Source organism: Bos indicus x Bos taurus, chromosome 19, assembly GCF_003369695.1.
Source record: "Bos indicus x Bos taurus breed Angus x Brahman F1 hybrid chromosome 19, Bos_hybrid_MaternalHap_v2.0, whole genome shotgun sequence".
NCBI lineage: Eukaryota > Metazoa > Chordata > Mammalia > Artiodactyla > Bovidae > Bos > Bos indicus x Bos taurus.
Window position 1 is genome coordinate 57,205,826 of NC_040094.1, and position 138,925 is coordinate 57,344,750.

Below are 138,925 nucleotides of genomic sequence, written 5' to 3' on the forward strand. Positions count from 1 at the left end.
CCTGCAAGACTCGGCTCCGTCATCACCTTCTCTGAGAAAGCTTTTCTGAGATGGGCAAAGTAGCAACCCCTCTCTCCCATCTTTTTAGCTTCCTCAGCGTTACTCCAAATAATTCTAACAGTATTTGCGGTATTATTTGTTTCTGTTTCTTTTTCTTCCACTCCTCTAGACCCTGAATTCCTTGAGGGCCAGGATTTCTGTTCATTGTTGTATCTTCTATAGTTCGCACAGTGCTTAGCATGTATTAAGCACTTGATTCAATGGATGAACGAATAGGTTAATTCATCTCATACTGCAGAGTTTGATGTGAAGTGAAAGTCGCTCAGTCGTGTCCGAATCTTTGTGACCCCATGGACTGTAGTCCATGGAATTCTCCAGGCCAGAATACTAGAATGAGTAGCTTTTTCCCTTCCCCAGGAGATCTTCCCAACCCAGGGATCGAACCCTGGTCTCCTGCATCGCGGGCGGAGTCTTTACCAGCTGAGCCACCAGCGAAACCCAAGCATACTGGAGAATTTGTTTGGACCAAATTCTCAAATATCTCAAGACCTGGTCCTCTATTTGGAGTTCTTCACGCTGGAGATTCCTTCCTCCTCACCTCCCCCGCCCTCCCCCCATACCCCAGCCAAATTGCCTCGGTTTGGTGGAAGGGGAAAAGAAGCGATCAGGACGTGGAGGACAGTCATTTCTCCGAGTGAGCGCTAATTTACCCGCTCTGGCACCGAAAGGGTTACAAAGACCGCGGCGGGTGGAGCCCGGCCGGTGCCACCTGCTGAGGGGCGGCCCGGCGCCTGCGCCCTGGCCCGTCCCCGTCTACCTGCGGGGGCCTGGCGGGGGTGGGGCGCTTGCGCTCTGGGTCTTTTCCGCCGGGGGAAGTCTCGCGGGGGTGGGGCGGGGCGGGGCCGCGCGCGCAAGTTCTCGCGGGACCCCGACGAGGAGCGGAAGCTAGGCGGCTGTGCTGCTTCAGCGACCGGACGGCGGCGGCGGCGGCGGCGACGACGACGACGACGGGCAGGACTGTGGCGGTGACGGCGGCGGGGACAGGCGCTGCCCTCTGGGAGCCGCAGCGGGGTCGGCAGCCGCTCGCACCGCTGCGGAGGGGCCGGCCGGGCCAGAAGCCGAGCAGCTGCGCCACGGTGAGCGCGGCCGGTGGCGGCGCCGCTGCCCCGGTGCCCCTTCCTCCCCGCTTCGGTAGCGGGAGTTGGCCCGGGGTCGGGGGGGTTGGCCCGGGCCTGGCGAACCGGGGGCTGCCGGGCCTGGAGGTCGGGAGAGCGGAACCCCCGGGCTCGGAGCTCCACGTTTCCCCTTTTGGGGCGCTTCCTTCCTGGGCACCGTTCCTCCCCTGACCCTGGACAGAGCCCCAGACCGCGGCGCAGGAGGACGGGGTGGGTGGGTTCCTAATTGAATTTCACGCCTTTTCCGTGAGGGTTTTGCGCCGCAGGGGCCCGGGGAGAAGAAGCCCCAGAGCACCGGGCGCTCATTCCGTGAGTCAGTCTGACTCGGCACCGGGAGGCTGGGGGTTCGCGGTGGTTGCGAATGTGGTAATGGATGCTTCTTCAACCTGCTCGGCCACCACGTCACCATCTCCGGGTGTTTGGGGGCCGAATTTTGGGAGAAAACCCACCACTCCTATTAAATCCTGTGAGCGAGGACGTTTGCTATCGGAGCCAGTCGAAATGGCTTTGTTTCTGTCGCGTTTTGGTTTTTTTTTGCGGGGGACTACTCTTTGGAAAAAAACGTTTGTCAAGAAAAATAAGCAGCAGTTGACTGGAATGCTTCGAGGAGAGAGGGGAGGGAATCCCTGGTGTTCTTCATTTTGCAGCGCTCTCCGTGTATCTGATGGTAAGCCCTGTGAGTTACAGCTTATTTAGGGAGTTAAGTCTAGGTTGGCTTCAGGTACAGTAACAGTATAATTTGCAGGGGAGCCCAGGTGCCCTCGAAGTCTGTCTTTGGGTACTGTTGATTCTCGGAAAAAGCGGGAAAGACTTGTGAGAGAAATTAGCGTTAGTCTTGGCTTTCTAGTGCCTCTTTCGCTTCCCTGCTCCCCAGTTGTTTCGTTCTGTTTCTCTCTTTCCACTGCGGACACTAAATGCTTACTCGTATAATGCAAGTCACTTGCCCCCTCCCCCCCGTTTTTTTCTTATCTACTTCCCTTTCCTCCTCATTGTCCCCTCTCTGGTACAGTTTTTTGAGGTTTCGGCTCTTTGGCATAATTTGTTTTCTCCCTCATTTAAAGATCCCGTTTCTCTCCCGGGAAGATGCCCTCTTTCTTGCTTTATCCTTTACTTTTGAGCGTTCACTGTGTTCCTTCAGCCAGCCAGAAGGGTTGCTAGAGAGCCGTGCGAGACTTAAGTTCTCCCGCCTGGGAACTGGGAGGCTCAAAGGATTGAATTCAGCCACAAGTAATCAATACTGCCCACTAGGTCATAAGTGTAGCTTGCTTGTGGTTTTGTGTTTTATTTGTTTTCTTCGTGTTTAGATCACGGTTTTCTGCCTGCTCACGCTTCTCTTTTTATGTCTCTCTTAAAAGGAGATTGGGTCACTTTGGAGCTTATATTGGCTTTTAGTGGGGGTGATGAATGTTCAAAACGAAAACCAATGATAGCCCTGTAGTACAGTAGAATTAAGGTAGCCTGATACATTTAAGGAAATAAAACTTATTTAGATCATTGATGAATTAATTAAAAGCTTGTTGGTGGTAATAGTACTAATTTGTTCCTTACCAGCCTTCTGAGATCAGGTGTCTTTTCCTGTATCTGTTGTAATCAGCCTTCTTTGTTATTGTTGGGTTTTTTTTTTTTTTTTTTTTGCAGAAAGAAATAACTTTGTTTTGTTACTCCTTCCTTTGTTAAGAATTTTCTGAATCCCCAAATTAAAAAAGGTTAATTCTTGTAATCAACTTTCTTTGATACTAAAAGCAGGCACTGAAATGCTTGAGGCAGTTTACTTACTCAGCCAGTGTATACAGATTTGGGAGACTGCTAGGTTTTAAATACTACTAGTCAGTGGGACGACAGAGGATGAGATGGCTGGATGGCATCACTGACTCCATGGACATGAGTCTGGGTGAACTCCGGGAGTTGGTGATGGACAGGGAGGCCTGGCGTGCTGAGATTCATGGGGTCGCAAAGAGTCGGACACGACTGAGCGACTGATCTGATGTGATCTGAGTCAGTGGTACTTAGAGATTTTTCTCCGTGATTGCTGTTACTGTGTTGCATGTTGTACAGCAACAGCTCTAGTTGTTACTTAGAACAGAAGAGTAGTAGATTTTGGAGAAATGATGTAATAAGAAGTAGAGATCCATCCTGAGAGAAACTAATAGTTACTTGCTTAATTCAGAAGAACTTTCTGGCAGTCTTGAATCCCACTGAGAGCCTTTGGTTCTATTTGTCAAAGCTGGCTTTTCCCAGTTGTGCCAAGTGAGTGTGTTTTCACTCTGTGCCAAGACATGGCAGTGCATGGTCTGAGATGCAGAGCTTGAAATCTGGTCCAGGAGCCCTTACAGGACAGCCTTGTTTCGTTTTGTTTTAATTTAGCATGCATAAGAGTTACCTGTGGGGCTTCCCTTGTGGTCCAGTGGTTAAGACTCTGAACTTCTGCTGCAGGGGGGCGAGGGTTCCATCCCTGGTCAGGGAACTAAGATCTCATGTGGCGTGGCGAGGCCAAAACAAAAAACATTACCTGTGAATCTTGTTTAAAGTTAGGTTCCGGGGCTAAGGTCACACTACACTGCAGAACTCCAGAAGGTGCCTCTCAGTGAAGCAGTCCCTGAATGGGCTGATTTTGATGTAACTGGTCCAAGGGCCAGAATTGCTGTTACAGGATGCATCTGTAAATTTGTGAGACTGCAACGTGACTTTAAATTACTGAACTTAAAATTATACTTTCTGTACAGAGTAAACAATTAAAAGCCTAACAGAATAAGTGACTATAGATGTGATCAGTTTTACATGTGGGAATATTTGTGCATTGTTAGGACTTGGATTTGGGGTTTCCCTGGTGGCTCAGCTGGTAAAGAATCTGCCTGCAATGCAGGAGGCCCCGGTTCGATTCCTGGATTGGGAGGATCCTCTGGAGAAGGGATAGGCTACCCACTCCTGTATTCTTGGGATTCCCTGCTAGTTCAGCTGGTAAAGAATCCACCTGCAATGCAGGAGATCCCTGTTTGATTCCTGGGTGGGGACAATCCCCTGGAGAAGGGAAAGGCTACCCACTCCAGTATTCTGGCCTGGAACATTCCATAGACTATAGTCCATGGGCTCTCAAAGAGTCAGACATGACTGAGTGACTTTCACTTTCAGGACTTGGATTTGGAGCTGTTGAAGTTTATATTTACTGGTCAATGTGCTTAATTGCATCCGACTTTTTTGTGACACCATAGACTGTAGCCCACCAGGCTCCTCTGTCAGTGGGATTTCCCAGGCAAGAATACTGGAGTGGGTTGCCATTTCCTCCTCCAGGGGATTTTCCCGACTGAGGGATCGAACTCATCTCCTGCATTGCGTCTCCTGTGTTGTAGGCCGATTCTTTACCACTGAGCCACCAGGGTAACCTATATTTAATGGGATTGTTAATTTGCCTACCAGAGCATTCTACTGAGTCTGTGTGTAGATGGAACTCTAGATTTACTGAGAGCACGTGGACTGATATTGAAGAGGGACCAGTGATGCTGGTTAATACCTCTTAGCGCTTTACAGCAGGGACTCAGCCTTTACAGGCTTTTTAATTAGCAAAATGACTTTATAAGGTGTAGGTGCTGTGATTTTCCTCATTTTCCAGCTGAGGGACACTAGGAATTAGAGAACGTGAGTTATTTCTCCAGTGTTGCCCACCCAGTTAATAAGTGGTAAAGTGATAGCTGAATCCCGGTCTAACTCCAGAGCATCAGTGAGGTTTTGGGTTTTCTTTCTAACTGTAATAGCAATACGTGCTTATGGTGAAAACAGTGAAAGTGCAGTTGAGGCCTGTGGTCCAGCAAGTAGAAATATTCTGTCTCACAAAAATATCTGTCTTACTTCCAGAGATAATCATTGTCAACCTTTCAAATTGTTTAATAACACACTGATACATATTGTTTTATAGAAATGGAATAACTAATTTTTCTGCAGTTCTTTAAAGACTTGAGCATATGTCTTGGTGCTTATATAGAAAGGTATTTCTTAGTTAGCTTCATGGATATTGATCGGGGATAGATGTATTTTGCACATGGTATTTGTGTCACTGTTTTAGTGAGATAAATCTGGAATGTGATATTGCTTGTCCAAGGATGAATAGGTGTCTTAAAATTATCAATAGATGCTATAAAATTACTCTCTGAAAAGATTGAATTGATTAATTCCCTGCTAGAGTGTGGACTGTAATGGTTTTAATGATTTTAATACAGTTCCAAGCATATTGTTAGATATATAGTAATTCTTCAAAATGTTAAATTAATAAACATTGGATAAAGAGTCTGAGAATAGTATTGCAGAGACTGGATAAATCTTTAAAAATTTGACAATTAGTAGGCGAAAGAAATCTCATTGTTTAATTTGCTGGGTTTTTTTGGGGTGGGTGGGGTGTTTTTTGTTTGTTTTGGCTGTGCTATGCAGCTTGGGAGATATCAGTTCCCTGACCAGGGTTTGAACCTGGGCCATGGCTATGAAGGCCCTAATTTGCCATTTTTAATAGTGAAGATAAACATCTGCTAAGTAGATGTCCATTTTAAGTAGAGTCCATTTTAACTTATTTTTGAGTGACTTAATGTCAGTCTCTATGGAGATGTCAGCTCCGGGAGTTGGTGATGGACAGGGAAACCTGGCGTGCTGCAGTCCACGGGGTCGCAAAGAGTCAGATATGACTGAGCGACTGAGCTGAATGTCAGTCTCTATCCAATGCGCTTCATGTATGTATGTTATCTGATTTAATGCCTTGTGAATCAGTAAGTGATACTATCCCCATTTTTACAGAAGAGCGAACTGAGGCTTGTTTAAAAGGCTTGTTCAAAATTACGGCTGATATGCATCAGGGTCAGTACTTGAACCCGGGTCAGCCTGCTGTTACAAACCATGCAGGCTTAACACTAAGCTATGTTGGTCTAGTGTCCTGTATTTTATTTTCTGTGAATTTTGGGAAGGAGAGAGTTGCATAGAGAAAATAAAATCCTATGAATACCTTTGTGTGCCTGTGTGTGCTCAGTCATGTCTGACTTTTTGCAACCTGAGGGACTGTAGCTTGCCTGGCTCCTCTGTCCTTGAGTTTTCCCAGGTAAGAATACTGGAATGGATTGCCGTCTTCTCCAGGGGATCTTCCTGACCTAGGGATCGAACCCAAGTCTCTTGCATCAGCAGGTAGATTCTTTACCGCTGTACCACTTGGGAAGCCCACAAATACCTTTAGGAGACTGCCTTTTAGGATGCGGTGCAAATGAACAACTGGAGCTGCACTCGCCGTTTTAACGTTGCCTGAGATTGGCTGCAGGGTGTGGGCTGGTCACAGTTCAGACACACTCTGGTCAGGCTTCGGGTTAGTGTACTCCCAGTCCATTTTCCTGGGGAATCAACAGCAGCATCCACTCTTAAAATCGTTATACATTGTGTGTACTTTTAGATTTCTTTCTTTTTAAGCAATTAGTGTGGCGTACGTGATAGAATGTTTCTGTCTTTAGTGAAACACACCCTTTTGAATTTCTCTAGCCTGGGTTCTTTTCTGTGGCTAGCCTAACAAGCTGACCTCCTCGCATTTCCTCTGTGAGACACTAATTTTTATTTGGCACAGCCACCAGAGCTACTGATTAGTTTCATTTCTGTTCAACTGTATCTTACAAAGCAGTTGTTGCTTGAAACACAGTTTTCTTGAGTGTTAATCTGTTTAAGCTTTCTCTAGAAAACCTAAGGTAGAAAGTTGAGTAACAGGAAAGCAAATGTTGAAAACCGTCTTGATTTCTAGGGTCTGGCTGTTTGGTCACACTGCAGTTGTCTGGAATCCTGAATGACGAAGTTTATGCCCCGTGACACATAGTACCTTTAGAGCCACAGTGCTTTGGGTTTCTGTCTGATTTCTGTTTTTCAAAAATTAAACTCTTTAATTTTTTTTGACCTGCGTAATTATCCTTCAGCTTCTCATCATTGGTACCTAGTCCCAATAATCAGACCTGGAGACCAATAAAAATAAAGGGTCAGGTCAGGGTATGGAAAATGTTGATAGGCATGTAGCAGAGATTTTTTTGGAGAAGCTGTAAAAAAAATTTTTTTTTAATATGTATACATTGGAAAGTAGGCAGAAAGAGGAGAAAGTTGTTAATGCCGGGAAAACTGAAAGATTATACCAGAAAGGAAGACTGGTTATCATACGTTATTTATTTATTTATTTATTTTTCCATACGTTATTTAAATTACTAGTGAACAATATTTCCTAATGTAATAGTATGAAAAAGCGTTAGTTTCTCAGTCGTGTCTGACTCTTTGCCACCCTGTGGACTGTAGCCTGCCAGGCTCCTCTGTCCATGGGATTCTCCAGGCAGGAATACTGGAGTAGGTTGCCAACTGGTTAAACCAGAATGTGTGGCATTATAGGGATGGGCTGTTTTCACTCAGTCGTGTCTGAATCTTTGCGACCCCATGGACTGAAGCCCACCAGGCTTCTCTGTGGGATTCTCTAGGCAAGAACTATTGGAGTGGGTTGCCATTTCCTACTCGAGGGGATCCTCCTGACCCAGGGATGGAACTCACGTCTCCTGCTCAGCACAAATTCTTTACCACTGAACCACCTGGGAAGCCATAGGGATGGGGCAAGGTGAAGTTGGCAGGGGTGAAACAGCTGCGTCCTTGTCTTTTAGGTGACAGGTGACGGCTGGAATAAACTAAGAAACAGCAGCAGAAGCATATTATTTAGAAATATTGTTAGTAAACTTAGAGAAACTATAACCAAAATTGAGAGTGATTGCTTGTGGGTGTTGGGTAGGGAACTGTTCTTTTTAATAAGCCTTTTATTTACCCTGACTTTAAAAATTACATATATGGATTCATGTCATTAAAAAGTAACTATGGTGAGTGTAAGTAAAGGGTATTTAAGGACACACAAATACTCTGAGATTGGTGTTCGTTTTTTTATATATATATTTGTTAGGACTCTTTCTTTGCTTTCCTCTCTTAGAGCCAGCACAGCATAATATATCCTAGGTATGGCCTGACTGAATAAACATGGGTTTAGTTTATTAGTTTACCTGCCGTGGAATGTTTGGCCTTCAGAATTCGACTGAAGGACTTTTGTTGCCTGGTGAGTCTTTCCTCCTTGGTAACACTCATTTCCCTGTAATCTTAATATTCCCAGCTGGTTTACGCCTCAGTCTTTTTGCAGCTATGCTCGATTAATGCCCCAATTGTTAACTTTAGAACAAAAGAATGATAATCACTCGTGCCCCTCAAATGAGTCCTCTGCTAGATGGTAATTATCCACCGAAGGGTGTCACTATAAATAATCTGTCCTCATTCTGCCAGGGTCATTGTTGCTTCTGCTTTTGTTTAGCCTGTATGAAAATAGTGGCTGGCCAGACAAGAATGGGGCTTCATTTTCCTTTACTTGTGCAAAGGCCAAGGCTGTGTTTCAAGTTCAGGGCTCCAAACTCTTCACTCCTCTGCAGTGATTGTACTGCCCAGGTTCCTTCTCCATCACCTGGTACATGACCCAAGGGTTATTACAGAGTCTTTGCCTGCAAGATGCTGTTTGGATCAGTTTAGTACTCCTCTGGCTCTGAGAAAAGCAGCTGTTCTCAGGGTAACTGTGAGAGGCTTCTGTTTGGCCCTTTGGCACCATTTCCTAGGCAAGATATCTGGCAGCTCAGATTCTGAAAAAGGGATTGCTTTCAAGTGTAGATCAGGACTTAACTGTGCTCCTTAGGCTAGTTAGGAATGAGTCCGAGGCTGCTTCTGGAATGCTGAGCCTTGGACGGCTGTTTCAAGGGCTGTTGGCGCCCCTGAAGTCTTGGGGGTCTTGGAAGGGGAGCCCTTTGCAGGAGTCCGTCTCCGCCCACCAGAGATTCTGAGCTCCATCTCCTTTCTCTGGTCACCTGAGCTTGCCCATCACGGATCGCGAGTGGAGAGAAGCCAACTGAATAAAAAAGTAGTTCGCAGGGTCATGCTCCCACTTTCTAGGGGAGACGGTTTAGTTTCAGAAAACAGTTAAAGCAGCCAGGGACCAAACCCACGTTGCTGCCTTTTGACTATGGAGAAGGGGACCCAGCTTTTTCAAAAAACCAGATCGGTTGGTAGGAGAAAGGAGGGAAGGGGCCTGTATCACTGAGAAGAGTAGGGGGCCATCCCCTGGAGCAGGCCTTTCTTCCGGTGGACTGCATTTCGTGCCGGGAGAGCAGCATGAAGGTCTAGGGAGGAAAGGCGGAGACCACCGGGACTCCAGCCGGTTCCTGCACGCCGAGCACACCCAGCGGGAGGGAAGAGGAAGTGTGATCGGGAAAGGCCCGAGCCGCCGCCGCCATTGGCCGGCAGGCCTGTCAGTCGCCTGGGGGCTGAGGCTGAAAAGAGGAAGAAGGAGCTCGGGGCTCCTGCCTGGAAGGGAGGGCGGAGGGCTGAGCCCGACCGAGCCAGGGGGCGTGGGGGCTGGGACGGCAGGCCGACGGGCAGGGCGGGGCTGCCTTCGATCGGGCCACTTCTCTCAATCTGCGCTCTTCTGATTCAGGGTGGCATTGTGTGTCCCGGCGTGCGGGAGCCAGTCCCCGAAGAGAGGCGAGGCTGAGCCCAGAGCGCTGGGTCGCTTCAGCAGGGAAGACTCCCTTCCCCCCTGCTCCAGGCTGCTGAGCCCTGAGCCCCGCTCAGAATGGAAGCCATCGCCAAATATGACTTCAAAGCCACCGCAGACGACGAGCTGAGCTTCAAAAGAGGGGACATCCTCAAGGTAAGTACTGATGCTCAGCAGGCGGTGAGACAGCCTCTCCCTGTGCTCACCTGCCTTCTTTTGCCCTGATAACACACAAAGAAGCTGTGCTTGTCCTTGTTTCATTGCCCACTTTAACATTTACCATCCTGGGTGATTTGGAAAGCTAAATACCTGGTGGAATATCAAATATGACTTCAGGTGGCTGGGGTGATGTACGGTCTTTAACTGCCTTTGTGTGAATGCTTAAGTATTCATATTTGCTTGTTGAAATTGGTAGTTCATGTAGAGTTTTTTTTTTTTTTTTTTTAAAGAAGGATTTGTGAATAGCACTCAATTAGTCTTATTTTTGGAGAAGGAAATGGCAACCCACTCCAGTATTCTTGCCTGGAGAATCCCAGGGACAGGGAAGCCTGGTGGGCAGCCATCTGTGGGGTCACACAGAGTCAGACACGACTGAAGCGACTTAACAGCAACAGTCTTATTTTACATAGTCAAAAGATTTTTGCATTCTGGAATGTGATTCTAGTAGGTTAGAAATTAATTTACCCTGGTTTAGAGAGGTGGTTAGAAGTACATGGCAAAACTTATTCAAGAATCTCAGTGTATTCTTATTCTTTGTGAAACAGCTAATGGAGTTCTAAATAACAAGGTTCAACTTGCTATTGTACAACAGATTTTGATTTTCTTGAAAGAAACTTGAGCAGTTACCCCATATTAGGACACTTTGTTGCACGAAAGAAACCTGCTGACAGTTTAAAAATAAGCTTCTTTACAGTTTGCAGCTCATTTTGAGCCCCACTATTTACATGAGATTCGCCTCCCACTTGGCAAGTGTTAATTAGGGTAGCATGATGGCAGCAGCTTGCCCTTTTGGATACGCAGTTCATTTTTACACGGGTGGGTGTTATCGAATAGTGCATCAACCCTGGGAAAAACCTAAAGTTTAATGTTTGAGTCTTCACTGTGTCTCCAGTTTTGACTTTTTTCCACTGAACCTCAGTCAGATGGTTGGAATTTGCCAACCAGTTGTTTATTACTCTTAATGAAATTATTAGCATTTTATAAAGAAGAAAGTGGTAATACAGAAGTATGATTCTTTATCAGAGGGCTTGTGGCTTGTTTCTGAGTTTTGTGGGCCTGAGGAGAGTCATTCTTCCGCTCTGGCTACCGGAGGCGCAGAGTCCTGCTCCGAAGCTACCTACACGATGGCTTCCCTCATGTTAGAAATGCAGGCTGTGCTTCATAGAAGGCGATTGAAGAGCCCTGTAAGAAGCAGACTGCGTGTGTTCTTTTCAGCTGTTTTTGTGATGCCAAGCTTTTTGACAGTATTCTCAAAGTAAGCATGAAATTGTCAGAAAGCAGACAAAACCAGCTGAGTGAAATACTATACGTCGTCTGTTTCTTTAGGTAGAAATCACCAGACTTAGACCCTAAATTATTCTGTCGTTGATTTCCAGAGGAGATTGATGGTTTCCTAGGTGATTACTATTTTCAGCAGATAACCTTCTCCTGATAGCATAATAAGATTGGCTCTTCAAAGAGGAAGAAAAAAAGACAAGTAGCCACGTTTGTCACTTGTACAAAAATGCTTTGGGGGTCAAGCTTCGGGGTTTTGTTTGTGTGTTTACTTAAATACAAATTAGAGTTTTTTGTTAAGCTTACCCTAGAAACTTGAAACTTGCACCTAGAAGTTCATATTTTTTCTGTAAGTCTGTCCAGCTGCACATTTAGCACTGAAGCAACAGATCAAAACAAAACTGTGAGCTTGAGTCTGTTTTAGAGAATTTTTAAGTGAGAACGTTCCCTGTTGGTACTACCACTGAAGTTAGTCTTGATCACGAGCATTTTGTAAGCTCTCTACCTTAAATCGGTAAACGTCTTGTTGTTTAGTCACTAAAGTTGTGTCTGACTCTTTGCGACCTCATGGACTGCAGCACACCAGGCTTCCTTGTCTTCAGTATTTCCTGGAATTTGCTCAAACTCATGTCCATTGAGTAGGTGATGCCATCTAACCATATCATCCTCTGTTGCCTCCTTCTCTTGCCTTCAATCTTTCCCAGGATCAGGGTCTTTTCCAGTCAGTCAGCTCTTCACATCAGGTGGCCAAAGGATTGCAGCTTCTGCAGCAGTCCTTCCAGTGCATATTCAGGGTCGATTTCCTTTAGGATTGATTGGTTTGCTCTCCTTGCTGTCCAGTGATTCTTGTTCAAACTTCTTGAACAAGTGTAATATCCTTTCCCATCCCACAATGAGGATGATAATGTAATTTTTTAATGAATTTTTATGATGGAGGAGAAAGTGAATCAGAATGCTCGCATTTACTTTCAGAGTGTCTGGGGAAAGAGAAAATACATATGTTTGGTTCTTTCCAGTTTGGCAGATAACTGGCATATGAAGTCATACTGCCATTATTGCTTTTGAATGGTAGCCGTTAGCTGTTTGTTAGTAATCTTGTGGCTTTACTCCAAAAAAAAGAGTGACGGTACAGTAGTTGCCCTTTGTCTCATAATCTGTGAAACAGCTGACTGAAGAGAAGGGACACTGCTTTGTCTTAAATGCTATTACTTAAAAAATAATTTTGTTTTCTTTTGATTATTCAAGGAGTAACTGGCTTCATTTGCATGGCTGTGATTTGTTTTGCTAACTCTTTAGGCTGTTGGTTGTGAGCCAAGTTATGGTTAGAAGTAGCTGGAAAGCATTGACCAGATTCCCTCGATTGAAATAAGCATATATTTTCTCTTTGTTGATAAGAGGGACACATACACATGGGCATTGAATACATTTTATTTGAAGATAATGAAATAGAAAGGGGCTTAGCCCTCTGCCTCTGGCTAGAGTTCCTGGTTAACTTTTGGTGGGTGTTGATGCCTGTCCTCCAGCACACCACTTCCTTAATTTCTGTTTATGTATCGATTTGTACTGCCCTGAGAAAAGAGAACAAGTTAAAACAGCTTTTTGGAAGCCTTAAGTAAGGCTTCAATACATCTGCCTTTGTTAATTTCCCTCTTAAAAAAAGCTTACGTTTTTCTTGAGGAGGGCCAGGGAGGGCACTGGGACATAGGGAATGGAAGAAACTGCTCTACTTCTGCAGTTCAGGCCTTACATGGCTGCTGCTGCTACTAAGTCGCTTCAGTTGTTTCTGATTCTGTGCGACCCCATAGACGGCAGCCCACCAGGCTCCCCCATCCTGCATGGCTGAAAGGAACCTAAATTTCGCCCCCATTGGAGGGCAGCCTTGAGATAGCCCCAGGGGTTCTCCACTGAGGCCCTGAATCCTCTGCCCTAGAATACACAGAATGCTGAGCTTATCTGAAGTTACATCTGCCTTCTAGTGGCTTTTTTGTACCTCTACTTCAGCTAGGAATTAAGAGACTGTTTTGAGCTCTCAAACCTGGGCTCATTGCATTCTTGAGCTGGATCCTTATTTTCTAGAGACAGACCTTTGACTCTTGAAGAATACCAGCAGTAGATCATCTCATGCTCTTTGTCTGGCATGAACCTCCTTTCCAGGTTCCTAAACTGCTTTAAAACTTGGTCTTGGTGGCTTTAAAACTCGCTCAGTGCTGGTGGCCCTGTTTCACGCTTACATCGCATCTCCATGAGCCACATTCTGGGGTAAGTGGCCTTGAGAGTTGGGGGAAAAATAGATGTACGTTGTCTCTTCAGGAACTCTAAAATAAGAGAAATAAGGTAAATATGTGAAACTGTGCAAGAGTGTGTAAAGTTAGAAGATCTTCAGAACAGGAAGAGACTTCCTTATTTTACAGGTGAGGAAATGGTGGCCGTGGAGCTTAATGTGTCACAGCTGTTAGTGCTGATCTGGTATTTGAGAGAATGCTGAAGTTGGGTCACACACTTTAACTGCCAGTGTAACTTAGAGGGAAAGAGATTGGTAAGAGCTCAAGTCGGAGAGAGCTGCGTGGAGGAGGCGTGACTTGCACTGGTCCTTGTGTTGAGCAGGGGGAGGGGGAGCGGGACTGGGCTTGTTGTGTTTGAGACAGGAATGTTAGAATAAGGTGATAGTCTATGACAGAATGGAAAATAAGATAGAATTGGAGCCAAGCAAGGAAAACTCAGTAAGAGTTCGATCTTGTCCTTAAGCCTCTGAAGGTTATTAGCTGATGATGAAAGTATCCTCTGTGTAAATCTAATGATTTCTAGGAGGGGAGCCTGGAGTCCCAGCCTCCCGGGTCACAGTTATCAGGCTGTGACATATGGGCCTGGTATTGGAGACCAGGAGTGAAGGACAGGGGTGCTTTGAGTTAAAGGAAATATAATGGGATTTCTGCTTGTCACAGGTGGTGGTGGGGCATTTGAATACATCTCCTGTATAAACTGAGAAAAGAGTGTCCATTGAGTATGCTCCTGAGAACCAGGAACATGAACTCGGGTTTGATTAGTTACAGTTTTCACAACAGCTCGTAAGTCCTGGATTTCAGTACACAAGTCTCATTTCAGGTGTTTGAATATCATACCTAAAAAATAAGAAGATAGGGTAGGTTTTTTTCCTTCAGTGTTTCAAAATGAGCTTATTGATACAGTTTTTGAAGTATTTCTTTGCCTATTGATAAGAATTGTTACCAGTCTTGTTAACTAAACTGGAAATGTTGTGTTTAAGCCTCGAGAATGAGGACAGTTTGAGTTCTCTTTCAGCATTTTGTTTGCCTTTCATTGTATGTATTTCACCCTCCGCCATCTGAATGGACTGTTTCTAAATAGGTGCTAAGAATGAACTTTCAGTTCCTATTCAGTGTTCTTTTTGAGGGGACTGGGGCCCGGGGAGGGGTGGGAACTGGCAGACGACCAGTCATCCCTGTTTGGAGAAAGAAATGTCTAAGGAAACGCACCGTTCTTTTGGGGTCTTCAGTTTTGACCGCCATGAACCATTATAGTTAAGTCATCATTGAATAGCTACTGTTGATGGGGCATTTAATATGTGCCTCAAAGTTATACGTGATTTCTGATTTGGGGCATCGAAAGGTTGGCATTATTAATGCCATCTCATGGGTGCAGAAGTTAACTAATGGGCTCAGGTAAGAGGCAGAGCTGGGGATTGATCTTCAGCTGGCTACAGTACTTCTCCAGCGGTACATAATGCCCCTGTTAACCATCAGGTATGAGTAAACCAGAAATGGAAACTTCTCAGCGGTCCTGAATTGCTCACCTACGAGGCACGGACAGCTGTCTCATGGCACTGTCTATGCATGGTGACATATTAGATACCCTACCTAAAGTAAGCTGAGGTTAATGAGGAAATGAGGTGGGGAGAACGGTCATTTCGCCTGTCCGGTGAGAAAAGCTGATGAACACGGGCCCACCCTCTCTTGGCTAGGGTGTGAGGATATGGGTTTGTCGCCTCCCGCCAGTAGAGGTTTGCGCACATACATTGATTTTTCTGAACAGTGGCTTGGTGATACAGGTTAGACCATAAAATGACCCAGCAATTCTACTTTTAAGAATTCATTCTTAACAAAATTCACACACATATTTAAATTTTAGATATAAGGATATTTATTTCAGTGAATTTGTATACCACCTAGAAAAGAACTTTCTGCAGTTTAATTATGATATAGGATCATTTTTAAGATGCACTTCAGAGATATTAAAAGATGTAAATAAAGGCATCTTCGAATCCGTAGAATTACTACCTATTAGGGGAAAAAAACCTTACAAGAGCTGATTGTGGTGCCTGTAAAGTGGGCTTCCCAGGTGGCTCAGTGGTAAAGAATCTGCCTGCTCTGTGGAAGATGTGCGTTTGATCCCCTGGGGGAGGAAATGGCAACCCACTCCTGTATTCTTGCCTGGAAAATCCCATGGACCAAGGAGCCTGGTGGGTTACAGCCCATGGAGTTGCAAAGATAGACACAACCAACTGAGCGACTGAAAAACAGCAGTGCCTTTTTTGAGGAAAATGTTGGTCTTTTTGGCAGATATGTCCTCTCTTCTACCTCCTGGTGAGTGTGGAACGAGAGACACTTGTGGTAACGTGCTCCAGGCCTGACTCACCTTCAAATCCTGACTCGGCCACTGGCAGGTCCCGCCTTGTGGTCTTGGGAAGCTCTGCTTTGGTTCTACCATCCTCAGAATGGGAATAGTGGCATCTGCCTTCCTAGAGTTACAGTGAGGATTCAAGAACTAATACATTAGTGTGCTTAAGGCAGTGACTTGCATTAAGTAGATAGTTGAGCTCCCTGCCATTAATTGTATTGATGTTTCTCAGACACACAAGAGGCAAGAGGGTGTCTGTCCAGCCACTGTCTCAGGTAACTGTTAAGTTACATGACTTGATGCACATAACTGGCCAGGTGCTTGTCCTAAAATTACCTCAAACTCGGAACTGTATACACTGTCCCAGAGCTGAGCTGAAAGCATGATATTGATGGAGGATGTGTGAAAGACAAGTAGTTTCTTTGTTCTTACAGTCTCTGGTCTCTCTTAGGGTTAAACTGGAAAGGAAAGAGGTGGGTATTTAGCCCAGCATCCTCTTGGGGACCTCATTGTTGTGTATTTCTTGGGCTGAGTGGAGCTTTGGGATTATGCTGAAATGATAGATGAAACAGCCTTGGGAAAAACTGCTTATTTTCTATAGGGTGTCCTTCATTATTAGGCCTTCCCTGGTGGCTCAAATGGTAAAGAATCTCCCTTGCAATGCAGGAGACATGGGTTTGATCCCTGGGTCAGGAAGATCCCCTGGAGAAGGGAATGGCTACCCACTCCAGTATTCTTGCTCGGAGAATCCCATGGACAGAGGAGCCTGGAGTCTTTGGTTATTATAGGCGTCCCCAGGCAGGACTTGTGGGAGAATGTTCTCTATGGTCTCAGTATCTAGAAGAGGTATATTTTCCCCTCAGACAGCTTTTTGAAATCTTAAGGATGCTATAAACAATGCTTTGGTATGTTTCCTTCTTTATCATGTAGAAAAGCTTAGAGCCTATTTTGGTCTCATTTCCAGCAATAGCTCTTATATTTTCTGTCCTAATGTTTTTATTGAAACAGGTAATAATTATTAGTGGTTAAATAGTGTTTTTTTCATGCTAACAATGGCTTTGATTTTTAACCAATTTGTTTTTTCTTTAACAGCAGAGCTTTAAAATCTACATTTAGCAAAATGGCAAAGACTTTTGTAATACTTTGCTTTTGAAAACTACAGAAAGCATCAGTTTTGTTTTTTTTTTAAGTGAGAGGAAATGTATTTTGGACCTTGAAACGGTAAACTTCACAGAGAACAAGAGAGCAGTGTGTTTTCAGTCAGAATATTGACCATTGCACGTCCTCTTTGTGTCATTATTTCATAGGTCTTTTACTTTCCTGGACAAATGTGTATGGTTTGAAATGGATTGCTAGAGGAAAAAGAATATATTTTCATTTTATTATCAGTTTTTCCATTTTTCTTAACATTTAAAATTACTTTAACAGAGATTAATAGAAAAAAATAGGAAATTCAAAGACCTACATAAACTCCTCACTCCAGCATTTTTACTATTACAGGTCTCTTCTAGGCTTTATCATTGTACAAACATTTTTATAGTGCTATGATTATAGCAGACTTAAAATACAACATATGTTACCATTTTCCTGTATTTGTTTTACTAATTATTTTTAATGGTTTAGTATTTTTAGATATTTGTAAAGTTAATATTCTGTAATTGACTTAGGTATTTTCCTATTGCTGGATTCTTGTTTCTATTAAAAATTTAGTGCATAATCTCAGAGGAGGCTGTTGATTATGTCTGATGCTCTGTTGTCCTAAAGGACTGCACAGATTACCTACTTGAGATCACGTTAAATGAGAATGGCCCGTAATCTGAGAATACACAGTAATAGTGCAGCTAGTGTTGGCTTCATTCTCTGTCCTCCTCTAACAATAGAACATTATTCAGTTTGACAGTGTTTTATAAGACTGTGGAGCCAGATTTGTGAAGTGATTGAATCCCTTCTTCAGCATCTAAGATCCCTCACAACAGCATACGATCTTTCTGAAGCACGCTTTATTTCTTACTGTTCTTTCAGGTGATTAATTTGCTTTTTTATAGCTGTGTCAAGTAAACAAGTAATTTTGATAGCTGAGAAATTTGATGTGTATTCATAGATGTAGTTTTAATTCAGTTTTACTTCTCTGGCTAAATGAATCCCTTCTAGAGGGAGATCATCCATCCTCACTCATGTTTGGAAAAAGATGGGAAGACAGACAAACCAGGCTTTGTTGAGTTGATGCTGCAAATGTTTAGCTTTAGAGCCAGGAGGCTCTGCTGAGAGCTTTGGCAAAGTAGAGTGACTTATTGAAACATCCTCACGCTCTTACGTGCACTGCGAGACAAAGAAAAAAGAAAACTGTCCTGTTTTCTCTGATTGTTGGGATGACTGAGAACTGTTGCTTTCTATAGCATGCTTTTCTATAATGGATATTTTTATAGGCATATATTAGTTTCATAATCAGAAAAGCCGTAAAAAAACAAAAACACTACAGTAGTCTTTTAGATGTCAGTGTGTAAGTCTACAAACATTTTAGAGTCTCTTTTGCTTTCTTAAAAGGACAAAGAAATCACAATGTACAGCTTCATACACTAAATTTGTTTCAGTTCTTTTTGGTGCAGGCACGGAAGTATCTCCACATTATCTGGGTCTATTGCATAGAATGACTAGGTGTAAAATAGAGAATATACAGCAATAAGCTAAAAGCCTGCTCTGCCCTTTTCCTTATGAAAAACTAAGATTGGCCCTAAAACTGGTATTGCTGCCCAGATTTCTGGTTAAATTTCGCTTATCTTTTCCCTGCACCTGATACAAAACTAATGTAATGTGCTTTCTTACTTATGTAATTTTGAGTTCAGTCTGTCTCCAAACTGGACTGAGATTAGTAATGCAGCCAAATTGTAGTTTTTCAGAGGTTTAATTATCCATGTCTCCTTCCTTGTCTGCTGTCTATATTTAGCTTTAATCAAGTTTACGTTTTATTTATCAACATCTATAAAAATGTTTGGCTTTGAAAAGTAAAATTAAGAGAAAAAATAAGGATTTGCAGTTATTAGTGGGTTTTAATTATCTGTTGTGCACTGAAAAAAATCAGATGTCTGTATATTTCATTCTTTTAAAATGTTTATCAAAGTAGTTTAATAGAAAAGTATAAAGGAAAGTTAGGCCATAATCCCTCCTGTCAGCCAGATAACTTTTTGAAATTAAATAAACAGATGTTGTACTTGTTAGCAGATGTAAAAGGCAGGCATTCTTCCCATAGAAAGTAACTGTTCTGCTTTTCTGTAACCTTCAGGAGAAAAAAGCATTTAATGAATATAGCCATAGGTGCTTTCACTATACTTTCTGGGTATGATGAGAAGCACAGTGAAGCCATATGCAAAATTGTAATAATGAAAGTAAGCAGGTACTTTGTCTTCGGAAGGAAGGATGGGGTTTCTGTTTAAATGTACTGAACCTCTTTAGAAAAAAGCAGTAGGTCGAAAGGTTTCTTTGCCAGCCTATCAGAGAAGATAATAATGATTAAGACTTTCTCAAAGTCACATGTTTTAGCTGAGTCAGAGTAGATCTTGAACCTGAAATTGGTGTTAATTTTCCCAGAAGCTGTGCTAACATTGTCTGCATCTGATATCCAAATGAATCTGTGGCTAATGGCCTCATTTAGTGCCAGAAGTGGAAGCTTGTAGCCCTGCAAGTCTTTTCCTGGAGACCAGTGAGGTCTCCAATACTTTGGCCACCTGATGCAAAGAGCCAACTCATTGGAAAAGACCCTAATGCCGGGAAAGAGGAGAAGGGGACAACAGGGGACGAGATGATGGTTGGATGGTGTCACTGACTCAGTGGACATGAGTTTGAGCAAACTCTGGGAAATAGTGAAGGACAGGGAAACCTGGCGTGCTCCAGTCCATGGGGTCACACAGAGCCAGACATGACTGAGCCACTGAACAACAAATTGAGGTTACTGATTGAGAAGGAACTCGGAAAGTCATACTCCTTGTGTTCAGGTGCCCTCTGTCTGCCTTCTTGGAGCAGCTGATGTACATACACATGCCTGAACAGTTGTTGCCCTTAAAGATTATAGAAGTTATTTTCAAATGTAGCTATTAGTGTGTTGGTATTGTGTGTCAAAAGTGTAAGCTTTCCGCATGTTCTTTCTCTCTCTCCTCCTTTCTTATTAGATGTTAAAGGTCTTGTAAAAGAAGCAAACTTCTCATTTGCATATTCTCCAATAACCTGATGAAAAATGATTGATTACCTGGTTTAGGAGGGGGTTGAGTTTTATAAATAAAAGAACAGCGACCTCAATTTGAAGTGAACTATTGCACACTTTTTCCTTTTAATGTAAATATTTATAAATACTTAGAGTGTGGCCTTAAATTTCCCTCTGAATGCTGCTTTAGTTACGTCCCATAAATCTGGGTGTGCAGTGGTTTTTGTTTTCATTAATCTCAAAATATTTTCCAATTTGTTGTTTTTTTTCTTTGACCTATTGGTTATTTAGGAGTGTGTTGTTTAATTTCCACATATTTGTGAATTTCCCAGAACTCCTTTTGCTGCTTATTTCTATTTTAATTCCATTACGCTTATAGAGCATACTGATTAAAGTTCTTTTACATTTATTGAGGCTTGTTTTATGGCCTGGCATGTGGTCTGTCCTAGAGAATGTTCTGCTGTATGCTTGAGGTTAATGTATATTCTGCTATTGGTTTGAGTGTTCTCTGGATGTCTCTTAGGTCTAGTCGGTTAAGTTTTTTTTTCCCTTGAGTATGTGTCATGATAATTGTAGAATTTTGATGAATTCTTAACACATTATTGACTGGTGGCTTTTTGCAGAAACTAACACCTGTGGTATTAATATGTCTCTTGTCAACAGTACATTAAGACTGCTACCCCAGTGTCCTGGTGAATCACATGAAGAAACTGAGTTTTCCCTAGGTTAAGGGTACAGTGCTTAGTGCAAAGGGTTTGAGATATAGATGTATTTAATAATTCAGTTTTGAGAGCTGTGCTAGAGGTATGCACAGTGTTCTGAATGAAAACAGACTTGGTAAGACAGGTGTATTGAAAAGTTTCTGAGCTAATTTAGAAACACTCATCACTGCTCTGTCCATCCAGATGTCTGACATACTGAGGCCTTTGCTTCTAACATTAGCAGAGCTTACTGTCAAACTCTGAAGGGTTGTTGGAGTTGTCCTAGAACACGTAAACTTGAAAGGTTAATCGCCTTTCAGTGTATTTGACAGTTAGAAAAGTAGACATATTGATGACAACATGGCCCATGCAAAGAGCTTCCAAGTAATTATGACACTTCATGTTTTGTAACCATCACTCATTTTTATGCCCATGACACCACCACCCCACTTTTTAAGGAAACATTTATGGAAATAGGTTTCTATTACACAATTGTATGTAGAACATGCTGAGTAGTGTTTTTAAGGGGGATTACTTTAAACTAGAACTTGCCAGCTATTTAAAATAGCATGAACTTTACACTAGTAACTTCAGAAATGGAAAGGATTAAACATTTTATTTTCTCCAACACCATATGAATGTGAATTATATTTAACAAGTTTATGGTCCAGCATGGTATACACCTGAAATCCGCTATCTAGATGTTAGTTTCTAAAGTTTAAAAAAATCTGTGGTCAAAGAAGTGGAAAATTGAATACCTTTTCATGAAGCCTTTGAAAGAAAATTGCTCAAGTAAATAAAGAAGTTCAAGATTCCTCTTCATAGACCTGAAAACATTTACTCAGCTAAACATGTACCCAGTTGTTTATCAGATATAAGAATGAGAGCCCCAGAGTTCAGTGTTCTGTTTACAGGAAGGGTAGAGTAAAATGTCAATGCTCCTGGCGCTCTTAGCCAGGGGTCCCTCGACAGGATTCTCTCATTAAGATAAAACTAAAACTGCTACAGCATCTTTACTGAGCATAGTTTTCCGGGTTGTTTTTTTTTTTTTACTTTTTTGTATTGGAATATAGTTAACTGCTGGGAGAGATTAAGGGCAGAAGGAGAAGAGGGCGTCAGAGGATGAGACGGCTGTATGGCATCACCGACACAACGGACACGAATGAACTCGGGCAAGGTTCAGGAGAAGGTGAGGGACCGGGGGGCCTGATGTGCTGCAGTCATGGGGTCGTAGAGCGTCGGACACGACGGGCGACTGAACAGCATGGTTGATTAACAGTGTTGTGGTGGCTTCAAGTGCACAGCAGTTACACATGTGTCCTTTAAAAATGCTTTTCCCGTGTAAGTTGTTATGTAATACTGAGCAGAGTTCCTTTTATGAACCTAGGGGTCTTTTTTAACATAGATTTTTTTTTTTTTAAGCACCCTGGTCTTTGGAGGTGGGTCCCTTGGGTAGAATCAGGCTGGGGGAGGGAAAGTAGGAGGTTGCTGTGGACGGACAGTGGAACTGGGGCAGGATTTCTCTTCTCCACGAGTTCTTCCCTGGTGGCACTACTCCCTTTCCTTGTGGCTCTTTGACTTTCCAGACCCTTTTCTCCATAGCGCTGAGCCTTTTCTACCGCCAGCCGTGCAGACAGAGGCAGATGCTAGGAGCCTGTAGTCGTCCCGTGGAGTCTGAAGCATGCTCATCGAATGGCTCCACTGGGGTGACAGACAATGTGTTGTTGAGTCCAGTGCTGCCTCTTCTAATTTGAGTTCCTTGTTTCATTGGATGTGTAATGTGGTCTTGAGCTGAATGTGCAGACAGCAGCATCTGAGGCCCATCCAGAGAGCAGAGGCAGCGTTTCTCTGAATTCAGCAAAACCATAATTATTGTGTTTTCTTCTCAGAACTCTGTTTTACATAAATATCTTGGGCAAAGTCTTACTCTTACTGTAGTCATTTTGTTTCATTGTGTTAAATTACACTGATATTTTGCACAATTAAATATCCTTACCCTAAAAGCTCTACAGTGTTTCATTAGTGAACATAACTTGCCAGAAATGTCAAATAATGGGACGATGAACCATTGTAACTATATTTAAACAATATTTGGTCAGTTTTCCATGACGTGCATCATTTCCGTGAACACTGAGCTATTTCACACTTTGTGGTCTTCAGACCTGCCATTCCTTTTGTCCAGTATGACCTTGGTCACCTCCCATCCTTCTCTCATGACTTACAGCACGCCCGCCTGAGTTCAGAAATCTTTCTCCCTGCTTTTCTTTCCCTCAGGTGCCCCAAAAGAGGTGCCACTGTGTGCTGGCCATTGGCACATTTGTTTCCCTAGGCCTCAGATTCCTGTGTGTCACTGTCTTGCAAAGTGCCCAGCAACATGGTCATTTAGTTTGTTGGGACAGAAGAAGCTTTGAAACCACACCAGGTTCATCCCACTCGGTGTAAATGGAGTCCATAGTTGGATATTGTCTTCATTACCCAGTGTTACCCTGTCAGAGGTCAGACTTGGTTCTTATGTTGCCTCAGCTGTTTTTGTATTTATTTAGGTGACATAAACCAGAAATAAGAACTCTGGAATTTCTGCTGTAATTTCTTATTCCCTTATTTTGCCACCACCTGAGCTATGCTTCTTGGCTGCTTTTCCTTTGCGTCTCTGTAAGGTATAATTACACTTTACTATGCATGTGATCTGAAGACTGTTTAGCCAGTATTACTTTTGTTACTGTCCAAAAAACATTCCCGATTTCCACCAATTTTTATTTTTGGACATTTATTCCATCTATAGTCACGATGGCATTTTATTTCAGCAGATGGTTCATAAGATGTTACTATATAGGAGGAGATTGCAAACATTTGGCTTTCTCTCTTGAAATCTTTTTTAAGTGTATAAGAAAAACAAATTTACAGGAATGGTTCAGAGTAACCCTGATGATTTGTTCTAATTTACATAGTTTACACAATTCCCAGCCTCAGGGTCCATAGAGAACCGCTCTGCAGGGGCTGGACTGCAGGAAGAGGAGGCTGGTCTTATCTGATATTCTCGTGAGTTTACTTTGCTGCTAAAAGTGAGGTGGGTTGGGGGAAGAATTTCTTCTTCTTGTTTGTCAAGATTTGCCAGAACACTTCACTTAGGAACAACTGTGTGCACTCTCATTGGTGTCCCTGTGTCTCCAGGGCTGCTTTCTGACCCATCAGCAACACACCCAGGACTGGCAGTGTGCTTCACGGTGCCAAACATAGCTGAAGCCAGCCTAGAACGGGCCCAGCCCAAGCAAGGTCCCGAAATCAGAGCAGCAAGTGGTGCAGGTGCTCTTAGCAGTCTTCAGGAGAGGGAAATGCAGGCGGATCTGACAGGCTGGTGACAATTTGTTCATAGACTTAACATTTCGGTTCTTCTAGGCCCTGAGTAGTTGGTCTCAATCAACAAGACACTAATGTCTCTTTTTAAATTTGCTCATGAATTTGCTGTTGGAATGTGTGTATTCTGGTGATAAACCCAGAGCTTGAATGTTGTTAGGATATAAAAAAATAAAATAATGAATTCACATCTCTAGCAGGGCCTGGCTTTAGCTTGACTCCATTAAGTCAATCTAAGTGTCAGCTTTGAGGATTCATTAGTTTTAAGTGTTTGTGTCTCTTCATTGATAAGATGGTGGTTCATGTCTTGAGGAAATAATGCTGTCCTTAAAGCAAAGGAGTGCATACGCTTTGAGTTGTTTTTCTAGTGGTGGGTGTATACGGGGGGTGGAAATGGGGGGCGGTCAGTAAGTTCTTAAACACCATCACTGTCTTGACCGGTGTCATTCTCAGATCAGCTGGTTGGCTGGAGTCAGTCAGCCTCTGGCCAGCCCAGTCTGAATCAGCCCACAGTCCTCATCTCAGGAGTCTTATTTTGTGACCCTGTGCTGAGCTCAGAAGAAGCAAAGAATAAATCAGGTCTGTCAGCATCTTTCAACTGAGTAAAGCTGCATATGGTTGTTTATGTCTTCTTAAATTTCTCTCTTGGTTCTGGCCTTATAATGTAAAGAAACGTTCAGTTTTGCTAGAACTTTAGGCTGCTACTCCTTTGGTCCAGCTTCAAATCATTTAAATAAGATAGTTTCGATACATCCCATTTTGAATTCTGAGGAGCATCTAGTGACACGTTGACATTAAATGTAGAAAATTCTCACATAATACATTTCTCAGATTCTCTTTTTATAGACTACATTTAGTTTGGTCTGCAGGCTTTTGAGTGTGTGTGCCAGGGAGACAGTTTCAGTATACTGGGGACTTAGAGTTGAGCTAGTGAGGCTCTGTATACATCCCTGTGAAGCAGGTTGTAAAAAAGACCATTCTACTAAATATGTCTTCTGATTAAACACTGTTTTAGAGGACTTATAGCAAGAGAGAATCGGGTGTAGTGATTGTGTACTATAAGTCATTTTGGACTCAAGGTACTGGGAAGTGGTAGCTGCCATCTGAGTAATCAGGCCTTCCCGGTGGGAGGAAACATGAGAACAGAGATGGACTTGAGCGTGGCGATTCCTTACTGAAGGTGAAGCTTTCATATGATGTGGCGATACCTTGTTGAAGGTGAAGCTTTCATATAAGCCCAGAAATATAGCTCTCACTGAGCTCATACAGTCTTGAGAGCCAGGCAGGCTCTGTACCAAGTACTTTGCTCAATTCCTCTCAACAGTGAAAGAACTTTTTCAAGTGTGTTAACACACAGGTTGAGTAAGTTGCATAAAATTGCACAGCTGATCGGGGAGAGAATAGATTTTTGAGCATAATTTGATCTGGTTCACATTTTGAACTAATCAGAAAGCAGACATTCATATGATGAAAGAGCAGTGTTTTCTAACAGGTCCTGGAGCAGTGAAATTACCCAGAGTTTTAGAAAGACTGTTTTGAGTAGTATGGGATTAAAGAGGAGAAAGAGTAGAAGCAAGATGGGGCGCAGGGAGGGAGGCCTGGCTGGAGACAGGCCAGCTAGGCTCGGGCTTCAGCGGTACCTGGTTTGCCATAGTTGTTATGTTGGGCAAGGTTTTAAACTTCTTAGTGCCAAAATTTCCTCATTGGAAAAACAGGGATGATGATAGCACCTTATCAGATTGTTGTGAGGATTAAATTAATTGAAACATGTAAGCATTTAAAACCACAAGTATACAGTTATTATCAAATAGGAAGCAGTTGTTTTTTTATGGGGGATGGGTGGTAAATGGAGGCTTGTGGGATCTTAGTTCCCCTACCAGGGATTGAACCCAATCAGCAGTGTGAGCACATCGCCCTAACCACTGGACCATCAGGAAATTCCCAGAAAGTAGTTTTGTTGCATGCAAGCTCCTGAAATAAATTAGTGGAAATGGTGTGTGTGAAAGTCGCTCAGTTGTGTCCGACTCTTTGCGACCCCATGGACCATACAGTCCATGAAATTCTCCAGGCCAGAATGCTAGAGTAGGGAGCCTTTCCCTTCTCCAAGGGATTTTCCCAACCCAGGGGTCTAACCCAGGTCTCCTGCATTGCAGGCGGATTCTTTCCCAGCTGAGCCACAAGGGAAGTGCCCTAGTGGAAATGGAGAAGAGTCCAAATCTAGAGGGCATTGCAAGGGAAGACGCCATATGACTGGGGAGGAGATGCGGTCCAGCAGGAGCATGCTGAGGCTTTGAGGGTGGGGAGAGTGTTGGCGTCCTTAGCAGGATGGAACGTAGTGGTTATCTTTTGGGGAAGATAAAGGTTGGATGTTAAACCATAGGAAGAGGTTCGGCTGTGAATAATAGCAGTGTCGAACTCATTCTCACGAGGGAACTTCTTTCTGCGTCTTCCACAGCAAGAGGCAGCCTGAATATTGAAGAACATGAGATGGACTGCTCTGGGCAATTCCTATTAATATTTCACTAGCTCTCAAAACAGAGTAATAAATGGGAGGATGACCCTTTGTGGCAAATGCCTCATTGCATTGCTGTAGATTTTCTAAATTAGTTTGAGTTTTTAAAATTTTATTTGTAGCTAATGGTAAGAATGTTGTTGTTTAGTTGCTCAGTCATATACATCTCTTTTGCAGCCCCATGGACTGCAGCCTTCCAGGTTTCCTCTGTCCATGGATTTCCCAGGCAAAAATACTGGAGTGGGTTGCCATCTCCTCCTGGGATCTTCCCCACCCAGGGATCAAACTCGTGTCTCCTGTGGCTCCTGCATTGCAGGCGGGTTCTTTACCACTGAGCCACCAGGGAAGCCTTATTCATTTAGAAAAATTCAAGTGAGAATTCTCGATTATAAGACCCTGAAGTACTGCCACACTGTGTTAATTTTATATTTGTCACTTCCCCCATTATGCTACTGTGCTTATTATGGTAGGCTTAGGAAGAGCTTTCTGACTAGGGTAAAATGATTACCATTTCAACAGCTGATCATATAAACAGAAGGATGAAAACAAAGGCACTCCCCAGGTCTGGTGGAGAGCGACTGTTAACAGTGCTGTCAGTTGTCAAAGAGAAGTTCTGTGTTTGACTCCATTTCATTAGAGTACTGTCCACATGCCACTCCAGTACCTTGTCATACACTCAAAATGTGACTAAAAACAAGTCCTTCCATTTGTGCAGCCTGATCTGTATCACAAGCTGTTTTTCCTGGGAATCTTCTGGGCTTATTGGTGATGTGTTTAGTTATGATTGAAGAACTATTTGTTGAATCTCTGGTGCAGTGGTTCTTAACTTATTTGAAGGTCATACCCCTTTTTCAGTTCAGTTCAGTTGCTCAGTCGTGTCCGACTCTTTGCGACCCCATGAACCACAGCACGCCAGGCCTCCCTGTCCATCACCAACTCCCGGAATCCAACCAAACCCATGTTCATTGTGTCCGTGATGCCATCTAGCCATCTCATCCTCTGTCGTCCCCTTTTCCTCCTGCCCCCAATCCCTCCCAGCATCAGAGTCTTTTCCAATGAGTCAACTCTTTGCATGAGGTGGCCAGAGTATTGGAGTTTCAGCTTTAGCATCATTCCTTCCAAAGAAATCCCAGGGCTGATCTCCTTCAGAATGGACTGGTTGGATCTCCTTGCAGTCCAAGGGACTCTCAAGAGTCTACTCCAACACCACAGTTCAAAAGCATCAATTCTTCGGCGCTCAGCCTTCTTCACAGTCCAACTCTCACATCCATACATGACCACTGGAAAAACCATAGCCTTGACTAGATGGACCTTTGTTGGCAAAGTAATGTCTGCGCTTTTGAATATGCTATCTAGGTTGGTCATAACTTTCCTTCCAAGGAGTAAGCGTCTTTTAATTTCATGGCTGCAGTCACCATCTGCAGTGATTTTGGAGCCCAAAAAATAAAGTCTGACACTGTTTCCACTGTTTCCCCATCTATTTCCCATGAAGTGATGGGACCGGATGCCATGATCTTCGTTTTCTGAATGTTGAGCTTTAAGCCAACTTTTTCACTCTCCTCTTTCACTTTCATCAAGAGGCTTTTGAGTTCCTCTTCACTTTCTGCCATAAGGGTGGTGTCATCTGCATAGCTGAGGTTATTGATATTTCTCCCGGCAATCTTGATTCCAGCTTGTGCTTCTTCCAGCCCAGCGTTTCTCATGATGTACTCTGCATATAAGTTAAATAAGCAGGGTGATAATATACAGCCTTGACCAACTCCTTTTCCTATTTGGAACCAGTCTGTTGTTCCATGTCCAATTCTAACTGTTGCTTCCTGACCTGCATACAGGTTTCTCAAGAGGCAGGTCAGGTGGTCTGGTATTCCCATCTCTTTCAGAATGTTCCACAGTTTATTGTGATCCACACAGTCAAAGGTTTTGGCATAGTCAATAAAGCAGAAATAGATGTTTTTCTGGAACTCTCTTGCTTTTTCCATGATCCAGCAGATGTTGGCAATTTGATCTCTGGTTCCTCTACCTTTTCTAAAACCAGCTTGAACATCAGGAAGTTCACAGTTCACATATTGCTGAAGCCTGGCTTGGAGAATTTTGAGCATTACTTTACTAGCGTGTGAGATGAGTGCAATTGTGTGGTAGTTTGAGCACTCTTTGGCATTGCCTTTCTTTGGGATTGGAATGAAAACTGACCTTTTCCAGTCCTGTGGCCACTGCTGAGTTTTCCAAATTTGCTGGCATATTGAGTGCAGCACTTTCACAGCATCATCTTTCAGGATTTGAAAGAGCTCAACTGGAATTCCATCACCTCCACTAGCTTTGTTCGTAGTGATGCTTTCTAAGGCCCACTTGACTTCACATTCCAGGATGTCTGGCTCTAAGTCAGTGATCACACCATCATGATTATCTGGGTCGTGAAGATCTTTTTTGTACAGTTCTTCTGTGTATTCTTGCCATCTCTTCTTAATATCTTCTGCTTCTGTTAGGTCCATACCATTTCTGTCCTTTATCGAGCCCATCTTCGCATGAAATGTTCCCTTGGTATCTCTAATTTTCTTGAAGAGATCTCTAGTCTTTCCCATTCTATTGTTTTCCTCTATTTCTTTGCATTGATCACTGAAGAAGGCTTTCTTATCTCTTCTTGCTATTCTTTGAAACTCTGCATTCAGATGTTTATATACCCCTTGAGGCTCTGTTAAAAGTATTTCCCCCTTCCAAATGTATGTAAATAATCCATATTTAGAATGTCTACTTTATTTTGTGATAGAATGAATATGTTAGGCAATAAAACAAATCAACATAAATGTAAAACAGTTCATGCCCCCCAAGAATTTCATATTTGGTTGAGTAGAAATGACTCATATAGAAACAGTTATGTTTAAATGTAATAACAAGAGTGCCCAGGACTGTAGCATTATAGTAGGTGTTCAGTAAATGACTTAGTTACTGTAATGGTTGCTAATTGTTGAAAGCATCGAGCATTCAGAGAAAGAAGTTGTTGGGGATTATAGGTAGGGAAGAAGAGAAGCCCTGATCCTAAATGACTGATTTGGGGAAAAAAGAGAATGGCATTTCAGGTGAAAGGATTCACAGAGGGTTAGAGTCTGAATGGAATGTGAGTTTCAAAGACAGTGATTAATCTGGCAATCTGTTTTGTAAATTAAAAATATATATGATGGAAAAAAACAACAACAACAACAAAAAAATATATATGATGGTTAATGATCAGTACCCAAATCCAACCCAATCTGTTGCCCAGAAATAATAAGTTTATTTTATTATCTCTCCTAATAATCTTTTTTTTTTCTGGACATTTAAAGATGGTACTGTATGTGAAATTACCTTTTTAAATCAGAAGACATCTTGTTAACATCACAGGGAAAGGGAAGTGTGCCCTTCTTGCCTCACAGCAAATGTTTTACTGTGTGGGTTGATTGGTCCAGGTTGGGACTAAGCCGGTCAGTGTTGGGTAGAGGAGATAGACTTGCTCTGGGAGATGTGGTTGAGGGGGCAGTCCCACCCAAGCTTCATGGCTGCTTCCTAGAGGCCCAGCAGAGGTTCAGGAGACCACCCATTGTCCACCCGACCCGTGCTGTTATAAACTCTTAGTAAAGAGCATTTGTAACAGCTGCAGAGTCTGTCCACGCCTGAGTGTACTTGATTTAACCCTTTCACTGCTGCTGCTGGACATTTTACAGTTTCCTCCCCCCTCCCCCCACTATTTTAAATAAATTTAGGTGACCATCCTTATTATAGTTAAAGGCATTTTAAAGAAGAGTATAATATAATACTCGGTACGACTTAAATATAAAGGGAAAGAAGAAGTAATTGTGAAAATGGTAGCTCCATAGACTTGGCAAGTTGGATACTGGGGAGACTTGGGAGGATGAGTGGTTTTGGTATCGAATGAGGTCCAGTCCTGGGCTGTTTTATTCATCTTTTGGACGTACTTCAACAATCTCTTGGTACCCGCTGGTTATTAATTATTCCCACTTAAATTCTTTGGTTTTATTTTTTAAATTCTTCTGTTTTATCTTTTAAAAATACTAAAGGTACTGATGATGGGTTTTTTTTTTTTTTTTTTTTTGCTCATTTTCTATCCCCCACCTTTCCATTATACTTTGATTTGAGCTTTTCCACCTTGGTATAGATGGTACCAGATGTTTCTTTCAGATGAAACCAGCCAGTCACTCCCAGCTCAGCTGTGAAGGTAACATCACGCCAGAAGAGCCAGTCCCTGATGTCTGTCCCCTTCGGGTTTTACTGTGTTCAGCTTCTGTTTAAAACGCACACTGGTTTCCTCTGAGCAAAAGGACAGCTGAATTTCCTGTACCGTTGCAACAAAGTAGAAGTCATTAAAGTAGGATTTAGAATTTCTTTGATACAAGATTCTGTCTGAGAAGATTGAAATGATTCTAATTTAGAGGGTTTGGTGTTTTGCTTTTTTGAGACAGCTGAAAGTAGGGGGTCTGGTGTAAGATGAGCCACTGGCTTCTGCCTGCTTCGTGGACTTTTTTCCAGTTTAAACATAAGCGTCTGGGTGGGCTGCCGATGGAGCTGCTGCAGGGTCGCCATCCGACACCTGCCAACTTGTGAAGCTCACATATTCTCAGTATCGCCATCATCTGATACTACAACTGCCAGAGAATGTCCTAAAAATAAAGATGGCCAGGAGCAGAGGAGGAGGGGCTTAACAAGATGAGTTTGATCTTGACTTTTTCTTCATATACTGCTATTAGGAGTTTGGGTATATGGCTCAAAACTCCCAAATAAAAGGGATCTTTGTATTTGCAGATTGCCCTGCCTTCCAAAAAAATGGAAGGAGTTATTCTTTTGGAAGATTGATCTGAGGAAATAAGTATTTATTTTCTTTTTCCTACATGGACTTCGAAAAACTTTTCTGGTTGACTGAATTTAGGTTGGGTGCCAGATACTTGTATATGAGACAGTTCAGAGTAATCATATTATTCTGAGCTCATTGTCCATAGCATTCTTAATCCAGAGTAACTCTTCCCTTAGCTGCAGAAAGTATAAAACCCTAATAGAAACCTAGCTAGATAGTTGATTCTTGAAGTTTTAGACAAAATAGTATGGACAATACTCTTTGGGAGGCCTGTTAAGGGCAGTGTAAAACGTAGTGAGAATTAAGCACAGAGGTTACAAGCGTGGACTCTGGAATCGTTCAGACCTGAGTTCCAGTCCCATCTCTTCCATTAAAGCTGTAGCTCCTGGGCAGGTTCTCTGGCCTGTTTGAATGCACCTAGATTCCTCATTTATAAACTGGAATAATACCTACCCACCTTATGGAGTTGTTGTGAGGATGAAATGGCCTAATATGTTGTAAATTTTGGCATGTGATAAATTCTTAATAAGTATAAGTTGTGTTATTTTAGTTATTTATTAGAGGAGAGGTGGTTTACCAACAGGCATCAAGTGTTCACCTTCTATAGGTATGTAGTGAAACCAGGCACTGCTTTGTGAAGGACATGGCCGCGTGCACTCTTTGGTTGTACAGTTTCCGTTCACTAGTAGAAATGTTTACAAGGAGAGTGGTGGTGATAGATTTCACAGAGTGGACATTTCGTTGGGTTTTGAAGAGTGAAATAAGACTAGGTGAACAAACACGGAGGGAAGGGCATTCCAGGCAGAGGCATGAACGCACAGCAGGTGAGCCGGGACAGACAGAAGGTGGCTGCAGACAAGATGTGAGATCCTCGTGGGGGAAATGGCAGAGGTAGTTGAAGAGTTAGGCAGAAGCTGTATCATTAGGGAGATCGTATGCCGGACTAAAAAGTACTGGACTTGATTCTTCAAGGGTCGGAAGTTTTGAAGGACAATACGCACAGAAATAACATCAGTTGCATTTTAAGAGAGAAATTGTAGCAGAGTGGTAAAGAAAGGGAAGTCAGGGTTTTGTAGAGATGATGGACATTTTAATTGAAGAGGACATGTATTTATATAGTAGAAGGAACTATATTCAGGGATGGATAAGAAAGAAGTCTGACTAAGGCTACTTGGTGGCCATGGGTACTGTTAACTGAGAAAGGTAACATGGGAGATGAATACTTTCTGGAACATCTTGAGGTCCATTTGGTTGTGGTTAAGTTTGAGGTGCTTGAGAGACCTCCAGGGAAAGAGATTTAGCTGTTGAGGTTCTTTTGGGCTAGAGATATTTGCATATATCCAAGTAGAATATGGGAAGCCTAGCATGCTGCAGTGCATGGTGTCGCAAAGAGTCGGACACAAATGAGCGACTGAACTGAAGTAGAATATAGCCAGTAATGGAAGCTTGTGGTGAGTTTTCCCTAAAGTGAAAATGTAGCCTTAGCACAAGACCAGAAAGAGAATACTTGGCAAGGAGCCAGCAGTAATCGGTGCTGTCCACGGAGGCATTCCTGCTGCCCCTGAAACAGGAAAGAGCCATTGTAGAATTTACCAAGAGTATCTTAGATTGACTTTTTGGGTCACAGTTTTTATATTGACTTTCTGGTACACAAGTCAGCTGCATCTTTGTGATCTTTGTCTGATTTGCTGTTAGGACAAGCTTAACAAAAATTTAGAGTTGTGATTTCACAAGAAAGACTCACTAAAACATTTTGTAGACTTAACACTCTTTGCATTTGTACTTTGGGTTTCTGAAAAATAATGATCAAAGAGTAGATCCATCACTACCCTCTAGATAATCCACATAATTTTACAAGGTGGAAAAGGTTTTCCAGAGAGAAGCCTTCAAAGTGGAAGGTGCTTTTATGGGTGGAAATGATAGGACGCCCTGTGGCTGATTTTAGAGGTCAGGAGTGGAAGACCTCGCACCCACTCCTTAGTGGTTAGGGATTAGGGCATGAAGAAGATAATTTGGGTGTTCAAAACCTTTGAGGAAGGGTCTCTTGATTCTTTTTTAGAAACCAGGGGATCTGTGTAATGAAGAAGAATCTCCCTTCCCCCAAAGCAGACACATAGCCTTTGTGACAAGAAGGCAATGGCACCCCACTCCAGTACTCTTGCCTGGAAAATCGTATGGACGGAGGAGCCTGGTAGGCGGCAGTCCATGGGGTCGCACAGAGTTGAATGCGACTGAGCGACTTCACTTTCACTTTTCACTTTTCATGCATTGGAGAAGGAAATGGCAACCCACTCCAGTGTTCTTGCCTGGAGAATCCCAGGGACGGGGCAGCCTGGTGGGCTGCCGTCTATGGGGTCGCACAGAGTCGGACACGACTGAGGTGACTTAGCAGCAGCAGCACCTTTATTTTTGCTTCTGTTTCTTTCAGTTACCCAGCTCAAACAATTGTAAATTTCTTTTTTTTTTTTATCTTCTAGACTGACTGTTCTTCCTCTACTCCCCAATGGAGAAAGTCTTTCACTTTTAACTGGAGTACTTTATTTGGCTGTCAGTGTTTTTCAGATTAGTAATTGGGTGATTCTGGCTGGAGGTGGGGGGCTGTTCTGCCCTTTTGAAAATTGGCCCACACACCACTGTACTTAGGTGCCCACACAGGAGCTGAGGCAAGCTGGCTGAATTTTGAACTCAAAAGCGTGATCCTGTGGGTGGGAGAGTATGTAGTTCTAGAATCTTTAAAGGCAAGACGAAGCCCGTGCACCTGGTGGGGCGGGTGGGGTAAACTTTACAAAGGAGCGTTTCTGTTTCTGATTTTCTTGTCCTGTATCCAGCCGTTAAAATACTGAGAACAAGAATAAAGTGACAGTTATTTAGCATCTGTTATCTATTGCTAGCTATCTATTGGGTAAAAATCAATATATTAAAAAGTATTTGCTGGCTCCCAGATTGTTAGTACTTCCTGACTTTTGTGTGTTCTGAGTAGTTTAGTAGAGTAAATGAGCTGGGTCTTATATTCTCAACAGGGGTGATTTCTCCCCGCCCCCCAAACGGGAGAAATTTAGTGGTTGGAGGGTGAAAAAATCTTACTCTTTTTATGGATACAGTACATAAATTGATATTCATGTATCAGTGAATCACATTTTCATGTTTCTGGAGGGGGTGATTTTTTAATTTTAAGGCTGAGACATGGTGGGCATCTTTACCCCGCTACCTGCCATGCCTGAGCCCAAGGCTCTGAGGATCTTAGTGCGCCTTCTTTATTGCTCTCCTCTCTAAACTGATCTCAGGAGCTTATCAGCTCCGTCACTAATCAGAAGTGCTTTGTGAATGCTTATGGGTATTAGGATTATGACCAAAAAAAAAAAAAAAAGGTGTGATTCTAACACCAGGAAATACAATAATGCTTGAAAAATATATTTATACAGTTCATTGGGAAACTTCAGTTTAAACCAAAAATAAGCTGAGAAAAATACTAGATGTGGGAAGACATGAATCCTATGATATTTGCAACATTACAATTTACGGTATTGACTTAATAGTCTGTATGAGTGGAGTTACTTAGTAACAGGTACATAATGGGCATAATATATTTTGCTCCTGGAATCATGTTTTCAGAGATATTAAAACCTATTAAATTGGGAGGTTTCCCTCCTATTTGAGGAGTGTTATCCTCCATGCCTACTCCTCAGCCTTCCCCAAATCATGGATTTTAGGTTGGTTCCTCAGATTCTTCTGTATTTCCCTCATACCTTCAATCAGGATGTCTGGTATGTTGCAAGTAGATATGAGACGTGCCTTCCCCAGTGGCTTAGACGATAAAAAAAACCTGCCTGCAATGCAAAAGACTGGGTTTGATCCCTGGGCTGGGAAGATCCTCTGGAGAAGAGAATGGCAACCCACTCCAGTATTCTTGCCTGGAGAATTCCACGGACAGGAGGCTGGCGGGCCACAATCCGTGAGGTTGCAAAGAGTCGGGCACGATTGAGCGACGCTCACACACAAACACACACACACATACAAGAAGTAGTGGGATGGCATATCCTAGTCGATGAAGCAGTTGGCATTTGTGATGACAGTTTTAAAGAGCCAAGTACGGGGACCCATTTCTCTTAGTTTGCCTGTCACTGCTCATGCCATAGCGGTTGTCCTGGCCTATTTTTCTGTCCTTATGCTGCCTGCAGGAAAAACACTTACTTGCATCTTTGCCAGTCTGTAGTTCCCTTCCTTCCTTTCTTTTCCCTTCTTCCCTTTCCCAGTAGGCAGATTAGCACAATGTCTTTTAGAACAAGCAGACCTGAATTTGAATTGAATTACAGTTTCACTTTTTATTAACTGTGCAGTCATCTGAAAAAATGCTCTCTCTGGGAAAGGTCGTCCTTAATATACATAAAAGGTCATACAGCAGGTGCACAATAAGTGCATTGTGCCTTTTTAAGATATTACTTTAAAAAAGAACCTAGCGTTCCAGCCCAGCACTGTTATTTTACGGGGGATTTTATGAGGCCCAGACAGGCCAAGGCACCAGAGCAAGGTTAGCGGCAGGGACGGCTTGGATGTCGCTGGTTCTCGGTGTTCTTTTCGCTCCACTACACTTTCCTTTGGTGTCATGTCGTTCCTTACTCTGCACACATGCATGGAAACGATGGTATTTTGCTTTCCTGTGTGAGCTAACACTGAGTTTGACCTAAATTGCATCGGTAGAGATTACATTTGGGTACATTCTTAAGGATAGTTCTATGGAAGCCTTCTAAAATAGGATAATTATCTTGCCCATATTGGTGACTTCATTTACTTACTAGGTTTTATAATAGGAAAATGGATTGGAAAATCTCCTAAAATCCCATCTGGTCTTTTGATTTTTGTGTGTGAAGGACTTAAAATTACCAGGAATTGTTCCAAACACGTAAAACTGGCCCATGTTGTCCAGAAGTGTCTTTCTAAGATGTGAGTGTGTATGTATGTGTGTAGGTGGGTGAGAGAGAAAGTGAGAGAGACACACACACAATAGTGCTTGAAATCTGTTGAAACCATATTTTTGAGATTTAAGCTACTGGAGCATTTGCTTATCATGAACAAAAAGAAAACCAGGCACAAAAATTGATTATGTAATAATCACATTTCCTCATATGCATTTGGGAGATAGCTTATCATTTCTTTTAAGGAAGATCTAAAATATTTTGGGGACATACTGTTTCACCAACGAAGGTTTTTCTTCCAAGACGTGTCCTTGAGGACACCAAAGTGAACAGATGAGGCACCTGCCCTCAGATAGCTCAGTGTCGCAGAAAGGACAAGTAGTCACAATATATTGAAGCTGGTACGATGATAGAGCTGTGGTAATAATACAAAGATCCATGATTGCAGACAGAAAGTGATCTTAAATCTTGACTTTGCCATCTTAACCAGAGGAAACACATATACCGAGTCTGAAAAATCATAAAACAGCTTGGCAGTTGGGAAGCAGCTTGAAGTAGCAGTAGTATTGTTGGAATTTGGAGTTCAAGGAAGGAAATGGCAGGAAGGCTGGAGAGTTGGGGGGGCAAGTAGTGGAAGGCACCGTGCTCAGCGCTGTGCTGCCTCATGCCAGGCCGGAAGTGCTGTGGGCTTTGGCCAAACGATTGATAAGGTTTACCGTATTAGCCAAATGAATTGATCATCTCTGTCTTTTCACTTATGTTAGTTATAAGATTCATTGTCCACACAGGTAAGTATAGAGTAAGAAAAATAGCTCTGTAGGTAAGTAAATATTTAAAGTAAAAATGAGACCATTAGGCCTGCTAAGATGAATGGACAGCAAATTGCATTTTACCTTAATTGTTTTTTTAAAAAATCCTTATATTTAACATTTGTTTAGAGTTTTAAAGACATAATGAGTTTTATTAAGTATTTCCTCCATTATAGGTGATTTGCTGCTGCTGTTGGTAGTGATGATGGTGGTTTTTAATCCCAATTTACGTTACATTATAGCCTTTCGTAGGTCATCTGTAAACATACTCATTCCCCACTCCCTTGCAGTGTGTGTTGAGTGTTAACTGTGTTACACAATACAAAGAACAGTCAACAAAGAGAGGTCACAGTATGATGAGGTAATTTGCTGTCAACAAAGGTAGAACTGTGGTTGAGTACTATTCTCAAGACAGTAGTACTTCTGCATTAAATTGTCTCAGAAAAACGTTGTGGCATTGGAAATAGTGTTCTTCTGGTACTTTTGCTAAAGTTACCTGCATCTAGAGCTCTGTTTAAATAAAGCAAACTCTCTGTCAAGCCTCACCCACTTCCAACAGTTCCTAGGCTGCTTTTGTGTTTATAGTATTTATTTGGCTGCGTTGGGTCGTAGTTGCAGCCCTCAACACTTGGGATCTTCAGTCTTCCCTGCGGCATGCAGAATCTTTTAGTGGAGGCATGCAGGATCTTTAGTTGTGACACGCAAGCTCTCAGTTGCAACATGTTGGATCTAGTTCCCTGGCCGGGGTGGAACCCCGGGCCCCCTGTATTGGGAGCTGGAGTCTTAGCCACTGGACCGCCAGGGAAGTCCCTAGACTGCTTTTGTGTTGCCTCAGTTTTAAATGTGAATACACAACTGAGGAGCAGTGAGTGTTAGAGAAATGAGAAACCTTTGAAGGATTTTAAGCAGATCCACAGTCTAGCTTTTTTTTATATGTATATATATAAGCTTTACTTTTCAGAACAGTTTTAGATTTACAGAAAACTTGTACAAAGTGTGCAAGTATGCCCCACACCAAATTTTCCCTGTTTTTAGCATCTTGCATTAGTACTTTTTTTTTTTTTAACAATTAATGAACTGCTCCGGGCACATTGTGATTAACTAAAGTTGGTACTTTATCCAGATTTCCTTAGCTTTTCCCTAGTGCCCTTTTTCTGTTTCAGGATACCACAGTACACTTAGTTGTCACATTTGCTCCGCCGACTCCTGGCTATGACAACAGGTATGGTTTACATTTTAATAATGTTATTCTGGTTTGTAGAATAGAGAACATTCTGAAGGGGATAAAGTGAAAGCAGCGAGACCAGTTGGGCAGATACGACATAATAATCCGGGGAAGAGCTGTTGGCAGCTTGGACCAGAGTTCTAGCTGTGGAAGTGGAGAGAAGGGGTTGATTTAGGGTATATAAAAGCCATCTGACTATATGAGAAAATTAAGAGAATGAGTGTTGGTAGAGAAGAAAATAGGTTCTGAGATGGAGCCCTTGAGGCCCTTTAACATAATGAAATAAAAAGAAACTAGCAACGGAGACCAAACAAGAGCAGCCAGTTCAATAGGAAGAAAACCTAGGATGTGTTGTATCCTAGAAGCCAAACAAGTGTTCACTGCAGAGTAAGTGACCACTCCGTTGTGGCTTCTGATAGGCCAGGTCAGATGGGGTGGGGTACTGACCTTTGGATTCAGTAACAGGCCATCACCATCACTGGTGACCTCTGAGTAGTCACAGTGGAGAGAGCAGAAACATACCAGGAGTGGGTTCGGAGAAGGTGAGTCAGGGCAGGGAGTGGAGTATGGGGAGCCTTGGTAGGGGTGGCAGTGGCTGTGTAAATGCTACACCAAAAGAAAGCACTGCAAACTAGTATTTTAACTGTAGTTAATAATATATATGCAGAAGTGTTTAGGAGAAGGCGTACTGATGTCTGCAATTTTGAGATACATGAAAAAAATAAAATAGGGCTTTCCTGGTGACTCAGTGCTAAAGAATCCACCTGCCAGTACAGGAGACAAGTTCGATCCCTGGTCTGGGAGTATCCCACATGCAGAGGTGCAACTAGGCCCGGGAGCCACACTGCGGCCACTACTGTGGCCACTAAGCCACTAAGCCACTAAGCCCACATGCGGCAACTACTGAAGCCCGAGCGAGCATCCTGGAGCCTGTGCTCCCCAGAGGGAAAAGCCTGCGCAACAAGAGAGACCCAGGACAGCCAAAAATAGATCAGTAAATAAAATTTGAAAAAAAGACATTGCAAACTAACATTTAACTAATGGTTAATAATGTGTTTATGTATTTGGAGAATGCTGATGACAGTAACTTTGTTGCATTAAAAAAATTGGATTAATGGGAGATTGTATAGATAGATATGTGATAAAGCACATATTGTTAATGGCATAATTTAGGTGGTGGGTAAATGTGTCATGGTTGGTAAAATTCTTTAAACTTTGCTCTGTGTTTGAAAACTTTCATAATAAAATGTTGGGGAGAGAGAACAGGAAGAAACTGGAGACAGGGGATGTGAACAACTGTTCCAGGGAGTTTTGATGTAGAATCAAAAGAGGTCTGTTTTCATCCCAGTCTGAGAGTTGGGAGAAATAATAGCGTTTTTATTTACTGATGAAAAGATCCAGTAGAGACAAAAAAAATTGATGATGAGCAAGAAATAAGGGAAAATTACTGCACTAATGTCCTTGAGCAGGCAAAAACGTAGGGTCTAGCACAGAAGTAGAATTTTATGTGGTTAGGAGCATGGACAAAAGAAATAGAAGGCAGAGGGTAAGGATTACAGGTACAAGTGGTTGTACACAGGTGGTGGGACCTTTAAGGGATCTGTTTGCTACTGTATTTTTGGTGAAATAGAAAGATCATCTGCTGGGAAGGATAGTGGAGGAGCTGTTGAGGCTCAAGGAGAAAATGAGATCGATGTCTAGGTGGGTGTGAATGGACTCAGGAAATGCTGTGCGAGCCTGCTGGAAGTCTTTGATGAAGTCAAATGAGGAGAACAGTGCAAAGGAAAGACTAGCAGATTTTTTTTTTTTTTAAAGAAGAAAGAAGGTAACTTCTCGAAAGTGATGGATGTGGATTTTTGCAGGAGGAGGGACCACCGAGTCTACCCAGCAATTTGTATAAAAACAGATCCACCCTCAGATAGGTTATTGTTAAATTTCAAAGTGTCCAGGAGAAAGAATAGGTTCTAAAAGCATCTTGAAAATAAAGAAACAAGTCTCTGTTAAGAAGCAAGTCTCTGATAATCAGATTGCCAGTAAACTTCAGATGAACAACTCCGAATACCAGAGAACAGTAGCTTCAGTGGCTTCCTAATTATGAAAGAAATGCTGTTCAGCCTAGAATTCTGCTGAATTCTACACCTCACTGAACCAGCATTCGGTTACAAGTGACGAATCAAGGCAATTTCAGACATGCCAGGACTGAAATCATTTGCTTCCCCAGCACCCTTTCTTGGGGTGTATTACTGGTGCCGTACCGTAAAAACCAAAAATGAGGAAGCCTTGAAGTCTAAGAATCCACACGTCCAACCAAAGAAAGTATCAGGAAAATCCCAGAGTGATACACTGAAGAGGGAAATGAGTATTCAAGACATTTTCTTACACATACCATCCTTGAAAAGTGGTAATTTTAAAATATATAAAAGCCAGAGAAATTGTGTTAAATCCATTAGAACTCTAGGGAAAACAGAAGGCCATCCAGTAAAGGGAGTACAAGTTTTAAAACCAGCCTCACTGTACCTCCCAGGGCTGCAAACTTGACTTCAATAGTGAGAATTTACCTGGGCATTTTGGTTCCGGTCAATTCAGACTTAATAGTTGAATCATTATAGATCTGTTATGCGTAGCCATTCATAGCCTTTGACCTTATGGGGAGGGGTCGAGAGGTTTAAAAAGGCTCAGTAATAATCATTCTCTAGTGGCCAACAGTAGTCATACCTGAGTTGATCATCATATGGCTGATCATTTTTATGGTTTGGAAAGCTCCTTGTTATTGTGGGCAAGAGAAGAACCCCATATGCCTGGTTTCCCCTTGAATTTCCAGGCAGCACCGACGTTGTTAAGTCCTGTAGCGACCCAGAATTGTGGGTGGCACACTAGTTTCCCACTTTAAATACTGCCTGAAATCAGGAAGTCCTTCTTGTAATCTGGAATTGAGGGTCTGACAAGCCCGTTGTTTGCATTAATACATCCTATTATTTAGTCCTCTTAGTCCCCCTATTCTCTGCAGGTTGTGACGTTTCTGTGGGACGAAAGTGCTGATTTTCCACATGAAACAGTGTGTAGGTGCTCAGATAAAACCAATAGGCGGAGCAGGGCTGGGCTGTCTCCCTTTGAGCACAGGCTTAGAGCAGAGCTGCAAGGCTGCGCTCCGCCTGCCCCCGCCCCACCACCCTCCCCTCCCCCCAGCCTCCCTCCTGCCTTCTGAGCCTTGCAGCTGCCTGCAGGAGGCCTTGAAAGCTAGTTAATTACAGGACAAAAGGAGGGGTAACTCAGCCTGTCTGTCAACAGCAGCTGTATTTGTCACCAATTCCGTTAGAGAGATACCCAGAAAAAGTTGTCATATCCTGAATTCTCAAGTCTCTTTTCTTAATGAAAATGTCTGTATTTGGGGTCACTTTTGGGAGTAGAGAAAGTTTAATATGTGAGTAAGCATATTTTAGGGTATACTAGTTCAAATTGAGTATTTTCATAGAGTGTACATTACAGTTATTTGAATTGGTTGTTTGAAAAAGTTTTGTGTAGACGTTTGCTGCTGCTGCTGCTGCTAAGTCGCTTCAGTCGTGTCCGACTCTGAGCGACCGCATAGACGGCAGCCCACCAGGCTACCCTGTCCCTGGGATTCTCCAGGCAATAACACTGGAGTGGGTTGCCATTTCCTTCTCCAGTGCATGAAAGTGAAAAGTGAAAGTGAAGTCGCTCAATCGTGTCCAACTCTTAGCGACCCCATGGACTGCAGCCCACCAGGCTCCTCCATCCATGCGATTTTCCAGGCAAGAGTACTGGAGGGGGTGCCATCGCCTTCTCCGGTGTAGACGTTTATGTATTAATAGCTATCAAAACATCACCTCAGCACAACTGAGGGATTATCTCTTTTATACATTTTCACTTTATGGTGAAGAATAAACTTTAAGTTTTAGATTATGTGGCCTTGAGAAGCTAGTGATATGACTTGAAATTTGATCTCAAATCAAATTTATACCGTGTTCCCTGTTCCTGCAAACAGGGTGCAGGGGTAAATTTAAGAGTGTGAAAATAATGCATATGGAGTTCTTGTGTTCATCTTAGAGTCTTCTCAAGGCAATCAGAATCCCCCCACCCTAGTCAGAATGTCCATCTCTTCTGGCCTGGCTTACTGCAGTAGCCCCTTAATTAAGTGGTCTTTCTGCTGCCACTTTGCATCCCTCCCAGATCTCTGTGCCACACAGAAACCAGAATCATCATACTCAAGAGCAGGTTCAGTCTCTGCTCTCCCAGGATCCTTACTCTACTCTTTAGAGCCCTGCACAGTTTAGCCAGTTCCCTTTCTCTCTAGCCTCCAAGCCTCTACTTTTCACAAAACTCCTTTGGATCTGTTATTTCCATTCCAGACCATACTAAACCCCTTCCCACCCAAGAGCCTCTACGTGTGCTTGTCCCTCTGCTTGGAATATTTCTGCTGTCTCTCACTCGTGTCCTCCATTCCCACCTCTAAACCTGGCTAAGACCTGCTGGTACTTAGGGTTTCCAGTTGAAATGTTACTGCCCAGGTGAGCTTTCCTTGCCACCTCTATGTGTGATTCAATTAGGTCTCCCCAAGGTGCACTGACATCTGGAGCACTCTGAACTTTCCATCATAACCTGTGATTCCTTAAGTTACATGGTTCCCTTCGCTTCCCTGCTCTTAGCTCCTTGTAAGGAAGGATCATTTCCATCTTGTGGTCTCCCCAGGACTGAGCACAGACGCTGACTCAAAATGAACACTCATAATTGTCTGCTGCCTGAGTCTTAACACAGTACATCTTGATTATTTGATTAGAATAGAGTCCTAAGAATGGCTGGGCTTTACTGGGTTAATAGGTATGAAAATTCAGATCTTTGATACTTAAGGCTAAATTCTTTTCAGTGAAACCATACACCTTTTTATACTCCCACAGGAACAGCCGGTCATCATCACTGAATATTAACTTGTTTTCATCTTTGCCAATCCAGTCATCCAAAAGTAGAGGAAGTGGGTAGTCTGTCAAATCTCTGAGTGACAGAAGATTGGAATAGACCACTTGATCTAGTTACCCCAGGCAGGCCCACATGATACTCCAGCCTTGAAGGTTTCTGGGCTACAAGACTCTTCAGCCTTCCTGGTGGCACTTGAGCAGAGTGGTGGAGACAGTGAGGAGGGGCAGTGGAGTAGCCTCGCCCTGGAGATTACCTGAGAGGCAGCTCCACGCCATTGAGCCCCATCCAGCCATCCACAGTGCCTGTTGGTCGCTTAAACATGTGACCGCTCCGTTTCGCAGGAGGGTACTTTGTAGCCTGGCAGAGAGAGGATACCAGCTGTGTGACTTAACAGCAACTCCCTCCTTTTTTGAACCCAATTAAAATATAAAAGGGACAATGGCCTTGTTTTACCACACCTTCTTACCTACTCTGAGTTGCTCTGCCTTTAAGTTCTTTCTCTATTCCTGGACTATTTGAAGTTGCCATTTTTCTAGTTCCTCCAGACATGAACTGAATTTTTTCTACATCAACCAAGCAGCTCATTTGGAAACATGTAGCTGTGAATTCTATGCTGCTGCTGCTAAGTTGCTTCAGTCATGTCTGACTCTTAGCGACCCCATGGACTACAGCCTACCAGGCTCCTCTGTCCATGGGATTTTCCAGGCAAGAGTACTGGAGTGGGGTGCCATTGCCTTCTCCCATGAATTCCATAGTCAGCTTAAAACCAGCCATTTCCCTTATCCCAATTTCTACTTATTCCCTTATTATCTACATGCATAGCTCCCTTAGCTGTAAACACTTCCAAAGGTAGGACTGTGTCTCTTCCCCCACCCCCAGATCCCATCGCAGCTTCCTAGCACAAAGCTGTCAGTGTAGTACGTGCTCAAACATGGACCAGAGTGCAATTCAAAGAGGACAGCAGCTGCAGCTAACTCATCAGGACCGCCTAGCGTTCGCCGGATTACAGATCTAGGTCTTCATTGCTTCGTCACCTTTCTTAGTTCCCTGTAACTACTTTAATAGTAGACAGAATTATTTAACGGCTTAAGAATGGTGGACCTCAAGAGTCTTTTAAGTTTTCTTCTCCCAAGTAGTTAGTAGAATTTGGAATACTTCTGTTATCTGTTTGCCCTTAACTGTCACTTTATGTGATGAAATATCTCCTTAATCCGTTCCAAAGGATGAATAGAACTGATTTGAGGGGAATCTCAGCCAGGGTCCTGGTAGGAAACACATGACAGACCTAAATGGGCTAACCTGAAGAGATTTTATTAATGAGACCGTTTACAAGAAAGGTATGGGCAGGGTTTCTCTGGAAACCACAGGGGATGGTGCGGTACCCAGAGCTGGAAAGCGGGTTACCATCTTGAGGCTTGGAGAAAGAAGACAGTAGCTTGCAGGAAGGGGGAGGCGCTACCAAAGCCTGGAGGAGGAGGCGACTGAGCTGAGAGGGCTGAACGCTTAGCTGGGGGGGGCCGAGGCCGCCCACAGAGTCCCCAGTAGGAAGCCGCCTTCCGCGGGCCTCCCCATTGGGGAACCAGAGAGCCGTGGCAGGTCCATACAGGGCACAGAGAGGTGAGGGAGAGTGTCCACTGGACCTGGAGAGGCTCAGGAGCACCGTCTGCCTTTGCAGTTAGGCTTTACTCATGAGGACGCTAAAAGAAGGATATTCACCAGCAGCTCTATATAGCTGTTTTTCTAAAGTGCTTTACAGAGAGAAAAAGAGAATCGATGGCCAAGAGGGAGCCCACTGAGTCCCATCTACCCACCAAGCTCTTTTGATTCCACCTCTAGGTATCCTGACTCTGTCTGCTTCCCTGCACCTCACTTTCCCACTGCAGTCCCAGTGCTGGCATCTTCCACCTGGCAGCTAGGGTGGGTCTCACCTGGTTTTCCCTCCACTTCATTCTCACATTGGAATGTTTGAAAAAGGCAAACCTGACTGCCACTCTTCAGTGGCTTCTGAGCACTTTGAGCTCCCTGATTTTCTCACTGGAGCTTTCTGCCTGGACTACTCATAGGCAGCTCTTTGGGTGTCCCCTCAAATATTACTCTGTGCCCACATGCCCCCTCCCTCCCAGACTAAAGGAGGTCCCTGTCTTTTCTGCTCCCTAATCCTACACTTAACACAGCACGAATCCACATTTTCAGTTTAGTATTTGTACTTACCTGTTTAATTGCCTGCATCACCTCCACCCTGGCAATGGGGTGGGGACTCAACATGCTCGCCCAGTCCCTCTGTCTCTCATGGGATTACGGACTCTCCTGCCATGGAGCTGGATTAGCTGCTTCAGAAGTGGAAAATGCTTTTGGAACTAGGTTTTTTTGGTTCGGAATGGTAGCACCCTAGGTGTAAAGACCCCTGGCCTTGAGATTTGCGGAGTCATAGATTCTCATGCTGGAGAAGGCAATGGCAACCCACTCCAGTACTCTTGCCTGGAAAATCCCATGGGAGGAGGAGCCTGGTGGGCTGCAGTCCACAGGGTCGCTAGGAGTCGGAGATGACTGAGCGACTTCACTTTCACTTTTCACTTTCATGCACTGGAGAAGGAAATGGCAACCCACTCCAGTGTTCTTGCCTGGAGAATCCCAGGGACGGGGGAGCCTGGTGGCCTGCCGTCTCTGGGGTCGCACAGAATCGGACACGACTGAAGCGACTTAGCAGCAGCAGCAGATTCTCATGCAGTTGCCAGTGATTAAGCTCAGTGACTGATGCCTTTTTTTTCTATTAGATTCTGTGGGGTGGCTCTTGGGTCCCACAATGACTATTAATCAATAGACCCTATTTAGTTCACATCTTGGATCAATAAGCCTGAGTAAAACTTAATAAACTCTGTTGTCATTAATTTGGGGCAGAAAAGGACTTTTTGGGAAACTCCTGCCTTTTTTTTTGCTGAAGCAACAGGAAGTGAGTTAGATCATAGAGTGTAGAGCTGATGAACCTGAGCAGGTTTGCCTGTCATTAGAAAACAGGTGACTGCTGTTCCCCTGGCTTGAGAGGCTTTGTTTATTTTGTTTAGTGTTTTTTGAGGAGAGAGTTGTAGGATTTAGCCTAAAGTTGACAGCCTTCCGTTAATGAACAAGGATGGTAGCTAAATATATATCATTAAAGAGTTAGCCGTGTGTGTGTATTAGTCGCTCAGTCACGTCAGACTCTCTGTAGCCTCATGGACTGTTGCCCACCAGACACCTCTGTCCATGGAATTCTGCAGGCAAGAATACTGGAGTGGGTAGCCATTCCCTTCTCTAGGGGATCTTCCCAACCCAGGGATCTTCAGCCAGGAAGTTTTGTGATTATTTTGGTTATTTCCAATTAGGAGTTCTGATACCATTAGTAAGGGTTTTACTAACTTAGGGAAGCTTAACCAGTCTGTTGGTCAGTGGCTGCCAAGTGGACCGAGGGAACCGTCCAGCCCTCCATTTGCCTGACAGCAAGTTGGGAAGTCTGCCGTGTTCCTCCCACGCAGAGTTCTGCGCAAGTGGAGCAGAACCAGGGATGCACACAGTGCGCCCTGAGGTTGGGGCTGGGGATGTAACCTTCCTCACACTTCACCCGGGCTTCCCTGGTGACTCAGACGGTGAAGAAGCCACCCACAACGTGGGAGACCTGGGTTCAGTCCCCGGCTTGGGAAGCTCCCCTGGAGGAGGGCACAGCAACCCACCCCAGTATCCTTGCCTGGAGAATTGCATGGACAGAGGAACCTGGGGTCACCAAGAGTCGGACAGGACTGAGTGACTAAGCACACTTCACCCAGGAAGCTTTCCTGTAACCCCTAAACTGGACTTACGTCTTTCCCTTTGGTGTTTGGAACTCAGACATTGTCTGTTGAACCAGTCCTTGCCGTAGTACCCGTAATCCCCCCTCTCCTGGCATCCCCCGTGGTGTTGCCACAGGCGTTTCACCAGACCCCAAGCTCCCTGGGGAGGGAAGGGTGGCCATTGTGTCCTCAGTTCACCTGGCTCAGGGCTTAGCAGTCTCATTCCTGGCAGGCTGTGGCAGGATTGTTGAGTTTTTCAAATGCACAGCATTTTCTCTCTTGAAACTCCCTCATATTTATCTTTGTCTCTGTCCACCATGACCCCCACCCCAACTGCCCCAAACCCCCGCGGTTGAAATCCTGACACCTTGAGAGCATTGCATTCTTCTGTTGAGCAGTCAGCTATACCAAAGTAATAGGTCTTCCGCAAGTCGCCAAATACAGAAGACACTTATTTTGAATGGAAACTCTTGTACCATATAAAGAGTTTATTTTGGGGTACTGCCTGTGCATTTAGGTTTCACTGCCTCCAGATTCATCTGGGTGGAGTAATAGTTACATAAGTGTGAACGACCTTCCTGTTTTGTTAAAATGTCATGGGCAACTTTCTTAATGACAGCCAAACCTGGAGAGGTTGCTAAGAGTACCCAATCCTTTTTTTTTTTTTTTGAGTACTGAAATATTTCTCAAAGAAAAATAATCTTTTGGTTATTCTTATAATTATTCTTATAATTTGGTTAGTCTTCTTAATTGTTCATCCTCCTACATGTGTGAATATTATAAAGGAAATCTTTCATTTAAAAAAAAAATGCGGGAGTGATCCTGAACTCTTAACATAGTCGATCATGGTTGTGTGTGAGAGAGAGAGTGCAGGCATTTTTCTTTGTGCATCATCTTGACTGCCATTCAGAAGAAGGAAAAAGGTGAAGATCTTCATTACTGTCCTTTGTAAGCCTTTTGCTGGAGGAGTTGTAGCTATAAAATTAACAACCTGCAAAAGTAAGTCACTAGCCCACTCCAGTACTCTTGCCTGGAAAATCCCATGGATGGAGGAGCCTGCTCGGCTGCAGTCCATGGGGTCGCTAAGAGTCGGACACAACTGAGCGACTTCACTTTCGCTTTTCACTTTCATGCATTGGAGGAGGAAATGGCAACCCACTTCAGTGTTCTTGCCTGGAGAATCCCAGGGGCGGTGGAGCCTGGTGGGCTGCCGTCTTTGGGGTCACACAGAGACGGACACGACTGAAGCGACTTAGCAGCAGCAGCAGCAACAGCAGCCAGACATGCATGCTGAACCAGGCATCTTACTGGTCCAGGAAGTGCCCATGCTGAGAGCTGTCAGTTGGGACGTATGTAGAGACCTTCCCTCCCTAGTCCACCTAGGACATACCCTTTCATCAGTCATGGAGAAATTTCCCTTCCCTGCCTATGCACCCCACCCTTCTATTTTTTTAGCTTGGAGAAAGTTAGAAGCGGTAGTATCGTGGGAAGAATTTAGGGTACTCCCTTTTGAAGTACTCCACATGGTGCTTAAGTTACAGGAAGATGGATTGCCTAATTCTGTTACTTCCTTTATTTTGCCTCTCTTCCTTGGGGGGAACAGATTCATGACGATCAGTCTTTTGAGGGTCATTTTAAGAGAGGTTAGTTTCACAAGGCATTTCATGGTAACATGTAACATGGTGCCCTTTCACTTGTCCCCAGGCCCAGCTAGCTCTGATCCCATGTGCATTACTTAGAACAAACCCCCCACATACAAATCAGTTCCTCAGAATATGCTCGATGCCATTCTGAGGATTGTGAAGAACACAGATGAGAGTGGCGTGGAGCCAAGCTCTTAGGATGCTTGCAGCTTAGGAGAGGACAGAGCATTCGGGTGCACAGTACTAAAACAGCGGTGGGTGAGGTGTGAGTAGATGGGAAAGAGGGAAGGCGCGAGACTGTGGACGTGGAGGACTGTGTTTAGAGGTGGCTGAGTGGACTAGCTTGGCAAACTGAAGTGTTCATTTAGAGAAGTGGGTGAGAATGACAGAAAGTAGTTGGTGGCTAAGTTATGAGAAGTGGAATGCCAAACTGAGAATAACTTGGACCCATAGGAGGCTCCTTAAGACTTCTTAACAGGAAAACAGTGATGTTTGAAGTGATTCAGAGCACCAAATATAGATTGAGGTCACACCTGGTCAGCCCTAAACTACAACACCTGGACCTGTAGGAGACTTGACCTCTTGATTCACCAGTATTTCTCTTTTGAACTGATCCTCGTTAGTAGCAGCTGCTTAGGGAGGGTAGCGAGACATCTCTTGGGCAACAGGAGAAAGGGCACCGTGTTACTGGTTGTATTCAGGTGGGATTATACAAGCGATGAGTGATTTTTACCAGTGGAAGGTTTGGGGGTTTTCTGGGGAAAACCTAGCATGCCTGTGTGTCTGGTGGTCAGAAAGTAAAGTTGATCAACAAATGCCCTTTGGATTTCTTTAGTTTGGTAAATAGAATCCTTTCTCGAAAGTAATGTAAAAAATTAAAGAGTTTAGGGCTTCTTGATCCCCAAAGAAACGAGTCTTCTGGAAATATCCATTTCAAAGGGAACAAAAAACACATTTCATGGCACAGATATTGTACTTCTATTGAAAGAGTTCATCACCATAAAGCAAAAATACCCCCTTGATGTGATATCATTACATAAATACTTTTTTAAATGAATAGATTTTCTTTTAATAAAACATAATTTGGTGTTTACACACATTTTTATAAATCTGCCAAAATTGAGAGAGCTTTAAAACTTAATACATATACATTTCTTCTCAACTGTCCGGTCTTTAAGGGCCCACTACCTGTCAACGTCTTGACGGGGTCAAAAGGTACCGCTGTGTCTCTACAGAGTTGTAGTCTTTCATCACGGAGACTGACCTGCCGGACTTTGAAGGCTGTTGCTCTATGCGTTTACATAAGCAACTTAGGTTTCTGTGGGGCCAGGAACCTTAATTATTAAACTACGTTTAAGTTGATCATCTCATCATTAAAATTCAGAGTAACTCGTCTACAGTGTGGGTGTTTTTCATGATTTGGCACACGGTAGAGCAAGCAGCGTAGCCAAGATGTTTTTCATGTTGAGCAAAAACTGTAGCAGATGGAGCTGGTGATCGTAAAGCACTTACTTAAAGTGTTCAGAATGAATCAGTGTAGTTTGAGGCCGACACAGCCATCCATACTAAAGGAGTCTGAGAAGCTGAAGAGCATCCTAATAGTTTCTAATAAAATATGTAACAGGCTGAAGAGAACTGATTTTAAATGGCTGTCCCAGTACTGTTACCCTAGCCAGGGCCCTGTACAGTTGTTCTTAGGGTTATAACGTTTAAAAAAGCCTGCGTGTGTGTGTGTGTTTGAAATTATGTGGTAGGATTGCCATAGCTCTTTACATTTGTCTTCAGGTCAGGGCGGTATTTCAGTGTTGCCTGAGTGGGATTAGTTGATCTTTAAGATGAAGTGAGGGAAACCTCACTTCCTTATGTAGAATTTCTGTAAAGCAGGGACCAGCTGTACTGGTATTTTTATTTTTATGTGGTGAAGGAGCTTAAATATGTAATCGTTTCTATCTTTTTTGTACAAATGCTCTCTCTTATACATTGCTTCACAAACTGATATAAAACTTTGGGTAATTTTTCCCTGAGGAAGTGTTGAACCCCATGCAAGCTGTTAGAATGAATATTGAAAGCTTTGATGGGTACTGTTCTAGAACTGCACGGCTTTTTTGTCTTTTTTAAATCATGGTTTCGTTATTTTGTTTATTTACAAATGACTGGATATGTTCAGGCAAGAAAACACCCCCCCCCCCAATATTTCAAAATACAGCAGTCTGTAAACAAACTTTATCTACCTTTTCCCTAAAAGACACCCTTTTTCTGTAATTTGTATGGAAATGCAGTGTCGTTTACCACTGAAAACCCTCTCAGTGGTAGGTTTTATCACCACTTTATAGATGGGAAACCAAAATCTTGAAAGTGGTCGTCTGCTCAAGGCCACACAGCTCCTTGTTGGGGAAGTTGAAATTTGAACCCATGTGAGCCTGTCAAATCCTGTCACATTAGGTGTATCCTAAGGGGTCTGAGATCTGAATCGTTGACCTTTGGCTTTTTTTTTTTATTTATTTTTTAAACTATTTGGAAACCTTTAAGTTGGCAGTATAAATGGAAATTTGTATTGCCTTTAGAATAGTCTCAGATTGGGGGTGGGGTGGGGGCAACAGTGAATCATGTTATCAAAATTATATAATATAGAAGGGGTGGAAGGGAGGTTCAAGAGAGAGGGGATATATGTATACATATAGCTGATTCACTTTGTACAACAGAACTAACAACACTGTAAAGCAATTAATAAAGCAACTAATAAAATATATATATATATATACAGAAGTATAACGTGGAATCCTCTGAGTTATCATTTGTGAAGAAAGTTCTTATTTCCGGGAATTAAATTTTTTCACAGGTTAGTGATGTCAGGCTATCATGGCGGGGGTTTCTGAAGCCTCGCTGTGTTCTTTTCTGCTCACCTGTGTATTTTTGGTGTGAAAAGTTTGTACTGGAGGTGAATGAGGCCCTAGGGGTGTGTGTTACTTACAAGTAAATTGGACTATAATATTACTGTTCTCTTGACCGAAATAGTTCTTTCAGTTGAAGTATGATATACATATAGAAAAATTATATATCGTAAGTGCACAGTTCAGTGAATTTTCACAGGCTGAATATACCCAGGTTTATCAGCTTGCACGTTAAGAAATTTAACTTTAGCGACAGCTCAAAAGCAGCCATTGTGTCCCTTCCATGAAACAGACTGCAATAGTTTTAATTCTTCTTTGCAAACCTCAGACCATTCCTTATCTTTTAGTTCTCTTCCTGATTGTGGCTGTGATCTTACTTTCAGTCTTTTTGCAACCAGAAGAAGAACAAATGAAAGCTTCACTAAAACTTGTCTCTTCCTCCTCTCATAATCTCATCTCTTGATCAGTCTGCTTCCGTTAAACCAAAGTGTTTTGATGGCTACAAAGTCATCACTCGAGGGAATATGGGGGTTGGCATAGAACATGCAGCTGTGGGGTAACAGCTAAAAACATTCCTTGGAATTTTCAAACCAGAATGAAAATGTGGTGGTTGAACTCAATCATCTCTTTTGTTAAGAGGTCATGAATGAGTGAAGGGTGAGTTGCCTGTGTTTCGGGGAAGTAGTGATAGGAGCAGTCTGCTCCTTCTCAGAACTCTGCTTGGGCTTGAGCAGATCACTCGGGGAGGGGTGGGAACCTCATCTAAAGCCACAGCACATTCAGCACGGTCTCTGTAGGCACAGATGCGTCTGGTCCTGGTGCCCTTCTCAGCTCTGCTCTAGACTCACTTATGTCAATTTATGCCCTTCACTGTTTCAAGCATTTAAACTTGATTTTCAGCTCTTAAATTATGCCATCCTGGGCTTTCCTGGTTTGAGTTGTGAAAGCTGATGTGCCTGCTTGGTGGGAAGCCTTGGTCCTCACTCTCTGTGACCCGGGCTTAGCAGGGCCCTTTCTCCTGCGCTCTGTCTCCTGCAGAACCAGTCTGTGCTTAATTTATCGTGTATGGAGATTTAGAGGCACACCGTAGCAGCACCGTGGCTTTCTGGCAAAGCGATATTCTGGATACTAGAACGTTCCCAGAGAACTAAAATTTTAGCCTCCCATATTCAAACATTACATTAAAAATAATCTAAGTGTTGGGAAGTTCCCTGGTGGTCCAGTGGTTGAGATCCTGGGCTTTCACTGCCGAGGCCAGGTTCATCACTGGTTGGGGAACTGAGATTTCACAAGCCACGCAGCCAAAGTGATGATGATGATCTCAACGTATTAGTTCCATATTTCCCTACCTTCTTGGGAGAAGAGCATACTAAACAACATAATTTTGTTAATTTTGTTCTGCAGAAAACCATAGTTCTAAAAGTTTCTAAAAGAGACTCCAGGGGTTGGCCTGGAGTTTCTTTTGTTGTTGGGGTTGTGGGCATTTTTTTAGGGGGAGGTTTGCCTCTGTCTTAGGTGACAAGAAGAATGTACAGTTCCAAAAACTTGGCATGTAGCACCTTTGCTGCAGGGTTATTAGTCACGAATTAAAACGGTCCTTTTTTACCTTACTCTGTTTTTTGGTCCAAACAGGCCATGATGCTTTATGAGATAATTACTAGACCCCATTTTTCTTCTGGCCCTTCTTTTTGGTAGACACAAGAATCCTGGCCTGAAGCTCCTCTGCTCTCGTGCTCTGGAATCTTCTGTGATCCGAGTGGATTAGCCGTGGTGCTCAAGGCCAGACACTGATGTCATTGTGGCAGGGAGCGCCTCAGGAGCCCCTCTGTCTCCAGCCATTGTCTTTGGTGTGCGGGTGTGCGGGTGCTGTATACTTGCCTGGTAGCAACAGAATGATTTCTCTGTTCCCAGTACAGTTTTTGAAAAAAATTTAGGGGAAAATAATGGAAAGAAAAAGGTTTTCATCTGAGTCTGATGGGATTCGCCAGTAGCTGGTTTTTTTTTTTTTTTCCAGCTATCACATATATTAGCCCTTGCAAGATTTTCTGCCTTGTCTTCTGCGCACTTCAGCTCAGCGACTGACTCTGAGGACTTCAGGTTAGCCAGCATCACGAGTAGGCACCAGCTTTGTACGACTCCTCCGCTGCAGCCTCCTTTCAAAAGAGAAGTCGCTAGGAAGCACCTTTAGTGCGGCTTCACTGTTGGTATCTGTCAGCCTCATCTGTCCTTTCCAAAGTTGTACCTCACTTTGAAATGCCAGTACTACATATACATCAAGCAGCCCAGGTTGTAAATTGGCAGTGAGCCCAGCATTGTTCAGCATCATGAATAAATAATTTTTTCAAGAATTTTACCAGCTTCCTTTTAGAATTTTGCTCCGTAGGATAGATTAACTACCACCGTACTAGTTAGCTCATCAACGTTTACCTGTGTTTGTGTTGTGGAGTTGGCCTCACATTTCAGTTTCTCTTTTTAAGTTAATAGTTTTTTAAAAATGCCTTATACCTTTTGCCTTTTGTTAGAAATCTGGGATTCAGAGAGTGGATTTTATACTGTGCCTAGCTCTGTTCTTTTTCTTTTAATACTCTACAGATAACAGTATCTTGGCCTGACCTGTCCATATAAGTAAGTATTGGAGAGCACCTTCCTTTGAGTTCTGAAAATCCATGTGGTCTTCGCTAGCTCGTAACCTTGGATTACATCACATTTCTAGGTCTGTTTTCACTTTGTAGGATGCAGTGGCTCAGTTGTATGGTCTCTGGGTCTGTCCCCTAATTAGGCTGGTTGGTGTGCTTTGAGCCTTCTCTGACTGCCCTTGAGGATAAGGGAAGTAGGACTTGCCGTGTTTCTTCATTAAAATGCGTTTTTGGCACACCAGGGCACACAGCGGTGCCTGCAGGTGGCGGCGTGCCGGTGGCTGACCCACACTCTGGCAACCCAGGGACAGTGTGGGGAGAGCCGGGGTGGGGCCTCGTGGTGGAAGCCGGCTGGAAGACCCCGGGCGGCCTCAGCGCGCGCTTTTGCCACCCGCCTGTGCAGCGACACCTTCCCTGCCCTTCATTCTCTGGTCAGCGTTTGCTGCTCTGCAGAATCTCCTCACAGAAACTCACCTTTTATTTTTCCCTCCCTTTCCTTTTCTGCTGAGGCATTAATGCTAGATTTTTAGGAGCCTGAACTTCTCATTTCCAGAGACAACTCCTTCTCTTTTTAAGTTTCCATAACTCGGCTTGTTGGAAATCACAAGTTTGACGTCCACGTGATCATACTCCAAAAGAACACCTTTTACAAACAAACCCAAAAGGCACCATAATCACCCTCATGGCTTCCCACCCAAGAGTGAAAAGGAAATGACTGTTTTCTCTCCTTGTTTGAATTCTTTTCAGGTTTTGAATGAGGAATGTGATCAGAACTGGTACAAGGCAGAGCTCAATGGGAAAGACGGCTTCATCCCCAAGAACTACATAGAAATGAAACCACATCCGTAAGTTGGGCTCTGCTTGACCATCCAGGGTCAGACACGCCTGCTTGTTTCTAAAATTGAGATAATCGGGATGGATGTCATGCTTTTTACTCTGTTTTCCCAGGGAATTAACAAAGCACGTTGATTTTCCATGTTCGTAAGAGTGTATAACGAGAGCATAATAGTCAATGATGGTCTATGTTTTCAGTGATAATTGTCTGTGATCTGCAAATGATAAAAGTTAGGGCCATAATTATTCTTCTGTGAAACCCTTGGTGCCAGATGTGTTTTGCATTTTGCAAAAAATGCCAGATTCTGCGCTTTTTGAGTTTTTAGAAGAGGTACTTGTCACATGGTTTTGTATTGGTATGTTTGATTTTCCTATGGGACCATGTCTTAATAATATTGACACCACCAGAGCACAGTACTGGGCCTGTAATTGGTTCTCGGTCAGTGTTACTATAATCACTGGCCTAGCCTCCATTTGAGTGTTCCCACTTCAGAGAAAACAAAAGGCTGCTGAGAACAGTGGGGAAAATTTTGTTTTTAATTCCAGAAGCTTTTATGTTGCTATGTGACAGGGTGGGGTCCTGGGAGCCCTGACAGGCCACGTCCCTCCCACCCTTCTCTCTCCCATCTTGCATCGTCTCTGCTCCTGCCTCAGACACAGTCGTTTTCTTGTATGTCAGGGAGAACTGAGGCTTTCGGTGCTCAGATTAGAATGCCACTGAGACAGAGAAATGGTAGATCTTACCTACTTGTTTTAACAACGGAATGGTAAAGAAGACTTGTAGATGACTGCCCACCTCGAGGCAGCAGCCCATTTGTCCCTCTCCCTCATTGTCACTGTTGTGATGTGTCCCTGTCGCTTCTCTTCCCCCAGATACTGGAGCAAAGATCTTAACCTCCACTTGTCTTACACAGATCTCACATCATCTTACCCAGGCACCATAGAGCGCAAAGGGCCTTGACCATGGTACAGCTCATTCCTCTCTATCCTGCAAATTGAGAAGCTTCCAGTATTTTCAGTTTTAAAACCACTAATTTATGAATCTAGTTCTCATCTTTTTAAATATTTTAGTTGATTGGAGTGTAGTTGATTTACAGTATTGTGTTTTTAGATTCATTTTTCATAAAGGTTATCACAGAATATTGAGTGGAGTTCGCTGTGTCACACTAGGTCCTCATTGGTTATCTGTCTTACATCAGTAGTGTGTGTGCATCCCAAGCTCCTGCTGTGTGAATATGGTTCTCGTTATAAAAGACTAACAGTGTAGAAAACTATAGAGCAATGTGAGTTTCTCCCCATAGATGTACCCCTTTTTCCAGGAAGTGAAGGGACTTAAATGCTCTCTTATGAACCGAATCGGCTCTAAGATGATGCTTTGCCTTCCATAAAACAAGACAAATGACTCCGGAGCTTCCCTCTGAACCATCTGTCAGGTTCATGTTTTGGTCACTGAACTCTTACACAGTTCTCATTATGTGCAGAGACCTGCAGAGTTACGTTCTGTAGTTAAATTATGTATATAAAATGTCTGCACAATTAATAGGAAGTTCTTTGAGAAATCACATCCAGGAAGCCATCACCTGGAGAGTGAGGGGTGGGTTACCCTTCAGTCTGGCAATGGGAAGAAACCTATTAATGTCTATTCTGTATAGATACAGAACTGTCTGTAATGAAGCATCTGTGGGGTCTTCAAGGAAACTGCTTATGCTTCAAAAAAAACCCAGCACCTTTTGATGGCTCACTAAATGTTTCATGGAATGATTTACAAGGAGAAAATCAGTCTAATTTGTAAAGGACATTTTTCTAAAATTGTTTGAAACTTGGACTGTCTTGTATCTTTATAGCTGTATGAGTTTGATTTCTCCCCACTTCCCCTAAAAAGATACTAGATTCCTTGAGGAATTTTTGTCTTCTGCTTTTATACTCCCTTGCAACTCATGCCTTGCTTCTGCACATAGTAGCTCAGTAAGTAGTTTTGAATTGATACTCAGACCCAAATGCTTGCAGAAAGGCTGGGACCAATTTGTCCATGACAATGAGAGCCAAAGTACTAAATACTCAGAGGCGTTCCATGAAAGAGATTCCTGGCCCCTTGTCAGTGGACTGATAACGTTCATTTGGGGTCCCTGTAACATTAGATTGGCGGGTATTAACATTTAACATTTTAACACGACTGAGCGACTGAACTGAACTGAACATTTAGCCATGCAAAGACCCTGATGCTGGGGAAGATTGAGGGCAGGAGGAGAAGGGGACGACAGAGGATGAGATGGCTGGATGGCATCACGGACACAATGAACATGGGTTTGGTTGGATTCTGGGAGTTGGTGATGGACAGGGAGGCCTGGCGTGCTGTGGTTCATGGGGTCGCAAAGAGTCAGACATGACTGAGCGACTGAACTGATGCCTGGGTTACTAAAATGTTGGTGCAAGTAGTGCTATCCAAGATACTCCAAAAGACAGGCAGAGCGCTACAGATTCCTGGGACGTGCACTAAGCACACTTTTGCATTCTTGTGGCCACTTAGGTTCCATAGTTGCTTTGGGGACTGTGTGGGCTTTTCACGGACTGCATCACAGAATATACCCCTCAGGAAAAGCAGTTGGCCAGTGGTCACTGGGAGCCACGCAGGGCTTCCTACCTCTCGGTCCATACAAGCCAAAAATGTGCACGTCTGTTCCTGTAATCCTGCCTCAAGAGATCCAGGATTTGCTCAAGCTTTTCTGTAAAGGGCCAGATAATAAATATTTTAAGCCTTATGGGCCATGTGCAGTCTCTGTCATGTCACGTATTCGTCTTTGTTTGAATTTTTTAAAATAACCCTTAAATTTTTTAAATAGCCTGAGTAGGTCATACCAAACCCAGGTAGATGTAGGCTAAGGGTCATACATAGTTTGCTGACTTCAGCGGTAGATCCAGTGATAACAAAATCAACTTCAGTTCCCTTTCATTTTTGTATTGCCAGGCTGAAGGGAACTTGAGCAGAACAGCAGGCTGTAATTTTTATATTAAAAAAACTGTGGCTCTAAATCTTTGTTTTTCTTCAGATTGTTTCAGGTGACTTAGGCATTTCTGATCTGACTGTTGAAAACATAGGAAAAGGCCATCCTCCTTGGATAGCTGCGGTTACTGGCCTGATGGTTGAAAAAACCACTCTCATGCCTGCTGGTGCCTCCCCACTATAGGGAACTTCAGAATAATAATTGATCAGGAAGCATCGAGTCCAGGCCCCGTGGTGCTTCCTTCCCAGACTCTGAGTGGAAGGCAAGCAATGCTCATCCATCCGAGTTCTGAAAAAAGAAACCATAGTACAGAAAAGACCACGACCTGAACCAAGGGGTGTGGTTGGCCTTTTAGAACTGTTTCACGAGGCAGAGCTGCTCTGTGAATGGATGTCCAGCAGCACGGGGTCAGAGTTGGCTTCAGAGCTGTGGGAGGGCATGGAACACCCTCCCTCCCCGTCCCCTCTCTCCTGCCTTTTAAAGTTTTTGTTAGGGAGGAAGAGAGAAGTTTAAAATGAAGTATGACCTAATACAGCGTTTGAGCTAACAAATGAAACACAGACTGCGAAATGATTGTTGGCATTAGCGTTGCATGAGTTGTATATACTGGCGTGGATCCAAATATATGCTCTTCACATTAAATGCCTGTGGACGAGCGCCTATGGGATGAAATATATACTTGAATTGGAAGTAAGCTGCTTCTTCCCATGGTATTATAGCATAAACCCATATTTTTAAAAAAGTTTAAACAGTTTGACCATAGCCATGTAATTCCACATAAATACCACCCTTCATTGCATGCATGCTCAGTCATGTCCGACTCTTTGTGACCCGTGGACTGTAGCCCTCCAAGCTCCTCAGTCCATGGAATTTTTCAGGCAAGAATACTGGAGCAGGTTGCCATTTCCTCCTCCAGGGGATCTTCCCGACCCAGGGATTGAACCCGAGTCTCCTGTGTGTGTGTCCTGCATTGGCAGGTGGATTCTTTACCACTGAGCCACCTGGAAAGCCCACATGTCACCATTGAAAGAAATTAGTTATAAACAATGTGAAATGCTAAGCAGGTGTACATGGTACTAAATGTTTTAACTGAGAGTGACAGCTGTTCCTCACGTAGCATCATATCCCTTCTATTGTGAGACATCCTTTCTCTTGGTGGGGGTTGGGGGGGTTGTTTAGTGAAAATAGGAGCAGACACCAAACTCCCCAACTAATTTTCTATCTTTCAGTCGGGATGCTTATAGTAAGGGTGTGTTTACTTTGTAAAACTTTCAGTCAGTACTTTGCATTACTACAGCATTTTTTTTTTAAGTTGAAAATAAAAATTAGTTAATTTTAAGCTGGAGCAAAAAAATACTGCCTCTGTATCTGTATCACCGTGCACCATAGGGGAAGGTCTAAAAACACACACACCTACCTGCCAACAATCACTGCCTCTGGGGAGTTTGGAAGAAAAGTCTTGCTTTTTATTTTTATTTCACACACATCTAAGCTATTTTAATTTAGATCCATTACTTATACCTTAAAACAGGAAGACAGAAAGGAAACGCCTGCCTGGTGGGAAGATGGCGGGCAGTCTGTGAGGAAAGAGTGTGACTGTTGAGGAGCTTCACTCCACCTGCCTCTCAGCCCCAGGACTGCTGAGGGCGTGTGCGCTGTCCACCCGAGCACACAGACCAAACCAGAAAGCACCTACAAGGTCGCAGCACCGGGAGCTGTCCTTTCCTGGCTGGCCGTCATTCTGCTGTGTTACTGCCTGATTTCTCTGGTGTGGCCTTCCTTCCGGGCACTGGAGGACTCACCCTCGAGTTCTTTGTAGGCACAGGAAGATAGGTGGTACCAGCTCCCCAGCAGCTTGGCAGTGCGTTGCCTCAAGTGAGGTAGACACAGGGCTGCAGATTTCAGGCCTGTTCGGAGTCACTAATGGCAGCTTCTGAATGCACCCTTCCCAGCAGCCCCCATCTTTCTCTTGGAATTTTAGCAGAGTGTATTATTTCAGATTGAAGGCAAAAGGAGGAGAGGACGGCAGAGGATGAGGTGGTTAAATAGCATCGCCAACTCAATGGACATGAACTTGAGCAGACTCTGGGAGATAGCGGCAGACAGGGAAGCCTGGCGTACTGCAGTCCATAGGGCTGCAGAGTCAGACGTGACTTAGCGACTGAACAATGACGACAGTTACTTCAGAGACATCTTGCAGTGCAGTCACGTATAAGTAAGATAGATATGTTAGATGTATAACTTTAGTTATTCTAGTTTGCACATTTAATGCATGTTAGATGAAGTGGGTAGGTCTTTATCAGCTACAACTGGTGTCAATTGCTTTTTTTAAATAACAACAGTAAAGACAACTCTGCACAGAGAACCTTGTTTTCACAGTCATCTGTCCTAATTCGTTGTGGCTTTCCTGTGAGAAGTGAGGCGCCTGTGACCTGAAACTGTTTCAGAGATTTCTTCTCCTCTTCCTCCAGGCCCGCCCTAGCCGCTCCTGCCCTTTTCCATGACTTCTCCCACTTTTTCTTGTGACCCTGGTGAATCAGCACTGGGAGAGGAGACTCTGTAACTTCCTCCAAATCCAACGAGCTAGCTCTGCACCGGGTAGACCATAGCATTCCTGGTGGTTCCTGAAAACCAACCTCTGAGCCATGACGGCAGAGAGAGGCCTTGAGAGGAGCGTCAGCCACAGCTGCCTGCCGGGGCTGCTCCCTCCCAGCCCGAGCCTCTCCCCTTGGTGCCCTTAGAAGTGGCCCAGCTTCTGGGCCTCCTAGCTTTCCTGCCCCGCCTTCTCTTCATCCCACTGTAGAGGCTGCTGCCTTATCAAGTGGCTGCAGGAAGGCCTGTCTCACCTTAAGTGGCTCATTCTGTGCTCCAGGCGATAGATCTGGGGTTTCCCCCGGTGCCTTGCTGATGAGTCAGCTGGGGGCCCACTGGGCTTTGGCTCAGGGGGCCCATCTTTAAGTGTCTTCCTCTGTAGAAAGAGTGGCCCATGATTGTGTCTTATGAGTCACTTTCTGGAGAGTGGGGAAGGGAGGAGACGGTACCCCTCACAAGCCAGGACGGGTGTGTACTGACAGGAGGGCTGAGGGGGAGGCCCTTCCCCTGGTGAAGAGTGTGCTGTTACGTTTGGGAGGCTGGACATCCCGTTTCTTTGTGGGGAAGCAGATGTTGACTGGCTTGCCTTCCTTCCTTAGGTGGTTTTTTGGCAAAATCCCCAGAGCCAAGGCAGAAGAAATGCTCAGCAAACAGCGGCATGACGGGGCCTTTCTTATCCGAGAGAGCGAGAGTGCTCCTGGGGATTTCTCCCTCTCCGTCAAGTAAGTATTTCCTGCTCTGACTGCCTGGAATCCTGTCTCCAGCTGATGGATGTTGTGAAGCCAGGGGCCAGGTGTCTGGCTCCACTCACCGAAGGTGGCAACCTGGGGCAGGTTTCGTCTAAACAGCCTGTTTTAAATCAGAAAACTGTATATTAAAATCCTCATTTCTGGCTCCTCTTCAGAGTTGTCTCTCGCAGCTCTTTAGATGCCCGTGTGGAGACCGTCTTAGTTGCTGCGCAGCTGAGTGTCAGAGAGGAGACACTTGTCAGTGCTCCCCACTCCCCCCGCCCCGCAGTGTCCCCACACACCCGGCTCTGACAGCAGCTGGTCATCAGGTCAGCTGCCTCGTGCACCTTTTCCAGGTGTCCCCCCAAAGGCTGCCAGCATCGGCAAAAGGTGACCACAGGAGTTTGGGGGCTTTTTGCTTTTCCCAGGGGTAAATTTAAATGTGGGAGGGAGCTGGTATGCAGTGGGGGGAGGCAGGGAGTCATACCACTGTGGGGATCATGGAGAATATAAACTGGAACTTTGAGAATTCTCAGCTAATCACTCCCCACCCACGACATAAGGATTTTGACTCCAGTTGTCCTTTCCACATGTGTTTTGACTCTGTCCGTTTCTAGTTAATACTGCAGTAAACCTGCCCCTACCCCCCAACTCCCACCCCAGGAATCTTACTGATCACCTCATCATTTATACGATGAAGGGCTGATTAGATTAAAACTCAGATCACTTTAATATACATTTAAAATGAAGACTGTAGAACTATTTGCCATTTACAAATGATATCAAGATTTTTCAGTTTCAGAAATCAGCTCAATATCTTGTTTCATTTTAGGACCAAATGTGCGGTTAAAGTGTTGGGGTTTTTTTTTTTTTACTGTAGGTTTAAATCGAAAAATTTTTGTGTTCCTTTTCTCTGTGAAGATGTGGGAGGTGGTTTCAGGTAACGTTTTCAGTATTCTCAGCTACATTTCCAGTATAGTTTGGTTTTAGTCCCATCATGAAAAAATCAAGCCATCTAATCATCAGTTTTCCTCTTCTAGCAATGGCTTTTCTTTTTTCTTCTTAATAGGCTTTACTTTTCTAAAGAGCAGAGTTTATGTTCACTGCAAAATTGAGTGGAAGGTACAGAGGTTTCCGTGTGCCCCTCACTCCCACATGCGCAGATCAGCGGCTTTCTGACGAGCCTGACTGAACACATGCAAACGAGGACCTGGTGGGCGAGGAGCTCCTTGAGATGGAAGAGTTTTTATGCTTCTCATCAACTTGCGTTTCCTCCTCTTCTTACATCTTACACAGACCCAAGGATAAACCCAACCGTGGAAGACGAGGGATACAGGCAGTTAATCCTTGAAAGGTGCCCAGAAGCCCCTGGCAGTTCACGTTTGGTTGTCTGATGACCGTGGTCCCTGCCCATGCTCGCCAGGTGGCCACCAGAAAGCTCCCATTTTAGCAAATAAAACCTTTAAAGAGCTCACGTTTTCCTTGCTTTAAAAGTAAAATTTGAAACAGGTGTCATAACCACCTCTTAATAACACAAGCACCCGAGCCAAGGAGGTTCAAGAACCCACAGCCTCAAGTTTTCAAGGTGTTGGGCATCTGTGGTGGAAAGACTCCTGTCGTTAACAGCTCACCCCATCAGGGACCCTGTACCCCTTTCAGAAGCCACGTGCTGTGCACAGCAGTAGAGCGCTTCCCTGAGCCCAGAAGTGCCACTTAAATTTGTCCTTCCTCAATAAAGCTTTCTTGCTCATCCACCGTTTTTCTCATGAACTAGCAGTGCAGTTTCTAAGCTCTTTGCACCTGTACTGACTTCCTTCAAGCTCAGTGCTGCCACCTGCTGGGTTGGTTTTAAGAAGTATTTTTGCTTTAACACCCATGATGGGAGGGCGAGGCTCCCGTTTCTTCATTTAGCAGATGTTCATAGAGCATCTTTGGATGCCAGTGGGGACCTTGAGGACTCAGCAGAGAGCAGACGGGTGGGGGCCTTGCTTGAGCTAATGTTGAAGGCAGAGAGCATGATGGTGGTGGGCCATTCCCGTTCAACCAGATCATGCTGTTTTTCTGGGCCATTGTAAAGAGAGCGTTTGTCATTTCTCCAGGTGGTAGAGAAGCCTTTGAGGGGTGAGGCAGTGCCTGGGCCTTTATTTATTGTCCCTACATGTCCTTTTCTTTGAGACCTTTTCAGCGTATGTAGAACTAAAATCCCTGATTAGAAAACACAACTTTAAATTCTTCCCAGTTACAGGAGAATTGTTGGAAGTGTGTCCAGTCCCTCCTTTTCTCACCTTATTTCTTACCCTACCTTTTGTAGTCTTCAGATGTCACACAGGATTTCAGTTCTTTTTTTTCATTTGGCACAGTCCACGGCACGTAGAAACTTTCTGTAGGGTGGGGCTTTTTTTTTTAACAAATGTCTTCAGAATTAGGTTAATAGGGCTTCCTGTCCGGCGAGGATTCTTCCTGTTGTCGCTGGCGGTCATCATCCTGATGGAGGGTCTCAGGGCACTCTCCACCCACCAGGGAGTCAAGTTGTGCTGCAGTCCTGGTCTCCTCAGCCTGGAAGGGCGTGGCCGAGACACAGGGTCTCCAGGGATCCTGCTTGATGGGCAGGTGGCCGCTGGGCAGCCAGGACAGAGCCCTCCAGCCCGGTCTCACGTGTATCCTCTGCCCCTCCCCAGGTTTGGAAATGATGTACAGCACTTCAAGGTGCTCCGAGATGGGGCTGGAAAGTATTTCCTCTGGGTGGTCAAGTTCAACTCTTTGAATGAGCTGGTAGATTATCACAGATCTACATCCGTCTCCAGAAACCAGCAGATATTTCTCCGGGACATAGAGCAGGTGCCACAGGTAAGCCTCGAAAGAGAGGTTGGGATCATCTTTAAGCAATTAAGAATAGCTCCTTAGGCAAGCAGGTTTTTTTTTTTTTTTGGAAGGGTTACTTCAGGGCCTTCTATGCTCATTATTAACTCACATTAAAGATTTGGATTTGAAACAGTTTTGCATTTCGCAGAGGCTGCTTCTGTGAAGCAGTGTGCTGCAAAAGTTACCCTGTGTCTCTAGGATGAGGGTCTTTAACACACCCTCACACACAGTTTGCCTGGAAGTAGACTGTGAGGAAAGTCACACCTGTAAGGGGGTGGGGTCCACACTCATGGCTAAAATCCTACGCCTCACGTACTGGTTAGCACCAGCCTGTTGTGTACAAACGTTACCCTTTCGACTTTTCCTAAGTGACACAGTGATGGGAACTGAAATATTTCCTCATCTGGGATTGTAAGCAAAGCTCCAGGGGCTGTTTCTGCAGTTCTTTCCTGAAGCAGTACCTGCTGCTGGATGCTGGGGCGAGGCTGACCACCTCAGTGGGGACCCTGCGGTGGCTTCCATCATTGGTGAAAGATTACACGACCCCCCCTAGAGTAAACTCCATAAGAATTTGTGGAGGGGAGGAGAAGTGAGGGGTTGTTTCAGAAGGTGTGGAGAGGCTGGCGCGCGTTCGTTTCCCATCACTGTCCGCTTCCAGGGGGCTGGCCACAGTCGGATGCAGTGTGTGTTTTTTCCCTGCCCTTTTCTGCAGCAGCCAACATACGTCCAAGCCCTCTTTGACTTTGACCCCCAAGAGGATGGAGAGCTGGGATTCCGTCGGGGAGACTTTATCCACGTCATGGATAACTCAGACCCCAACTGGTGGAAAGGGGCTTGCCACGGGCAGACCGGCATGTTCCCACGCAATTACGTCACCCCCGTGAACCGGAACGTCTAAGAGTCAAGAGATTATTTAAACAAAGTGAAAAATTTTAAACACACACAAAAGAATTAAACCCACGAGCTGCCTCTGTCAGCAGCCTGTGAGGGAGCTCAGAACACCTGGTGGGTCACCTGGTGACCGGCTCACTTTGGTTGGAACTCTGGGGGGTGGGAGGGGGAGTTGGATATAACAATGCCAAAACTTACCTATAAATTAAGAAAAGAGTTTTTATTACAGATTTTCACTGCTGCTCCTGTTCTTCCTCCTCTGTCCTTTTTTCATCCTTTTTCCTCTCTGTCCATCAGTGCATGACATTTACTGCCACATATAGTCCTAGCTGATGCCAATAATAAAAGAAAAGAAACCACGTGGGCTGATATTTTCTCTATGCAAAATGTCTGTTTTAGTTGGGAAGACTTCGAATAGCCGCTTCTGTGTTCTGCGTTTTATATACACTCACAGGAGCAGGCAGTCCCTGCCCTTCAGCTTCTGCTAGAGGAGGGCGGGCGGGAGTGGGGGTGACAGGAGGGGTTGGTGCCCCCCAGGGCTTCCTGCGAGCCAGGCCCCAAGCCTGTGTCTTTTCTATATCCATTTCCCTTTCAAGTGGTGTTCCTGAGCATGCTGTTTTTCATAGTGCCTTCTGCCTTATTTCGAGGGTTGCTTCTGAGTGGTGTTTTTTTCCTTGTTTGTTTTATTTTAAAAATAAGTTAAAGACAGTCAGCCAATTTGTCTCCTACTCTGTGTAAATATTTTCCCCCCGGGGAGGGGAGGACAGGGTAGAGAAGAGGAGACAAGCAAGAGGAGGATGTGGGGGTCCTGCCTGTGGGCAGCCAGAGCCTCTAAGGTTCAGCTTTAACATTTGTAGCCCCTGGAGGTTAAGGGAGCCAGGGTGCAGTGGAACCAGGTTGCCGCCTTCCCACGTCTGACTGCATCTGGTGGGGGGTTGGGGTGGGGGCTGGGCCCTTGACCTTGCAGTCTCGGTTGTTATCTGTCCCCACCTTAGTCTCAGACACCCACAGTAACCAGTCTCTGGAGCCAGCCAGTTTCAAGTGCAGGAAAGTCCAAGGAGTTTAAACTGTATCAGGTTCTACCATGTTCTATACTGGGGGAGAAAATGAGCATTTTTGCTTCACCTTTCTTGCTCTGAAAGCTGAGGGTATCCGTTAATGGCTCTCACCTGTTGTGTCCCCTGCCTGACGCACCCAGATGAGCTTCAGGCTGCGTTCGGGAAGCAGCTGGGTGGTTTTTCGTTTCTGCATTCACAGCGGGCTGTGTTCATAGCTGCTCCATCTGGCCCCCCGAGAGGGAAGTGTCTCTGTGACGCAGGGGCAGGCGGAAGGAAGGTTGGAACTAGGAATGTTGAGTCCGTGGCAGAGCTCTGTCCGTCCGCCTCCTGCCGGCTTCTTGTCCCTCATGGTGATGCGCCATGAGCATCCTCTCCCCACCCCCCCATTCCCACAGCAGAGACAGAGCCGCTGGGGGTTGGTGGTGGCCTTCAACTCCTGAAGTGGTCAGTCAGCGTCTCTGCTGGACCTGGTCGTGGACCAGGCTTGGCCTGGAGCGCCTGGGGCCCAGGAGGCGCTGCCCTCCTGGACAGAGCATCCGCCACTCTCCACTCGCTTCTCTCCTGATAGTACAAGGAATCTCTGGCATTCTGGACCTGGACCATTTGATTGTTTTATTTTGGAATTGGTGTATATCATGCAGCCTTGCAGAACTAAGTTTTGTGTGTATATATTTAAAAAAATCAGTGTTTAAAAAGACGTATGTACTTAATCCTTTAACTCTGCGGATAGCATTTGGTAGGTAGTGATTAACTGTGAATAATAAACATACAATGAATTCTTCACTGTATATTTTTTCTTTTTTTTTCACTCCTTTGCCTTAAAGTAAAAAACCTAGAGACTGTTGGGGACTGGGGGTGCTTGTGCTCTTATTTCCGACTCACCTCACTCTGGGGAACCACGTGGGTGTCTTGGGCTCTGGGAGCAGTGATGTCCATGTCATGTTGATCAGAATCCCTGGGAGCAGGTTCCTAGTGTCGAGTCGGAGGCCCCACCCTCAGCTCCGCCTTTGAGGGCACCCGCAGGCACACCTGGTGGTTCTGACAGAAGGCATGGGCCACACTTTGAAAACCAGCCCAGATCTAGTACTTAGGACCAGGTGTGGCTGGCCTGATTCTCGTCCCGCCCGCCCACCCCCCCACCTCCATAAAGGACAGACGGACAGAAGGAGCCATGTGGAAGGAGTCTCGGCGGTGCAGTGGGCCTCTTCAGGGTGACCTTGGGCCTGTCACCACCCACAGCACTGGCAACAGGAGGTGAGGTAGGAGTTGTGTAGAGAGAAAACAGCACCAAACCTGAGGAGTTTCCACTTGTGTCCTTGGAGCCCAGCACACCGCCTTGCTTGCGGCTGGCCTGCTGGGAGCCAAGGGGCTCAGGGTCCGCCCAGGCTGGCTCCTCCGAAGCTGATCCAAAACAGGGCCATTGACTTGTAGGCTCCGTGAGGTTCTTTTGCCCCCTTTTGACTCATGGCTTCAGAATAACCTCAGAATTAATAGGAAAATGACTGCTTTTGCACTAGTCTGGTCCCAAGGTTCTTGGTGGCTGTGTCCCCCTCCTCCGACCCTGGGCCTGTCATTCCTGGGCAGGGAGTGTCTCTGGGGAGACTCCGCCCTGGGACAGCTTGTCCGGCTTTGACGACGGAAAGCTCTGCTGGATGAGTGGGCTCCGCCCTGTTCTCGTCTGAGTGGCCCTCCTGACACTCTTCTTACCTCGTGCCCTGGGAGTCTAACAGAAGCTCGATTTAGACATGATTGTGGAGGGGGTGGCGGCGATAGTGCCTGCCCGGTGCTCCCAGGCAGGGGGCAGGTTGGAAGGAGAAAGGTCATGGGCGCTGTGTCTGCCTTTCCCCAACACTCGTCCCTCTGAGTAGCTGACCTTCAAGTCAGGACGTCTTGCTTTCCCAAACAAGTGAACCAGCGAACCTGAATTGGCACGCAAATTCTCCAGGTTCCACCTGAGCCCTGTTTTTCACAGAATACCATGGAGAGCTTGCTTACTGACGGAATGTGTGTTCCTCTGGGGGCTTCTTAGACTAGGGCTGGGGAGTTACAGACCCCTCCTTCCACCCAAGTCCCTGGGTGGGGCCGGATGAAGCAGGACTCCACTAGAACGAGTTGGAAATGGGCAGCTCTGGAAGGTTGGGGTTTGGGGATTTTTGTTTTTCCAAGGATAGCTTTCCCGAGATTCAGTTCACTATGTGGAAGTCACCTATTTATTTATTTGGTCATGCCATGCAGATTGTGGGATCTTAGTTCCCAGACCAGGGATCCAACCCAGGCCCCCTGACATGGAAGCTTGGAGTCCTAAGCACTGGACTGCTGGGGAAGTCGCACGAGTCACCCACTTAGCGTAGCCCATCCGGGGGCTTCCAGTGCAGGGACTGGGGGTTTGGTCCCCAGTGGGGAACTGACATCCTGCATGGTGTAGAATGTGGCCAAAAATTAACATGGGGTGGGGGGACCCTTCAATAAAGTAGACCATTCAGCAGTGTTTAGTAGTATTCACAGATGCTGCAATCAACTTTAGGACTTGTGCATCATCCCGCAAAGAATCCATATATATGATCAGTTACTTGCCGTTTCCCCCCAACCCCTCCCAGGCCCTGGCAACGGCTAATCTGCCTTCTGTCTCTAAGGATTTACCTATTCTGGACATTTTACATAAGTGACATCATATAACACATGGTCTTTTGTGGCGGGCTCCTTGCACTCAGTGTCATGTTTCCAGGGCTCATCCCTGGGGTGACACGTATCAGGATGTCATTCCTTACGGCCATGAACAGGCTTTGTTGTGGAGACACCATGTCTTTTTTTCCCATTCATACAGTGATGGGGTGCATCTCACATGGCTCCGTGGTAAAGAATTCACCTGCTGTGCAGGAGAGGAGGGTTTGATCCCTGGGCCGGAAAGATCCCCTGGAAAAGGGAATGCCAACCCACTCTAGTATTCTTGCCGGGGAAATCCCGTGGACAGAGGAGCCTGGCGGGGCTACAATCCATGGGATCACAAAGAGTCGAACGCAGCTTAGCGAGTAAACAGCAGCAATGATGGGCATACGGGTTGTGTCCACTCTAGCTGTCCGGAACGATGCTGCTACGAGCATTCATGTATCGGGGTGTACGAGGACAGACCCTGAAGAACTTCAAGCAGAGGAGCAGACAGTCCTTTTCGGCCGGAACAGTGAAGAACGGGGACCACAGAGGAGACCCCTTGGGGAGCAGTTGTTCTGGTGAGCAGGAGGGGCCGCAGGGGGAGCCACCAGAAGCTGGTTGATCTGAGCCACGTGTGGGAGGACGGGTTGGGGGGGTCAAGGAAGAGGAGGGGTAGTGATGACCGTGGGGATCCTTCTTGAGCAGCAGGGGCCCTGAGGTTGCTGTCGGTTGAGACAGGGAGCAGGGGTGCGGTGGGGAGGGAGGGTAGACAGCTGCGTGTGAGGTGCCTGTGGCCAGACGTCTGGAGCAGAGGTGTTCCCCTCTCGCTCTGGAGACAGATCTGGGCAGGGGACTCGGATCAGGGTCAGAGGTGTGGAGGTGGCCCTGCAGTCCCTGCCCTGGGCAAGAGATCACACCTGCTCCCAGAGAGGGAACAGGGCAGGATGTGGGCTGAAGCCCTGAGGAAAGCCAAGCCCTGAGGCCTGGACGAGGAAGCAGCAAAGGAGAGGCGGTGGCTGGAGAGGCAGGATGCAGACAGGGCTGCCAGCCTGGGGGTAGCTGTGTGTCCAGGAGCTGGCCCCCAGGGCCATCCTCCCCCAGGTCCCCCGACCCCCACCCTCTTTCCCAGCCCATCCTGATGGTCCCCAGACTGCCCAGCATGCCTTTTCCCTTCTGCCGAGAGACCTTCCCCAGCTGCCAGGTTGCTGAGAGGACGAAGTGCAGCTTCCTGACCCACACGTGTGCTGAGAGGTCAGAGTGAGCTCTGAGTTAGGAGACCCAGGGCTTTGTTCCAGGCTGTGTGGCCTTGGGCAGAGCCCTTCTCCTCTGATCCCTTCATTCATCTGCTTAAAAACGAGCCCTGTCACCAGGCTGCCCTGAGGGATCTGTAGATGTCTTACAGGTGATTAAAGTGTGATGCGGGACTTCTCTGTTGATCCTGTGGTAAAGGTAACCAGAAAAAAAATAAGTACGATGGGACTGGTACTGACGATGGCCTTGGTGTTCAAAGCCTTTTACAGTCAGCGAGTCCTCCAGCCCTTTGGCCCACTGAGCCCCTTGAGTATCCCTGGCTTTGCCAACATCTACCTTTCTCTCTGACTGAAGCCAAGGTCTCTCCTCCTCTCTGCTTGTCTGCTTACCCCTAAGTCTACACACCCCACCCTCTGAGAACCTTTCCTGACCGGCACCCAGTGAACACTGGCTCCACCACTCTCTCAGAGCCCCAGATGCAGGAGTGCTCCCTGATCGGTCCTGTGACACCACCCCACCCGCTGCTTCCAAGCCCCAGGGCCTGCTTCAGCTGCCAGTGGATCTTGTCTATAGCTGGGAGCAGTGGTGCCAGTGAGGAACCCAGACTCTGGGGTGGCCTCAGACAGGCCACCTCCTGTGTCTGGGGAGTGAGTCACCAGGTCGGTAACCTTAAACAAGTTACCTTTCTAAGCCTCAGGCCAAGAAACAAGTCGATAAAGAGAAAGTGAGGATTGCACGGGGTAATTGTTACTCACTGCTGGCTCCCACAGCTGGCAATTCATTCAGGGTCCAGCCCACTCCTGCTCAGCCCTGTGCCTACCCACAACTCTTGTTCTTACTTAGGGCCAAGGGATTCGTCCACTATTTTCAATTTTTTTATATTTAAGTCTTTGATCCATTTGAAGGCTGTGATCAGTGAGAGTTTGGGTCCATCTCTGTTTCCAGATGGCTACCCAGTTGCTCACATAGCATGTATTAAAAGAGCCATTGTCAGCTCTCAGATTGGAGAGAATGCATTAAAAAAATATATATATATATATATTTTTTTTTTTTTTTTTTGTATGGGGGTATGGCACCCCACTCCAGTACTCTTGCCTGGAAAATCCCATGGATGGAGGAGCCTAGTAGGCTGCAGTCCATGGGGTCGCTAAGAGTCGGACACAACTGAGTGACTTCACTTTCACTTTCATGCATTGGAGAAGGAAATGGCAACCCACTCCAGTGTTCTTGCCTGGAGAATCCCAGGGATGGCGGGGCCTGGTGGGCTGCCGTCTATGGGGTTGCACGGAGTCGGACACGACTGAATCGACTTAGCAGTAGCAGCAACATAGCCCATTAACAATGCTGTGATCGTTTCAGGTGAACAGCAAAGGGACTCAGGCATACATATACATGTATCCATTCTCCCCCAAACTCCCCTCCCCTCCAGGCTGCCCCATAGCCTTCAGCAGAGTGAGAGGATGTGTTTTGTGCTGAGTTTCCGTGTGGCAGGGTCCTGGAGGGGCTGCTTCCCTGAGGCTCCCCAGCAGTCAGGACCCCTGATGGGGCTGCTCCTCCCACGTCGCTCTCCCTTCTCGCCTTGTCCCAGCTCTTCTTGCTTGTTTACATTTTTAATGTAAACTTTAGAATCAGCTTGTCTAGGTCCAGGGGAAAAAAAGATGCCTCTGGGTGTCTTTATTTGGATCCTGTTAGATTTGTAAGCTGCCTTCGGAAGAACTGACATCTTTATGACGTTGAGCCTTCCTGTCCAAGGACACAGTGTGTCTCCAGTTTCATGTCCCCTGGGAAAGTTTCAGTTTTCCTCCTGGAGGTTTTGCACATTTCTTGTCCTATTTATTCCCAGATATTAATATTTCATCTGTTTTGTGGATAATTTTTTTTTGTCTGTACATGTGCTAAGTTGCTTCCGTCATGTCTAACTGAGAGGAGCCCACCAGGCTCCTCTGTCCACGGGATTCTCCAGGCAAGATATACTGGAGTGGGTTGCCATGCCCTCCTCCAGGGGATCTTCTGACCCAGGGATGGAACCTGCATTTCTTATGTCTCCTGCATTGCCACGTGGGTTCTTTACCACTAGCGCCACCTGGAAAGCCCATTTTATTTTTTTACTGTCTTTTTTTTTTTAACTTTTTATTTATTTTTATTTTGGCTGCACTGCATGGCTTGCAGGAGCTCATTAGTTCCCTGACCAGGGCTGGAACTCGGGTCTCTGCAGTGAAAGCAAATCCTAGGCCAGCAGGGAACTCCCTGTGTTTCATTGATTTTTTTTTTTTTAAGATGAGGAAGCAGGAGAGAGCACAAGAAAGGCTCTCTTTTTCTCTTTTTTTAATATTTATATATTTCTCGGACTGTGCTGGGTCTTAGGGGTGGCTCGTAGGGTCTTTCAGTTGTGGCATGTGGAATCTAGTTCCCTGACCAAGGATGGAACCCAGGCCCCTTGCATTGGGAGCACAGAGTCTTAGCCACTGGACCTCTGGGGAAGTCCCTTAGTGATACTTTAAATCAGCCATCTTTTCCCTGGTCTTTTCATCTCACTGGTGTTTGTTTACATATGGGAAGGTATCGATTTCTCTAGACAAATGTTGATCTCATTTCCCTACTGAATTATTGGCTGGTTTGAAGTTTCTATCCTAAAGGAAATCAGTCCTGAATGTTCTTTGGAAGGACTGATGCTGAAGCTGAAACTCCAATACTTTGGCCACCTGACGTGAAGAACTGACTCATTTGAAAAGACCCTGATGCTGGGAAAGATTGAAGGTGGGAGAAGAAGGAGACAACAGAAAATGAGATGGTTGGATGGCATCACTGACTCAATGGACGAGTTTGAGTAAACTCTGGGGGCTGGTGATGGACAGGGAGGCCTGGCGTGCTGCAGTCCATGAGGTCGCAAAGAGTTGGACACAACTGAGCAACTGAACTGAACTGAAGTTGTTTGGCAGTTGATCTCACACACAGTGCTGTGTTTAAATCTCCCATTTAAACCCCTCGAGCAGGCAAGCTCCAAGAAGGCTTTTCCACTGCTTCCAGAGCTCCCTGCACCAAAACCAAGCAGACAAAATTAGCTTAGGGAGCAAATACTGAAGCTAAGAGTTGGAGGGGACTTCCCTGGTCATGCGGGCTTCTCTTGTGACCCAGCTGGTAAAGAATCTGCCTGCAGTGCGGGAGACCTGAGTTTGATCCCTGGGTTGGGAAGATCCCCTGGAGAAGGGAATGGCTACCCACTGCAGTATTCTGGCCTGGAGAATTCCATGGACTGTATAGTCCATGTATAGTCCATGGGGTCTCAAAGAGTCAGATACGACTGAGCGGCTTTCACTTCACTTCACTTCCCCGGTGGTCCAGTGGCTGAGACTGCATTCCCAATGCAGGGAGCCTGGGTGTGGATTCCTGGTCGGGGAACTAGACTCCACATGCCACAAGTAAGAGCCTGAAAGCCACAATTAAAGATACCATGTGCCAAAATGAAGATGGAAGATCCCATGTGCTGCAGCTAAGACTCGGCACAGTCAAATAAATAAATAAATGTTAAAAAACATAAAAAAGAGCTGAAGGTGCTCTCTTAGATGAGATGCTTTATGACTCCTATAATGAAATTTGTTTAAATCTGCTCAAACATCTTGTGTGAACACAATTCAAAATATTTAGTTCTGAACAAAGGATATAAGTCCTTTTGTAAACACTTCCTGACCATAAAGTTGCTCTTTCCAACACTCTGGGAGCCTGAGAAAACTAACCCACAGGGAGCGTTTATGTTTCTCGGGACAAAATGTCACATTTGTCAGGATGGCTATTAAAAATGCAAAAAACAACAAGTACCAATGAGAAGGCAGAGAAAAGGAAGCTTGTACACTGTTGGTGGGAACGTAAATTGGTGCGGCTGCTTTGGAAAACAGTATGTAGGTTCCTCAAGAAGTTAAAAATAGCCTTCCGGGCAGGTAAAATTCAGCCAGCCATTCAGGGCAATGGACTCTCCATTCTAGAACCACAGCCCAGTTTGTCCCTAACCTTGCCGAGAAGCCCTGCCATTGGTCGATGCTGCTGTGACTTAAAGCCCCAGCTGCCCATATTTTGAAACAGTTGAGCAGGTTCCTCCAACTCCTGCTGAGGTCCCTACAGCTAATCAGAGCTTGGAACAAACTGTCCATATTGCTCGAACTGGTAACTGCAAACAGCCCACAGTTAAGGAAGCTCTGCTGAATGGCTTGGTGGCCACTGAGCTGTGGATGTGGTTTTATGTTGGCAAGATCCTGGGCAAGAGTGGCATCATCAACTGTGATGTTTGAAGACCAGTCTTTAATATGTGACTATATCTGCTTTATTGTTTGAGTGTTCCAGAACCACATGGAGCAGACTGGTATTTGAATAAAATAAGACAATGTGAAAGTTGCTCAGTTGGGTCTGACTCTTTGGGACCCCATGGACTGTATAGTCCATGGAACTCTCCAGGCCAGAATACTGCAGTGGGTAGCCTTTCCCTTCTCCAGGGGATCTTCCCAACCCAGGGATTGAACCCAGGTCTCCTGCATTGCAGGCGGATTCTTTACCAGTTGAGCCACAAGGGAAGCCCAACAGACTGGTTCCAGCAGGAAAAGGAGTTCGTCAAGGCTGTATATTGTCACCCTGCTTATTTAACTTATATGCGGAGTACATCATGAGAAACGCTGGGCTGGAAGAAGCACAAGCTGGAATCAAGATTGCTGGGAGAAATATCAATAACCTCATATATGCAGATGACACCACCCTTATGGCAGAAAGTGAAGAGGAACTAAAAAGCCTCCTGATGAAAGTGAAAGAGGAGAGTGAAAAAGTTGGCTTAAAGTTCAACATTCAGAAAACGAAGATCATGGCATCTGGTCCCATCATTTCATGGGAAATAGATGGGGAAACAGTGGAAACAGTGTCAGACTTTATTTTTTGGGGCTCCAAAATCACTGCAGATGGTGAGTGCAGCCATGAAATTAAAAGACGCTTACTCCTTGGAAGGAAAGTTATGACCAACCTAGATAGCATATTGAAAAGCAGAGACATTACTTTGCCAACAAAGGTCTGTCTAGTCAAGGCTATGGTTTTTCCAGTGGTCATGTAGGGATGTGAAAGTCAGACTGTGAAGAAAGCTGAGCGCTGAAGAATTGATGCTTTTGAACTGTGGTGTTGGAGAAGACTTGAGAGTCCCTTGGACTGCAAGGAGATCCAACCAATCCATTTTGAAGGAGATCAGCCCTGGGATTTCTTTGGAAGGAATGATGCTAAAGCTGAAATTCCAATACTTTGGTCACCTCATGCGAAGAGTTGACTCATTGGAAAAGACTCTGATGCTGGGAGGGATTGGGGGCGGGAGGAGAAGGGGATGACAGAGGATGAGATGGCCGGATGGCATCACCAACTCGATGGACAGGAATTTGGGTGAACTACGGGAGTTGGTGATGGACAGGGTGGCCTGGCATGCTGCAATTCATGGGGTTACAAAGAGTCGGACACAACTGAGTGACTGAACTGAAGACAGTGTGTAAAAAAAAATTTTTTTTCTAATTTATTTCAATGCCATTCTCCCATATCATCCCACCCTCTCCCTCTCCCACAGAGTCCAAAAGACTGTTCTATACATCAGTGTCTCTCTTGTTGTCTCATATACAGGGTTATTGTTACCATCTTTCTAAATTCCATACATATGCGTTAGTATACTGTATTGGTGTTTTTCTTTCTGGCTTACAAATTAAAAATAGAACAATCAGATGATCCAGCCCTCCCACTTTGGGATTATTCCAAATAACTGAAATCCAGATCTCAAAGGGATATTAGCATTCCAATGTTTATTGCAACACTGTTCACAATAGCCAAGATGTAGGAAAACCCACGGAGAAGGCGATGGTACCCCACTCCAGTTCTCTTGCCTGGAAAATCCCATGGACGGAGGAGCCTGGTGGGCTGCAGTCCATGAGGTCGTGAAGAGTCGGACATGACTGAGTGACTTCCCTTTCACTTTTCACTTTCATGCATTGGAGAAGGAAATGGCAACCCACTCCAGTTCTTGCCTGGAGAATCCCAGGGATGGGGGAATCTGGTGGGCTTCTGTCTATGGGGTCGCACAGAGTCGGACATGACTGAAGCAGCAGCAGCAGCAGCAGGAAAACCCAAATGTCCGCCAACAGATGAATGGATGGGACTTCCCTGATGGTCCAGTGATCAAGAATCCATGTTCTAATTCAGGGGACATGGGTTTGATCCCTGGTTGGGGAACTAAGATCCCATATACCACAGGGCAAGTAAGCCCACATACCACGACTAGAGAAGCCTGCGTACTGCAATGAAGAACCAGCACAACCAAAAACAACAGCAGAAAATCAAATCCTCCCAAAAATGTTAGATTATACAAGGAAAAAACAAAAACAGATGAATGGATAAAGAAGGTATCACACACACGGGAATACTATTCAGCCTTAACAAGCAGGAAATTCTGCAACATGCAACAGCACCAATTAACATTGAGGGCACTATGCTTAGTGAAATAAGCCAGTCACAGAAGGATAATCCCACTTGTACGAGGAATCTAAAGTAGTCAAATTCATAGAATCAAAGAATGGAATGGCGGTCACCAGGGGCTGGGGGAGGGGGAAATGGGGAGTTATTGATCAATGGGCAGAGTCTCAGGTCACCGACATGAAGAAGTCCTAGAGCTCTGCTGTACAACGTTGTCCAGTAACGTGTTACGCACATGAAAGTTTAAGAGGGTAGCTCTCATGCTAAGTGTTCTTCCCACAATAAAATTTTAAAAATTAAAAAATAGATCACGACTGTAATAAATGGTTCTGGAACCTCATGGGAGAGGGAAAGTGGGTAATAGCCGTGTGAAGAGAAACAAAAATAATCTTTGCAAACCTCCACCAGGATTCTGGTGCCCGAGGAGCCCTGCTCTGGCCCACCCTCCTCCTCTGCTGGGATGCACGGGGAACAGACACGCAGAGGCGGTAATGAGGGTCTTGCCAGAGCCCCTAGAATCTCAGCCCTCTCGTGAACAGTCACCCAGTTTCAGCTCTGGTGAGGACCAGACCAGCAAAAATACTGCCCTCCTGCACGCCATCTGCACCCCTCACCCTAAGAGTTAAAAATGAGAAGACAAATGAATATTTTATTTTATTTTATGTTTTATTTTTGGCCGCGCCCTGGGGCACACAGGATCTTAGTTAAGCAATGAAGGATTCTTTACATACATATATTATGTATTTATTGGTTGTGCTGGGTCTCCATGGCTGCATGCGGGCTTTCTCTAATTGTGGGAGCAGGGGCTACTTTTCACTGTAGTGAATGGGCTTCTCATTGCGGTGGCTTCTCTTATTTCAGAGCACGGGTTCTGGGTGCAGAGTCTTCAATAGTTTTAGCTTGTGGGCTCTAGAGAGAGTGGTTGTGCTGTACAGGCTTACCTGTTCCACGGCATGTGGAATCCTCCCGGACCAGGGATCAAACCTGTGACCTCTGCATTCGCAGGCAGAGTCTTTATCCACTGAACTGCCAGGGAAGTCCCCCAATGCTTATTTTATAAGTTACTGTTTTCCCTCCCAACCTTTTCTCCCTTTCCTGGCCTAAGGAGCTGGTCTGAACAGAAGAAAAAGGTGGTTGAACATCCTTCTCCTTCCACCCTCTGCTGCTCTGAGACTCCCGAGGCAGGAGAAAGCGGGCGAAAAGCTCTGAAGCCTGTCTCAATCAGCTCTGGCTGCTATAACAAAATGCCAGAGACCAGGGAGTCCAAGATCATGGTGCCAACAGATTCGGTTCTTTGTGGAGACTCCCACAAGGGGAGAGAGAAAGTGAGACAGACACAGACAGAGAGCACTCTGGAAATCAAGGCGCTAATTCACCGTGAGAACCCCACCCTCATGACCTCATCTACAGCTGATTCCAGCCCAAAGGCCCCACCTCCTAATACCCTCGCCTTGGGGATTAGGGCTTAAGCATATGATTTGGGGGAACGCCAACGTTCAGCCTGGGCTTCCCTGATAACTCAGTTGGTAAAGAATCCGTCTGCAATGCAGGAGACCCCGGTTGATTCCTGGGTCCAGAAGATCCACTGGAGAAGCGATAGGCTACCTACTCCGATATTCTGGCCTGGAGAATTCCAGGGACTGTATAGCCCATGGGGTCGCAAAGAGTCGGACACAACTGAACGACTTTCTCTCAACCTGCAATCCGGGACAAAGTTTGTAGTCGTAGCTTCCGACCCTACTTGTATAACTTTGGGCAACTTACCCAACGCCTCTGAGCTTGTTTCCTCACGAGTATGACTGCATGGCACACAGTGTCTGCTCCTAAGGTTTTGGGGAGAAGTGACTCATATATGAAATGCCATGTGCAATGCCAGTAGTCCCACTCAGTACATGTTTCTCTTCATCTGTCCATCGGTGGCAGAGAGGCTGTCTGTAAGCCGTTTTCCCCTCTTCCTTCTATACAAGAGGAATGCTCGATTTTTAGCCCATACCTGGTTATGCAGAGTATTTGTCCCCGCCACTCTAGCATTTAGGTGTGGCCATGTGACTAAGTTATGACCAATACGGTCCAAATAAAAGTCTCCCCAGCAGCTCCAGGCATACTCCCCAGGACCCCTTTCTCCTTCCATCCATCCCCCATCCTTTTGCTGGAATCCCACCTGCTGGCCTGGGTCAGACAGTGAGGACCACACCCTAGAAGGGGGGCATGGTGAACTGGGAAGAGTCCATGCCCCTGGGAAGTTGGTGGGGATAGCTGCCAGACCAGACCTGGGCAGGACTTTGATGAATTTAAAGCACAATTATCATGGAGCCCTGTCACTTTCCCAGCCTCTGAATATTATCCTGTACCCTGTTGTTCAGGACTGTCTACCAAGTGGCCAGTCTCCACGCTTCCTGACATCTCTTTTTCTCCAGAATTTAAGGTACCTCAGAAGCAGGTGTCTCTCCCTCCAAAGTGAGCCAAAGAAAGGCATCCAAAGATGCCCCCACAGTCTTTCTGTTTGACTCTCCCACCCGTATAATCCTCCTCCACGCCCACATTGCCTGTCTATAAATACCTTCCAGGCCTGGAGGCAGACGTGGAAAGGGGAAGTCGGAGCCCGGCCGAGTCTCGTTTCTTCCCTTGCTGCTCTCACAGAATCTATTGAGCATTTTGAACATGGACCCATGCTAGGTGCTGGAGACAGAGACAGAATAAGAAAGTTATCAAACACCAACCTCCGCTCCAGACCTGTGGGGAATACTGAACAGTGATCTGTCCTAGGACAGGGGAGGGGACGAGGAGATGAGAGGGACCGCAGACTTAGACGGGTCAAGAAGGGCTTCAGAGAGACACTGGGGGAAAGAAGGGAAGATCGCATACGCACAAGCACGTGGCATCAGAGAAGCAGACAACAGCAAGTCATGACAAGGGTGTGCAGACACTCTTCTGGTCTCTACTGTGGCTTCCATCCTACCACCTCACCTTTTTCCACCCCTAGCACCCGGTGACCTAATTCTACCCTCAGAGGTCTGGAGGACTAGAACAGGATGTAACACAGCCAAAGGCACAGGCGTTTTTGAGAATCCATGCCGTGGTGCATTTGCAGAGTTCTTTCATTTTTGTCACCGAATAGTCCATTGTGTAGATACACTGGGCTTCCCAGGTGGCGCTAGTGGTAAGAACCCGCCTGCCCATGCAGGAGACAGGAGAGATTCCGGTTGGATCCCTGGGTCAGGAAGATGCCTTGGAGGAGGAAATGGCAACCCACTCCAGTATTCTTGCCTGGAGAATCCCCTGGACAGAGGAGCCTGGTGGGCTACCGTCCATGGGGTTGCAAAGAGTCGGACGTGAGTGAAGCGACTCCGCACATGCACAGATATGCTGCACGGTACGGTGCTCTATTGATGGATGTCTAAACTATTTACAGTTTTGGGTGCGATGGACATTTTTATGCAAACTATATGGTAACCATGTTTTCATTTTTTCTTGAATAAACACCCAGAGGTAAAACTGCTGGGTCATAGGTATAAGGCATTTGGTTTAATAAGAAACTTCCGGGCCTTTCTCCACGTGTTTGTAGCATTTTACACTCCTACTGGCTTGGAAAAAACCCTGATGCTGGGAGGGATTGGGCAATGCCTGAGAATTACACAGTTGCTCCACAGTTCTGCTAGCATTTGGAGTTGTCAGCCTTTTTAATTTTAGCCATTCTGGTGGGTGGGTGGTGGTATCTTTTCATGGTTTTACTTGGCACTTGCTTTGACTAATGATATTGAGCGCTTTTTCGATTGCTTATTACCTATTTGTATCTTTCTTTGTGAAATGTCTGTTGAAATCTAATTTGTTCATGGGGTTGTTCATCTTTTTATTGTCAACTTTACCTTCAGATTTGAGATTCCCAGGTGTAGTCACCCCCTCAATCTGCTGGGATGAGACGCTGTAGAGGAAGAAGATGTGGTCTGAGGTCAGCGTAGGGCCCGCCAGCCCTGCCTTCATGATGGAGCTGCATACACTGCCTCCTGTGTATCTGGCGGTGAGTGAAGACTGGCTCTGCACAGACAGGAAGTACCTTCTCAATGAAGCTCAGAAGTGGGTGACAGGTGAGGGGCTGTCAGACACAAAGGTGGGTGATCTGGTTACAGAGAACCAGATGCTGAAAACCAGGCAGCTGGAAGCCTGGAAAACCCTCCAGCAAACTTGGACACCTTTCTCTTCAGACTGACATTGATACTTCCTATAGCTTCTTGCTGGGCTTCCCCAATGGCTCAGCAGTAAAGAATCTTCCTGCAATGTAGGAGACGCAGGCTTGATCCCTGGGTCGGGAAGATCCCCAGGAGGAGGAAATGGCAACCCACTCCAGTATTCTTGCCTGGAAAATCAATGGACAGAGGAGCCTGATGGGCGACAGTCCATAGGGTCACAAAGAGTCAGACACGACTGAGCACTCACACGTAGCTTCTTGCCCTTTGGCTCTACTGAGAAGAGCAAAAGAAGAAAGGTGAAATGCATAAGAAATCACCTCTTGAAAGTTACTGGACAGTGACTCCTCTTTTTTTTTTTTTCCTCTTGGTTCGTTTACTGGTGTTTTAATCATTTGCTGAGTGAATCTGAAAGGATGAAAAAGGGAACCGGATTAGTCGTCTCTATCTTTGACCCCTGCAGCCTGTGAGAACATCTTCCAGAATCTTCCAACAGTTGATTTTCTCAAACTTACAGCTTGAAAAATAAGTACATAAGTAAACAGATAATGGAAACTCATGTCCACACAAAAACCTACCCACACTTAATTATAGCAGCTTTATTGATAATTGCTAAAACATGGGAGCAGCCAAGATATCCTTCAACAGATGAATGGATAAACAAGCTATGTGATACATCCAGACATCCAGTGAACTGTTATTCAGCTCTAACAGGAAAAGAGCTGTCAAGATATGGGAGAACCTTGGATATGTATCACTAAGTGAAAAAGTCAGCTCCAAGAAGGAAGAAATTCTGACTTGTTCATTGCTATATCCTCCGCTCTGCCCATGTAGACCCTGAAAAAATATGTAATGGGGGAAAATAAATGATGGGTGAGAGTCCCTTCATCTCATTCTGAGTCATCAGAAAGGAGGAAGAAACAAGGGCTACTTAGGATAATCAACTGAGAAGTAGATCCCGAAGTCAGTCTCTTTCCAAATGAGGGCCACCGATCAATATGCTCAGACCACGCGGCAGATCTGCTTGATTAGGACAAACGTCCTGAAGTGAAGGTTGCTCAGTCATGTCCGACTCTTTTCAACCCCATATATGGTCCATGGAATTCTCCAGGCCAGAATACTGGAGTGGGGAGCCTTTCCCTCCTCCAGGGGATCTTTCCAACCCAGGGCTCGAACCCTGGTCTCCCACATTGCAGGCGGATTCTTTACCAGCTGAGCCACCAGGGAAGCCCAAAATGTCCTGAAGGATAGGGTAATCTGCATTTTTATTAAGCATCCCAGATGATGCTTGTGTCAGCTGAAGTTAAGAACACTTGAGAGGCTTATTAAAAATGCAGATGATTTTAGACCTGTGGAGAGACAGCACAGGCAAGGGTTGGAACACCCTGTTGTTCAAGCCCTTCATCTTTTTTTTTTTCCTTAAATAAGAGATGAATCTTTTAAAAAATTATTTCTTTATTTATGGCCTCGCTGGGTCTCCATTGCTGTCGGGGCTTTCTCTCGTTGCGGTGAGTGGGGGCTACTCTTCCGTTGCGGTGCGCAGGCCTCTCATTGCGGTGGCGTCTCCTGCTGCAGAGCGTGGGCTCTGGAGCCGGCAGGTTTCAGCAGTTGCGGATCCCGGGCTTAAGAGCACAGGCTCAGTAGCTGTGGGCACAGGCTTGGTTGCCCCGCAGCACGTGGAATCTTCCTGGCCCAAGGATTGAATCCATGTCCCCTGGCATGGGTGGGCAGACTCTTAACCCCTGTACCACCAGGGAAGTTCCCAACCTCTTAATCTTCATTGACAAAGATGTAGAGAGCTGATAAATACCAGCTCTATTTGGTCAAGGTCAAGGAGGTGTTTACTCCCTCCGCCGAGGCAGGGGAAGTCCAAAGGAACTTTTAATAGTCTACTTTGGGTAAATGATGATGAAGTCACAGAAGGATTCACTTCCCCAAGTTGACGGGAACCATTATTTTCCGGTTTTTCTTTTCACATGATTTGATTTACTTAGTATATTTAAACTTAAAATGAAATGACCAGATTTCCAATATGCAAAAACTAGAACCAGGGTGTATGCCCGAGAAAACCGGAACCTGCCATTAATCTCACCTCAGCTTGGTCACCAATTTGCCATCTGACCTTGGGGGACCTTGGGTGAATCACCTAGTCCCTCTGGCCCCTGGCCCCTGGCTCTGAGTCTTTTTAGTTCTGATGCTCTGTGGTTCCCTCAATCTAACTCACTCTACAATTAGCCTGTGGCCAAAAGTCCTGCTGGCTTATCTGTTGAATGACCATTGGGAAACTTATTCTAAAATGTGGGCTTGGGACTTCCCTGGTGGTTAAGTGGTTAAGAATTTACCTGCCAGTGCAGGGGACATGGGTTCCATCCCTGGTCTAGGAGGATCCCACATGCCTGTACATCCCGACTATTGAAAACCATGCTCTAGAGCCTGGAAGCCAGAAGAGAAACCCACACGCTGCAACTAGAAACTAGAGAGCAGCCTCCTGCTCGCTGCAACCAGAGAAAGCCCGCACACAGCAATGAAGAAAGACCCAGCACAGCCAAAGATAAATAAATGAAAAAAAAATTTTTTTTTAATGTGGACTTGTTCTAATCCAGAAGAACAAAGTAGAACTGAAGATCTCAATAGCCAACAACCTTATCTGGAGAAAAGTTAATGGCCAGTCCACAAAACTGCTGGAAAATGAAGATGTAACACAGGCGGGGCTTTCATGGGGGAAATAAAGCAATCTCTAAGCAAGGAGACAGAGGAAGTGACTGATGACAAAGGTGACCCTGAGGACACAGTGGGGGACATTTTCAAGAACAGGAAGTCACATTTCTGTACCAGGCTCTGCCTACTGTGGGCCACCTTAATATTTTATTCCCACGAGGACGATGCTTGTAGCATTTACGCTGAGAGGAAAAAAGCAGAAGTAAAAATTTTGTGTCCCTATGATCAACTCATTTTCAGCAAAGGTGCAAAAGGCAATTCAGTGGGGGGGAAAAAATAGACTTTTCAACAAAAACCAGTGTTCCAGGTATTGGAATAATATCCAAATGAAGGAGGTGTGCATGCGTGCTGAGTTACTCAGTCATGTCCGACTCTTTGCGACTCCATGGAGCCTGCCAAGCTCCTCTGTCCAGGGGATTTCCCAGGCAAGAATCCTGCAGTGCGTTGCCATGCCCTTCTCCAGGGGATCTTTCCGACCCAGGGATCAAACCCAGGTCTCTTGCGTTTCCTGCATTGGCAGGGAGATTCTTTACCACTAGTGCCACCTAGGAAGCCCATATGTCACACCTTACACCAAAATTAACCCCGAATGCGTCAGAGACCTAGATGTAAAACCTAGAACTAGGGACTTCCCTGGTGGTCCAGTGGCTAGGACTCCGAGATCTCAATGCAGGGGGCCCAGAGTTCGATCCCTGGTTGGGGAGCTGGATCCCACATGCCACAACTAAAGATCCCACATGCTGCAACTAGGACCTGGCACAGCTAAATAAACAAACAAAAACAAAAAACTAGAACTGTAAAATTTCTATTGGAAAACACAGGAGAAAAATTCAAATCCTTAGGACAGGCAAGGAGTTCTCAGGTATGATTCCAAGAACATGACCCAGGACTTTCCTGGTGCTTCCAGTGCAGGGGGCAGGGGTTCCATCCCTGGAGGAGAAGATCCCGCATGCCACGTGGTGCAGGAAAAAAAAAAATTCATAAAAGGAAACAACTCAATAAATTGGACTTCATTAAAATTAAGAAATTCTGCGGACTCCCCTGCTGATCCAATAGTTAGCACACGCTGCTTTGACAGGGCAAATGGAACTAAGATCCTACATGCCTTGGGGTGTGGCCAAAAGATTAAAAAAAAAATGATGAGACACCACTCTGTGTTTCGGGAAATGGTTAAATTTCTCAAAAATGACCTTACCAAGGATGTGGAGGAACTAGGACGGTCATACTGCCCGGGGAAAGTAAAATACACAACCACTTTGGGAAACAGTTTGGCCGTATCTTCAAAGGTTAAATTCACATTGACCTTATGCTCTAGACATTTCACTCCTAGTCTGTACCCAAGAGAAATTAACACAGCTGTCCATACAGAGATATATACGAATATGCACAGTTAAACCACACTCCTTCAGGTGGGACTCGAACCCAGTCACACCTCAGATGGGGACTTGAATCCACAATCCTTGACCGAGGAGGAGACTCGAATCCACTGTCTTTTAATTGAAACTGCACACCTGGTCCGAGGACTTCCTGAAGTTAGAGTTCTTCTGTCTCAGTGCAGAACGAATTCGATGAGAGCTAAGAGGTGAAGTGGCAGGCAATGAGGGAGTGTATTAGCATAGAGTGCTTGTGACAGCTACAAGCAGGCAGGCAAGGGAGCACAGCCCCCAGAATACACTCAGATACGTTTGTATAATCAGAGAAACTGTAGGGAGGAGAAAAGACCAACTTCTTCCTCATTTTTGGGTAGATGTCAAGACCTCCATCATTAGTTCCTCCTTTAACCCTATATGGTCTAATAAGGACTGCCATGGCACTATTGAAATCATATGCCTATTAGCCAAAGGTTGGTCCATAGGGCTGCAAAGAGTGGGCTATGACTTAGCAACTGAGCACACACACAACAACATGTACTAAAATATCACCTCAGGTGTTGGTATAATGTCCTCTTTCACCTAGTTTTCTTTCCCCTTTCACCTCCATTCCTGTCTTGGCTACCTGCAGAAGTGCTACTCTTCAAGGACTACTAACTCCCTGACTTCATGTAACAAGATGTACACCTGATGCCTATTGCCTTCCGTGTTTGTGGGTTTTTTTAATTTATTTATGTGGCTGTACCAGGTCTTAGTTGCTGCACTTGGATCTGCGATTTTCCTTGAGGCGTGCCAGATCTTTAGTTACCACATGCAAACTCTTAGCTGTGGCATGCAGGATCTAGATCCCTGACCAGGGGTCAAGCCCAGGCCCCCTGCACCGGGAGCGTGGTGTCCCAGCCACTGGAACTCGAGGGAAGTCCCGACTGTGTTGTGTTTTAACTATCATGACTTTGTGGTTGAGTGTGTCTGGGGCTTCAATGTGCCCAGTCTTCCTTCAGGGCAGAGTAGATTGTTGCTGGGTTTGTTGTTGTTCAGTCGCTAAGTCATGTCTGACTCTTTGCGACCCCATGGACTGTAGCACTCCAGGCTCCCCTGTCTTTCACTATTTCCCAGAGTCTGCTCATATTCATGTCCATTGAGTCAGTGATGCCATCCAACCATCTCATCCTCTGCTGCCCCTTTCTCTTGTCCTCAATCTTTCCCAGCATGAGGATCTTTTCCAATGAGTCAGCTCTTCGCATCAGGTGACCAAAGTATTGGAGCTTCAGCATCAGTCGTTCCAATGAACATTCAGGGTTGATTTCCTTTAGGATTGACTGGTTTGATCTCCTTGCAGTCCAAGGGAATCTCAAAAGTCTTTAGCACCACAATTCGAAAGCATTAATTCTTTGGCGCTCGGCCTTCTTTATGGTCCAACTCTCACATCCATACATGACTACTGGAAAAACCATTGCTTTGACTATACGGACCTTTGTTGGCAAAGTTATATCTCTGCTTTTTAATATGATGTCTAACTTTGTCGTGACTTTTCTTCCAAGGAGCAAACATCTTCTAATATCATGGCTGCACTCACCATCTGCAGTGATTTTGGAGCTCAAGTAAATAAAATATGTCACTGCTTCTACTTTTTCCCTTTCTGTTTGCCATGAAGTGATGGGATCGGATGCCATGATCTTAGTTTTCTGAATGTTGAGTTGTAAGCCAACTTTTTCACTTTCTTTTTTCACCCTTATTCAGAGACTAGTTCCTCTTCAATTTCTGCCATTACAGTGGTATCATTTGCATATCTGAGGTTGTTGATATTTCTCCGGGCAATCTTGATTCAGTTTGCAATTCACTGAGCCCCGCATTTTGCATGATATACTCTGCATATAAGTTAAATAAGCAATGTGACAATATACAACCTTGACATACTCCCTTCCCAATTTTCAACAATCCATTGTTCCATTTCTGGTTCTAACTGTTGCTTCTTCACCTGCATACAGATTTCTCAGGAGGTAGGTAAAGTCGTCTGGTATTCCCACTTCTTTAAGAATTTTCCAGTTTGTTGTGATCCACACAAAGACTTTAGCGTAGTCAATGAAGCAGAAATAGATATTCTGGAGTTCCCTTGCTTTCTCTATGATCCAACAAATGTTGGCAGTTTGATCCCTGATTCTTCTGCCTTTTCTAAACCCAGCTTGTGGTTCTCAGTTTACCTACTGCTGAAGCCTAGCTTAAAGGATTTTGAGCATAACTTTGCTAGCAAGTGAAATGAGGGCAACTGTACAGCAGTTTGAGCATTCTTTGGCATTGCTCTTCTTTGGGACTGGAATGAAAACTGACCTTTTCCAGTCCTGTAGCCACTGCTGTGTTTTCCAAATTTGCTGGCATATTGAGTGCAGCACTTTAACAGCATCATCTTTTAGGATCTGAAGTAGCTCAGCTGGAATTTCATCACCTCCACTAGCTTTGTTCGTAGTGATGCTTCCTAAGGCCCACTTGACTTCACACTCCAGGATGTCTGGCTCTAGGTGAGTGACCACATCATCATGGTTATCCAGGTCATTAAGATCTTTTTTGTATAATTCTTCACATATTCTTGCCACCTCTTCTTAATCTCTTCTGCTTTGGTTAGGTTGTTACCAGTTCTGTCCTTTATTGTGCCCATCTTTGCATGAAATGTTCCCTCGATATCTCGAATTTTCTTGAAGACATCTCTAACCTTTACTATTCTATTGTTTTCCTCCATTTCTTTGCATTGTTCATTTAAGAAGGCTTTCTTATTACTCCTTGCTATTCTCTGGAACTCTGCACTCAGTTAAGTATATCTTTACTTTTCTCCCTTGCCTTTCACTTCTCTTCTTTTCTCAACTATTTGTAAAGCCTCCTCAGACAACCTCTTTGCCTACTTGCATTTCTTTTTTGCTAGGTTACTCGATTCTTTTCCTGAGTAGTTATTAGCTTACAACAGTCTCCCCAATTCCCTTAAAATTCCCTTTCTGTCTTTTATCCCCTAGCAGGATTTTGAAACTATTTCATTCTCCTACTCTGTCCCTATCAATAGGGCTTCATTTGTAAGAGCCAAAAACTGGAAGCAACCCAAGTGTCCATCTTGGTGAATGGATTAAAAAAAAATTATTGTATACCCACACAATAGAATATGACTCAGCAATAAAAGGAGGTCAATTAATAACACACACAGCTTCCCTACTGATACAGTGATTAAGACTCCACCTTACAATGCAGGGGACACTGCTTCCATCCCTGGTCCCAGAAAATCCCACGTACTGCAGGGCAACTAAGCCCGTGAAAACAACTACTGAGCTCATGTGTAGCAACTACTGGAGCCCCCACACTTCAGAGCTGGTGCTTCCAAGAGAAGCCACTCCAACGAGAAGCCTGAGCTACAGCTAGAGAGTGGCCATCGCTTGCCGCAGCTAGGGAAAGCCCTCGTGTAGCAACAACGACCCAAAATAATAATATTAAAAAATAATACACACTAATGGATGAATCTCTAGATAATTATACTGAGGGAAAGGAGCGAGACAAAAAGAACGTCATGTCATGTATAATTCCATTTATATGGAAGTCTATAAAATGGCAAACTAACAGAAAGCAGATCAGAGATTGCTTGGGAACTGACAAAAGAGGGCAAGGGGGAGGGATCGTAAAGAGGCATGAGGAATCGTTGAAGGCAATGGATGTATGTTCACTCTCTCATGGTAATGTACACTGCAGGTCAAAACATAAAATTGTTCACTTTGGAAACGTGTCAACTGTATGTCTGTTACACCTCAATAAAGCTGTGCAGAAAATTGTGAGGAGCCTAGAATGCTTTGTCATGCCAGAAAACAAGGAAACTAGTCAGTGTGTCAAAAAGATTCAGGTTCCAACTTAAATAGGCACCCTCTGGCCAACGATGGGAAAATATGAGTATCAATTAGGATAATAATTACTGTGGATGGAAATCACAGTGGATTGAAAAAGGACAAACAGTAATACAGTGTTCAGACTGATAGACACAAATCTATGTGTTCATAATGATAGATATAAAATATGTATTCATAATGACAATAATAAACTCATTGATTAATAACCTTTGGAAGGTATTAGGGAATCAATTAATTTTTAGACTCAGTAACAGCACCACTTAGGTGCAGATATAGAGGAAAAGGAGACTGACCAGGAATTGGTTAATTGTTGAAGTTGAGTAATGACTCTATGATGGTTCATCGGGCTATTCTCTCTACTTTTGTATATGTATGAATTTATTTGCTTGCTCGCTTGCCTCCCCAGGTGCCAGATCTTAGTTCACGCATGCCCCCTGCATTGGAAGCGTGTGGAGTCTTAACCACTGGGCTGCCAGGGAAATTCCCCACAACAGTTTTACATTGTGCAATAAAAATGTTTTTTAACTGTGCATCAAAATTATTGCGCTAATGTGAAAAACACCGTTTGAAAATAGGGAAGAAAGACTGTCCTGCAAAATGCTGATGCTACTTGGGTGAGAGTGGTAGGGTGAGTCATTTCCTCCTTCATTTCTACATTGTCTGTATTATGGCTATATATTTTTATATTATTTTCATAATGAGCTGAGCGACTAACCCTTTCACTCATAATAAACCCTAGGGGGAAAACAAAATCTCTGTATTCTTGCCGTCCTCGTCCCGGTCTTAAAAACTCATCTGTTCTTTCCCCCAGGCTTTTGCTAAACTTCCCGCCATCTTTTCCAAGTTTACAGTATCCGGGAACTGGAAATAAGATACTTTTGACGAATGCGGGTCAAGTCCAGCGCGCCCTAAACTTCCGCCCGCCAGCAGCCTGACCCTAGGCACACGCCCGACTCGGCACGGCGACCTCTTCAGGCGCAGCCGGGCTTCTGGACCCGCCTTCCTCGAACGCGAGGGAGACGTTTGCGCACGCGCGCGCCGAGGGCCTACATCTCCCATAGGCTCTGCGCCTCGCAAGGGCCGGCCTTGGTCGCAGAGGACTACACTACCCAGCAACTCCTTGCAATAGGCGTTTATCGGAGGGTTAGGGGGGGCGCCAGTACAACCATTGGTTTAGCGTCTGTCGGAAGCTGTGCTGTGATTGGCCTGGAAACCCGTCAGTTACCGCCAAGCTCAGTTAAGTTTTACTGTTAGACTGCGCGAGGGGGTAGAGACGAGCGACAGGAGCCGCGCCCTCTCAGCCCGGTGAGTGACCTCTGCCTCCGCCCTCTCGCTGTCCGCTTGGAGACTTGCACCCTCATTCCCTGGGGGCGACCACACGCGCAGGTACTCACGCGGGGGCGGGGGCCGTGCCCACACGTGAGGCGTCTGACCTGAGAAGCATCTTCAGGGACGCAGGAAGCTTAACCCTGGACACACCTGGGACACCTGTCTGTACAGTCGGGTGCACGCCTCGCGGGCGTTTTCTTGGAGCTGGGGTACAAACACAAGCCCTGGAGCACATGTGGACACCGGTGTCCATACGCGGGGACATCTGTAGAGACCCTCGGCTGAGCACGTGGGCTCAGGGGCACACGCGCTTACCGCGGGGCTCCTGCATATCTGAACCCCAGGGGCTCCCGCAGTGAAAACGACGTGGCGAAAGCAGACACACACCCACCCCACACACACACCTGCCTTTGTTCACTCCAAGGCACCCCTCCCACCATCTGATACTTTATTATATCATGCTTATAATCATGTTTCATGTTTATTTTGTCTCTAGATAAATATCAAGGCTTTTTGGTACAAGAAGGAAATTCTGAGCAAGCAGAAAAAGTAAGGCCACTAATGAATTGTATTCAGCAAGCCCTTTCACGTGTGTAAGACTTTTACCTTTTTGATAGAGCTTATCATATATAGTCAGGGCAATGGCACCCCACTCCAGTACTCCTGCCTGGAAAATTCCATGGGCTGAGGAGCCTGGTAGGCTGCAGTCCATGGGATCGCTAAGAGTCGGACAGGACTGAACGACTTCACTTTCACTTTCCACTTTCATGCATTGGAGAAGGAAATGGCAACCCACTCCAGTGTTCTTGCCTGGAGAATCCCAGGGATGGGGGAGCCTGGGGGGCTGCCTTCTGTGGGGTCGCACAGAGTCAGACACGACTGAAGAGACTTAGCAGCATCATATATAGTATCTTGCATGATCCTCCCAGGAATCTCGTTAGGTGGGGCCACTGTCATTCCCATTTTCCAGAAGAAAAACTGAGCCTAGGTTAAATAAACCTGCCCACGGTACATGAGCAAATCAGAAATTTGAACTCAGGCTTCTTGATCTGAGGTTTAAGATTATGACCAGCTATGCAGAGCTACTTATTTATAGAAATGCACTTTCCCTCCCTGACAGCAGGGAACTGACAGTGTTCTGTGTGACCCGAGCAGTCTCTGGGTGACCTGTGGAGAGACTGTGTCTCTCATTCACCTGCTTCACATTTAAACTGCTCCTCACAGGTGCCCTGGGAGTTGCAGCTTGAGTTAGCATCAAAGAGTACTTGATGGGAAAACCGAGGTCTCCTTTGAGGGTCTGGGGAAAAGTTACCAAGGGGCAGGCACATTTCTGGCAGGGGGTGGGAGGTTTCATACCATTAGTATTTTGGGTTGTTTTTTTTTTTTTTTCCACGCTGCAAGGCTTGCAGGATCTTAGTTCCCAATCAGCGATCAGACCTGGGCCCCAGCTGTGAAAGTGCCGAGTCCTAACCACTGGACTGCTGGGGAAGTCCCCCATTAGACCTTGAATAAGATATTATTTTACAATACCTTGCCAGTCGAGCCCCATGGATGTGCCTTGTTAATTTTAAGGATGGATTGGAGTGCTATTTTGGTAGTTTCAGAAAAGTGAGGACTTGGGAAGATGAAAGGAGAAAAAGAAACAATAGCAGGGTGGAGGGGGTCACTGTGCACCCTGACTCTCCTGTTCCTAAAAGTATTCAAAAGTGAAAGCGAGTCGCTCAGAGTGGGGAGCCTTTCCCTTCTCCAGGGGATCTTCCCAACCCAGGGATGAAACCCAGGTCTCCCACATTGCAGGCGGATTCTTTACCAGCCTTGCCACAAGGTATTCAAGAACTAGGTTAATTCTGAAGTCTCTCTCTCTTTTTTAAGTAATTGTTTATTTTATATACTTAATATTTGGCTGTGCTGGGTCTTTATTGCTGCACGTGGGCTTTATCTGCTTGCAGTGAGCAGTGCCAGGTGTGGGCTTCTCACTGCAGTGGCTTCTCTTGTGGAGCGCGGGCTCTAGGGCGAGGGGCTTCAGCCATTGCGGCCCATGGGCTCAGGAGTTGCAGCTCCCAGGCTCTGGAGCACAGACTCGGAAGTTGTGGTGCGCCAGCCTAGCTGTTCCTCGGCATGTGGGATCCTCCCGGATCAGGGATCGAACCCATGTCTCGTGCACTGGCAGGCAGATTCTTTACCAGTGAGCCACCAGGGAGGCCCTGAAGTCTCTTTGGAAATCATTTTGTATTTTGTTTTAACTGGGGCTTGGGAGGCTGGGGGTGGGGCATAATGAATTCAGTCCATATAGAAGAAGGGAGACCTGGCCTCCCTCTTCCCTTGCCAGCTCTCCCCCAGAGGTAACCTCACCAGCCTGTCGGGGTGTGTGTCCTTGCAGACTTTCCCCCATTCTTTATACGTTGGTACAGTGAAAGTCACTCAGTCGTGTCGGACTCTTTGTGACCCCATGGGCTATACAGTCCATGGAATTCTCCAGGCCAGAATACTGGAGTGGGTAGCCATTCCCTTCTCCAGGAGATCTTCCCAACCCAGGGATCGAACTCAGATCTTCTGCATCGCAGGCGGATTCTTTACCAATTGAGTGCATGTATATCTTGCTGTTTCTCTTTTGCAAAAGAGTGGCTCGAATTCTAGTGGGGAGGAGAGGCAAGAAACAGATGGATAGAATCAATGTTCAGTATGTAAATGCTCTAAAGAAGAATAAAGCAGGATAAGGAGAGGATGTGGGCTCTGCTTTGGGGGGTTGTTTCAGGAGGGCTGCTCTGGGGAGTGTGAGCAGGGACCCTAAGCACTTGCTCTAGTGTTTATTCTTTATCTCTCCTGTTTAGCTTGAAGCTGATGGACGTTGCATGGGCCAGAGGCAGGGATGGTGGGCTATGACCCCAAAGCAGACGACAGGGATATCTCCAATGTTGAGGTGGCCGTGGCTGGGTCTGTGTCCGGACTTGTCACTCGGGTGCTGATCAGCCCCTTGGACGTCATCAAAATCCGCTTCCAGGTACCCTTTCCTGTGTTATCCATGTAATGGGCTAGAGGATCAATTCACTCTCTTTTGCCAAAGCAGCTCCTGGGGCTTGGAGTTTTGTGAAGGAGAAGCACTTTATTGCCATCTCTGAAATTCCTCCTGCCCACCCCCGCCCACCCCCATCATCCTGACCATTTCCATTTTGATACCTAGCTTCAGATTGAGCGCCTGTCTCGCAGTGACCCCAATGCAAAATACCACGGAATCCTGCAGGCCGGGAGACAGATTTTGCAAGAGGAGGGCCCAACAGCGTTCTGGAAAGGGCACATCCCAGCCCAGCTTCTCTCCATAGGCTATGGAGCTGTCCAAGTAGGTGGCAGGGGAAGTGGCCAGGCCTCTGGGGTCACGTTGCACAATGGGGGAACCGGGGGTGGTAGGGTGGGCACCCGAGCCGCCCGGGGTAAGGCAACAGGAGGTAGTCACACACTTCCCACTTGCCTTGGTGGGGAAGCTACCTGGCAAATGGAAGACATAGACCAGAAGCATCCCCTTCCCCACGTCTCCCAAGCCTGGGGACTTGGCACCCACAGAACATGAGGCATTGCGTCCAGAAGACTGTCTTGATGCCAGGCCCAGAGGGGCTTGGCAGATGGCAGTACAAACACTTTTCATTTTTTAAAGTAGCATTTTCACGTCTGTGCTTCCTGTGAACTTCCCGGCAGCGCCGTGAGGAAGGTGCAGCAGGCATTTCGTGGCTCACAGAGAGGCTGAGCGAACTGCCTGAGGCCACACAGCCCGTAGGTGGCGAGGCTAGGCTCCGGGTCCAGGCTTCTCGTCTGTTCGCATTGTTCAGCTGAGTGCTGGTTTACCCTCAGCGTGTAGTCTGTAGTTGTACAGAGGTGGTGATGAGATAGCCAGCCCTGCACCACGCTAACTGGGGGCCTGGGAAAGCGCATCACTTCCGCTGTCTCACAGCAGTCCTTCGGTAGGCTCTGTTGTCACCCCCATTTTACAGAAGCCAAGAGAGCGTAAGTAATTAGCCCAGCCAAAGTCGCTAGGTGGAAAGTGGCCGAGCCAGGACTCCCAGCCCGGCGGCCAGCAGCAGAGCTGCCCTGCCTGTTCTTCCTGTGACATCACAGGGGTCGCTCAGGTCACATGCTCTGCAGCTCTCGCCCTGAGCCAGCGCGCAGACGCTGCATGCTGGTGGGTTCATGCAGCGACATGTGCTCTCAGCACCCCGAGCTTCTGCGAGTTGGATAGAGAAGCATCTGAGCCCAAGGGGGGCTTCCACCATGGAATATGTAATGTATGGAATTCTCCCAATGGAATTTCAGCTCCAGGGTCACGGCTCGCTGCACTGAAAGGGTGCCCAGCCTAGAATCAGACAATGGCCATCTTTTCTCAGTTGTCAGGAAACTAAGTGATGAATAGAATTTTTTTTCCTTTCTTTTTCTTTCTTTTTTTGGTCTCACTCTGTGGCTTGCAGGATCCTAGGTCCCCAACCAGGGATTGAACCCAGGGCCATGGCAGCTAGAGCACTGAATCCTAACCACTGGACCTCCGGGGAATTCCTGAGTAGAATTTTCTTTTTTTTTTTTTTGCTCCCTTATGTGCTTGTTTATTTTAACTTGCATCCAAGATGATAGAATGATGCCAGGAGCTGAATATAGAATTCATTTTAAAAAATACCCTCCAATTCTTAGCTGCTGAAGGATGTCAGAGATAAGTCTAAAATCGTGAACTCTTGTCCGTTACTTTAGACAACTCACAGTCTAGTTTCTGAGTAGAATTTTCTAATATAAAAACACCCTCGCATATTTCTTTAGCCCTTGGGTGTTTGGCTCTGCTCAGAGCGAAAGGGCACAGGTTCCGTGTTTATTGAATTCTGTCCCTGCTCAAGGAGAGCGTCTCCTGGTCACGGGTGGAGGGGAAGCCTCCGGGGCTGTTTGTCCATGACACTGCCACGCACCCTTGCAGTTTTTGTCGTTTGAAGCGCTGACCGAGCTGGTGCACAGGGCCAGCGTGCGCGATGCCCGCGACTTCTCCGTGCATTTCTTGTGCGGCGGCCTGTCCGCCTGCGTGGCCACCCTCGCTGTGCATCCCGTGGACGTGCTGCGCACCCGCTTTGCAGCTCAGGGTGAGCCCAGGGTGAGTGGCCAGGTCAGAAAAGGGGTGCCCGAGGGATGGGGGGGTGTGCCAGGGTGGGGGCCCTTTTCCTTAAAGGGAACAAAGCTGGGGGAGGGGAGCGGGGGTCTTCAGGCCCTTCAGCCTGTCCCCGAAACTGTGGCTGCTCTCAGCACCAGACAAGGTGCTCACAGCCTCCTGAGGGGACGCAGAACCTGGCGGGGAAAGAGAACAAATACCAAATGGCCTTCCTCTGAGGCCCAGCCCTTTCGTGCAAGTTCCGAAGGCGAAAGCCTTCAGTATAGCTGCCAGCATCTGGGAGCAAGTGTGAAGAGGGCCTCCCTGCCTGGGGCAGACTTTTCCATCAGTCCCCCTTGGTCAGTGCGGTGCCTTGTGGTCCCCACAGGCAGGCAGAGTCAGCCCCGCTGGACCCCTGCAAAGAATATATAGAATATATGTCGAACAGAAGTATACTTAAAAAACAACTGTCCGTGATCTCCATGCATGAAGATTGCATTTTGACAGTTTAAGAAGGGTTAAGTATATGCATGGGTTGCCCTGGTTGCTCAGTGGTACAAAATCCGCCTGCCAGTGCAGGAGGCTCGGGTTCAATCCTTGGGTTAGGAAGATCCCCTGGAGAAGGAAATGGCTGCCCACTTCTGTATTCTTGCCTGGAAAATCCCATAAACAGAGGAGCCTGGCGGGCTAGAGTCCATGGGGCCACAAAAGAGTCAGATGGGACTGAGCTTGCAGGCACGCACGCTGTGAATTATAAACGGATCATCCAAGGTGGATTTCACACCTTTCGCAGTCCCGCACATTTCTGTGCACTCTTTGGGAAGCCCGTGGTGTAAATAGCCGGAAGGGGAGCCGCTGGGCAATCCCACCCTGGGAGTTTTGGCCCAGCATTTTCTTTGTCGTCGTGGCAGGAGAAGTAACACCCCTGGTAGCTGGTTTCTAGGCTCGGGGAAATATACCTGGCGGGCTGGGTTTTCGGGCTGAAATAGCCTCGTTCATCATCACACGTGTGGTGTCCAGGTCTATAAAACCCTGCGAGACGCCGTGGTGACCATGTACAGGACCGAAGGCCCCTTGGTCTTCTACAAAGGCCTGAACCCCACCTTGATCGCCATCTTCCCCTACGCGGGGTTCCAGTTCTCCATCTACAGCTCCTTGAAGCACGCCTACGAGTGGGCCTTGCCGGCCGAAGGCAAGAAAAACGGTGAGACCACCCTCCCGGGAAAGGGGATCTGGGTCTCACTCCCCCACCACCACTCCCCAGCCATAGCATCTCTTTCTGAGTCAGGTAGGAAGGAAGGCTTTCCTCCAGCAGCTAGGAACACCGCAGACCTCTGAACCCCCCGCTCTAGTGCCGCCAGCAAAACAAATCCGTTCACTCACAGATTACTTTGTTTCTCTCGGCTCTCGCCACTGTTATCTCTGGCCACCGGTCATGGTTTTCATTTTTGTCCAAGGTCCAACTTGCAGACAGCCTGGTTTTGTTTAGTGTTTGGTTTGGTTTTCATTTGGGGAAGCCAGGGAGGGGCACAGGCATCCTGTTCCCTCCCAAGCATGACCCAGGTCACGTGGCAGAGCCTGCAGGCCCCGAATGCCTCCCGCTGGGGCGACGCGTGTTCCGGGCTCACGCCCCTTCTGCCACCAGCCTGTCCAGCCTGCAGTCCACCGCCCGCCATCCTTGATGAAAGGGACCGCGTCTGGTTCTCTCTCTCCTGGGTTAAATTCTGAAATCGAGGATGCCTGTAGGGTTTTGTTTTAAGGCCCCGAATTAGAAGGTATAACCTTGACGTTTACCTTACATTGCATTTCTCTCCTTTCTCCCCACTCCATCCCACATCTCTGGTCCAGGGAACTTCAAAAACCTGCTTTGTGGCAGCGGAGCTGGCGTCATCAGCAAGACCCTCACGTACCCGCTGGACCTCTTTAAGAAACGGCTGCAGGTTGGAGGGTTTGAGCAGGCCCGAGCCTCCTTTGGCCAGGTGAGCCGTACCCCCGCAGACAGCTCTGATCCTGGCCGCCCACCGGGCATGTGAAGGAGCAAGGGTCAGTTCCCCCAGCCCTCTCACCCCCAGCCTGGCCCTGGTGTCCATGGAAATGTAATCAGTGCTCGCCTTGGGGAGCACATGCACTAAGATTGGAAGGATCCAGAGAGGATCAGCATGGCCCCTGAGCAAGGGTGACATGCAAATTCATGCAGTGCTCTGGATTTTAAAAAAAAAATCGATCTAAGAGAGAATTGGAAAATTTGAGGATTATAACCCAGGAGGAGCATCTCAGAAAGCTCTGAGAACTGTCTTGCCTGCTGGATGTTGAGACACAGTTTAGGTTAAGTTTTTTTTTAGACAGAGGGCTGTGCATCAAATATTATTGACAGTTTACATAATCCGGATCTAAGCACCATCGTAGCGGGTCATGTGACCCCTTACGAGATCAAGAAGGAATGTTGTCTTTAAGGAGTTGCCTTGTCGATGCTGGGAGAATGTTGCTGTCTATGGTTGGGCAGGTATTCCCGCCGATGGGAAAGGTCTGGTCAACACAAAATACAGATAACGTGATGCACAGTGCAGGGAGAGGGTGGCCAAAGAGCGGAGAAGGATTTTTATGTTTAGATTTGTCTTGTCTAATTTAACCTCGCACCGGGGACCCCTGAGCACATGGAAGCCCCGGGCAAAGCCCTGCGTGTGTCGGGCGCCATGCAGAGACGTGGGGGAAGGCGCACTCAGCCTCTGTCTTACAAGCGTGCGGTTCGTTTGGGGACCAAGAGTTTACTCACATAAGAAAGGTCCCCAAGATATAAAGAACACAGAGAAGCAGGCTCATACTGGTGTATGGGGTTCTTTGCTTTATGCTGTAGATGTCCCAGGATAGGGGTGAATTAAATCTGACCAACTAAATTATATTTTAAATGCACTAGAAGGGTTTGCCATCAGAGAAGCCCCGTTGTGGGTAATTCTGTAATGTTAATAGTCATTCCTTAATCTGCTTCGATTTTCACATACTGGGTTTTCATCTGCTCCTTGTGGCGCACTGATTTTGTGAAAGGCCAGGGTGGTAGGCAGTGGGGCGGTGCGGGGTGGAAGGCAGGGCTGGGTGACTTCTGGGCTTCTCCCTCTGGAACCTGGGACCCTGGGATGTCACAGCAAGAAGATGTCACAGCACAACGTGACTGACAGACAGCAGAGGAGCGAGAGGGCATGGAATGGGAGTCAGGAAGGGAAGAGTGCACGCCTTACTCAGGGAGAGAGAAAGAAGTGGGTTTACAAATTATGGTACAGTTTCTTTGTAGAAAACTTCAGAGATGTTAGACAAAAAGGAAGATAAAATCCCAGGTAAATCCAACACCACCCACCCCGAGAGGATCACACAGAACCTTTAGCTGTAGTAGTTCTCTCTCTTCCTTCCTCTCTTTCTCTGTCTCCCTTCCTTTCCCCCCTCTCTTTCTCTTATTGAAGTATACTCAATTTGCAATACTAAGTTAGTTTCAGGTGTATAGTGTAGTGATTCAACATTTTTATAGTTTATATTCCACTTAATTATAAAATAATGGCGACATTTCCCTGTGCTGCACAGTATATCCTTGTTGCTTATTTATTTATTTCTTGGCTCTGCGTGGAATCTGTTTCCCAACCAGGGATCAAACCCGCACCGCTTGCAGTGGAAGCATGGTCTTAACCACTGCACCTCCAGGGAGGTCCCACGTAATTTATTTTAAAAGGGTTTGTTTGTACCTCCTAATCCCCTGCCCCTCGCCTGCTCCTCCCCGCGTCCCTCTAGTTACCAGTAGTTTTTTAGATTCCACACATCGGTGATAACACACACCATTTCCCTTTCTCTGACTTATTTCACTAAGCATAACATAACACCCCCTGGGTCAATCCACGCTGCTGTTTTGTTTCTTTGCAGAAGAAAACGTGGACATTTTAACAAAAATGGGGTTGTACACAAGGTTTTATAACCTCCTCTTTCCACTTACCAACTTGGTTTGAAGAGATGGTTTGAATTTGGACAGGGAGAGCTGGTGAGAGACCAGGACACAGGAGGGAGGCCCTGCTCCCAACGGAGATGTAGTGTGAGCAGGCGTGGCTGGAGGGGGGCCGTGTGAGTGGACCAGTGGGCGATAAAGGCAGATCAGGGAGGGATGCTGAGGCCAAATGGTGGAAGGCCCTGAACACCAGGCCACGTGGCTTGGACTGGATTCTTCATCATCATCGTCGGGAGTTCCTGGAGCTTTGGGGGTTGAGCAAGGCTTGAGCCGAGCTGTGTCTTAGGGACACAGCAGCTGTCTGTGGTCAAGTGGAGGTGGCCAGCCTGGTGACACCTGTCAGGCTCAGAGCTCACAAGGACCAGATTCAGATCTACTGCCCAAGGTGGGCAGGGAGTGATGGGGCACACGGTCAGAGCACCTCTGGGAAGAGGGTCCAGAGCTCTCACTGGGTCCTTAAAAGCCTCAGTCCGTGGGAACTTCCCCGGCAAAAAGGAGCTCTGTCCAGTGCTGATTTCCACGCCCCTCCTCTGTGAAGCCTGAATTAGCCCAGCTGGAAGAGAAAGAATGAGGTTCACTTCTTCCGTCTCCTTGGCATTCATTCCTTCTTCCAGCAGCTATCTGCTGGGAGCTTGAATGTGCCAGGCCCTGTGTTGACAGAAGAACAGAGCTCACATCCACGTGTCCACCCCCTGCTCTCTCCTCAACCAGGGTACCCTTCCTCTCCCCAGGTGCGGAGCTACAAGGGCCTCCTGGACTGCGCCGGGCAGGTGCTGCGAGAGGAGGGTGCACAGGGCTGCTTCAAAGGCCTGTCCCCCAGCCTGCTGAAGGCCGCCCTCTCCACTGGCTTGGTGTTCTTCTGGTACGAGCTCTTCTGTAACTTCTTCCATCACATGAGGAAGGCAGACAGCTAGCCTCGAGGGCAGGAAGGGTGGCCTGTGGTCTTCCCCTCCTGGAAGTAGGCTCGATCAACGGTCTCCTGTTGCACAGAGAGGCGCTGCCTGGTCCTTCCCTCCAGGACAGCTGTCTCCGGCACGAAGAGCCATCGGGATTCCACTGGAAGGGCACCGGGAGGCCCATCAGGAGGAGCTGGACGTTCGTCCTCTGTCTGGCAGACACTGGGGGCAGCAGCTGCCCACCTGCTGAGCCCAGCTGCCCAGAGAGCCCTCCTGACTCTGAGCGGGGCCGCAGGGTGAGCGTGAGGCTGGGACTGGGCCCGGTACAGGGTCCCCACGCTTACTCCCACCACCTATTTAATAGACGTTAAAGCTGAAAGCAGTCTTTCCCCTCCACCTTCCCTACCAAATCACATCCCTCCTCCCAAAGCTGGAGGAAGGGAGCCCTGCCTTCCCTGCATTCTACTTTGCTCCGCAGTTGTGTCCCTCAGGCAGCTCTGTTTCTAGTTCTAGGGGAAGAATCCTAGAAGTAGCTGAATTGGTCTCTCTATGTAAAAACTCCACCATACTCAGATCTCCATGTCTATAAAGGCACCGCTCAGGCTGTTCTCTCCCTGGGTCGGACTGGTCCCAGCCCGTGGGCCTCTAGGGAAAGCTGATCCCAGCGGCGCCACTGGCAGTGGGGGTGTGCTGACGGGGCGGGGGTGTGGGTAAAGGCAGCAGCCCTCTGCCTCAGTCTCCCAGGATCAGTCTCTTGCTGGAGGCTGGGTTAGCCCTCCTGAGTGGGTGGGAGCTTAGGCTGGGCCAGTGGGCATCAGCTGCCCGCTTGTGAGCTCCTGGGTCCAGCATGGCCTGCAGGAAGGGGTTGAGCAGGCCGCCTGCTGCGGGGACCCCCGGTGCCCAGGCAGTTGCCAGGCACAGGAACCCACAGTCTAGACACAGCCAGTGGTACGAAAGGAGAAGAGAGTCACAGAAAAACCACTCCCTGGGAAGCGTGGCCCTAGAGGTTGGCTGTGCAGGGGGAGCCCCGCGGAGGACTGCTCCCCTGACCTCACCTCGGCTCTAGCTCCAGCCTTTGCACTGACAGCCGAGGAAGGTGGCAGCGAGGAGCAGCTGTGGGTGAGCGTCATGGCTCTCCCGGGGTCCTGGGCCTGTTCTCACCATTACCGTGTCCTTTCTGGTCTGGTACCTGGAATCCTGGAACCTCCATGCCCTTGGTTGCTGATTATGAAGGTCCACGTGTGGCTAGAGGGTGTCTGGCAGTCAAGGCTTGCGGCTGCCCAAGGGGGCCGCTGTCCGAATGTATTTTTTGATATCCATGGAAGTAAACTTTATTCTCTTCAGCTCTCTGCTCATTGGTTTTCTTTCTCAGCAGCTGAGGTTCTCTTCCTCGATCCATTTTCTGGTGACCACTTTGGCAGCTCTGTGAGCAGGAGAAGCGAGCCCTGGATACAGAAATCACCATCAACACATCTTTCTTGTCCAAGCTACAGGAAAAGGCAGTTCTTTCCCAGCCTCTCCTGTATGCCTTCCTGCGGTGCAGGGTTGACCTCCGACCTGGCCCTGTGTGGGCTGCTGAGCCCACACCTCTCCCCAAGCCCAGACCAGGACAGACTGAGCCAGGCACTTGCTCATCCATCAGTCAGGACGTGGATGTGTTTACACAGTCATGTCTGACTCTCTGTGACCCAGTGGACTGTAGCCTGCCAGGCTCTGTCCATGGGATTCTCCAGGCAAGAATACTGGAGTGGGCTGCCTTTTCCTTCTCCAGGGGATCTTTCCCCACCCAGGGATTGAACCTGGGTCTCTTGCATTGCACGCAGATCCTTTGCCGTCTGAGCCCCCGGGGAAGCTCAATGTCAGGGTCACACTCCCAACTCCTGGGGCACCAAAAGTTGGCAAACGGACCCCTTTCTCTTGGGTTGATTCATTGATTGTCAATTTATTTTACCAATATCGTTTGCACTTGGAGTGGGGCTTCGTGGAACTCGATCTAGCCCTGACGGCTTCCTCGCCTTCTCTACCTCGGGTAGGGGCGGTGGGGCGCGGAGCCCGGGCCTACCGCCTGTGAGTTCGGCCCCTCCTGCCGTCTGCTCTGCGCTCCCACCTTGCTCCCTGCGCCTGCCGCCCGGGCTGCGGACCACGCCCCCCGCAGGCCCCTCCTACGCCGCTGGCCGGCCCGGTTCCTGACCCGGTTTTAACCTCAGCCCCGGCGTGGGGCGGGGCAGGGTGGGTGCCACTGCTCAAGACCGAGGGCTTCACGCAGGCCGAGGAGCAGGTCCGACCCAGCGCCTGCGAGCCGGCGTGGTCCCGGACAGGCCCGGGGAGAACGAGGTGAGGAGAGGAAGGGGGCGGTGGGGGCACGGGTCGCGGGCGTCCTGCGCCGTCCCACGCCGGGAACCTCTGAGCTGGCGCGGCCTGCTGGCGTGGGCAGCGTCGTCGGGGCTCCGGCAGGGGGCGCTCGTACGCTGCCCCACCCAGGCCCCGCCCCGCCGCCCGAGGCCCCGCCCCGCCGCCCGAGGCCCCGCCCCGCCGCCCGAGGCCCCGCCCCGCCGCCCGAGGCCCCGCCCCGCCGCCCGAGGCCCCGCCCTGCCGCCCGAGGGCCCCCCCCACCCCAGCGCTAGGAAATGACCTCAGCGGCGCGAGGCGCCGGCGGCCCAGCCTGCAGCGCCGCGGACGCGGGGCGCGCGCACGATGTCGACCGAGCGGCCTTCGGGCACGCGGGCGCGGCGCCGACGCGGCAGGTGGGTCCCCGGCTCTCTCGCCACCCCTACAGCTCGTGGGACACCGGACGGCGGGGCTCCACTGAGCCGCCGGGAAGGGCATTCCGGACTTAGGAAAGCTGCCCAGGTCTGGAGACCCTTAAGATCCGCTCCTTTGGCCGGGAGGAGAGGCACCGAGTTCGGAGGGGAGACTCCAGCGGGGACCACCTTTGGGGGCCATGTCACCGCTCCCCCCTCCTTAAGAGGAAGGCTCAGAATGGAGCTCAGGACTCTCAGCACTGTCCCCCTCGTGAGAAGGCAGGGCCAGGTTTCTTGCCCCTCGGGAGGCCAGTTTAACCAGTCCGTCCCGGGGAGAAACTGGCTGGTACAAGGGGAGTCAAGGCGGCACCCAGCTCTCTGGCCGGCCCCAGCCCGGGACTGGGCTTTCTGGGGTGAGGACTCTGACATAAGGGAGAGGGTTGGGGAGAGGGGCTTCGAACCCTGCTGGGACAGATGCCCACAGCCTGGAGCCCCGGCCCTCTCACTCGCCGGGAGCCGTGGCGGACCAGTAGCTTCTGGGTCGTCTTATACAGGCGAGGAAAATGTCTGATATCCACGCATCCACCCCCTCATCTCAGTGCACCCTATCCCACCCCAGCTTTGGTATCAGCTGAGAATAACTCTGAGGCAGACTAGAGGGCAGACACATTCACCCTTCATCTCTTTACTCTTGTGTAATCCCAGAGACTATCAGGATTCTTTAACTGAGCAGCAGGTGCCTGGCTGGTGCCCAGTCTCCACTAGAAGCCAAGCTTGGTGGGCGCCCAGCCAACCCCTGAATGCCATGGACTGCCCAGCCCTATCCATGGCCCATAGGGCTGAGAGCCCTGCCTCCGCGTTCCACACCTAAGACCTCTCCATTCGCTTCTCCCCCCACCCAGGTGCTGTCCTTAGTCCCACCCCAGTAAAGAGCTGCTGCACCTGGATAGTCATGGGGGAGCCCAGTAAAGAGGAGTATAAAATCCAGTGTTTTGATGCAGAGACCCAGCAGCTGCTGAAGACAGCTCTAAAAGGTGAGCATGGGGAGCCCCCTGAGCCTGGCTCCAGAGCACCAGAGAGGGATAGGACCGGAGGACTGGGCTGACCCTGGGAATGCACCACCCTCTCCCTTCACTTTCTGAGAGCAGGAGTCCGCAACATAATTCTGGAACTGGAAGACATTTATGCCAGTATTTGGGAGTATGAATCATAGATCATAGTCACCCCTCAGATTGTAAAGTGTTTTTAAAGTACCCAGGAAAGGAGGGTGAGGCACAGAAAACCCAGTTCCTGCCCCTTAAGTCCTTACGCTGGACCTGGTTTCTGCATTGCTGCAGCCCCTCTCTTGAATATGCGGAGCTGCCTGACGTGGGACAGAAGATGGAGTGTTCTGCTTGGCAGAGGAGCTCCACTAACTGTCCTGGGCCAAGGCCCTCCTGCAGCACTCAGGACAGAAGTTTGACTCAGCGAACGATTAGCAATGCCTGTAGCGTGCCAAGCTAAGCCTGCAGAGAGGCCCTCCCTGGCCTGTTTTTGTCAGGGATTCATGTATGTGTTGTAAGAACACTTTCTTCCGTAAAATGGCTGTCAGTGTTCCATCTTCAACCTAGTGCCAGGAAAAGACATGTCCTAAAAAAAAACGAGCGCTGTTTGACTCTTTATCAGCCACACAACCCTGTTTTCTCTGATTGGGCCACCAGGAGCTCATGGCTGCAGCTGCTCCTGTGTGATGTTTCCTCTGTTTTCTGATCTCTTTTTTTTTTTTGGCCACACTACATGGCTTGCAGGATTAGTTCCCTGACCAGGGATCCAACCTGCGCTTCCTGCAATGGGAGCAGAGTCCTAAACACTGGACCTCTGAGGAATACCCCCTTCTGGTCTCTTTCAGTTCAGTTCAGTCGTTCAGTCATGTCCAACTCTCTGCGCCACCATGAACTGCAGCACGCCAGGCCTCCCTGTCCATTACCAACTCCCGGAGTTTACCTGAACTCATGTCCATTGAGTCGGTGATGGCATCCAACCATCTCATCCTCTGTCGTCCCCTTCTCCTCCTGCCCTCAATCTTTCCCAGCAGTGGAAGTACATAATGGGAGTGCTCGTCAGTGAACACCTCAAATCCTTTAGAAGCAGGTGGAGGCGTATATAACTAAGCAGCTCTAGACTCCCCACCTGTCTTTACTCTAGATCCAGGTGCCGTGGACTTGGAGAAAGTGGCCAATGTGATTGTGGACCATTCTCTGCAGGACAGTGTGTTCAGCAAGGAAGCAGGACGCATGTGCTACGCCATCATTCAGGTTGGGTGGGGCTGGTAGAGAAGGGGAGATGCTTTGAGGAAGGTGCTTCTGAAGTGGGCAGAGGCCAGCAGGGCAGAGATGTGAAGGGCTGGCCTCAGAGGCAAGAGAGGAGGAGGACAGCAGGGAACTCGGCCTGGGAAGCTTGGGCCCTGGGACTGCCCTTCCCTTTCCCTGGCTCACAGGCAGAGAGCAAGCAAGCGGGCCAGAGTGTCTTCCGCCGTGGACTCCTCAACCGGCTGCAGCAAGAGTACCAGACTCGGGAGCAGCTTCGAGCCCGCTCCCTGCAGGGCTGGGTCTGCTACGTCACCTTTATCTGCAACATCTTTGACTACCTGAGGGTGAGGCCCCGCCAGCCACACCCCGTGCAGCAGAGGCGACCCACCTGTCTCCTGCGTCACTAAGCCAGTGCTCTGTTCCTGCTCTCCCCCCGCAGGTGAACAACATGCCTATGATGGCCCTGGTGAACCCCGTCTACGACTGCCTCTTCCGGCTGGCCCAGCCCGACAGCCTGAGCAAGGAGGAGGAGGTGAGTGGCCCTGGCACCGAAGACTGTGGAGATGGGCTCAACTTGTAATGCCTGCCCCCATCCATGGAGACTTTCACCTGTGGGGCAGGAACCTGGTGGGGGTGTTCATGGCCTGTTAGGGTTACAGGACAGGTGCTAGGTCTGGGATTTATCCAGAACACAGCACAGATAGAACCTCCTGGTTCAGAGGCTGTGTTCCCAGTAGGAAAGCAACTGTGGATACTGGTGGCCCAGAAACCAAACTGGGGTGGGGGGCGGGAGGGCAGGGGAGTGGGCCTGAGAAGCAGTTTGGGGACGGAGCCTTCCTCCACCTGGCCCAGGTGAGAGATCTGAGGCAAGTCTTTGAGCTTGTTCCTTTCACGTGAGGCAGAGACAGTGCCCACCAGGTCGTGTGAGGATGAAGGCGGGGAAACGTGTGCACAGGCCAAGCCTGGAGCCTGGCACACAGCGAGCTCTCAGTAAATGGCTGCTCTGTGTGACGGAGCCGTGCCTGGGGTCACCTCCCGCTGCCCCTGCAGGTGGACTGCCTGGTGCTGCAGCTGCATCGGGTCGGGGAGCAGCTGGAGAAGATGAATGGGCAGCGCATGGATGAGCTCTTTGTCCTGATCCGGGATGGCTTCCTGCTCCCAGCCGGCCTCAGCTCCCTGGCCCAGCTGCTGCTGCTGGAGATCATCGAGTTCCGGGCAGCCGGCTGGAAGACCACCCCGGCTGCCCACAAGTATTACTACAGCGAGGTCTCCGACTAGGCCTCCAGGCTTCCTCCCCAGCGGCGCCAGCCTTTGTTGTGCCCACCTTCCAACCTGGCAGCGGAGTCTTCACCTCTGCCAAAGACTTCTTCCCTTCCAGACTTTCAGGAGCACCCGAGATGTTTCCCACTTAATGCAGTGGCCCTGCCCTGAGCACCTTCCCTCCGGGTCCAGGGTTGGGGAAGACACAGGCACACCTGCCCTGCGGTCCCACCAGCCTTTCTCTCCCCTCACCGCTGACCTGGGAACTCCTGACAAGCACTGCCCTGTGGAACCACCGGTGCAATAGCTAGCTTGGTGCCTCAGATTCCCCATCTGTAAAATGGGTGCCCAGAGCCATTGGTGGGGACACTTAGGGATATCAAAGGGGATAAGCAGAGTCACACCAGAAACTGCTTTTTATACATTCTGTAAAGGACCACTTTAGAACCGAGCGTATTTCCTCCAGTTGGTTTTAATGAATCGTAATACCACATCACGTGTTACACCAGCTCAGGACGAGAATTTTCTAATAAACTCTTTCTGATACTAAAATTGCTTCTTCTCATATCACCCAAAGGTCCACCCCAAGCTGAAGGAAAAGAAGGCTGGGTGAGCCCTAGGTTTCTTAGGAAATCCAACTTCGTATGCCCCCTCTTTCCAAGGAGATGGGACAGAGACAGCGAGTTCCAGCCTCCAAAGAAATGATGAACAGGCAGTAAACGTGTGGCTCCGTCCCTGGTAGGAGGCCCGCCTGGCCTTAAGAGGGAACGGCTCCCTTAACCCGCAGGCTCACACCGTTTCCGGCAGCAGAGCGTGCTGCCGTCTTCCCGACTCCTCGCGCACACTACCACCAGCGGTAGTGGGCCAGTGCGCGGTTGGCCTCGGCCATCTTGTGCATGTCATGCTTTCTCTTGATCACAGGGCCGCGGTTGCAGAAAGCCTCCAGCAGCTCCTGAGACAGCTTCTCCGGCATCAGCATCCGCCGGGGCTTCTTCTCCCTGCACTCAGTGATCATCCACTTCATGGCCAGGAAGCGGCGACGCCGCTCAGCCAGCGGAACGGGGACCTGGGCAAGACGGGACAGGGCAGGTTAGTCTGAGAACTTGCTAGGACTGCAGCCTCCTTGAGTAGGCACATGTCCACTCAGGGCCAGCCCTGGCAAGGGTGCTGAGGAGGAGGGCCTGACTGCTCCTCTCTGAGCTCCTCTCACCCCTGGCCGACCTCAGTGCAGCAGACATCACAGGCGTTCCTCAAACACTTGTTGAGCTCTGGCCTTTTTCACCTCTAAAGGGAGTTCAGCCAAGTTGATAAAAGCACCACTGGGCAAAGCCCTGTCAGCTGCGTGACTCAGCCAACACAGATCACGCGCCTAGAGACAGGTCCCTCTTCCCAAGAATCATTTGCCAGGCCCCTACTATGTGCCAGGTGCTACGCCAGACCCTAGGGACACAGGCATTGAGAAAGTCTCTACTCTGTGAGGTTTACACTGAAAAAGGAAAGACAAAACAAATATATATATTAAGGAAAAAAAGGAAAGAACACCCACTTATGACAACGAAGTATAATTAAATGCTAGCTTCCCTGGTGACTCACACAGTAAAGCCACCTTCTGCCTGCAATGCAGAAGACCTGAGTTCAATCCCTGGGTCAGGAAGATCTGGAGAAGGAAATGGCAACCCACTCCTAAAATCCTTGGCTGGAGAATCCCTTGGACAGAAGAGCCGGGCAAGCCCCAGTCCACGGGGTTGCAAAGAGTTGGACATAACTGAGCGACCAACACTTCACCTAGTTCATTTGAACAGTGATGAAGCGTCAGTCGAACACTACGTTAGACACTGATGTATAAAGATGAGGCATAAACACGGCTCCTCACCATCAGAAACTTACACCTTGGACACAGGATGCTGGACAGAAGGGGCAATGGGGGAGGTACTGTGGGCCTTCTAAAGAGGTCATGTAGATACTTTTTTGGCTCTCTTCCATCTTCTGCCTGTAATCTTTATACCATAGGACTGGGATGAGAAGACCTTGGCACTCTGCAGTCCCAAAAAAGCTATCAATCTTGGCCCAATTCTAAATACCCCCACTCTACCCCCACCGTTTGACACACGAGCAGTGCTGCTTTCCCATCCTGACCACGCACCTGGTAGAAGTGGCCTCCCTTGAGGATGGGTACCAGCCCAATCACAGGCTCACAGTTTTTCAGTGCTTGATGGAAGATGGTGTAAGGGTTGCGTTCAATGGTTGCTTGTTCCTCTGCAGAAGCAGCATGGTACTTCTCAAACTGCTTCCTTTTCACAGCTTCCAGGGTCTGCAAAGGGATCCAGTGGAAGAGGATGCCCAGGGTCTCTAAAGGGTTCACCCAGCTGGGCTAGGACCCTGCCCTTTATTCCCATCATCCTGTTCTTATAGCTGCCCAACTATTCCCTTAGTACTTCTGCAACAAAAACCCTGGACCAGGACAGAAGAATGAGCTAACATTTGTAATGTGGGGCTGGGGGACGGCAGTGGTTGACTCCTGTAGGACTTCTTAAAGCCTCCACGCCCACATATAAATACAGAGAAACTCATTTTAATGATAGGTACAGAATCCATTGTTTTTTGTGTTAAGATAAAAAAGCCAAACACAAAGCTATGGGGAAAACAAAGATGACAGAGAGAGGTACTGTTTACCTGTGTCATGAGTGATCTGGCCAGAATTTTGTTTCCTCCTTTCATCATCATATTGGTGAATTTACTTTAAGAAGAAAAAGATGTTTAGGTTCCCAAGGCTGTCACTGTAGATCCTTCCGCCTTCCCCCGTATAGTCCCACTCTGTGGAACAAGTTTGTTTTCTGCTAACCTGATCACTGGGTCTTCAAACACAGAGCTTGTTTTCGTGGCTGGGGCAGCTTTAATAACCTGAGTCTTCCTGAGCTCCCGCTCATACGTCTCCTCCTCAGTCAGCTGGGCCAAGGGCTTGCGGTAATATTCCTTGTCAATCTGGGGATCCTGGTACTCAGGGCCATAGCGGCTCCACCTCACCTGGGTTAGCCTGGGGTGGGGGGAAGAGGAAGAAGAGGGCAAAAGCTGACTCAAGTGAAAAGGGTTGACTTAACAATAGGCACGTATGCCAAACCGCCGCCAAGCGAGCAGCGGGGAGACCGCCGGCCAAAGCTGAGCTGCAGTAATTCTGGCTCTTGTCCCAAGAGGTAGGAGGACCTCCCCTAAAGAGGCCAGGAAAGTCTGCTCCTCAAGTGCCAACAGTAAGGCCAGGCTCCTGAACTTCAAAATAGACAATCCGCCTGTGCATCTCTCCCCCCACCTCCCAGCAAAGAAAATCCCAGTTCTGAGTTTTTCAACAAGATCGCACTTTCAGTTCCAAGTGAGAATTCCTCAGGCAGGGAGCAACTACTAAGCTTTCAGATTGACCCAAACTCACGGAGGGGGTTAAAGAGGATTGAACTCAGTTATCCCGGCCTCCCTGGTTCTCTCCAGGTCCCTGCGAGTCTTGCCTGTGGCCCCCTCTTTTCCTCCCCAGCAGGTCTCTCCGTGAAGACCCAAGAGGACTCCCAGCTGCCCGCCACCCTCTCACCCTGGAAGCCGCAGGACAGCTATCCGCACGCCGAGAGCCAAGCCGGACCACCCTCGCGAAACCTTCACCATGGGGGCAGCCATCTTGGCTGCCAGCAGGACCCCACGGAGACTGCCCTCGGCGTGCCTGAGCGAGTGACTAAAGACGGGGGAAAGGAGCTAGTAGGGTCCTAGCTCTGCGCATCACCCTGTTAATCTGGGCCTGAAGAGTCTCTCACTCCGAGGTCTAAGGCGGAGAGTCAAAAAGGAAACGTTCGCCCTCGCATTATCCGTCGCAGCCTGGCAAGATCCTAGGCGGCGGCGCTTGGTCTTCTCAGGTCCCTATGCAGGCCCCGCCCCGGCTCCTCGTCTCTCTCAGGTTCTCGCGAGGTTTGAGGCCGCTGGGCCGGCCCGGGCGGCTGCAATATGGCGGAGGCGGAAGGGGAGAGTCTGGAGTCCTGGCTGAGTGAGTATCCACGGCCGAGTCTGTTCGCGCTCGAGCCGCCCCTCTCCCCAGCCCTCGACCCCCTCCCCCGGCCCTGCGGTGGCGCCGCCCGCTAGCCCGCGCCAAGCCTCGCACGCGCCGCGAGCGCCCCGGGATCGCGCCCGTTCCTCAGCTGGGCGGCCCGGCCCGTGCTCTCTGAGCCGCGGCGCCTCCTCTCGCTCCTGCGCGCTGCGCCGTGAGCTCGGGCCCCGCGGGCTCCGCGAAAGCGACAGCCAAGTGCTTCGGGATGACATGCATCGGCGTTTTGGGGAAGCTGTGGTGGGGCCGCGCAAGGCCGTGACTCCGGGACCCCTGCGCTCTTCCGACCCAGGGGAAAGCTCCGAACTGGGGCTGAAACTCCGGGAGCGGTGGGTGGTGCTGAGCATACCCACATAGCTTCAGAATTTTGACCGTGTATTCCAGGAGAAGTGACTGCTTCGCGCAGGCTGAATGTTTGAGGTGAAAATAATCCAGAGAGAGAGAGGTAAAAAAGAGTACTTTTCCCTGCAGTAACCGAAACATGATGAAAGCTCTGTTGGGGGACCCTTCTCCCCACCCGTCCCCCCGCATGTCTTAACGAGTCATTCGTTGGTAAAGTACTCAGCAAAGCTGAGAGACGCAGCCTGATACTGTAGTTCTAGCGGCCTATTGCTATGATTGCTCATTTATATTGCTATTGAGGAAATGCAGGTTAACCATAGCAGGTTGCATTTGGCCGAAGGGTTAGTACGTTGAGTTTACTAAGTATGGGCTAGAGGAGGCTCCTGGAGGCCTGTTTAAGTGAAGACAAATTGGGCAGGGTGATAAGACAGGCTGGAGCCTAGACGCTGCCTCGTGCATTGTCAGTTATTTACTGGAGCTTGCAGCCTCTTGAGGGGTGATGCCCGTTTCCTCCAATTGCCTGATTCCCCTTGATAAGAAACCCTGTTCAGGTGGTTGAACGCAGGTTACATTTGCAAGGTCTGCAGTTGCGGGCAGGTCACAGCCTTCTGTGTGTATGGAGCTGTTCTCCCAGGAGCTCAGAGTGCTCCAAAGACACTCATTTACCGAGAATCCTAGCAAAGGAGGCACTAGTGTCACAGTGTCACAAAGGAGGACACCTTGGCCCTAGTCAGGTCACTTGCCCAGAGCCACCCAGCTGGATATAAATGACCTCAGCTGAGTCTAATAGGCGAGGTTTAGAGTTTAGACCTGTTTTGGGGGGAGAGGGAGGGTGTCTGTAGAGACCAGAGCTCAGACTGGCCTTTGGCCCTTTCCTGTTATTTAGACTGACGTTTTGGGCAGGTCTCAGGTCTCCCCGCCTCTCCCCCAGTTCTGCTCCCAGAACCCTCTGCTCAGGTCACTGCACTGCTGCCCCCTCTGCCTCGCTGTGACTTCCTGGTATTCTTCCTTGCTTCACCTTCTTCAGCTGGGTGTTCTTGTGCCAGCAACACACGTTCCTCTCCTTTCCTGAGAGCCTTGTTCTCCTTTACATGCTTTGAAACCCATCCCAGCATCTCCTTCCCCACAAACCATCTCTTAATGACTCCAGCCTTCTCTAAAGTCCTGTCATTACTGCAGTTAATCAGTGCTTGATGAGTACCTGCTGTGTGAGGTGTTAACGAAAACTAAGTTCAAAGTCTGCCTTCAGTACTGGTGCTGGAGTGGATAAAGCATTTTTAAGTGAAAAAGCAGGAACCATAAATGCTGAAATACAGACAGTTTATTTTGGGAAATTGGGGATAAGTGAAATGGGAGATGGTTCTCCCAGTGGGGAGATGGCACTTGAGCTAGGCCTTAAAGAATGGGAAAATAGGCTAAGGAAACAGCAGACAGTGGTGTGGAGGGAGCAGGCCGTGTTTGGGGCATGCAGTAACATACGTTTGATTCAAGCAGGGCGTTCCTGTGGGAATGTGGGAGAGAAAGCTGGGAAGAGCCAAACTCTGGACCGGCTCTACTTCCACCCGAAGAAGTCTGTGTCTCCAGTTAAGAGGTTCCCATTCATACTGTGCCTGTTAAGTCAGTGTTCTGGGAAGGTTCCTATAGGTGTTCTGCATAGGATGGATTGGAGCAGAAGTTCTGGAAGCAAGTGAGAAATCAGGAGGTCAGGGCAGGAGTAAGAAAACAATTTTAAAAAGACACTGGGGTTTCCCAGATGGCTCAGTGGTAAAAAAAAAAAAAATCTGCCTACCATTGCAGGAGAGGTAAGAGACTCCGGTTTGATCCCTGGGTCAGGAAGATCTCTTGGAGTACAAGATGGCAACCAATTCCAGTATTCTTGCCTGGAAAATTCCATGGACAAAGGAGCCCGGTGGGCTACAGTCCATGGGGTTGCAAAGAGTCAGACACGACTGAGTGAGCACAGCACACAAAAAGACATTGAGGTGAATTCCCTGGCAGGTCAGTGGTTAGGACTCCGCGCTTTCACTGCCGAGGGCCAGGGCTCAATCCTGGTAAAGGAGCTAAGACCCTACAAGCCTCGAGGGGAAGAAACATAGTAAAGACATGGAGAAGGAAGAGATCAGGACTGACTAGTGAAAACGGATGAGGAGAGGGAAGAAGGAGCCTTCAGACCTGGGTGCCTGGGGTTGGGGCAAAGGGAGCTTTGGAATGGTGGCACCATTTATAGAAATACGGAAGTCAGGGAGGAGGAACGATGAGTGTTTTTAGACTCGTTTCTGCACCAAATGAGCACTTCTAATTACACTCTGTCTTGTTTTGCTCCGGTTGTTTCTCGTGTGTTGCCTAACCTCCTCAGGGTAGCATCCGAATCTTGTACTTTTCCTGTAGTTCCTCCAGGGCCTAACTTGTCTGCTTAGTTTTCTGTGGCTGTTTAACAAAAGACTTGGTGGTTGACTAAGTCTCCCTTGATTCAAGACCTTCGCACTAAAGTTTGCCGCTTGACTTCCCCTGCATCCTTATCCTTGCTCCGTTGAACTTGTCACTGGACTGTTTGAGCCGTGTTGGGACGGGGTGGCCATTGCCGTTCCCCTCCCTCCTGGACCAGAGGTCCCACAACAGTCATGGCTAGTTGAAAATGAGAGCAGGATGTATAGAGGCAGAGACACGGACTAGCACAAGGCTGTCACCAGAGACCCCAAAATAGAAACCTGGAGGCCACAGGGGCGGTTCTGGAAGGCAGGATCCACAGGGGAGGCCCTGGCGTCACCTCTGTCGCAGGTGAAGGAGAACGTTGAGTGGGTGGTGGGTGTGTGCATCTGTCGGGAGGCGGTGGGCAGGCGGGGCGCCTGAGTCACCCCAAGTTATCTCCAGAGGTTCTTGCAGTTCCTGTGGGTAACTGAGGTCTGCTGTCTCAGCTGGCTGGAGAGTGGGGGGAGATCCTCAGAAGTGGGGCGAACCGTGGCTGAAACCGGGGCTGTGTGTTCATGTGTAGGCCAAGAGCTCCCTGCAGGTTTGCGGTGGAAAAGTCTATTGGGGGACAGGAAGTGGGATTCTCGAGCTGTCAAATGAAAATGAGAAGTAGGTGGGAGCGTTCCTGGAAGCAGAAATGGAGTCGTGGCAGCCCTGGGCAGGGCACGTTTTTGCTGAACGCCCGTGGCTTTGTGTCCGTGTGTGGGGAGGGGAGGGGCTGTGCGCATGTCCCCTGTGTCTGTGACATCTTTTCCAGTGGCAAACAGTGGAAGGCGTGTGACTGCTCCAAAATGATTGTAGTGACAGGGGCAAGTATGCTCCTCAAACCAACTTATTTTTGTATCCCACACCCTCTTAATGTCATGTGAGAACTCCAAGCATCTCAAATGCTAGGGATTAGTAACAAAGTCACGCTGACACCTGAGAAAATTTTAGGCACCTGGTGGGGGGAGACTCAGGGCTTCTCTGGAGGGTGACAGCTAGTAGGTCCCTGTGGCAACAAATAGCCCCTCTTGATAGAATTAATCTCCCTTCCCTCCAAGCATGACATTTTCAAGGGCCTGCTAATTCTCTTTTCAAGACTGAGAACTGACATCTCCCTTTTCCCCCAAATATGGTCCTAAACCACCAGAATTTTCTGGCCTCCAGAGCAGAAATGCTGCCCCGCACGCACCGCGCGGGACGCTGCAGGTCTCCCCTCTGCCGCTGGGTGGAAACGCTGCCCCGCACGCACCGCGCGGGACGCTGCAGGTCTCCCCTCTGCCGCTGGGTGGCGCCTGCTGCCTTGTGATGCTTGTTGTGGGGCGGGGTATGCGGCTGGCTAGGAGTCCCTGTTAGGATTCGAGCGTGGAGCTAGTGATTTTTAACATTAGGAAAAGGGAAGTGAAGAAACAGTCACGAGCAATCAGAATTCAGGAGCCTCTAACATCACCCCTTGTTGGGAAGGGCTTTTTCAAGGCTTTCACTCTACTTTTGGCCCTGGCGGAAATCTGCTGGAGGAGCCTGGACTTAAAAAAGGATACACGCCTTCAGTCTTCCGCTCGTCTTCTGAACCTGAAGCCCTAAATTTAGCAAACAGCTTGAGAGTGCTTTCTGGAAGAGGCTGACTCCAAGATCTGAATCAGAGATGGGAACGCATTTAACCACCGTCAGCTGGGGCCGTCCTCTCTAAGCACAGGATCTGGGCATGACGGAGAATAGAGGACACATGCCAAGTGCTAGGAGACTGGGCATTACCTCTTGGAGTTTAAACCCTGGGAGACCCTCTTCAGTGCTTGTCTTTGTCCTTGATCGTGGAAGACCATTTAAACTCAGGGATGCTGCTTACTCAAGCTTAGGTTCTGTTTCTGTGACCCCAGGGACAGACAGCACGATTTGTGCTTAGAGGGCTCAGTAAACGTCGTTAACTTACCTTAAAATGAGAAGCTTCAGATTTGTTTTCTCTTTTGTTTGTAACTTTCAGAATACTGGACAGAAAGCGATATTTGTATGGAATTCCGTAGTGGTCCAGCGGTTAAGACTCAGCTCTGTCACTGCTTAGGGCCCAGGTTCAATCCCTGGTCAGGGAACTAAGATCCTAGAAGCCATGTGGCACAACCAAAAAAAATTTTTTTTTGAGTATTTGTATTTGAGTTGCTGTCTGACTGAACTATTGAGTCTTCTCCATTAGAGAAGAAATCATCACATCAGTGCCTTAAAAATGTGAGGGAAACCTTCCACAGCGTCCTCCTTGCTCTCTGTAACAACTCGTCGTCTTCTCTCCCCAGATAAAGCCACCAATCCTTCTAACCGCCAGGAGGACTGGGAATACATAATTGGCTTTTGTGATCAGATCAACAAGGAGCTTGAAGGGTGAGTCTCAAACTGTTAGGGGGCAGGTGAGGGATGGTTGACTGGGGAAGTGAGAAACTGGCAAAGGAGGGCTGGCCATGCGGCCGAGGGCCAGCGTCCTGAAAGTGTGATTTTGCTGGTCTCCAGGCCACAGATTGCCGTCCGACTGCTGGCCCATAAGATCCAGTCTCCACAGGAATGGGAGGCAGTCCAGGCCCTGACGGTAGGTTTTTCATGCTGGTGATGGATTTTCATGAGTCCGCTGGTGTCTCTGAGGGGGTCAGGGCTCACGCCCTCTGCCAGCTGAGCATCCTGGATACAAACTAGACTTACCTGGACCTGCACAGTCAGTTGCTCCACAGACGCATGTGCCCCTGTGCCAGGCCCAAGCATCATGGATGACCGAGTGTGGACACGAGGTCTGATGGGAGAAGCAGAGAGGCCAGGGCACAGGGATGGTGGCCGTGGGCCCTGGGGTGGGGCTCAGAGAGGCTGACAGAGCTGTCTTGCCAGGTAAGAGCTGGCCAAGTGTAATTTGTTCTGTAGCTAAAAATGATGTGGATTGCTAGTGAAGGCATCACCCCATTGGGCAGATCTTAGTGTTTATTCAGACTTAGGGGATTCAGGACGCAGAGCCGAGTGCGGTGCTGGGGCGCCTCCGGGCTTTCCCCTGAGCCAGGATGCCCGGGTTCTCTCCTGACTCCCTTTAGCTCCTGGAAGGGCGGGAGGGAGGTGTTGGGGAAAGGCGCTTAGCCTATGCACATGCCTGTGCTGTGTCCTCCGCAGAGCGAAGGTTCTCCAGTGGGGGCGGCTCTGTCCCCCGGGCACCCAGGGCAGTGTCTGGAGACACTGTTGGTGGTCACAGGTCGGGGGGTGCTACTGGCATCCACGCGGGTGGAGCCTGGGCTGCTGCTGAGCATTCTGTAGTGCCCAGGACAGGCTCCCAGAACAAGTACCTGGCCCAGAATGTCCGTAGTAGTGCGGTTGAAAATCCCTGATTTACAAAGATGGAAGCCGGGGCAGGGGGCAGCGCTTGGGTGGTGCACTCCTTGGCATAAACTCAGGTGCCAGGCCCCACAGCAGCACCTGAGAACTTGAGGCCCCAGAGGGAAGATCGATGGGGCTCAGGGCGGGAAAATAGCATGTCCATCTAAGATGGAGAAACAGAATTGAAACATCCTCTCCGGCCTGCCCAACATGTTGATCAGCTTGTGGAAAGAGCCCTGAATCAGAGGAGCATGTGGTCTCTGCCTCCATCTTCTTACCTGTGAAGCCCGAGGGCAGGATTTGTAGGCAGGCCCCCTCCAGGGCTGACCGTCTCACTGTCTTGTTATCTGGGCTTCAGGGTTTTTTACTTTAGTTTCTGCTGAGCTTCCCCAGAGGGGTTTGCACCTGGAGGGACTCTCTGTGAGTAACCCCACCGCCCTGATGTCCCCAGGGCCGCCTCTCCTGGTTAGGTGCTTCCTTGGGCGAGTGTTGCTGGCCAAGTGCCAGGTCCTGGCCTGAGCGCCTGGCCTCTGTGCTCCAGGTGCTGGAAGCCTGCATGAAGAACTGCGGGAGGAGGTTCCATAACGAAGTGGGGAAGTTCCGCTTTTTGAATGAGTTGATCAAGGTCGTCTCTCCGAAGGTCAGTCGGTAGCAGTTTCATTTCTCAGAACTTCTGTGTTCCTCCCCCTCCCGCCTTACCAGCTTTCACCACGCGAACCAGCGTCTCCACGGGGCTGGGGTTCCCGGGTCCTGTGCTCAGAGGATGCTGTGCTGAGGATAGACGTGCACACAGGGACGTCTCTGCTGCCCTCCCGGCCTCACTGTGCCCGCTGACTGCTCTCACGTGGCTGCCCTCGTCTCTTGACCACGGCCACAGAGTAGTGTCGCTTCAGCTCCGGGCACCTGCTTACAGCAGAGGGGACACTTCTTCACAGCGAAGGCATTCTCGTTCACTCCTTCGGGAGAAAGTGCAGTTGTGTGTCTGGCCTGTTGTGCATGAACACAGTGATGAGCTTCCGGCCCCCTGCCTGAGCGGAGTCTGTGCCCCATGGATGCCGCTCCCCTCCCCCGTGCTGGCTCACACCCACGGTCTGGAGGCGGCTTGGGGATTGTAGCCAGTTAGCAGCCGTTTCATTGCTGTGAGCACAGCCTCCCCACTGTCTGTCCTCCAGGCCACATGCACTCAGCTTACCCATTTCCTTTGCTCCTTAGTACCTGGGGGACAGGGTGTCTGAGAAAGTGAAGACCAAGGTTATTGAGCTGCTTTATAGCTGGACGTTGGCCTTGCCGGAAGAATCAAAGATCAAGGATGCCTACCACATGTTGAAGAGACAGGGTACGCGGGTGTCTGCCCAAGCAGGGGGCACTGGGCTGAGCTTTGAGGGGCTGAGGTGTGTGCGGCCTGCAGGCCTGGTCCCGGGGGCACCCCCTTGCTGTGTGGGAAAGGGTGCCAGGGTGGCCCAGCCTGTGCGACTGCTGCTCCGTCCCCTTTCAGGCATCGTGCATTCCGACCCGCTGATCTCTGTGGACAGGACGCTGATCCCGTCTCCACCACCTCGTCCCAAAAACCCCGTTTTTGATGACGAGGAGAAATCCAAGGTAAAGTCCTCCATGGGGCATGGGCTCGCTCAGCGCTGGGGTGCACTTGGCTCCTGTGTGTTCCCAGGGGGTGCTGCCGTCCCTCCGCCTCTAATGCCCTCCTCTTCCAGCTTTTAGCCAGGCTGTTGAAAAGCAAAAACCCGGACGACCTGCAGGAGGCCAACAAGCTCATCAAGTCCATGGTGAAGGAGGTGGGTGGGCCCTGAGCCCTGGGGAGGAGGAGCCCGTGGCCCCAGAGCAGCGGTCCCTTCCCCTGTCCCCAGGGCTCACCCGCACGTGGGAGCAGGGGGCGGATAGGAGAGAGGAGCGGGAGCCGTGGGGCAAGGCTTGGGGGCAGGCGGGCTGCTGCTTTGAAAGAAGAGCTGTCGGTTGAGTCTGAGGCCAGTGGTCCCAAGAATCACGTGTTGAAAGGAGCTTCCGTGGGGCGGGCCTTGGCCTGCATGTTCCCGGGGCAGGTGTGCACCCTCCTGGCGGGGTTTGGGGGGCAGTGGGCCAAGTCCAGCTGAGCTCTCGCTCCTTGGTCCTCTCTGGTGCAGGATGAGGCGCGGGTCCAGAAGGTGACCGAGCGTCTGCACACCTTAGAGGAGGTCGATAACAGCGTGAAGCTGCTCGGTGAGATGCTGCGTCACTACAACAGGGAGGGCTCTGCAGAGGCAGACAAGGAGCTCATGAAGGTAGGCCCCAGGAGAGGGCGTCTCTGCCCCAAGATGCTGCTGCACACCTGGCAGTCCTTCTCCGCCAGCAGCCAGGCCGAGAGCGGTGGTGCCCCCAAGCGCCCGTGAGCTGTGGCTGATTCACTCCACGCACCCTCCGTCTGTGTGACTCTGCAGACCCGCCTTGGGCGTGCCCCTGCTCACCACCTCGCATTCTGCCTGGGGATGCTTGGGCAGAGAAAGGCCCACCCTGGTTCCCTGATGTGCGCCTCCGTCCTCGGTCACATACAGACTATGAATTCTGAGGCATGTACCAGGCTGGGAGTGGGAAGGGACCTGCTGTCCTGGCGGCCTCTCCACCTGAGCAGGTGTCTTGTGACGCAGAGTGGCCGAGGCTGGCAGCAGGAAGATGTGTGTGCAGAGCCTGACTCTGCCAGGAGCTGACCTGATACTAGGGGAGCCTGGACTCTGGTGTGGGCGCTGGGTTGGGTGATCTCCTAGAGCTGACCACGGTGCCAGGGGAGCCGGGACTCTGCGTGGATGCTGGGTTAGGTGATCTGGGTTAAGTGTGGTACCACCTAACCCATGTACCAAGGGAGCCGGAACTTGGTGGCATGGATGGTGGGTCGGGTGATCTGGCAGCTTGAGTTTTCCTGCCTGGGTCTCTATTAGGAGCTGTTTGATCGGTGTGAGAACAAGAGGCGGACGTTATTCAAACTCGCCAGCGAGACCGAGGACAATGACAGTAGTTTAGGTGAGCGGACTGGGAAGGGTGGTTGAGGGGGTGACCCGGGGATTTGGATGTGTGTGGTGGGGGCATTGTCAGGCTGGGAGTGACAGGTTTCTTTCTGGTACTAGGGGACATCTTACAGGCCAGTGACAACCTCTCCCGGGTCATCAACTCTTACAAGACAGTCGTTGAAGGGCAGGTCGTCAACGGTGAGGTGGTGACCTCAGCCATTCCCGACTCGGAAGGTAAAGTGTTCTGGTTTCCTGCTCCCTCCGGAGCAGCCTGGGGCCCCGCTGCAGGGTGACCCCATGTCAGCCCACAGGCCTGAGGGGACCCTGAGCCCCGCTAAGCACCTCCCGGGAGGTCACACGGGGTCTCCCCCACCCACTGCCTCCCCCAGTTCTTCACTGCTGCCCGGACAGGTGCTCTGGGAGGCGGTCAGAGGCTGTGCTCAGGGTCCCTCTCCCCCCGCACAGCCCGGGAGGGACCCCCAGTGATTCCTGTCCCCTTCTGTTTCCATCCAGGAAACCAAGGCACTCTCATCGACCTTGCCGAGGTGGAGGCGCCGAGCGGCCCGCCCCCAGCGCTGGCCCCTGCCCCCGCCGGCTCAGGCATCCCTGTCCTCCCCCCGCCTCCCCAGGCCTCGGGCCCTGGGCGCAGCCACTCGGCCGGCCAGCCCGAGGCCCCCCCAGGGCCCAGCAGCACGAGCAACGCCCTCAGCCTGCTGGACGAGGAGCTGCTCTGCTTGGGTGCGTATTGGAGGGGGCTGCTCGGGGCTTCCGGGGCCTCAGGAGAGGTGCTGGGGATGCCCAGAGGGGGACCCCGGGTGCTTAGCAAAGGTGGGAAGTAGGGCCCAGGGCAGTGTCCTCGGGTGGACATCCTGTCTGGCTGTGCTCCCCCTTCCCCGGGAGGCGCCCCCCGCAGCATAAAGACGGAAGAGGGTCCGTTCCCCTCCGGAAGCTATAGGGGACGCCCTGCCACCCTTGGGCGGCCTGGTGGTCACGTGACCCTCCCTCAGGTGAGGTGGGGCTGGGGCCGCCCCAGCCCAGAGCCTCTTCCACCACAGCCATTTCCTCTGTCCTCAGGCCTCACCGACCCGGCGCCCAGTGCTCCTCCCGCCAAGGCGGCTGGGAACAGCCAGTGGCCCCTGCTCCAGGTAGGGGTGGGCGCTGTGTCGCCTCCACTTCCCAGCCTCGTCCTGGCTCCAGGCACCGTCCCACACATAGCGCTTTGCCCACTCTATCCACAGGATGGCTGCTCATGCAGGGGGCTCAGCCCAGCCCCCAGGAACAGCGTTGGGGGCGGGTGGGGGTGGAGAGCCTGCAGCCTCTGACGCCTGCAGGGCCCCCTCACTCCTGCTTTTGTTCTCCAGAACGAGCGGTCAGACCTGGACTTCTTCAGCCCCAAACCTGGGCCGGGAGCCTGTAGCCCCACAGATGGGCCTCTCCTCCAGCCTTCAGTGGCCCCCATAGGCAGTTCCCAGGCCCCGGTGGCCCCAGCTGGCGTTCCTGCCCCCACAGCCAGCCCCTTCTTGTTCTCCACTGGCCTGGCCTCAGCTCTGGCCCCAAAGGCTGAGCCCATCGCCCCTGGGCACCGTGGTTCCACTTTGGGCGACAGCACCCCGCACCAGCTGGATGCCCTCGACCAGCTTCTGGAAGAGGCCAAAGCGTAATGAGAGGGGCGCTGGGGAGGCAGCCCCAGGGGGTTGGCGGGAGTTCCCTCTGTCTGGTGGGTCGGCTGGAATCTAGAAGCGGGATGCAGGGAGAGCTGGCTCTAATCCGGGGGCCCCCATGCGGGGCGGCCAGCAGCTCTGCCTGGCCTTCGACACGCCTTGTCCTCCTTCCTGCTGCCCAGGACCTCGGGCCTGGTGAAACCTGCCACCTCCAGCTGCTTCCTGGGCGCTGCCGCCCCCCCTCTGCTCCCCAGTGGCGCCTCTGCTCGGCCTCTCCTCCCCCTCTCCGCGGGGCCCAGCAGCCCTCTCTTCCAGGCCCAGGGCAGCCCCATGAAGGGGCCCGAGCTCTCCCTGGCCAGTGTCCACGTGCCCCTGGAGTCTATCAAACCTAGTAGGTGTTGGAGGCTCGGGGTGAGGGGCGGGGGTCCCAGCCTGCAGAGGTGTGGGCTGCATGGCAAGGGATGGGTGGGTCCAGGCTTTCTCGCCAGGGTCCCTTAGAGCCGTACGCGGCCTTCCGTACCGTGTCGCAGTCTGTGCTCGTCCCCGCTGTGCACTTGGGAGGTTCTTCCCAGGCTCCTTCAGGAGCTTCCTGGTCCCGGGGCCACCGTGACCTCTCGCTTGGCTGTGGTGCTTTGTCTCAGGCCCACCTCTCCGCCCACCCTCACCTGCCCCGTTCTTACATACAGGCAGCGCCCTTCCTGTGACAGCCTATGATAAAAACGGCTTCCGCATCCTCTTCCATTTTGCCAAGGAGTGTCCTCCAGGACGGCCTGACGTGCTGGTGGTGGTGGTGTCCATGCTGAACACGGCTCCCTTGCCCATCAAGAGCATCGTGCTGCAGGCCGCAGTGCCCAAGGTATCCCCGCTCCCTGGGGCCTCTTCCTGCACCCACGTGTCCACACCCCGTTCCCCCTCAAGGGCACCTGCCATCTCTTCAAAGGAACCCGTCTCTCTCTTTAGTCAATGAAAGTGAAGTTGCAGCCACCCTCTGGGACAGAACTCTCTCCTTTCAGCCCCGTCCAGCCACCTGCAGCCATCACGCAGGTCATGCTGCTGGCCAACCCACTGAAGGTGAGCTGGAGCTGGGGACCCCACCTGAAAGCCCTGGCTGCCCCAGGTTAGACGCCTGCGTCCACCGCCTCCCAGCCTGGACTGTTACCACTTCTCCTGCGTCCCTTTTCCACCCTGGCCCAATGGCTGAGTGAAGATGGGGTGGTAGGAGCAGGGTATGTCCCCTGCACGAAAGCACCCGAAGGGTATCAGAGAAGGGGTGTCTGACACGCGGCCCCTCTGCTGCAGGAGAAGGCGAGGCTTCGGTACAGGCTGACCTTCGCCTTGGGGGAGCAGCTGAGCACCGAGGTGGGTGAGGTGGACCAGTTCCCCCCTGTGGAGCAGTGGGGGAACCTATGACCCCAGAGGACACGTGTCAGCTGCACTTTGGAGCCCAGGCAGGCTATCCCGAGAGGGGAGGCTCTCCAGGCCTGGTCTTCCTTCATGTCCTAACCGCTGTGCTTAAGAGCTTTGACGTGGAACAGGGGCCCGGGCCGCTGCTGTGATCTCTCTTCCTTCGGCCCCTAAAAGGACCTGTTTTTTTATTTACCTGTGTGACTTGAAGTGGCCACGTACATCAGGAGTGGGGAGTGGCCCCAGGTGCCGCCCCGGGACATGGCCCCAAGGCTGGAGTGGGTTTTCCCCTTGCGCTGGCATCCTCTGATGCAGAGACTCAGGGCCCTCCTTCAGGACCATGTCCTCACATCCCCAGTTCTCAGTCCCCCTGCTACCCAGGCTTCCCCTTGGCAGGCTCCTGGGAGGAGGACACAGCCCACGGCTCCCGGATGGCCCTGGGCCCAGGGCGCTGGTACTGCCAGATCGCCACCCCTGCCTTCTGTGGGCAGCACGACCCTGGAACGGGCACCAGAGGAGTTGTGCTGGGCCCTGGCAGCAGCAGGCTGTGTCCCATGGACATCACGGTAGGATGAGGAGCTCAAGCTGCTAGAAGTAGAACGTGGCCTTGCGGCAGCCTAAACTACACCCAGAAAAGGAAATGGGAGAGAGCAGTGTTGTGCCTTCTCCGGAAGCAGGTACCCAGCACTTTCTGGGAAAAGGGTGCCTCCTGCCGTGGGAATAGGCCATCTCACTCACTCACTACCTCTTGCTCATCGTGGAACAAACCGCTGTGCTGCCTCTGAAGGGGAGGACAGCACCCTGTGTCCCGCTTTGGCCCACCTCCTCCCACCAGATGGCCTGCGGGGTGGCTGGCTGTTGGGAACAGGAAGCCTCAGGATCAGGCGCGTTGCACTAAACTTATGTCCTTACCTGCTGCCCAGAAACCCCGAGTCCCCAGTTGCCAAGGGGCACTGTCGGCGATATGTTGGGTCTGGAGGTGGTGAGATTAGGGGCCTTGCTTGAATCGAGTCACCAGACCCTATTGCTTCAGCAGTGCTCCATCCACTGGCTACAGCTAGGCCGGGGAGTCCAGGCCTCACGGGGCGACAGGCAGGTGAGACCCAGCCGCTGGGGAATGAGCACATGGCTCATCTGCACTCAGCTGGATGAGCCAGAGCCAGCTCCAGGGAGAGGCAGCCCTGACCCCTCCCTGCTCTTGCCAGGCTTCCTTAATCAAGAGGCCATCGCCCCCTCCCCTCCCCTCATCAGTGAGCAGGTTTCACTGCTTCATTAGGACAGACGAAAGAAAGTGAATCCATTTTACTTCTTAAGGAGTAAATCCAAGAGCTCCAGAGATGGGCTGCTGCAGCCCTGGGAAGCTCTGTGGGACTACTACACGGAATGTACCTTTACAATAAGCTTTAGACTTTAGAGTTACTTATGAGTGTTACTCGTTACTATTGAGGTCACTTCGTGACAAAAAACTGTACTGGATATATCAACTGCTGCCCTTGTTTTGCTGCATGTTAAATAAAACCATTTTTGCCCTATTTGGAATCTTTCTAATACAGATACCAGTCACCCCAGTGTGGGGAAAGGTGCCACTTGGGAATTCCAAACGCAGGCAGGCAGCTATGCTGGTGCCACCTGAGGTTTCTGTTAAAACATAAGTTCCTAGACTGTTTCCTTTTTTAAAGAAGATAACCAGCCAAGGGGAAAGATGAGGGGAAGGGCTAGTTAAGGAGTTCAGGATGGACATGTACACACTGCTATATCTGAGCGAGATAACCAACAAAGAACCTACTGTATAGATAGCACAGGGAACTCGACTCAATGTCACTGCTACAGGGCAGCCTGGACGGGAGGGGAGTTTGGGGGAGAATGGACACGTGTGTGTATGGCTGAGTCGCTCCGCTGTTCACCTGAAACTGTCACAACAATGTTAACCGGCAGTACTCCAGCACAAGATAAAAAGCTGAATTAAAATAACCAGAAAGTTAACAGATGATTCTGAGGTGAAGCCAAGTTTCAGATGCACAAGCAAACCACTCAACACTCTTGTTCAGGTTTCGACCTGCAGGCAGGAGGGCTCTGTGTTCCCTGTAACTTCTTTCCAAGGTGGCTACCTCAGGTTTCTAGTGCTGGCAGCTTAAAACCTCCCCAAGTGTAAGAACTATAAGTTCTGTAAGAACTTGCCTGTATTTGCAAAAAGAAACATTTATTCTTTTAAAAGTGTATATACATTGCCTTTACAAAGATACCATGTTGGAGCCAACTTCAGGAACCTTCCAATGAGCCTTCTTTTATAATTGACCGAGCAAGATTCCGCGCAAGAGCAAGTCTCAGGATTTCCACCTTGGTGGTCTCAATATCATCATCCTAAAAGGAAAGAGAGCCTGTGTGAAGACCAGCAGGAAGTTTTCCTTCTTTCCCAAGACTAATCCAAAGGGAGATAAAGAGCACAAAACGTTCAGTAGTCTCTTCTAGCAAGTTCTTCGTATGAGACCAAGCTGCATGCAGAGGACCACCACAACTGACAGGAAAGAAAATCGAGAGCCCAGAACACTCGAGTCAGCCCACTTCCTCCTAAAAAGTTAGTGCGCCATAGTCGCAAGTGGTAACGTGAGAGGCGTGTGAGTTTGTAAGGGGCCAGCATCTTGTGGGGCAGGGTGCCTTCCCTCTTCTCCATCCTGGAACCATCAGACTGACCTGGAGCTGCTGGGCATCGGGCTCTCCACACAGCGGCCTTCCTGAGGTCAGGTCCTCCAGACACCTCAGGAGCTCGTACGTCTGCTCCGCGGAGAAGATCACCTGCGGGGAGAGCTGCTTTGCGGAGCTGCTCGCCAGCCAGAGCCTGCAGTGGTCTGTGCAAGGGCTCGGGCTGAGGCAGCCTTTCTTGTATCTCATGTGGACAAGTGTGCTGGTGGGTGAGAGGCCCCACTCACTCCCAGCTCTTCTCGTCAGGGCCCTGGGCTGAGCACTGCCAGTGGACGGCTGCCTCATTTCAAGTTAAAGACTTAACTTGATAACTTGAGATACTAGATTTCCAGAGTGGGCGCTATGGGGGTACAAACACACACCCCTACTAAGGAGATGATGGATGGATATACATTTGCAACAGCTACGGGATAAAAGAGAAGACACTGTGGTCTCAACCTGTACCTGTTTCTGTTCCAAAAGGGGCAGGGCGTCTGTCAGCAGCGTCATCCAGAAAGACCGGGGGGCAATCTGGGACGTCATCAATGAGAGGAGGAGAGAAGCGGCATCGACAAAGCATTTCTCTCCGTATAAGCGGTGGAACTCGCGGTACTTCCCTATTGGGAAGAGAGAGCACTAGGTCACCTGTGACCCTCAACAAGAGACCCCAGAGCAAGGAAATTCTTCCAAAGCGGCCTCCAAGCTCATCAGCCAACGAGACCAAAAGGATTCAAAATCCTTGCTTAAAGGGGGCTCCAGAGAGCCAAACCTGGGAGAATATAAGCATCAAAATGAACGAGAGATATGGTTGATAATAGACTGAATAAAATAACCCTCGAGGCCATGGCTGATATAAATGAAAGAATAAACGGGAGGAGGGGGAATTCCATATAGGGGAATGCCAACTAAAACACAGTTTTATCAGCAGTCAGGAAATCACCAGTAGTTACGAACACTAGTGGGTCAAAGTCTGAGGAAATTTAAATAATACCGAAGTACAGCTCCATAGATTAATAAATCTGTTTAATAAATTTTAGAGGAGACCCCTGGTGGATGCTGCTTTAACCAGGTGATCAAGGTGAACTCCACTAAGGGAGTTCCTATTAACACATCCCCTCAGTGGAATTCCTGCCAAGTATATAACCTGAGGCTGTTCATGAATAAACCTAAAGTAAGAATATTCTACAAGAGAGCTGAACAGACTGCAAAAACATCAAGGTTAAGGAAGACCAACAAAGGCAGAGGCATTAATGAGATTCGAAGACTACATTCATGACAAAGGACTACTGGGACAACATATGGACCAGGTGAGAGTACTGTGTCAGTGCTGAACCTCCTGATTTTCGTAACTGGTTAAGAGAATGTTCTTATTCTTTAGGATATACATGCTCAGATATTTAAGGAGGAAGGGAAACAGTGTCTCCAACATACTTTCAAACTATTCCCAAAAAACCTGACTGACAGAATAAAACAAATGAGGCAAAACATAACTGGTTAACTTGGTAAAGTGTGTAGGGCAGTCTCTTATTCCTTACACTACTTTCACAATTTCTAAGTTTCAAGTTACCAGAAAATGTTACCAAAAAATACGCTTTGCAGAGACCACACAGGCTCCTGTGTATTTTGATCTGTTTTTCCCCGCTTTGGTCATGCTGCACAGTATGTGGGCTCTTGGTTCCCCGACCAGGGATCAAACCTGAAGTGGAAGCATGGAGTCTTTTTTTTTTTTTTGAGATCAAAAAATTTTAATACCATAGACAATTTTATACTGTTTGAAAATGTAGATGAAATAGGTACTTTCCTAGGGGAAAAAAAACCAAACTTATCCCTTAAAAAGTCACATCCTGACGACTTTAAACATCAGTTCTTCAAAACCTAAGACTAACAGAGTAAGACCAACCAGAATAACGAGAAGCCTTGAATTCCCAGAGAAGTAACCCCACCTTTCTCAATGGTACGTCTCCATATTATACAAGTACCATATCTGGGCAAATCTACCGAAAACTTTGCCATCTGGCGACAATCTTACAGATTTGAAACAGAATCCCAAGCAAGTTCCGGGAAAACGTTGCCGTTTGGTGACAACCTGTGACAGAATCCGCCCCTGGTTTGAGGTTCGTGACGCGTGGGCAAACAGTCTGCAGTCGGCCCGCAAGCAGCCCCCGCGGAGGGCCCAGAGGCCGGAAGAGAGCATGGAGTCTCAACCACTGGACTGCCAGGGAAGTCGCTCAGAGTTCTGTGTGTTTTGGACTGGAGAAGTCTAGAACTTCTGTGCAAGTCCATATCTGTGCGCTCGTGCTGAAGGTCCAGGGGACAGCTCAGAGACTCACCCAGGAACGTCAGTCGATCACTGAGCATCATGGCTGGCCCCAGGTTGTCAATGAGGTCCAGGTCAGAGAAGCAGCCTCGCTCACAGTAATCCCTGAGGAACCTGCAAGGCCAGCCCAGAAATGACAGCAGCAGCCCCAGGCCCCCTCCTCAGCCCTGCAACTTCGCAGGCAGCACCCGGGAAGCACACAGAAGGGGAGCCCACCTGTCTGATACCAGCGTGGCAAAGGCAGCGTCTTTGGCTCGAATGCTCCAAGACAGCGCAGAGCCCAGACGATTGTTGCGGACCGCCTTCATGGCCAAGACCTTACAGATGCTGCGGACTTTGCAGGGAAAAGAGAAAAGGCAAATCGTTTACCCTACAAATCACTCCACTCCCAAACCCTGCTGAGATAGGAGCAGCCTTCCCACCGCCTCTGACTTTTATGTGGCTTCTCTGTGGGCTCCAAGTACAGCTGGGCAGCAGCAACTAGGAACTGTGAGGTTTATAAATTGTCTTCTGGCCTCGTTAACCGTACAACCCACCCTGGTAGGCTTTGGTTTTGAGTAGGTTTCACTTCAGGGGTAGCGAGAATATTTGCAAGGCTCCCCACATATCACACGTCATTATCTGTCCACATGCTGAAAATCCTACCAGGCTTTGGGTCCTGAGTGCTGTATGCTTTCAGGGACGGTCATGAACACGCAGTGCCTCTGGGAAGAATAACTATTTAGGCCTGTACCACTTGACAGTGAAGGGGGAAGAGACGGGGCAAACTTCATCAGCATCTCCCCGTGCTCTTCCTGAGTCACCTCCGTCCTGCATCCCCCCAAGCCAGCCTGAGCCAGCAATGGCAACCCCCCGGGACAGGACAAACCACGGCTGCCCCAGCCCAACCTCTGGTTGGAAGCACGAGCATAGACGTGGTCAGGACCTTAACAGGCCGCGTGCCCGACTGCTTCTAGGTCCCAGTGGGTCCCTAGCTCTTCCTCCCCCTGCCCCAGGGATTCTCCAGCGCTCTGGCTCACCTCCTGGCAGCTACTGCCCAGACTCTCTGAAGGCTGGGAGGAGAGTCCACTCACCTTGCTCCGTCATCTGCCGCTGCTCGCAGACCCGCAGTACCTTGAGGGCTTTCTGCTCCGTGGTCAAAGGAATCCGCTCAATATGCAGCTCGAGAGAGACCCGGCCCAGCTCAGGACAGTGGTCACAGTAGTCCACACCCAACTGCCACAGGCTGCATGGGTCCGAGGGGGACAGACATGAGGGCCTGGCGAGCCCAGAGGCTGCCCTGGGGCCAAGAACTAGCCTCCAAGGCAGCTCCTCCCCAGACCCTGTGCTGTCAAGGAACCAGACGAGATAGAACCCCGTCTGGCACAGGCAGTGCCTGCTGGAGAGCACCCTGCTGCCCCTCAGCCCTGCGGCCTTCCTACCTGTGATGAGCAAAGAGTCCTGAGGCATATTCCAGCAGGAGGAACTCTCTCATGTTGGATCCAAAGCTGGCAGAGAACAGACCACGAGACCAAGGCTCCCAGGCTGCTCTTCAGGGCCCCCTTCAGCAGCCCAACCTCCCTCCGAGGCATTCCGGTCACCCCACCCTCAAGGGCCTGGGTGGCAGCAAGCAGAAGGCAGGCATGGCCACGGCGTCCTTACTAGAGGTTGTGCGACTGCAGGAGCTTGCAGTGATCCAGCAGGTCTGTCAGATGGGCCACGAACCACCAGTTGCTCAGGGCGATGCTACGGGTTCAGATACCAAGGCAAGAAGCAATGTCAGGATGAGCTGCCACAGCCCGCAGGTGTGGAGCATAAGCAGGAGCCCCACACCTCCTTTGCTGTGAAAGGAGGGGAGGGACAGTGGCAAGCTGGGCTCTGTCTGCCCGCTAGGTGGGGACTAATAACACACTGAGAAGGACATTCAACCCCAGAACAGCAGCCAGCAAGACGTTTCACTGGAGAATGTCACACAGAAAAATAAAATCCAGGGACCCAATGAGATATAGAGAATGCAGATACAGGGTAAGGGGTAAGCAAAGGACGAAAAAATCGATGGGATTTGATTCTTGATGAGACATGGAATTCAAAGAACTGTATCTGTGTGCATTTGGATTGCTGTTTATGTTCTGTTAACATCTCTCACTGCTGCATAGTTTTGATTAGCATATTTTATGAACACAATTATATATACATGACAGCACTTTAAAACCACCTTGTAGTGTCTATTAATACTTTGTATAAAAATTATTTTTGCTTGATTACATGACTGATTTTATTGGATATGTAATCTGACACATAACGAAGGTCTAAAAGTCCGTCCCCAAACCACATTTAATCAAAACCCAAAATCATCTCTAGCCCTTATTAAAAATGACATTTTCTAGGACCCTCTAAATGTTCCAGATGTTAAGTTTTTTTACATCACCAAATTTTGTAAACTCACTAGCATTTTGTATAGAATATACTAATGCACTCACTGCAGTGTGAATACACCATTTTGAGTTACATTTTTAATTTATTACTTGGCATAGGCCTTTCTGTATCTGTATATAATGCTTGAGTATTTTTTAAATCTTGGGAGAGGGAAAAGCGCCTTCAATGCTGCTAGGGTGAAAAATCCTGCTCTCAGGATATAAAGAGAGTAGGGATTGGTTTACACTGAATGACTGACTGAATGGGCTGTCTGCCCTGCCTTGGGGCTGCTGTCTTCCTGTGAAGTACATGCCAGCTCCCCTTTTCCTTTTGCTGGATGGCAAGAATTGGCAACTGCAACCCACAAGGGAAGAAATCCAATTTTTCCTCCAGCTGTGGATACGCCAGGCAAACACGTGGCCCTTCAGCAGGAGCTGGTAAACTGTGGTCTCCCAGGGCCTCCCTGGGATTCCCTCATGGCTCAGACAGTAAAGAGCCTGCCCACCATGCGGGCGGCGTGAGTTCAATCCCTGTGTCAGCAAGATCCCCTGGAGAAGGAAATGGCAACCCACTCCAGCATTCTTGCCTGGAAAATCCCTTGGACTGAGGAGCCTGGCGGCTATATACAGTCAATAGGATCACAAAGAGCCGGAGACGACTGAGCGACTACACTTTCACTTTCAGGGTCTCTCTGCTCTGCCTCAGGAGCCGTCTGCCCCACGGCCTGGCATGGTTGACATGGGGGTCATCAGGTACCCCCATAGAAAGCTCCCTTCTGGCTGAGGAAGGGTTCCCTCATTCCCCCCAAGAGGAGTGAACAGCTGACACCACACCTGAAGCTCAAGGCTCCTCCACAGCACCAGCCCCCCGGCCCACCCCAGACAGAGGTGCCACTCTCCCCTGGGAAGCGAGCTGGGGCCTAACCGGAACAACCCGTGAGAAAGCAAGTACTCAGGAGACCCAGATCCCACCCTTCCTCGTCCAGGAGGCCACTCTCTCTCTGAGGATACTTCAGCCCTTCTTTCAATTAATGGGCAGAGGTCCCGGGACCTGCTTTTCAGAGTAGGGCAGGAAGAAGCTTACTGGTCAGGAAAACCCGAGCTCCTAGATTCCCAGCTAATGGAAATACCTCGATTTTTTCCCTGCCTGCCAGGGCAGACGGATGCCCAGACTGAGGGGCTGCAAGTCTGATCATTCCTCCTTCAAGACTGGCAGGGCTGATGCGTTTTTCAGTGGCGTTCATTAGCGCCATGCCTCTTCGTAAACTTCTTTCTCTTTTCCTTCTACAACCACTGAAAGCAGCAAGGTGCTTTACCTTTTTTATTGTCCTTCCTTCCCCTTTAGCTCAAATCTGTCTTGATCCTAAAATCCCAGATGTGGCTTATGAAGGAGGCCCTGGAGGAAATAACCCACTGCCTGTAACAGACAACACATTCTGGAATGCCTATTGCTTTGAATTATAGACAGAGACACTGACAAAGCTAAAGACTGGTGTCTGTGCCTCTGGGAGCCACACCCACTGATCCTTCACTGCAGATACGATCCCTCGCCAAAACCAGCTGAGTTCTGTAAGTTATCTTCCAGTTCCAACCAGTCCCTATTTTAGAGGTTTGTGAAAAGAATACGGACACAAACCTTCCTTTCTCCAAGTCTACCACCATTTTTTGAATGGTGGACCTTGGCTTTCTTTCTGCCAAACAGGAAGAGCAGGTAGCATGAGTGGGGTGGGGGTGGAGGGTGGAAGCGGGGAGACATTCCCACTGCCCAGATTCACTAACAAAGAAAAGATCCAGTCGAGGTCAGTGAATTCGATGCCTGAGCAGGGCCACCTGCCCGTTCCCAGCCTTCTCCCTCTGCACAAGGAGGGAGGGGGAGAAGTTCTCTGACCACAGGTGGGGATTCTGGAAAGCTTTGCTTTGGATTCATTGTTTCACCCTCCCTTTCCTGCCTTGCTGAAGGTCTGGGGAGAGATCTGGGGAGGGGGCTGATGTAGAATCTCTGCTCCGAACAGACCCAGCCTCATGTGGTGGTGTGGTAGCTCCTGGCTCACCAGAGAAGTGCTGTCCTGTAAGGTGGCTGCATGTCCATCAGGTTCCAAGAAATAAGCTGGCTGGCTATTTCTGGATTTTAAATACCATAGTTATTTCTTGCAATATTACTTTAAACATCCCTGAAGTGGAAACTGTTACAGATACAGGAGCCTGCAAGCCTCAGGAAGGCCCCCAGGCTCGTCCAGAGAGAAGACACTGTCTACCTAACGTGGCTGTGGCGGGGGGCACGGGTCTGTGGGAAGAAGGCTAAGACACCAACAGGAAGGAGCAGGACACTCTAGAAAAGGACGGAGGTGATGGGCATACAACACGGGGAGCGCACTAGGCACTGAGCTGAAGCCCTGAGGTGCTCAGCGTGGTGGTGGTGCAGCGGGTCCTACCTGCACTCCTTGATCACTTGGTGGATGTCAAACTCGAAGGCGGCCATCAAGATGTTGTCCAGGGGCTCCGGGCTGCTCTCACCTCCCAGAAACAGGTCAAGGCTGGACTGTGGAAAGGTGGTGACCCATTCAATCCCTAGATGGTGGCAGAGACTCAAGGGGGCAGGCAGGGCTGCTGTGTAGGGGACCCTGGAGAAGGGCAATGGGGTCCTTCAAATTGGGCCCAAGGAAAGCCCCCTCTGTTCCCCAGGGAGGGTCAAGTCAACCAGGCCACACGGTACAAGTGACCCGGCAGGGAGCAGAGCCCCGGATGCCGACTCCCCTCCCCTCCCGGAGGAGCTGAGGCACCTGGGCGTAGAGGTGCAGATCCATGGGCTTGACCGTGGGCTGAGAGTATAGCAGCCGCGTCACCAGGAAGTGATACCAGTTACTCAGCAGCTCCTTGTGCTCCAGCAGGGCGGCATCATCTCCCAGCAGGACCTGAGAAGAGACGCTGTCCCTTAACTCTGGGGACACTTCCCCGTAAGGCTCCTCATCTCAGCTGGAGCAGCTGAGTCAAAAGCTCACTCTTCCCCAACAGGGCCCATACAGAGCCCCGTCTGAGGAGGAGCTGCTGCTGGGCTAGACGCCCAGGGCCCCAGGAGGAGCTGGCTTGGCCCCTGGCCAGGACCCGCTCCCCGCAGACCTTGCAGAGGGACTCAAGGTGGGGGTTGGAGGCGAACGTGCCGTCCTGGAGGTGCCGCTCGCATTCCTCGTGCCAGTGCTGCCACCTCAGCTCCAGCTCCGTCAGGGTCTGTGTGTTCCCAGGCTGTGGGAGAGACGAGGACGGGGCGGTCACCATGCCAGCCCCTCACGCTCCCTGTATGAACCCCTCTCCGCGGCCTGGGTGGCTCCACATACGCTGAGAATGGGCATGGTCCTCATCAGGTCCCCCAGGACTCGGCACATGCCTGCAGAGGTGGGGTTGCTGTCGGCTTCCTTGGAGAGCATCTGTCGCGCCTCGTCCAGCCGGCCCTGCAGCACCAAGGTGGTCACCTGGGGGACAGCAAGAATACAGCATCCAGGCGGAGGCTCAGCAGCCAGTGCCCCCAGCCCGCTCTGGCCTCCTCGTCCCGGAGAAGCGTGGTGGCTCCTCCCTCAGAGGTAATCTGCCCCACCCAACCTTCTAGTTTAACCTGCCCCAAGCTTTTCGAACTGCATGTTGTTGTGTCCCACTGCAGGTATGACTGCCTTTTTAAAATGAAATAGAAAATAAAAATTACCAAAGTGCATCAAATAAAGCACTGATCCGTAAAAGTTTCAATTAAAAGAAAAAGTTCTAGTTCAAATACTGGGTTAGCCAAATTTGGTTCAGGTTTTTCCATGCTATTTTATGGCCTGGGTTCAATACCTGGTTGGGGAACTAAGATCCTGCAAGCCACGGCAAAAGAAAAGGAAGAAGCAGCCAAGGACACACGTGCTGCGAGTCCCACCCCTCCCTGATCCGGACACGCACGTCCTATGGCCAGTGGCCCCACCTGGCCCTCGGGCACCTTAACCTGCCTCACCGTGAGCGCCGAGTCGGCGCCAGCCCACCAACCCACATTCTTCTGTTTCTTACACATCCAACTCTTAGCGAAGCCTATCACTGTACCTTTAAACTGCATCCAGAATCGAATCACCTCTCACCACCTCCTCCGCTCAGCTCCCACCCGCGTCCAAGTTACCATCACAGCTGCCTGATTTAGGACCTGAGCCTCCAGACTGGTCTCTCCGCTCTGCTTTTGCTCTGTTCTCAGCAGTGCAGCCAGAAAAGCCTTTGAAAACCTGAATCAGGGACTTCCCTGCTGGTCCGGTGGCTAAGACTCAGTGCTCCCAATGCCGGGAGCCTGGGTTCCATCCCTGGTCAGGGAACTAGACCCCACACGCCACAATGAAGAGTTCACACGCTGCGACTAAAGAGCCTGCGTGCCACAGCTAAGGCCCAGCACAGCCAAACAGATACATGTTTTTAAAAAGAAAAGAAAATCTCAGTTAGATCACAATGTTCCTGTGTTTGACTCTCCAATGTCCTCCTTACCCCAGCTGACTCAGGAGTAAAACGGGAGCTCTACTCTGTCCACCAGCTAGGTCATACCTTTATCTCCTTCAACTAACCCAATCAACAGCCCTGTGGGACAGGTGTTACACTCTCCAGGCTACAGATGAAGAAACTAAAGGCAGTTAAGTGACTCACTAGAGCTCACAGTTGGTAAGAGGCAGAGCTGGGATGCTAACCTGGGCAGCTTGGCACCACAGGCCCTGTTCTTAGCATTCAACTACCCTGCCTCTCTGGGGCTTTCCTGGTGGCTCATTGGTAAAGAATCCTCCTGCTAATGCAGAATATGCAGGTTTGATCTCTGGGTCAGGAGGATCCCCTGGAGAAGGAAACAGCAACCCATTCCAGTATCCTTGCCTGGAAAACCCCATGGACAGAGGAACCTGGTGGGCTGTAGTCCACAGGGTCCCAAGAGTCAGACAGGACTGAGTGACTAAGCACCACCACCACGCTGCCTCTCTAGGAGCTGAGCCCTTACCCCTCGTCACCTCCTCAGGTTCCTACTCACAAGCCACCTCACAAGGGTGCCCTTCCTCGACTTTAACACTCCCAATTCCCCTCCCCTGCTCTTTCTCTGCAGAGCACTTCACTTTTACATATATTTTACTTGCTTCTTTGTTTCTGTCTCCCCACCCAGAATGCAGGCTCCGTAAGGGCAGGCATCACTGCCTGCTCTGGTCCTGGTTGTCCGCTCAGGGCCCGAACACAGCACCACTCAAATACAGAGACTGAATCACACACTTAAAACCTAGGCCCGCCCATTTCTGAACAAAGCCTCTCCCCTCACCTGCACAGATCTCTGAGCACCCGAAGGCCTCAGAAACAGCCTCAAAGACAGCAGCTCTTTACCTGAATTTCAGATGTTATAAGTCTCCAACATTCAAGTCAATCAGCAACCTCCTCCCTGGTCGCTCCAAACTGGGTGATAGGTCAGTACAGGTGAATGGAAAAGTACTGCTCTCCCATAGAATACACACACACGCACTGACTTTCAAACTGACCGTCCAAAATGACTGGGACCATCAATGTCTTTGTTTTTAATAGCTTTCCTGATTGCAATGTACATCTTATAAACATTCACCTGTTTAAGTGTCTAATTCAGTGAACTGGAGTAAGTTTACGGAGTTGGGCACTATCATCACGACTCAGCTTCAGAACACATCTAACACCTCAAAACAGCCCTGGGCTCACTGACATCAAACCCCTACCCCAGCACCTATCCATCAGCTTTGCGTTGTCTTCACCAAGTCTCATTCTTAGATCCACAAAAAGATCAAAATTCCCTTCTCACTGTGAAGTCTACAAAGCATTATTTTTCTTACATGAAAACTTAGTTCAAAACTCTCCCACGGAGCAGGGAAGAAAACACCTCCCTAAGCACGTCTCCATGATCACAGACTCAAAGAACCACACGCACGTGGGCTCAGCAGGGAAACCCTCAGGCCAGCCCAGGAGCACAGGCCAAAGAGGATATGAGGCGGAAGGCAGGGAGGCCCAGCACACACGAGGGTCTTACCAAGTTCCAGAAGCTCTCGTGTTTGCTTGGATTCTCACTGCCCAGAACATCTGCCGACAAACTGTCCACCTCGCACACATGCAGTCGGACCCAGTCAAGGAGGTACAGGAGGAGAGGGCCGGCTGGGAGGAAACACACAAGCAGTAAATTCCATTTGCCCGAAGTACAGAGTGTAGGGCAGGCGAGCCAACTATGGAGAAGTGGTCTGTCCCTCTTCAGTGAGCGGGCGTGTGGTCCTGACCACAGGGCTGAGCTAGCAAATGGACTTTTGTGGGCTTCTGTGGACTTCTGCCAGGCAGCTCAACCTTTCACTGAATCGTCAGGGGGGCTGAACATGAGACCCAAACCTCACCACCCTGACCACCCCCAGCTTCTTCACAACTACACAATACTCAGTGACCACATCAGTAATGACCATAAGGGGATGGTACTGACTAGGTGCCAGGTACACAACCATGATAAAAAGATAGCAACAGTCAGAATCTACTGGAGGAGGCGAGCAGACAACCAACCAATTCAATTTCAAGCTGCTCAGTGCTTGAGCAGGAGTATGAATAAAAAGCTGTGACTGCACAGAGACTACTAATACACGCTTACAGATAATAGTAAATATAAACCATTAGAAGAAGCAAAAAGGTCTGCAGCCCCTCCACAGAGAGCCCACTCAAGCCAGGATACTGTACTGACCACAATCAAATTCAAGATCAAGGGAATAATTCAGAGTGGACGCATGAAGCTGTAGGGTTGCCCCTGACCCAATCACCGACAAAGGAAGTCTCTACGGCACTCTGCCTTCCACCACCTAATCCTGCCTCGTATCTGTATAACGTTTTTCTTCTTAAACTTTTAAACAACAGGAACGTACTGTCTCGTGCTCTAGGAGGCTGAAAGTCTGCGGAGCTGGGAAGGCTGGTTCCCTCGGAGGCTGGGGAAGAGCCTGCACACACCTCTCCCGAGCTTCTAAAACTCTGTAAAGCTCCACCAGTCCATGTTATAAATATGCACCACTCCTTTCGCACGCTAGTTTAATATCTGTTACTTCATAGTTTTTAGGGGTCACCTGCCTACAACTTAAGGTTTTCAGAGGATACTCTGACTCTCTTTGCAGTATCTTACAAAAACACAGGCTTCTTCAGGCATCCTGTAATACTTCCCAATGCTTATATTGATGAAAAGCAACAAAAAGCACATTCTAGGCAACAAAACACTCATCACAGCACAGGACAGGGTAGGGGGACACCTCTGCCACCTCACCTGGGGCTACTTCGATAAAAAGAATCTCACAAAGGTTCCAAATGAGCTCCATTGCCGACAGAATGGAGACCTAAGGAAGGAACAGAGGCCAAGTTTTGACTGAAAACATTCCTAAGATTTTTTTTCCCTAGCGCTAAGAAACAAAGCAGAGCTTGAAACACAGGATGGTCGTTCATTAACTCAACATTTATAGACTGTTCCTATGGTAGGGTTCCCCACAAGACAGTCAGAGAATTTTAGGGGGTGGGACACACAATAATAGTTTCTGTTTTAATGGTTGTGGTTTTAGTTTAACACGTGTTAGAAAAATGTAAGTAGCTCTTTACACCCATGATCTTGATGAATATTATAGTTTAGGAAACAGCTCTTAGTAAAAAGGGAGAAATGATTTTTAGAAAAATATTTAGCAAATAATATCATAATATACAGGTACAGCAAAAATTAACGATGTTGATATTCAAGGGATTGATGTTTAGGAAACAGTCTATTAAAAAAGTAAACCCAATGTAAGACTCCAAAATAAATCAGCTGTGGACCCTGACCTTAGGAATATGCAATACCCCTATCATCCTTCTTATACAATCACAGAAATTTATACCTTAACCATAAGGAAAAATAAATGGTCTGATGACTTCAGAGATGGGTGTACCAGTCCCTACTGACTACTGAGTTTGAATAATATCAAAATTCTAACCAAAGAATGAGAATTCTTTAAGTCACTTTCCAATTAAAATGCAACACCCTGCCATTTATAAACACTGGCTCACTGAGTAGTTTATGAGACTACCCAGTGGTTCTAAACCTCAGCTCACTATCTCAGGTGACACACTGTGGTCAGGATTTATATTCCCCATAAGAGCTGAAGACTCGCACAAGTGTTTATCAAGCACATCCTTGTGTTCCAAAGTGCTAAGCCTTGAAGAGGGCACCAGGAGGTTCAAGATGATTCTTACCACTCCAAGGAGTCGCCTGTCTACCTGGCAAGAAAACAGACGTCTGCAGTATCAGTGATTACAAAGCCACCCCCGCTGGCTACTGAGGACTCAGAAGGACATAAATGGCGCTGGTACAACACAGGCGGCCCCACCCCCTTACCTGGCTGCTGAACTGGCGGCCAATGGCTGAATCTTTATCAGCAACTGACAAAACACAAAGCATTTCAAGTGAGCAATGTAACTCGAGTCTTACTGTTAGAGCTTCACAGACAGGCACTACGGCTTGTGCCTTCTGATGACCACCCGTTTTCACTGCAGATTTTTTTGAAACATGCTTCATATCTCTGTTGTACATCAATGATCTCAAACCATGGCCCAGAAATGACAAGTGGCTCTTTCAACTACAATGTGGCAAACGTAGAGACCACCATGCTATACGAGATTCTATCCAGCACCTACGAGTCATATGGCTCTCAGGGTTATGATAACTTTCAATCACCAAGATCAAAGAACTGGAATGTAATTGTCAAAGGTCTTTAATTTGGCCCTTTAGCCTCATACCTGCTAACATAATATGTTCTAATTTGTTCTAAAATGTACTCAAGACAACTGCCAGAAAATTACAGATTATGTAAGATAGGAAAGTAAGTT

The 138,925-nt window shown here is 48.2% G+C and overlaps 6 protein-coding genes and 1 non-coding gene across 17 annotated transcripts in view; 5 read left to right on the top strand and 2 right to left on the bottom strand.

Annotated features, from left to right (window-relative positions):
* Positions 1 to 938: 938 nt before the first annotated feature.
* GRB2 (growth factor receptor bound protein 2) lies at positions 939 to 67,067 on the top strand. The gene is made up of 6 exons (XM_027518745.1): positions 939 to 1,136; positions 9,676 to 9,891; positions 55,060 to 55,157; positions 61,340 to 61,462; positions 64,147 to 64,315; positions 65,043 to 67,067. Exons 2-6 carry the CDS (start codon positions 9,814 to 9,816, stop codon positions 65,226 to 65,228), a joined length of 654 nt encoding a protein of 217 aa, XP_027374546.1. The 5' UTR covers positions 939 to 1,136; positions 9,676 to 9,813; the 3' UTR covers positions 65,229 to 67,067.
* Positions 67,068 to 90,007: 22,940 nt separating this feature from the next.
* Positions 90,008 to 101,463, top strand: SLC25A19 (solute carrier family 25 member 19). 4 transcript variants are annotated; one of them, XM_027518792.1, is made up of 8 exons: positions 90,008 to 90,108; positions 90,629 to 90,725; positions 92,964 to 93,133; positions 93,314 to 93,469; positions 95,078 to 95,248; positions 96,263 to 96,446; positions 97,091 to 97,221; positions 99,956 to 101,463. In XM_027518792.1, the coding sequence occupies exons 3-8, from the start codon at positions 93,002 to 93,004 to the stop codon at positions 100,136 to 100,138; spliced, it is 957 nt and encodes a 318-aa protein (XP_027374593.1). In that variant the 5' UTR covers positions 90,008 to 90,108; positions 90,629 to 90,725; positions 92,964 to 93,001; the 3' UTR covers positions 100,139 to 101,463. The 4 variants fall into 4 exon arrangements, with proteins under 4 accessions (XP_027374593.1, XP_027374591.1, XP_027374594.1 ...); XM_027518790.1 differs by having other exon boundaries at positions 90,629 to 90,681; XM_027518791.1 differs by lacking the exon at positions 90,008 to 90,108 and adding an exon at positions 90,118 to 90,189 and having other exon boundaries at positions 90,629 to 90,681.
* LOC113878615 lies at positions 97,346 to 97,453 on the top strand. The gene has a single exon (XR_003507043.1). It is a non-coding gene; the product is annotated as a U6 spliceosomal RNA (small nuclear RNA).
* Positions 101,464 to 102,350: 887 nt separating the features above from the next.
* On the top strand, positions 102,351 to 106,961 carry MIF4GD (MIF4G domain containing). Of its 3 annotated transcripts, none has more exons than XM_027518796.1 (6): positions 102,351 to 102,454; positions 103,764 to 103,895; positions 105,046 to 105,155; positions 105,338 to 105,493; positions 105,589 to 105,681; positions 106,200 to 106,959. In XM_027518796.1, exons 2-6 carry the CDS (start codon positions 103,814 to 103,816, stop codon positions 106,425 to 106,427), a joined length of 669 nt encoding a protein of 222 aa, XP_027374597.1. In that variant the 5' UTR covers positions 102,351 to 102,454; positions 103,764 to 103,813; the 3' UTR covers positions 106,428 to 106,959. The 3 variants fall into 3 exon arrangements, with proteins under 3 accessions (XP_027374597.1, XP_027374596.1, XP_027374598.1); XM_027518795.1 differs by lacking the exon at positions 102,351 to 102,454 and adding an exon at positions 102,752 to 102,864 and having other exon boundaries at positions 106,200 to 106,961; XM_027518797.1 differs by lacking the exon at positions 102,351 to 102,454 and adding an exon at positions 102,806 to 102,970.
* MRPS7 (mitochondrial ribosomal protein S7) lies at positions 106,864 to 110,316 on the bottom strand. Its single transcript, XM_027518794.1, has 5 exons — positions 109,984 to 110,316; positions 109,252 to 109,443; positions 109,083 to 109,146; positions 108,553 to 108,720; positions 106,864 to 107,475 (listed from the first exon to the last, which is right to left on the bottom strand). The coding sequence occupies exons 1-5, from the start codon at positions 110,064 to 110,066 to the stop codon at positions 107,254 to 107,256; spliced, it is 729 nt and encodes a 242-aa protein (XP_027374595.1). The 5' UTR covers positions 110,067 to 110,316; the 3' UTR covers positions 106,864 to 107,253.
* Positions 110,317 to 110,338: 22 nt separating this feature from the next.
* GGA3 (golgi associated, gamma adaptin ear containing, ARF binding protein 3) lies at positions 110,339 to 124,203 on the top strand. Of its 4 annotated transcripts, none has more exons than XR_003506883.1 (17): positions 110,339 to 110,427; positions 115,563 to 115,647; positions 115,774 to 115,849; positions 117,065 to 117,253; positions 117,826 to 117,949; positions 118,109 to 118,212; positions 118,323 to 118,403; positions 118,749 to 118,886; positions 119,538 to 119,619; positions 119,724 to 119,840; positions 120,120 to 120,344; positions 120,681 to 120,751; positions 120,968 to 121,263; positions 121,450 to 121,658; positions 122,019 to 122,123; positions 122,228 to 122,338; positions 122,567 to 124,203. XR_003506883.1 is itself a non-coding variant. In XM_027518783.1 (17 exons), exons 1-17 carry the CDS (start codon positions 110,388 to 110,390, stop codon positions 122,675 to 122,677), a joined length of 2,229 nt encoding a protein of 742 aa, XP_027374584.1. In that variant the 5' UTR covers positions 110,339 to 110,387; the 3' UTR covers positions 122,678 to 124,203. The 4 variants fall into 4 exon arrangements, 3 of the variants coding, with proteins under 3 accessions (XP_027374584.1, XP_027374585.1, XP_027374586.1); XM_027518783.1 differs by having other exon boundaries at positions 121,954 to 122,123; XM_027518784.1 differs by having other exon boundaries at positions 117,155 to 117,253; positions 121,954 to 122,123.
* A 647-nt stretch (positions 124,204 to 124,850) lies between these two features.
* Positions 124,851 to 138,925, bottom strand: part of NUP85 (nucleoporin 85) — a 28,139-nt gene continuing 14,064 nt past the window's right edge. For all 3 annotated transcript variants that reach the window (XM_027518787.1, XM_027518786.1, XM_027518789.1), the window contains exons 5-19: positions 138,435 to 138,478; positions 137,340 to 137,409; positions 136,086 to 136,207; positions 133,393 to 133,527; positions 133,178 to 133,300; positions 132,841 to 132,972; positions 132,493 to 132,599; positions 129,309 to 129,392; positions 129,089 to 129,154; positions 128,741 to 128,892; positions 127,884 to 128,001; positions 127,681 to 127,781; positions 125,816 to 125,967; positions 125,363 to 125,464; positions 124,851 to 125,032 (exon numbers count right to left, since the gene is read on the bottom strand). In XM_027518787.1, the coding sequence (XP_027374588.1) occupies positions 124,931 to 125,032; positions 125,363 to 125,464; positions 125,816 to 125,967; positions 127,681 to 127,781; positions 127,884 to 128,001; positions 128,741 to 128,892; positions 129,089 to 129,154; positions 129,309 to 129,392; positions 132,493 to 132,599; positions 132,841 to 132,972; positions 133,178 to 133,300; positions 133,393 to 133,527; positions 136,086 to 136,207; positions 137,340 to 137,409; positions 138,435 to 138,478 (1,610 nt within the window). In that variant the 3' untranslated portion in view covers positions 124,851 to 124,930. The remainder of the gene's footprint in view (positions 125,033 to 125,362; positions 125,465 to 125,815; positions 125,968 to 127,680; positions 127,782 to 127,883; positions 128,002 to 128,740; positions 128,893 to 129,088; positions 129,155 to 129,308; positions 129,393 to 132,492; positions 132,600 to 132,840; positions 132,973 to 133,177; positions 133,301 to 133,392; positions 133,528 to 136,085; positions 136,208 to 137,339; positions 137,410 to 138,434; positions 138,479 to 138,925) is intronic.

Bases quoted from the DNA above. Each gene is read 5' to 3' on its own strand.
- GRB2 (XM_027518745.1), top strand. From the start codon at position 9,814: ATGGAAGCCATCGCCAAATATGACTTCAAAGCCACCGCAGACGACGAG. The intron at 61,463-64,146 runs GTAAGTATTTCC...GCCCCTCCCCAG, and splicing joins GATTTCTCCCTCTCCGTCAA to GTTTGGAAATGATGTACAGC. The intron at 64,316-65,042 runs GTAAGCCTCGAA...CCTTTTCTGCAG, and splicing joins ACATAGAGCAGGTGCCACAG to CAGCCAACATACGTCCAAGC.
- SLC25A19 (XM_027518792.1), top strand. From the start codon at position 93,002: ATGGTGGGCTATGACCCCAAAGCAGACGACAGGGATATCTCCAATGTT. The intron at 93,470-95,077 runs GTAGGTGGCAGG...GCACCCTTGCAG, and splicing joins TAGGCTATGGAGCTGTCCAA to TTTTTGTCGTTTGAAGCGCT. The intron at 96,447-97,090 runs GTGAGACCACCC...TCTCTGGTCCAG, and splicing joins GGCCGAAGGCAAGAAAAACG to GGAACTTCAAAAACCTGCTT.
- MIF4GD (XM_027518796.1), top strand. From the start codon at position 103,814: ATGGGGGAGCCCAGTAAAGAGGAGTATAAAATCCAGTGTTTTGATGCA. The intron at 103,896-105,045 runs GTGAGCATGGGG...TCTTTACTCTAG, and splicing joins GCTGAAGACAGCTCTAAAAG to ATCCAGGTGCCGTGGACTTG. The intron at 105,156-105,337 runs GTTGGGTGGGGC...CCTGGCTCACAG, and splicing joins TGTGCTACGCCATCATTCAG to GCAGAGAGCAAGCAAGCGGG.
- MRPS7 (XM_027518794.1), bottom strand. From the start codon at position 110,066: ATGGCTGCCCCCATGGTGAAGGTTTCGCGAGGGTGGTCCGGCTTGGCT. The intron at 109,444-109,983 runs GTGAGAGGGTGG...CCCCCACCCCAG, and splicing joins GCTGTCCTGCGGCTTCCAGG to GCTAACCCAGGTGAGGTGGA. The intron at 107,476-108,552 runs GTGCGTGGTCAG...CGTCTTGCCCAG, and splicing joins AGGGAGGCCACTTCTACCAG to GTCCCCGTTCCGCTGGCTGA.
- GGA3 (XM_027518783.1), top strand. From the start codon at position 110,388: ATGGCGGAGGCGGAAGGGGAGAGTCTGGAGTCCTGGCTGA. The intron at 120,752-120,967 runs GTAGGGGTGGGC...TTTGTTCTCCAG, and splicing joins GCCAGTGGCCCCTGCTCCAG to AACGAGCGGTCAGACCTGGA. The intron at 121,264-121,449 runs GTAATGAGAGGG...CCTGCTGCCCAG, and splicing joins CTTCTGGAAGAGGCCAAAGC to GACCTCGGGCCTGGTGAAAC.